General features: G+C 37.2%; 1 long non-coding RNA gene across 1 annotated transcript; it reads left to right on the top strand.

The window, feature by feature from the left end:
* Positions 1–25854: 25854 nt before the first annotated feature.
* LOC108352072 (uncharacterized) lies at positions 25855–133012 on the top strand. Its single transcript, XR_015632379.1, has 5 exons — positions 25855–25996; positions 68626–68731; positions 101469–101512; positions 118250–118338; positions 132478–133012. It is a non-coding gene; the product is annotated as an uncharacterized LOC108352072 (long non-coding RNA).
* The last annotated feature ends 11167 nt before the right edge of the window (positions 133013–144179 follow it).

Raw genomic sequence — 144179 nt, 5'->3', positions numbered from 1 at the left:
AGAGACAGTGCGCTGAGCTTGTAGATCACATACTGGGGGAAAAATCAGTATTACTCAAGATATGAGACAACTTTGGTTGACTATGTACTTGAGCACATAAAAAAAGAAAAGGCTAGGGGAGAGAAGGAATGGCTGGCATAGAATATGCAAAGTGGGGTTGGAATGAGAGCGGGCATTCCGTTGGATCAAATACTTGGTTTTATTTTCTAAAAGAAGGTTGTTTTCATAGGTAACAATGATGTGGGGTAATATATTCACATTGACTTCGTAAAAATGGTTGAAAATAGAAACAACAGAGAAGAAAAATGGAATGCAATGTAACATTTTAACATTGAGCATTTTCTGATGTATAAAAATGATTTTTTTCCTCAGAGAGATTCAGATCAAAAATTTTTTTCTGTGATACAATCAGATCAACTCACAAGACAAAAATCATGCTTTTACATTGTTCTTTTAAATTACAACATAAAACCTATAACAAGATAATGTAAACGAGAACACATAAACATATGCCATCACAAGATAATTTGATATTAAGCCTATTTTCTTCCTTTTTTCATTTATTGAAAATAGATTCTTTTGTCATATAATATATTCTGATTATACTTTCACTTCCCTCTACTCCTCTCCACCATCCCTCCTCTCTGGATCCACTCTCTTTCTGACTTTCATGAGAAAAGAACAGGCTTTTACGACAGAACAACCACACATGACAACGTTAGATATAATACAATGACATAAAAACTGTTATGTCTAAACTGGACATGAAAAGTTAACTGGAGAAAGAGAGTCTCAAGAGCAGGGACAAAAGTCGGATACCCGTTTGTTCTCAGTCAGGAGCCCCCATAAAAGTACTAGGCTAATAACTGTGATATATGCTGAGAATCTGGTACAGACCCGTGTGAGCCCGCTACTTGGCACTTCCGTCTCTGTGACGTCCTGTATGCCTGGATTGGTGGATTCAGATGGCCTTCTGCTGCTGTTCTTCATCTCCTCTGTCTCTTGGAATCATTTTTCCTCCTGTTCTGAGGGATTTCCTGAGCTCTGAGGGAGGGATTTGATGGAGGCCCCTAATTTATTTAGACTGTGGCTTTCTCCATCTCTTTCCATTTGCTGCCTGAGAAGTCGTCTTGGGTGATGAATTTATAAGGTACAGATGTGTATAACAGAATATCACTAGGAATCATTTTATTGCCTTCCTTTGACCAGTGGTTTGGTTTTATCCTAGATCTGTGCTGTCCTTAGTCTCAGGTTCTTGGTTACACGGGCAGCACTGCATGGGATAGGTAGAGAGGTTCCTCTTCACGGAGTGGGCCTCAGATTCAATCAGACGTTGGTTGGACACTTCCCACATGTTCTATTTTGCAGGCAGGGTGGATAGTAGGTCAAACTTTTTGTGGCTGGCTTGGTATCCATGTTTCTTTCTTGGTAGCCTGCAGAGGACCTTCCCACACCAAAGAGACTACAACTAGGGGTGAGGACTCAAAGGAGGCACCAGCTCAGCTTTTCCACGACAGTGGGAGTTGTCTCTGGCAGTGGAGTCCTGCTGCCAGTTCCCATTGAGCAACCTTTGTCTTACCGACAGCCTGGGTTGCTTGGGAATTGAATTGAATGCACTGTAGTACCACCTCTGGAAGCCTTGCTGGCTGTAAGAGGTATGTGCCTCACTGAAAGAAGAAGCACCTATTCCTCAAGAGACTTGAGGCCCCAGTGGGTGGAAAGGCCTTATTTTGTTTTGTTGTTCTCTTTATTTGTATTTTAATTGATTTCAGCCTTCAGTGTGATTATTTCTTGCCATGTACTCTTCTTGGGCATGCTTCCTTCTTTTCATTCTAGAGATTTTCTTTGTGCTGTGAAGTTGCTAGTGTGAGATTTCTCCTCTTTTTAAAATGTAGTCACATAGTGCTGTGGACTTTGCTCATAACACTGCTTCCATGGTGTCCCATACAATGTTTGGGTGTAGTGAGTATTAATTTAAAATTAATTCCAGATAGTCCTTAATTTCTTTACTTCTGTTTTGACTCACTTTTCATTAAGTAGAGTGTTGTTCAGTTTCCATGTAAGCTTTCTGAAAACAATTGAAACACAATTGTTGGTAATATCCAGTTTAAATCCAGGGTGGTCCGATAGGATGCAGGATGTTATTTCTAGTTTCTTATATCTGTTAAAATTTGTTTTATGCTCAGTTATGAGGACAATTTTGGTGAAAGTTCCATGAGGTTGAGAGTAGAAGTTACATATTTTGCACTGGGACAAAATGTTATGTAAATATCTGTTAGGTTCATTTAGTTTATAACAAATATTACCTCCAGTCTTTCTCTGTTCAGTGTTTGACTCTTGTTATTATCTTGATAGTGATGGTGATGGAGGTGTTTTCGCTCTGTGTGTGTGTGTGTGTGTGTGTGTGTGTGTGTGTGTGTGTGTGTGTGTGTGTGCAAGTGCCCCTTCTTTTATTTTTGCTATTGTGAGATTATTTTTTCCTCTGTGTTTTTATGTTTGTAGTTAACCTCTAGAGCTTGATTTTTTTTCCTCTAAAGACTTTATCATGAAGTATCTTATTTTTTCCTTCTCTGATGTTTGAAAGTTTTGCTTGATGTAGTATTCTGTGTTGTCATCTCTGTCTCTTTTGGTCTGCAGGGCATTTGTCTAGGCCCTTCTGGGCTTTAGAGTCTCCAATATGGAGTCAGGTGTAATATAGTATGCCTGCCTTTATATGTTCCTTGACTTTTCCCACTTACATTTATTTTTCTTTGCTTTTTTGCTTAATCTTTGATTTTATGTGGTAACAAGACTGTATTTTCTGATTCAATATTTTTGGTGTTCTCTTTGCTTTCTGTACCTTTGTAGGTATCTTATACTTTAGATTAGGAATTTTTCTTCTATGATTTTGTAGGAAAGATTTTCGAGGCTTTGAGCTTGGTTTCTTCTCTTTCCTCTCTCCCTATTAATCTTAAATTTTGTCTCTTCTTAGTGTGCCATATTTTCTTGGTGTTTTGCATCACGAGGTTTCTTTGCCTGATTTATCCATTTCTTCTATTATAACTTCAATCTTCAATGCCTGAGTTTCTCTCTTTTATCTCTTGAATTCTCTTGGTAAAGCTTGCCTTTGTAGTTCCGGTTCAAATTATTAAATCTTTCATTTCCAAATTTTCAGCAGTTTGTGTTTTCTTTATTGATTTTATTTCCATTTTCATGTCTTGATTAGTTTTCATCATTTCCTTCCATTGTTTGGTCTTCTGTAAAGGATATACTAGTTTCCTCCAATTGTTTTTTTTTTGTTTGTTTGTTTGTTTTTCTTTTTTTGTATTTACCAAGCCTTCATTAAAGTATTTATTGGATTTTTTAAAGGGCCTTTATAATCTTTGTATAGTAGATTTTAAGGTCCTTTTCTTTCTTGTCTTCTGCTATGCTGGCACATTCAGGGCCTACTGTAGTAGGATAGTTTGGGTCTAGTAGAGACATATTTTCCTGGGATATTGTTGATTGTGTTTTTATGTGAGCAATTCAGCCTCTGATAAGGGATGTTTAAAGGTCTAGGTGCTGGTTGCCATTGTCGGGCAGGTGTTTTTTAGATGGTTTCTGCTTCCTGTCTGTATCTTCAAACTGTGTGGTGGCTGTGTGCTCCCTGTTTCCCTGGCCTATTCAGATGGTGTGTTCACAGGGAATACCTGCTGGTATTGGAGTCTGGGAGGAGATGGGGGAACAATGTTGGGAGGCAAAGCCTTTTCCATCAGTTGGAGATGGTGTCAGAGAGAAAATCGAGACTGCCACACAATTCTACCTACACAGTTGGTGGTAATGCTGTGGGGATTGAGTTGAAGGACCAGTCTAGATGTGTGGTTCTGCCCTCAGCATCCTTGTTGCTCTGGGAGGAGATACCCTTGTGTGAGCTTGGAGTACCTGCTGGTGTAGGGACTCAGATACAGCCAAGAGTGTGGGGACAGAAGTTAGGAGAGAATGTTCTGCTGGATCTGCATGAGATACAAGGAGGGAAATGTTAGAGTGCCAGGATCCTGGCTGGGGTATTATTTCTAGGGGAGCAGAGAGTGTGGAGAAGATCTGCAAGCAGCCTACCTGCATTTCTTGCAGTTTTAATAATAAATATAAGTTTTAATAATAAATAATAAAATAAATATGCCAATATACTGTGATGATTCTAGCTGGTAATACGGATTGACTGACATTAGGTGTGGCTTACTTCAAATTTGATGTTGTTTTGATTTTGCAGAAAACAATGGGATTGAGTAGGCACATAGAAAATTGAAGACATTATTTATTTCATGTATTCTCGACTAAAACAAAAACAGTATAGGGAGAAACATGAATGAATCAGTGAAGCAAGATAGTCTCACTCTTCTTGGTTATATCCTGCTTCATATGTCAATCACAATTTCCCAGCATATGCTAACTCATGACAGAGAAAAAGCAAGTGTTTCTGACTTTGCCATTGACTTTCAAATAGTATCACTATCAAGTTGAACTCAATGAAAATTACAGCAGATGGTTGTTTCTCTTTGACTTTCACTAGACATAAATTCTGGTGTGTGATTGAAGACTGAACTTAAAGATGTGACCTTAACATTCTTCCCTAAGGAAAGGGCAGCTGAGCACTTCACAGCATCTTATTGTGTATCTAAATAGAGAATGCTAATTTTTCTCTTCATTGTTCTTTATGGGGAATCGAAGTGTTAACTGTACCAACTTCTTCATTCTCAAAACTGAAAAACCCAGGATAGCAAAAACTATCCTCAACCATAAAAGAACTTCCAAGGGGAATCACCATCCCTGACCTCATGCAGTATTATAGAACAATAGTGATAAAAATTGAATGGTATTGGTACAGAGCTAGCAGGTAGATCAGTGGAATAGAACTGAAGACCAAGAAATGAACCCGCACACCTCTGGTCACTTGATCTTTGACAAAGGAGCTAAAACCATCCAGTGGATAAAAGATAGCATTTTAAACAAATGATGCTGGTTCAACTGGAGGTCAGCATGTAGAAGAATGCAAATCGACCCATTCCTATCACTCTACTAAGCTTAAGTCCACGTGAATAAAGGACCTCCACATCAAAGCAGATACACTTAAACTGTTAGAAGAAAAAGTGGGGAGGAGCCTCCAATACATGGGCACTGGGGAAAATTTCCTGAACAAAACATCAACGGCTTATGCTCCAAGATCAAGAATCGACAAATGGGACGTCATAAAACTGCAGCATCTGTAAGGAAAGGACACTGTCATTAGGACAAAACAGAAACTAACAGATTAGGAAAAGGTCTTTACCAACATCCAAGGGCTAATATCAAATATATTCAAAGAAGTCAAGAAGTTAGACTACAGAGAATAAAATTACCCTGTTAAAAATGGGGTACAGAGCTAAACAAAGTATTCTTTTTTCCATCTTTATTAAATTGAGTATTTCTTATTTACATTTCATATGTTATTCCCTTTCCCAGTTTCCAGGCCAACATCCCCATTACACCTCCCCTTCCCCATCTATATGGGTGTTCCCCTCCCCATCCTCTCCCCATTCCAGCCCTTCCCCCAAGAATCCTGTTCACTGGGGGTTCAGTCTTGGCAGGACCAAGGGCTTCCCCTTCCACTTGTGCCCTTTCTAGGCTATTCATTGCTACCTATGCAGTTGGAGCCCAGGGTCAGTCCATGTATAGTCTTTGGGTAGTGGCTTAGTCCCTGGAAGCTCTGGTTGGTTGGCATTGTTGTTCATAAGGGGTCTCTAGCCTCTTCAGCTCTTTCAGTCCTTTCTCTGATTCCTTCAACAGGGGTCCTGTTCTCAGTTCAGAGGTTCACTGCTGGCATTCACCTCTGTATTTGCCTTTTTCTGGTTGTGTCTCTCAGGAGAGATCTACATCCGGTTCCTGACAGCCTGCACTTCTTTGCTTCATCCGTCTTATCTAGTTTGGTGGCTGTACATGTATGGGCCACAAAGTATTCTTAACTGAGGAATATCGAGTGGCCATGAAGCTCCTAAGGAAATGTTCAACATCCTTAGTCATCAGGGAAATGCAAACCAAAACAACTCTGAGATTCCACCTCCCACTAGTCAGAATGGCTAAGATCAAAAACTCAGGTGACAAACAATGCTGGCAAAGATGTGGAGAAAGAGGAACACTCCTTCATTGTTGGTGGGATTGCAAACTGGTACAACCACTCTGGAAATCAGTCTTGAGGTTCCTCAGAAAATTGGACATTTCACTACCTGAGGACCCAGCTGAGCTACACCATTCCTGGGCATATACCCAAAAGATGCTCCAACATACCACAAAGACACGTGCTCCACTATTTTCAGAGAAGCCTTATTTATAATAGCCAGAAGCTTAAAAGAACCCAGTTGCCCTTCAACAGAGGAATGGATACAGAAAATGTGGTACATCTACACAATGGAATATTACTCAGCTATCAAAAACAACGACTTTATGAAATTCACAGACAAATGGATGGAAGTAGAAAATATCATCCTGAGTGAGCTAACCCAATCACAGAAAACCCACACAGGATATGCACTCACTGATAAATGGATATTAGCCCAAAAGTTTGAATTACCCAAGGTACAGCACACAGACCACATGAAGCTCAAGAAGAAAGTTGACCAAGATGTGGATGCTTCAGTCCTTCTTAAAAGGGGGAACAAAAAAATTCATAGTAGGGGATATGAAGACAAAGATTTGAGCAAGACTGAGCTATACATATATATAGATATGTATAGATATATATAGATATATAGATATCTACCCAAACTAGACAATACTGATGAAGCTAAGAAGTGCATGCTGACAGGAGCCTGATATAGCTGTCTTCTGAGTGACTCAGCCAGAGTATGACAGAGACAGAAGCAAATGCTAGCAGCAAACCATTGAACTGAGATCTGGGTCCACATTGGAGGAATTAGAGAAAGGATTGAAGGAGTTGAAGGGTCTTGCAACCCCATAAGAACAACAATACCAACCAACCAGAGCTCCCAGAAAGTAAACCACTACCCAAAGCCTACACATGGAGAGACCCATGACTCCAGCTGCATATGTAACAGAGGACGGCCTTGTTGGGCACCAATGGGAGGAGAAGCACTTGGTTCTGTCAAGGCTGGATCCTCCCAGTGTAGGGTGGGGAGGTGGGAAGGGGGGTTGGTTGGAGAGGGGGAACACCCTTATAAAAGAAGTGGGGAAGGGTAGGGGTTATGGACAGAAACCCGGAAAGGGAATAACATTAGAAATATAAATAAAAATATCCAATAAAAATTTCACACAAAAAATTTCTCCCTATGATTCACTAACATATATACATAGATAGGAGAGAGAGAGAGAGAGAGAGAGAGAGAGAGAGAGAGAGAGAGAGAGAGAGAGAGAGAGAGAGAGTAGTTATAGAGTTTTTTCTACTAGGTAAGCATTTATATATATATTTTGTTATGGCATTTTGTAAGGAGATGTGTACATGTTATGTCATTGGACATCTTAAAAGCAGCTCTAAATTTGTTGATGGTAGGGAGAGTTGCCTCCACTTGGCAGCAAATTTCTTGTTTCTCTTATGCTCAGTATGTTTCACAGTTGGCATGTTGTGATTTCTGATATCCTTTACAGACTTCTTTAGCCTTTTCTCATAAGCAAAACTCATGAAAACTTTGCTGTGTATGATTTTTCTTTGTAAAATTTTAATGTCTATTTCTATGATTCAGACAATCATGCATACATTTTTTTAAAGCACAAATGTTGCTTTTAAAGTGTACCCCCAAACTTTTGCTTAGTATAACATTGTGTATCAATGCTATTTTTGGGTCCTTTCAATTTTATCAAAAGAATTACTAAAGAGGTCTCATGAAATGATTACGCGTTGAATTAAACTTGAACTTATTAATGTAATTTTACTAGAATTCTTGCTTCTCTGTCTTGTGCCTTGAATTTTGAATGATTATTTACATTAATGCCTTTCATTTTTGATGTTATTAGCTCAATGTTCACAAGTTGTTCTTATAATACTTCGCATTGCCATGTTATTTTACTTTTGTATGTGGCGGTACTTATTTTTGTTGATGTTTTTACATGTATTTGATTTCTTCTCATTATTTTTTTGTGTGCATGTGTGTGTATCCTCATATGACATATTACTCACGTGAAGACAGCGTACAGCTTACAGGAGTCAGGTCTCTCGTTCTACAATGTGGGTCCCAGAGATGAAATCCAATTTGTCAGGCATTACAGCACGCACTTTTACCCACCAAACCATCTCCCTGGTCCTATGAAGTATTTGTTAATAATATCAGATAGCTATTGCAAAGCATGCCTTACACTGTAGACATATTGAGCACAATTATTGAGATAGCTTTTAAACTGCTAAAATCGTACGGTCCCAAGGAGAAAAATATCTCTTTAATACATTTTTATTTTTATTGAAAAAAAGGCCACAAGTGCCTGTCAAAAGCTCTGAATTTTTCATTGTTGTCAAAAACTATACCATCTCAATTTTTAAAAATGATTGATATATGTTATCTAAAGGTAAACTACCAAGTAATGCTGACAGGACAGTGATATATTTTCTTATAGGTGCTTTTTGCCACGCTTTGCTATGTTAGTCTGCTTTTGATGTTTTCTACCTATGATGAAAAAAACCCTAGACTTAAAATACAAAAGATGTGTTTTCTGTCTAACTGCTGTGCTAATTCAATTGTTTTGGTATAAAGAGGATCTTTTGTTAGGTTGGACAACTTGGAGATCACTTGTAATAAAGCTCTTTTTGATTCAAGGCTGTTACTAGTCTTTTGCACTACCCCTTCTCTAAAAACACCAGTGGTATTACGAATTTGTATAATGAAATCTTTAAAACAGATGACTACAGTCTCGTTTATTTCTTCTTAGAAATCTAAGTTGTGACAACTGACATCAAATCTAATCAGATTGTGTAATAAAACATTGTTTGAACTCATTGATGTGAAGACAAACGATCACACATTGTCCTCTTACGTAAACTACAGAGGAAGCAAACGCCCTCGCCATTATTTCTGACAGGGAGCAGAATGTTAAAAAGAGCCTCGATGATGGCCCAGCTTGGGTTTACAAAATTAATGAAGAACAAATGTTTGAGGTGATGTGTAAGCATGACATTCTCTCTGTGGGATGACCTCCGTTCCCCCTCAGTTAGCTAATGAGGATTTCTTTGCGCTTTTTCTTGCAGAAGGACCTCAGGGCCTTGTGTCGTTATCGAGTGATCACAATGTCACTTCAGCTGGCAGAAATGTTTCGTTTCTTGTCAGGAAAAGAAGTTTCCTTATGCCATCCAGAGCAAGCACAACAGAGGGGGCTGGCAATTGAGACCAGACATTTCAATCAGTAACTCAGCCAGTAGAGACATTTAACCTGCTGGAGTGGTTCCGATTACAATATTTAAATTGTGTTTTGCCTGTCTTGGAGGTTAGTATGGTTGCTATTGTAAAGTAAGACACATTGATATGTATTCAGAATGTTTCTCATTTGCTAAAGAGCATTAATTACATAGGAGAGGATTTGACTTCTCCTTCATAGGATATACAGACAGCATATGCATATCTCTGATCTCCGAAATGTATTGACACAACCTGTACAATTTTCTACAGGAATTATTTTGATTAGTAAAAAAAGAAAGAATATAACATCTTTGTAACTTTATCAAATACAAGAGTGATATTTTCTTTGACATTTATTTTCCATCAGCACATATGAGCACATAGGAGTATTCTCATAACGCTATGAGAATACTGAATGTAAGGTCCCTTGAAACTACAGTGACACAGGATAGGACAAATTGAATATGTTGTGGAAGGCAGATTTTTCCAAAAGTCACAAGTCTGGCCCTCTACAATGAGATGTATTTTAGTGTGCATGTAATTCTGTCCTTGTGTTCCTCATTTAACCATTAGACACTCAGAAGTCCAAATTTTATACACGAACTTGTCAATATGAATTGGTACACAAATAATTATATTAGTTGTTAATTTATAAGCTCACATAAGTTCATAGACAAGAAAAATATTGTTTATGGATTCACTTATATGTATCTACTTATGATTAAATTCTACAATAGTTTCAGGCAGGGTGTCCCATTAGACAGCTCATAAATATTTGGCCTCAACTTCCTAAAATAATAGACCAGGCTATAACTGTGGGTGAGTATGTGTAAAAACCCACTTGATATGCCTTGCTTATTTCCCTACTTGGTGACAACAGTGATTATATAATATGTCCCAGGTCCTAACATTTGATTTGATGATGAACAGGATGAGAAACTGTTTTGAAATTTTGTGTTGTTGTTTGTGATTGGGTTATGATGGAAGCTTATAGATTTTAATTTCCTCAATTATTTCAAGAACTATAAGAAGCTTGTTTTTGGCCAAACACTGAAAAATTTATAATTTATACATATTCATATATATATATATATATATATATATATTACTCTTGTGCAGGACTAAGGATCAAACTCAGAAATACATACATACATTCATGCATACATACATACACATATACATACATACATATATACATATGGACAGACAGACAGACACACTTCTAGTTTCTGTATATTTGAGAGTTCAACAGTTACTATATGTGCATAGGTCAGCCAACTCAATATTTGTCCCTTTGCCTAAGCTTCTCACTGCTACTCTTCCAGAACTTAGGGCTTTCCTCCTGGGCTTATACTTAAACCTATAATTCAAGTAGAATAAAGTTCCCAGTTCTAAACACTTCCAATCTCAATTCTCAGTTTCCCACCTTCATTAGCCACTTCGGAGTACATGTACCAGAGAATAAAGTCTATCTCCTATTCCAGAACTTACTAAAGCCTTCCTTGCTAGCCTGTCCTAATCTTGTTCACTGTAAATCTCCCACCCTCTTTCACAGTAGTCCCAGTTGGATTCTTGCCATGAGTTCTACCCTTCTCCTCATCTCAATGGTAAACTTCATCCTTTAGCTTTCCTCTTTTCTGCAATTTAGCATGTAGTTTCTTCTTGAGAACAGAGATATGGACAATAATTGCCTCCTGATATATTTACTTTAGTTGACTTCAGAATTTAACATTGTTTTTTTCCATCTTTATTAAATTGGGTAATTCTTATGTACATTTCAAATGTTATTCCCTTTCCCTGTTTCCAGGCCAACATCCCCATAACCTGTCCCCTTCCCCTTCTATATGGGTGTTCCCCTCCCAAACCTCCCCTCATTACTCAAACAGGTTTCCTGGGGGTCCAGCCTTGGCAGGAGCAAGGGCTTCCCCTTCCACTGGTGCCCTTACTAGGCTATTCATTGCTACCTATCCAGTTGGAGCCCAGGTCCATGTATAGTCTTTGGGTAGTGGCTTAGTCCCTGGAAGCTCTGGTTGGTTGGCATTGTTGTTCATATGGGGTCTCAAGGCCCTTCAAGCTCTTTCAGTCCTTTCTCTGATTCCTTCAATGGGGGTCCTGTTCTCAGTTCAGTGGTTTGCTGCTGGCATTCGCCTCTGTATTTGCTGTATTCTGGCTGTGTCTCTCAGGAGCGATCTACATCCGGTTCCTGTCAGCCTGCACTTCTTTGCTTCGTCCATCTTATCTAGTTTGGTGGCTGTATATGTATGGGCCACATGTGGGGCAGGCTCTGAATGGGTGTTCCTTCTGTCTCTGTTCTAAACTTTGCCTCCCTATTCCCTTTCGAGGGTATTCTTGTTCCCCTTTTAAAGGAGTGAAGCGTTCGCATTTCGGTCATCCTTCTTGAGTGTCATGTGTTCTGTGCATCTAGGGTGATTTGAGCATTTGAGCTAATATCTACTTATCAATGAGTGCATACTATTATGTTTTAAGATGCTGCTTATTTATAAAAAAAGCAATGTTGAAAATTAATTGGACATGTCAAAACATACATTAAACACTATGGTTGTGTTATTTAAATTAATACTTACACTCTATTTGAGTCATGCACTCAATGAATTTGTAGGTAGATGGCAAGAAATAACTACTGTCTTTTCGTTCACCAAACTTTCATCCAACACATATGTGTATCACACATTGCTGTCAGCTTTGAGTTATGATAATGATAAAGCATAATGTGCATTCTAGTGTAGAAAGACAATGGGAAAATAAACTTCTACAATTTGTTATGAAATAGGAGTTGTACTGGAAGAAATTCAAAATAAACATTGATATATCTTGTAGGAAATTATTGTTAAGACAGACTCTGTAGTTCATACTGGACGATATCATTTTTGGATATAAACTTGAAGTCAGAAAACAAGCTTTAAGGATATTTGAGGTCAAAGCAGTTTATCTAGATGACTATTAACAAGTATAAAAACCGTGAATAAGAAATACTGTCCTAAAGGAGTAGGGGATGAGAGGTGGGAAAGGAGACACTGTTAAATGGGAAGATGCCAAGAGAAGTGGGAGATAGTAGGCAGAATGGAACTGGGCTGGGAAAGGAGAATCCATGGGGCTAGAAAGAAGCACCTGAAAATAGGAAGCCTTTGGAGATGGATAAACTTTCTGTGTCACTCAATATTCTTTTTATCATATAGTGCAGATGCTTAAAGGTGATACCAAAAAGCCAACAAGACAACTCAAGAGATCTCTGCAGTGAGAGAGATCATAGTGTCTTGTTCAGTTGAATTGAGAAGAGTGTAATCAATTGCTCATATTATTTAGAAGGAAAGGTGAAAGGAACAAGGTCCATTTGTATGTAGCCTGTGCTATAGTAGAAATTATACACATTCATGGCTCACCATATTTTCTAAGTCTGTATTCAAACAAGAATACTTGGTCACTATGTAAATTAAACATTTAAAAATGCCATATGCTGTTCATATTTCTATGCCTGACTTATTTACTTTAATATAATGTCCTCCAAATTTTTGTTGTTATACCTATTATGGTTTTCTCTTTTACTCCATTTTTGTTTTTTAATAACAGTATGCATTTATTATATATCTTCTTTATTCCTCCATTGATAGACAAATGTTAATTCAGTATTTTAACGTGAATTCTCTCTCCCCTCTCTTTATATACGTATGTATGTATGTATGTATACATGCATGTACATATGTTAATATGATTGTGTGTTAGGGAATACATACCTGTGTTCAGGTAAGCATTCATGTAAGTGTTAGTGCGGAGGCCAGAGGGATGACTTTAGCTGAAATACCCAACAAAGGGGAGATACAACCGGTAGAGTCCACCTCCAGTACATAGACTGGGCCGCCAGTTGAGGGATAGCGCCACCCAAGTGACTCAAATTTTTAAAACAGAAATGATCCTGTCTGAAGTAAAGACAGGGACAAAAAAATCGAACAGAGAGTGAAGGAAATGCAAACCAGAGACTACCTCACCTATAGATCCATCTCATGTGCAGACATTAACCCCCCACCCACAGTATTACTGACACCAAGAAGCTCTTGATGACAGGAGCCTTGTATAGATGTTCTGAGAGATTCTACCAGAACCTTACCAGTAGAAATGCAGATACAGCCAATCACTGGACTAAGTCCGGGACTTTAATGGAAGAGCTAGGGGAAGGACTGAAGAAGCTGAAGGGTATTGCAACCCCCACAGGAAGAACAATATTAGCTAACTGGACCACCCAGAGCTTCTAGGAACTAAACCACCATCTGAAGAGAATATATGGAGGGAGCCATGGCTCCAGATACATATATAGCAGAGGATGGCCTTATCTGACATCAATGGGAGGGGATGTCCTTGGTCCTATGGAGGCTTGATGCCCCAGTGTAGGGGGATACTAGAGTAGTGAGTCGGGAGTGATTGGGTGAGTAGAGGAGCACTGTCATAGAGGCAAGTAGGTGGGGGAGAGGAGGGATGGGACTGGGATTTGTGGAGGGGTAACTGAGAAGGGGAATATCCTTTGAAATGTAAATGAATAAAATGATTAGTAAAAATAATACAAAAAATTGTAAGAGGACAATTTGGAATGATTGTGAATGAGAATTCTTGTGTGGTATTGCAAAAGCAATAGGTTCTCCAGGAGAACTAATGCACGGAAACATTGTGCTTTTATCTACCTCTGATAAAAATAATGGAACCCAATTTTTAACTTTAAAAAGCACCAGGCAGAAACCTGTAATTTTTGCCTGTCCCATATCATGATCTCATTTTTTTCCCTGAGTAACAGGGTCACTGATAGTTGGGTTTGTGCTTTTTGAATGATATAGTTTACTTATTTTACAGAACAATTTGTCTTTATTTGCATTTGAATGGATTGTAAATGTGTGATATGAAATCTACCAATATTTTTCTATTTTACGGCCTTATAGTATCCCTTTTAATTCTTTTTATGCTTGAAACATATTCTGATCATGGACGCCTTGCTTGCTTGTATGCTTGTGTATAATGCTCATACCTCGTTAGAACATGTGTTCACCAGAGCAGTGTGAAAAATGCCCTAAAGTGGGATATACAGGGGGTTGTGTGTTGCTGTGTGGGTGCACATATGCACTAGTACTCTGGAAGACCAGCAAGTGCTCTTAACTCTGATTCATCTTTTCTCTGCCCAGTATGGATATTTTACATGAGTTAAAATTATTCTGCATGGAAATGCTATGTCATATGGACACATATAGGAATGTATGACAAAATATTATTAATATCATAAACTGTCATTTAAAATGAGTTACTTAAATTTGTGTGTAGGATTTATATGTTTGTATATCCATACATGTACACTTGGCTTTGCATATGCACACTTTGGTGGACATGTGTAGTTCTGAGATTGATATCAAGTGTTGCCTCAGTTTCTGACTGAACTTGGAGAATCATATTTCATGTTAGGCTCTTTGGCAGGAAATCACCAGGCTTCCATCACCTGCTTTCCCTTGGTTCTGGTGTTAGAGATAAGTGCAATTGAGTGTGTGTGTGTGTGTGTGTGTGTGTGTGTGTTTTGTTGTTGTTGCTTTTTTTTAAAATTTGTCAGCACCATTTATTGTGCATATTGGACTTTAGGCCATCAAAATGAATACGGGTTCTTCTTTTTTTTAAATCGCATTTTTATTTACCTCTCAAATTTTATCCCATGCCCCAGTTTCCCTTCCAGAAACCTGCTATCCCACCCCACACCCCTCTTCCCCCTATTTCTATAAGGTTGTTCCATCACCCACTTACCCCCTCCCTCCCACCTCTCCGCCTTGACATTCCCCTGCACTGGGGCATCAAGCCTTCACAGGACCAAGGGCCTCTCCCTCCACTGATGCCCAACAAGGTCTTCCTTTGCTATATATGCAGATAGAGCCATAGGTCCCTCCCTGTGTACTCTTGCAATGGCGGTTTAGTCCCTGGGAGCTCTGGGGGAGGGGTCTGGTTGGTTGATATCGTGCTCTTCTTTTTTTTTTTTCCATTTTTTTTTTATTAACTTGAGTATTTCTTATATACATTTCGAGTGTTATTCCCTTTCCCGGTTTCCGGGCAAACATCCCCCTCCCCACTCCCCTTCCTTATGGGTGTTCCCCTCCCAACCCTCCCCCCATTGCCACCCTCCCCCCATAGACTAGTTCACTGGGGGTTCAGTATTAGCGGGACCCAGGGCTTCCCCTTCCACTGGTGCTCTTACTAGGATATTCATTGCTACCTATGGGGTCAGAGTCCAGGGTCAGTCCATGTATAGTCTTTAGGTAGTGGCTTAGTCCCTGGAAGCTCTGGTTGCTTGGCATTGTTGTACTTTTGGGGTCTCGAGCCCCTTCAAGCTCTTCCAGTTCTTTCTCTGATTCCTTCAATAGGGGACCTATTCTCAGTTCAGTGGTTTGCTGCTGGCATTCGCCTCTATATTTGCTGTATTCTGGCTGTGTCTCTCAGGAGCGATCTACATCCGGCTCCTGTCGGTCTGCACTTCTTTGCTTCATCCATCTTGTCTAATTGGGTGGCTGTATATGTATGGGCCACATGTGGGGCAGGCTCTGAATGGGTGTTCCTTCAGTCTCTGTTTTAATCTTTACCTCTCCCTTCCCTGCCAAGGGTATTCTTTTTCCTCATTTAAAGAAGGAGTGAAGCATTCACATTTTGATCATCCGTCTTGAGTTTCGTTTGTTCTAGGGATCTAGGGTAATTCAAGCATTTGGGCTAATAGCCACTTATCAATGAGTGCATACCATGTATGTCTTTCTGTGATTGGGTTAGCTCACTCAGGATGATATTTTCCAGTTCCAACCATTTGCCTACGAATTTCATAAACTCGTTGTTTTTGATAGCTGAGTAATATTCCATTGTGTAGATGTACCACATTTTCTGTATCCATTCCTCTGTTGAAGGGCATCTGGGTTCTTTCCATTTTCTGGCTATTATAAATAAGGCTGCGATGAACATAGTGGAGCACGTGTCTCTTTTATATGTTGAGGCATCTTTTGGGTATATGCCCAAGAGAGGTATAGCTGGATCCTCAGGCAGTTCAATGTCCAATTTTCTGAGGAACCTCCAGACTGATTTCCAGAATGGTTTTACCAGTCTGCAATCCCACCAACAATGGAGGAGTGTTCCTCTTTCTCCACATCCTCGCCAGCATCTGCTGTCACCTGAGTTTTTGATCTTAGCCAATCGCACTGGTGTGAGGTGAAATCTCAGGGTTGTTTTGATTTACATTTCCCTTATGACTAAAGATGTTGAACATTTCTTTAGGTGTTTCTCCGCCATTTGGCATTCCTCAGCTGTGAATTCTTTGTTTAGCTCTGAACCCCATTTTTTAATAGGGTTATTTGTTTCCCTGCGGTCTAACTTCTTGAGTTCTTTGTATATTTTGGATATAAGGCCTCTATCTGTTGTAGGATTGGTAAAGATCTTTTCCCAATCTGTTGGTTGCCGTTTTGTCCTAACCACAGTGTCCTTTGCCTTACAGAAGCTTTGCAGTTTTATGAGATCCCATTTGTCGATTCTTGATCTTAGAGCATAAGCCATTGGTGTTTTGTTCAGGAAATTTTTTCCAGTGCCCATGTGTTCCAGATGCTTCCCTAGTTTTTCTTCTATTAGTTTGAGTGTGTCTGGTTTGATGTGGAGGTCCTTGATCCACTTGGACTTAAGCTTTGTACAGGGTGATAAGCATGGATCGATCTGCATTCTTCTACATGTTGACCTCCAGTTGAACCAGCACCATTTGCTGAAAATGCTATCTTTTTTCCATTGGATGGTTTTGGCTCCTTTGTCAAAAATCAAGTGACCATAGGTGTGTGGGTTCATTTCTGGGTCTTCAATTCTATTCCATTGGTCTATCTGTCTGTCTCTGTACCAATACCATGCAGTTTTTATCACTATTGCTCTGTAATACTGCTTGAGTTCAGGGATAGTGATTCCCCCTGAAGTCCTTTTATTGTTGAGGATAGCTTTAGCTATCCTGGGTTTTTTGTTATTCCAGATGAATTTGCAAATTGTTCTGTCTAACTCTTTGAAGAATTGGATTGGTATTTTGATGGGGATTGCATTGAATCTGTAGATTGCTTTTGGTAAAATGGCCATTTTTACCATATTAATCCTGCCAATCCATGAGCATGGGAGATCTTTCCATCTTCTGAGGTCTTCTTCAATTTCTTTCCTCAGTGTCTTGAAGTTCTTATTGTACAGATCTTTTACTTGCTTGGTTAAAGTCACACCGAGGTACTTTATATTATTTGGGTCTATTATGAAGGGTGTCGTTTCCCTAATTTCTTTCTCGGCTTGTTTCTCTTTTGTATAGAGGAAGGCAACTGATTTATTTGAGTTAATTTTATACCCAGCCACTTTGCTGAAGTTGTTTATCAGCTTTAGTAGTTCTCTGGTGGAACTTTTGGGATCACTTAAATATACTATCATGTCATCTGCAAATAGTGATATTTTGACCTCTTCTTTTCCGATCTGTATCCCTTTGATCTCCTTTTGTTTTCTGATTGCTCTGGCTAGAACTTCAAGAACTATATTGAATAAGTAGGGAGAGAGTGGGCAGCCTTGTCTAGTCCCTGATTTTAGTGGGATTGCTTCAAGTTTCTCTCCATTTAGTTTAATGTTAGCAACTGGTTTGCTGTATATGGCTTTTACTATGTTTAGGTATGGGCCTTGAATTCCTATTCTTTCCAGGACTTTTATCATGAAGGGGTGTTGAATTTTGTCAAATGCTTTCTCAGCATCTAAGGAAATGATCATGTGGTTCTGTTCTTTCAGTTTGTTTATATAATGGATCACGTTGATGGTTTTCCGTATATTAAACCATCCCTGCATGCCTGGGATGAAGCCTACTTGATCATGGTGGATGATTGTTTTGATGTGCTCTTGAATTCGGTTTGCCAGAATTTTATTGAGTATTTTTGCGTCGATATTCATAAGGGAAATTGGTCTGAAGTTCTCTTTCTTTGTTGTGTCTTTGTGTGGTTTAGGTATAAGAGTAATTGTGGCTTCGTAGAAGGAATTCGGTAGGGCTCCATCTGTTTCAATTTTGTGGAATAGTTTGGATAATATTGGTATGAGGTCTTCTATGAAGGTTTGATAGAATTCTGCATTAAACCCGTCTGGACCTGGGCTCTTTTTGGTTGGGAGACCTGTAATGACTGCTTCTATTTCCTTAGGAGTTATGGGGTTGTTTAACTGGTTTATCTGTTCCTGATTTAACTTCGATACCTGGTATCTGTCTAGGAAATTGTCCATTTCCTGAAGATTTTCAAATTTTGTTGAATATAGGTTTTTATAGTAAGATCTGATGATTTTTTGAATTTCCTCTGAATCTGTAGTTATGTCTCCCTTTTCATTTCTGATTTTGTTAATTTGGACGCACTCTCTGTTTCCTCTCGTTAGTCTGGCTAAGGGTTTATCTATCTTGTTGATTTTCTCAAAGAACCAACTTTTGGTTCTGTTGATTCTTTCTATGGTCCTTTTTGTTTCTACTTGGTTGATTTCAGCTCTGAGTTTGATTATTTCCTGCCTTCTACTCCTCCTGGGTGTATTTGCTTCTTTTTGTTCTAGAGCTTTTAGGTGTGCTGTCAAGCTGCTGACATATGCTCTTTCCTGTTTCTTTCTGCAGGCACTCAGCACTATGAGTTTTCCTCTTAGCACTGCTTTCATTGTGTCCCATAAGTTTGAGTATGTTGTATCTTCATTTTCATTAAATTCTAAAAAGTTTTTAATTTCTTTCTTTATTTCTTCCTTGACCAGGTTATCATTGAGTAGAGCATTGTTCAATTTCCACGTATATGTGGGCATTCTTCCCTTATTGTTATTGAAGACCAGTTTTAGGCCGTGGTGGTCCGATAGCACGCATGGGATTATTTCTATCTTTCTGTACCTGTTGAGGCCTGTTTTTTGACCAATTATATGGTCAATTTTGGAGAAAGTACCATGAGGAGCTGAGAAGAAGGTATATCCTTTTGCTTTAGGATAGAATGTTCTATAAATATCCGTTAAGTCCATTTGGCTCATGACTTCTCTTAGTCTGTCTACATCACTGTTTAATTTCTGTTTCCATGATCTGTCCATTGATGAGAGTGGGGTGTTGAAATCTCCCACTATTATTGTGTGAGGTGCAATGTGTGTTTTGAGCTTTAGTAAGGTTTCTTTTACGTATGTAGGTGCCCTTGTATTTGGGGCATAGATATTTAGGATTGAGAGTTCATCTTGGTTGATTTTTCCTTTGATGAATATGAAGTGTCCTTCCTTATCTTTTTTGATGACTTTTAGTTGGAAATTGATTTTATTTGATATTAGAATGGCTACTCCAGCTTGCTTCTTCTGACCATTTGCTTGGAAAGTTGTTTTCCAGCCTTTCACTCTGAGGTAGTGTCTGTCTTTGTCTCTGAGGTGTGTTTCCTGTAGGCAGCAGAATGCAGGGTCCTCGTTGCGTATCCAGTTTGTTAATCTATGTCTTTTTATTGGGGAGTTGAGGCCATTGATATTGAGAGATATTAAGGAATAGTGATTATTGTTTCCCTTTATATTCATATTTGGATGTGAGGTTATGTTTGTGTGCTTTCATTCTCTTTGTTTTGTTGCCAAGACGATTAGTTTCTTGCTTCTTCTAGGGTATAGCTTGCCTCCTTATGTTGGGCTTTACCATTTATTATCCTTTGTAGTGCTGGATTTGTAGAAAGATATTGTGTAAATTTGGTTTTGTCATGGAATATCTTGGTGTCTCCATCAATGTTAATTGAGAGTTTTGCTGGATACAGTAATCTGGGCTGGCATTTGTGTTCTCTTAGGGTCTGTATGACATCAGTCCAGGATCTTCTGGCCTTCATAGTTTCTGGCGAGAAGTCTGGTGTGATTCTGATAGGTCTGCCTTTATATGTTTCTTGACCTTTTTCCCTTACTGCTTTTAATATTCTTTCTTTATTTTGTGCGTTTGGTGTTTTGACAATTATGTGACGGGAGGTGTTTCTTTTCTGGTCCAATCTATTTGGAGTTCTGTAGGCTTCTTGTATGTCTATGGGTATCTCTTTTTTTAGGTTAGGGAAGTTTTCTTCTATGATTTTGTTGAAGATATTTACTGGTCCTTTGAGCTGGGAGTCTTCACTCTCTTCTATACCTATTATCCTTAGGTTTGATCTTCTCATTGAGTCCTGGATTTCCTGTATGTTTTGGACCAGTAGCTTTTTCCGCTTTACATTATCTTTGACAGTTGAGTCAATGATTTCTATGGAATCTTCTGCTCCTGAGATTCTCTCTTCCATCTCTTGTATTCTGTTGGTGAAGCTTGTATCTACAGCTCCTTGTCTCTTCTTTTGGTTTTCTATATCCAGGGTTGTTTCCATGTGTTCTTTCTTGATTGCTTCTATTTCCATTTTTAATTCCTTCAACTGTTTGATTGTGTTTTCCTGGAATTCTTTCAGGGATTTTTGGGATTCCTCTCTGTAGGCTTTTACTTGTTTATTAATGTTTTCCTGTGCTTCCCTAAGTGTGTTCATGTCTTTCTTGAAGTCCTCCAGCATCATGATCAAATATGATTTTGAAACTAGATCTTGCTTTTCTGGTGTGTTTGGATATTCCATGTTTGTTTTGGTGGGAGAATTAGGCTCCGATGATGGCATGTAGTCTTGGTTTCTGTTGCTTGGGTTCCTGCGCTTGCCTCTCGCCATCAGATTATCTCTAGTGTTACTTTGTTCTGCTATTTCTTACAGTGGCTAGACTGTCTTATAAGCCTGTGTGTCAGGAGTGCTGTAGACCTGTTTTCCTCTCTTTCAGTCCGTTATGGGGACAGAGTGTTCTGCTTTCGGGCGTGTAGTTTTTCCTCTCTACAGGTCTTCAGCTGTTCCTGTGGGCCTGTGTCTTGAGTTCACCAGGCAGCTTTCTTGCAGCAGAAAATTCGGTCTTACCTGTGGTCCCGAGGCTCAGGTTCGCTCGTGGGGTGCTGCCCAGGGGCTCTCTGCAGCGGCAGCAACCAGGAAGACCTGTGCCGCCCCTTCCGGGAGCTTCAGTGCACCAGGGTTCCAGATGGTCTTTGGCTTTTTCCTCTTGCGTCCGAGATGTGTGTGCAGGGAGCAGTCTCTTCTGGTTTCCCAGGCTTGTCTGCCTCTCTGAAGGTTTAGCTCTCCCTCCCACGGGATTTGGGTGCAGAGAACTGTTTATCCGGTCTGTTTCTTTCAGGTTCTGGCGGCGGTGTCTCAGGCGCAGAAGTCCTGCCGCTCCTGGGCCCTCCCCCACGGGAGCCCAGAGGCCTTATACAGTTTCCTCTTGGGCCAGGGATGTGGGCAGGGGTGAGCAGTGTTGGTGGTCTCTTCCGCTCTGCAGCCTCAGGAGTGCCCACCTGACCAGGCGGTTGGGTCTCTCTCTCACCGGGTCTGGGAGCAGAGAGCTGCTGCCGATATCGTGCTCTTCTTAAGGGGTTGCAAACCCCTTCAGCTTTTTCAGTCCTTTCTCTAACTCCAGCAATGGGGACCCTGTTCTCAGTTCAATGGTTGGCTGCGAGCATCTGCCTCTGTATTTGTAAGGCTCTGGCAGAACATGACCCACACTCAATACATGAGCCTGCAGTGCACTTTACTAACTTTATCAAGCCTACTTACCTTTATCATTCGATGATTTTTTTTTCATTCGATGATTTTTAAAACAAGCAGAAATGTTCAGAAACTAAACTGACAGAGTTTCCAAATCTCAAAATGATAGAGGAAATCCCAGGTTGGGTGTGTATTGTGGTGGTTTATCAGAGAATAGACAACTTATCCATTTCTTTTCCTGACCAACTACTGTGATACATACATTAATAACCTGTTACTGAGGAGTAAAATGAAGTACGGGGGTCTTTAAAACCCCAATCTTACACTATGTAATACCTTTTGAGTCAAAATACCTACTAAAGAAATCAATTTGGATTAATGCATTAAAGAATCAGTGTCTAGAAGTGTTCTTAGTAAAAAAATAAACATTCAAATTGTCATGTGAAGTTTTGCATGTTTTATTTTGTTTTCTATGGGTCAACTATCATCAAACCCATTGCCTTACTAATACATATCGCTTAAATAAAATTAAAGAATAATATTTAGGTTCAGGCAAGAGCCATTGGGAGAAATTGCTGGAGGTTTTAAGTTCATTGGAAAAAAAACTGGAGCACCAAAGAATAAGGAGGAGAATATCTAGAAGCTAAACATAAAATATATTGAGGCCATCTGGTACATAAGTGGTGTAATAATAGTAAATTAAGTGCTAATTAATCTCCAGAACAGATCATTGAGTCTAGAGTCATCCTTCAGTCATCTGAAAGTCAAATTGGAAAGTCTAAATTAAAGTTGGCTCTGCAAACAGTCCTATAAAAACCAGGCTTTTATTTTCCTGCTTTCCCAACTGGTAGATTATAGTGAACTCAGATGCCTAAGCAAGAACATGAACAGAGTTGGAAAGACTTCTGCTCGCTGAGGCTGAGGAGTGAGTGCTGCCAATGCTGTACTATTCTGATCTTCTGTTTAGAAAGAGCAGAATGGACAGTTGAAGAAAAGACATGGTCTTTTGACAATTATCTTACAATAATTTTTTATTTTAAGCATACAAATTACCTTTACGATAATGGCTTTTTAAACATAACATAGTTATTGGAACACTGTTTTTTTTTTTTTCCAGAGCTGGGGACCAAACCCAGGGCCTTGTGCTTGCTAGGCAAGAGCTCTACCACTGAGCTAAGTCCCCAACCCCAGAACACTGTTTTAATATACCATGTTTTTTAAAGCCATATTTTAGTCTTCTCTGTGTAATAATTTTGTGTTCTTTAGAACACAGAATAATTTAAAATTATTTATTTGTATTTCATTGTTCTACCTCATAAATGAGTCAAGAATATGTGCTATCTACTAGATATTAAGATACATGTGTGCTATATTTTAATTTTATAGTCCTTTAGGGGAAGTATTAATACAATAAGTAACAGATGAGTGAGCATATGGTTTGTTAAATTATGTTTATATTAATTACATTCAGATCACATTTAAATAAAGGGTCAGTGCCACGTAAATTGGAAATTCCAAATTAACACGTTTTAGTAGTGAGAGGTGAGAGGTATTATTACCAATGTGAACAGCAATATGACATGGCATGAAACAAACCAAGCTAATTACCAAAATGCAAACTCAAAGCACCGCAGACAAAAGCCGCACATTTTGAAAGCCTGGTTCAAGCTCCCATGAAACCTTTAACAGATGCTCATGATTGTGGCAGGCCACGATAGAAGTGAAAGAATTTCTTCACTTGTAATACTCAAGAGCCCTGAAAATATGCGGACTTCAGTAAATACAGACCCAATTAAATATGCACATCCCTGTATCTCGTGCTATTGGAAAGCATTTGGATTCCTAACTAATAAATCAAGGAAAATGAATGTAATGTTTTACAGATAATTTATTATTATTATTATTATTATTATTATTATTATTATTAATTTAATTTTTTACAGTCCAGTTGTTATCCCCCTCCAGGTCTGCCTTCTGACTGTTCCTCACCCCATTCCTCCTCACTCATTTCCAAGAAAATGTCCCCACCCCCCCAACACCCCCAGACCTCCCCACTCTCTGGGGCCTTAGAAACCACTTTTGCAGAAGCATATGCTCATTGGAAATACACTAAATTGATCAGTTATACTTTTCTAAACACTGTGTAACCTCTTAGATTTGAAGGTAAGCCTGTCAGTAGGAGATGGTGTGACTTTTATTGGATCTCTTTTTCTATCCTTCGTCAGTTAAGTAATTGGATAAATTCCATATCTCTTATAATTTCAAATGTGCAATACTTTACAGAGCCAGTGTAAACTGTTCTATGGCATGCTTGTTATCAAATATATCATTTATGGTGTTTATTATAAGTGCCATAACCTTTGCATAGTTAATTATAACATTGAAAATCTATCTAAACTGCTTAATAGACATTATCATAATGATAATAGCTTCTCAAATATCATTTGCAGAAGTTGTAGGTGACAGAATAAAATCTACCCAGATTATTTATTTATTTTTGATTTTTATATCCCAATTGCTGTCCACATTATAAGTCCTTCTCTCACACAGTCTTTCCCCTCACACCCCTTTTCTTTCTCTTCTGACAGGGTGGTGCCTCACCCCTGGAATTTCCCTCCCCTGGGACATCACATTCCTTATACATATAAACTTAAGTAGAATAGATTTAAAACATACTTGTACCATAATTATTTAACATATAACCTATATTGAGTGCTTTTCTGTGATGTCTATTGAAAATACAATATTAACCTAAAATGCATTTGCCTACCAATATTTTCCAATTTCATGCTGATAATAGTCTAATCATCGTCTGTAATCTGAGAAATAGTTGGACAAACTTGTAATTAAACATGTTCTTAGAAAAGACAGTCATAGTAATATAAATATTGCAGAAATAGTTCAGCTTTTCTCAGGATCATCCAGTGTGTGTCCCCATCCTCTCATTCAGTTCTAGTGAGTTCCAGATATGGATGTAAACCCATTTGTCAAGTGGGAGTTTAATTTCAAATCACTAGCAGTTGGTACATAGTAGACCTTTAGGTATTTTAAAGAACTTCACTAGAGAAAGTATTGAGTGTGAACTGTAATGCTTTGCCCAGTTCCAAGCAACAAAGAAAAAAATGCACTGTTTTAGAAATGATACTATTTAAGAAGAAAGAATGAATTAACAAATCCATATTACTAAACATTTCATGATAATTAGTCTTCACTGTCAGCTTGGCAGGGTTTATACTTACCTGCAGAATACATCCCTGGTTGTCTAGAAGCACATTTCCAGAGAGAGAGAAGATTCACCTTGAATGTAGACAGTGTTATTCTGAAGGCTGGCATCTCAGATCGACCCATATGGAGAAAGCAAGTCAAAGCAAAAGGAATATGAGCTTTTCTTGTTGTCTTTTTCCTGTGATGCTGGATGACCAAGTGCCTCACTCTCCTTCTCACACAGAGACTTTTGCAGTTATGCCTCACTTACCATGAGCGTCTCAAGTGGTGGTGTAAAATATAACCACACTTTCAATAGTTTTCTTCTTTTAATCAGGTATTGTCCTAGTTATGGTTTTACTGCTGTGACTAGACACCACGACCAAGGCAACTATTAAGAGGACAGCGTTTAATTGGGGCTAGCTTAAAGGTTTAACGGTTCAGTCCATTATCATCGAGGTGAGAGCAAAGCAATACTCAGGCAGGCATGGAGTAGGAGGAGCTGAGAGGTGTACATCTTCATCTGAAGGCTGTCTGGAGACGATTGTCTTCCAATTAGCTAGGACAAGTTCCTTAAGGCCACACCCACAGTGACACATTTCCTCCAACAAGGCCACACCCACTCAAGCAATGCCACACCTCCAAATACTGCCACTCCCTGGGTCAAGAATATTCAAACCACCACAGATGTTTTATGACATCAACAAGGAAAGTAACCAATGCAGGCCCCAAGTAAATAGTGAAAGATTAGTATCAGGTGACCTCATGAAGGGTTTATAAGATTGGAAGAAGAGAAGCCCCCTTGAGAGTAAGGCTACCATGGAATGTGTTTGAAAAATATTTGCCCTAAAAGAAGATATTGAGACTCTCTGGTTATTTTATGCTCTCTGCTTTCTGGTTGATGAGGTGAGTGATTTTGCTCTCTCCTGAGCTCCCTATGTAAGAGACTGCCTTGCAGCAGAGCCAAGACAACCAGGCCAGGGAAACTGGGAAATTTATACATGAGGTTCTAGTTCCTCTCCTGGTTATGTCTGGAGGGGTTTTCTAAAGCCTTATGGGCAGGGAGAGATGAAACTTTGTGGTTCTCACAAAATAGGAAGGTATATGACCACTGAATCATGTCCCCAGTCCCTTACAGTAGAACTCTGGAAAGAGATATTTGGTTCAATATAATCATGCAAGGTATATTTAATAACCTTACTTGAATAAAATGATAACACAAACCATATTCTAAGGTTCAATTGCAAGGCAGAACACATAGGAGTTCACAGACTGAAGCCCTGAGATGAAGGAGCTGCATAGAGGTGCAGTAAGTAAGGTGCTGTGGATGTTTCGCTTGGAGTTTTTGTCGTGCCACTAACAGCGAGAGAGGAACTATCTCTGACTGATATTTCCGCTTCTGGGACCTTTTTCCTTCACTAGGCTGCCTTGTCCAGCTTCAGTATGAGTATTTGTCTGTAGTCTTGTTATAACGTGTTAGTCCTATTCAGTTCATGTCCCTGGATGACCAGCTCTTTTCTGAAGGAAAACTGAGGAGCAGTCAACTTGGGGATGAGAAGCCCCGGTGTGCTGGATGTAGTGGAGGAAGGGGAAGATGCAGTCAGGATGTCATGTGTGACAGGAGAACAAATTTGAAAAAAATTCATGAGCTATTAGAGTTTACAGAAAAAATTGAACTTGAATTCATATCTTCTATGCCTTTGGAGTACAAGGAATTGGTGCTCTACCAGTGGAGAGCTAAATACTTTGGAAACTAAGCATGTGTAGCATAAATGTGTATTCATTGCTCGATAAATGAAGCAGATGGACTATGAGGCTACTGTCTCGTAATTTCTTTCCCATCTGATGGCTTCATCCTCTTGATACTGGGACATGAAGCTGTTGTCTTTGAAAATTCACTCTAAGGAATTACAAAATCTACTTACTACTGTATTAAAAAGTCACAAAAGGAAAAAAATATTTGAAACGAAGTCTGACTATTTATCAGGCAGCAATCACCAGCAGCCTGGGCTCATGTGGTCCTTGGACTGTGGGAATAAGGCATGAATGGTTTGCAATGTGTTGGGAATAACCTTTGCCTCCTGTAAGTAAAAGGCATAACCAATAAATTATAGTTGGACAAAATAATTTTAAATGCAACCTTGCTTTCTGTCATTAAAATCTTCTTTCCCTGATCAATACTAATAGCAATTTCTTTAGACCTACTTATATAAAACGGCTAAGGTTAGTAGTGCAGCCGAGATAGTATTTTGCTTTGTTTCAGTATTGTCTTTATTTTATGAAACAATTGCATATTTCTTTAATTAAGCTCAGCCCCCAAGGAAAACTGTTTAAAAGTAAACTCTTAACAATTGTAACATGTATTTAAAACTTCAGGTGAATTCTGTTTAGCGCTGGAAATTTTGTTAGTCTTACAAAATTTTAAAATATTATTATCTTTCATTTCATCTTGGCTTTTGGGATTATTTTTCCCCAGAAATGTACCAAGATTGTACCACCTTGTTACTAATCTAACTTATCTGAAAGTAAAAAATAAAAATCATGAGGTTTTTCTAATGTCATTTCAAATACACACACACACACACACACACACACACACACACACACACACACACACACAACACCTCTTTCACATTACTGTCAAGAAAAGGTTAGTTTTACCTTAAGCCTGGAAAGTCAAGCAAAGTCAACAGTTTTTTTTAATTACTTTAAAAAATTTGATGATATAACATTTTGGATCAAATTGTGCATACTATAAAACATTTTTTTGCTATTATACAGAATGTCTGTATTGTTTTTTTCATGTGTTCTAAATGCGTTTCTTTCATGCTTCAGTCATAGAATATTACATGAGTAGAGACCTATAAAACATGATTCAAATATGTGTATTTTTCCTTAGATGAGATATAAATAAAATAAAACTATACAGAGGTTAGCATTAGTATTATTTTGTAGAGCAAATCACAGCTGTACCTTTTTGAAAACATCTTAGCATCTGTGTTATCTAGTTTTGCAAGTAATATTTATTTTATTACTTTTTATCCTGCATTTAACCTTGCCTTTTGAGAACTTTGGGAATCTTGTCCTTTAAACTTTTTATCTGAAATTAAAAAAAAAACAATTGTTAACAATTATTCTTAAAATGTGTGTGTGTGTGAGAGAGAGAGAGAGAAAAGAGAGAGAGAGAGACAGAGAGAGAGAGTAGGAGAGAGAGAGAGGAGGAGGAGGAGACAGAGAGGAGGAGAGACAGAAAGAGAGAGAGAGGAGAGAGAGAGGGAGAGAGAGAGAGAGAGAGAGAGAGAGAGAGAGAGAGAGAGAGAGAGAGAGAGAGAGAGACTTTTGTGTTGTCAGAGCATGGGTATTTGCATAATGTGGAAATTAGGGACTATTTATTAGAATCGGTTTTCTCCTAACACTATGTGGGTATCAAGGACTGAATTCAAGTTTCTAGTCTTAGGAGCAAGTTTACTAGCCTTCACAGGCTGATTCAAGCCACTGACCCAATATAACAAGTTTAGAGATAAACTTTATAAACAGATCATGTATACATGACATTCTAAACAAGTAGTACTTCCATAATAAGAACCTGAACTATAATCAAATTTTGCAGATCAAAATGGAATAGTAATTCTAATTCCCAGTATTCTTATAAATCTAGAAATCACTTTCTGATAATATCAACTACCAGAATATAGTGACAACATAGGGGCCAATGAAATTGTTTTTGCTAATGGTGAAAATGAATTGCCCAAAAGAAAGAAAAAGTTAAGTAGGATTCCCAAAAATGCAATCTTCCTTTTTTTTCTGGATGCCTGAGTTGCATTTATTGTCTTATTTTGACAAAACATAATATTCACAACTGTGATCATCAGTAGTGTTGATTTTCATTTTCACTCAATATTACATAGGAAAAAACATTTAAGACTATTTCAAAATAAAAGAAAGGGAAACTATAACTAAATCAAAGGAATTATAATTAATGAAGTATGGTGATACAATACATGAAAAGTGGCATAAAATTAAACACTATCAAGAATAGTTACCTATAAATAATTATATATATTTTTTGCTATGTAAGCATCTCTTGTTTATTCTTAAAATTTAAAGACTTAAAATCTCTCAACCTCTGATAATCTAGGTACTTTGTATAATTTGAATTTTGAATATCCTTCAAATCATGTATGGAAAGAGTTTTCTTGATGAAACATATCTGGGATACTTGGAACCTTTACATGGGAGAGCTTTGGGCTACATGCGGGATGCCAGGAGTAGAGATCAAGACTCATCAGCTGTTTCATATTCTCCTTATCCTGAATAATTACTTTGTGGTGTCATATGCCCCCTGTTCAGTGGACTTCCTTGACATAGAACCAAGGTAGCTTGACTAATTAATTATAGACTGGAACCTTTAAATCTCTAAGCCAAAACAAATCTTTTAGCTTCATATTTGACTATACCAGGTATTTTGTTTGTAACTCACTGTGAAGTGGAGCTTAAATGTCTGGTAGATTGCTCTTGGTGCTATCTTGTGTGAAAGCCCTTCAGCTTAACAACCATTGGACTATCACCCCAGTAAAAAAATAATATATTGAACATTGTTGTCATTGTCGCCATCATCATCATTGTAATCCATGTATATCGGATAGTAGAGATACATTATTCAGTAAAGTGTTTTGCAGTGCAAGCATGAGGTCTAGTTTATAGAAAGTTCCCATTGTTGGAGAATCAAAACCATACAGATCCCTGGAATTCACTCCATGGCCAGTCTACTGTATTTGGAGAGCCACAAAAAGTTCTAAGGGAGGATCTCATCTGTCTCAGTTTTCTCTCTATTGCTGTGATCAAATACGTGATCAAAAGTAGGTTAGAGAATGAAGAGTTCATTTCATTTTAAGATTCGTTGTGGAGGGAATTCAGGACACAAATTTAAGGGAGAAACAAGGATTATGTATCAGAGGATGACCTTGTTGGGCAATGGAAGGAGAAGCCCTTGGTCCTGCCAAGGTTGTATCCCCATTGTAGTGGAATGTTGGGGGTGGGAAGGGGGATCGATGTGGAGGGGAACACCCTTATAGAAGAAGGGGAGGAGGATGGGATAGGGGGCTTATGACCAGGAAACCAGGAAAGGAAATAACATTTGAAATATAATTTAAAAATATCCAATAAAAAAAGACAAAAATCAGAAGTCATGGAAGAATGCTGTTTGGTGGCTCTTCGAGGTTCATGCTCAGCTCGCTTTCTTATACACCTTTAGGACTCACACCCAGGAACTTGTATCATCTCCATTGGGCTGTCCTCTTCTGTCAATTAATAATCAAGACAGTCCCTCATTGAGGCATGACCACAATGCAACCTAATAAAGAGAATTTATGAACTGAGATGATGATGATGGTAGTGGTGGTGGTGGTGGTGGTGGTGGTGATGATGATGATGTTGATGATGATGATGATGATGATAGTGGTTTTAGGCACTGTCAAGTTGATGGTTAATGTTAATTAGGACTTTATCTGAAAATAAAGGTAGATAACACCTGAAGAATAACAACAGATGTTATCCTTTGGCTTCTCAAAGCAAATGAAAAATGTGCTGTAGTCTTCAACACAAACTTGCACACTTACACACATAAATATCCATGTACCAAAACTGAGCAAAAGTGTAAAAATACTTTGTGAAAAGGTTGTAAGATGCTGTGATGTAAATGTTATGCATTTTTAGAGATAGTCGCTGTATTTATGCAGAAATAATAGTGGAGGCCAAATGCTCTCTGAGTATTTGAAGGAGGGACTGCAAGGATTTTGCACATTTACTTTACACTGTCATCATTGTCCTTAATCTAACTCTCATGACGGATTTCAAAGCATCTCTAAAAATGCAGAATTTTATGACTATGAATTTTATTCTTAAAGATTTTTAAATTAAAATATAATCACTTCAAAGTTCCCTCTCTTATTTCCAAATTGTCCAATGTTTCTCTTTGTACTCTCCTATGTCTCTTTCCTCCAATATTTTCTGTGGTCTACATTCACTCCCTATGAATTCAGTGGCCCCTTTGTTATTATTGTCATGTGCTGCACATACACACATACATACATATACATGCACACATATATGAATGAATAAATATATAAATACAACACTATTTTGAGTCCATCAATGTGTTTTGTGTGTATATATGGTTTCAAGTCCAGTGACTTTATATCAGGTAGTCATTTAGGGAGCTCAACCTTGGGAGAGGCTAACTCTCCTTCTATCATAGCTATTAATTACTTGTATGTCTTTGTGCAAGGATGAGATCCTATAAAATCTCCTAGCCCTGCTTTCTGATAGCTATTGATAATATCATTGTTCTGACTCTCTAAGCAGTTATATTGCCCACTTATCACTTCTATGTCGTTTCTATAAAAAAATCATCAGAGATATCCTGATCTTACAATCTTGTTTTCTCTTCCAATTACAAAATTTAGAAAATGTGCATGTATGCATTATCCGACCAAAGTTGCCTGACGTCATATAATTATACGGGAACTGACTCCAAAGAGTATCTAAAATGTGATTCCTCAGTCACCTAGTTTAGGAATGAAAAGTCTGGCTGGAACTTCAAAATCATATATCTGTATCAATTTTTATTCTTATTGATACATAGAGTGATCTATATCTATATCTATATCCATATCTCTATATCTATCTATCTATCTATCTATCTATCTATCTATCTATCTATCTATCTATCTTTCTATATCTATCTATCTATCTATCTATCTATCTTGTATTATTAAAATAATTTGTTATTCTTCAAATTCAGAGATTTTTCTGGACAAGAGATATGGCTCAGTAGTCCAAAGCTTGTTAACTTTGTAACTTTCTGATTGCTCTTCCAGAGGAGTTGGATTCTGTCCCCCAGTTTCTATGTCTGGAAGTCACAGTCAGCTGTATTTCCCTATCTAAGAGTTTCAAAGCCCTCTTCTATAATCCACATATGCCTACACCCATGTGTATGTATATACACACATGCACACATGCTTACAAACACATAAACAATAAAAAGGCAGTTTTATAAAGGTCAAACATTAATTGTCCTTTCAGTCTACTTACTAATTGTCCCCCTTATTCGAATAATCATATATGGAATGCAGGTAATGTAATAGTTGAGTGTATATTGAAAATGAATGTTCAGAAACTCTATTTCAGTAAATCTAAAGCATGAGACAACTACATTAGTTATATACTCATATAAATGGACATGAACGGTAGCTATAGAATGTCATAAGCGATTGAAATTAAAAATATAATTCAAACAATGTTGGATATCAATTAACCAATGGTGTAAACATCTGCTTTATGCATTTGATGTCCCTGATATCAATTACAAAATTAATTAGAGTTTGTTTCTTACACTTGAAAGCTGGAGATAAGAAAATCAAATTCTTCTTGCCGCTGTTATTGTTTGTTTTTTTGTTTCCTGAGAAACAATTTCTTTGTGTAACAATGCCCTGGCTGTTCTGGAATGTTTTTTTGTAGACCAGTCTGACCTTGAACGCACAGAGATATGCCTGTCTTTGCATCCCATGTGGTGGAATTAAAGGCATACACCATCATGCCTATTGAAATTCATATTCTTTTAGTCATCATATAACTTGGGAGGAACATCTGGAACATTTGTTAAGTGAACATAAATATTTGGGCAAACAAAACCAACCAACCAACCAACCAAAACAATACCAGAAAATACAGATTATCAAAATTTCAAGACCTGTCCCCTCCTGATTAGTTGATTCTAATTGGCTCCTTTTTCTGTACCTCTTAGGTTGGTGTTGGAAAGACTGTACAAAACAAGGAGAGTAGTTATGTGAAATAAAGATATTTTGAACTCAAAACTAAGCACACAGTGTTCTAAAGAAGAGGGAGTTATAGCTATAAGTGCTACTGATGGGAGGCTGTCCAGATAATGAAAGTTTCATTCAAGTATGAGCAAACCTATTTGCAACTGACAAAATTTCATATAAATTACAATGTCAAGGTTTTATATATTCATAGATATGTACAATTAAATATGTATTAATTTTAAAATCCCTATAGGGGACAGCCTTGTTATTAATACAGTGAGGAGCAGATGCTGTAGCATATGGCATACCAACTCATATTTATGTTAATTTTATGTAAATAGGATTTTAATACAGTAACATTAATCTGGAGTTTCATTGGTTTTCTGATATATCACTTTACCATCTTTTTAGTTGAGATTAATGTAAGTAGTTTAAAGTGCTCGAAAGTCTGTTTTAGGAGAATAAAAAGCAATGACTCACTTACATTTTCATCACATAGATTTAAATAGAATGTCACTTCTATTAAGAAACTAAGAATTTATCTAGATGAGCTCTCTTTAAATTTAAGCAGATATTCAAATATATAAATGAGAAAAAGTATAGTACTGCAGAAAAGAAACCTTAAACTTTATTTCAGTTAAGTAAAATTTCATTTGGACAAATAAAATAAAATATTCACTTTATTTTCCTTTTGTAGCTTGATCATCTCAAGAAGAAACTGTGTTAGATCTTAATAAAACACAGTTCTAGACTATGTAGAGGTAAAAATCTGGGAAAAAGACATTGCCTTTGTATATAGAAATTCTGTAGAAAACTGAATTTGAACTTTATATTGGTGTAGGGAATCAGCTCTGTAACATAATAAAGTAAGATTAAGTCCCCACTTAGCCAACTTTAGGCATACATCCAAATTTTAATTAGTGGTGTTTAATTTGGGGGAACTATGTATATAAGACATTTTTGGAATTCACCTATATTAAAGAATATTTAAAACTGATGTTTAACACTAAAATCTTTGGTATTTGAAAATAAAGCAAATTATGCCAGAAATTATTCCTGTATTAATATAAACACTTTTCTTCAATTGTAGTATACACACAATTTATCTTAAAGGAATATAATGTTCTTAATTCATGTATGAAGGTACAGGGCCATATTACCTCCTATCTGGAGACATTCAATGTTTTCTATTTTGGAAAAATGGTGTATCATATAAAGAATGGTGGGATTATTTCAAGTTTTATACTGCTTCCCTTTTTTGCAACACAATGTCATTGTAGCTTGTCAATTCTATGTGCATTTTTCTCAAGCTTACAAACTGAAAAAAAATACTAAAGGGAATCTAGAACATTTTCTCTAAATAAAATCTTGAACACCTAAAGTAGAAAATTATTTCTTTAGTGGGGCACTTTCATCACTTTGCAAATTAAAAAACAAAAAATTGCTGAAAGCTCATAATTAAGCATGTATAATCTTATGTCATCTATTATGATTTAAATAGGAAAGACCCTCATAGACTCCTGTGTTTGAATAATTGGCCCATAAGGAGTGACACTATTAGGAGGTGTGGCCATGTTGCACTAAATGTGGCTTTGTGGGAGAAAGTGTGTCTCAGTTACAATGGTGGTGGTGGTAGGGAATTAGGTCTCCTATGCTCAAGCTATGCCTAGTGTGTCACAAAGTCAAGATGTAGAGCTCGCAACTCTATTCAGCACCAAGTCTACCTGTTGGTCATCATGCTTCTTGCCAGAAAAATAATGGATTAAACCTCTGAAACTGTAAGCTATCTCCAATTAAATGCTTTCCTTTATAAGAGTTGTCATGGTCATGGCATCTTTTTGCAGTCATAACTAACTAAGATACCTAGTACATGTTTTTGGTGTACAATTGTTACACACATATCATAAAAGCATACAATAAATCATAGAAAATATTACTAAAATGATTAGGTACTTTATTCAAGGGACAGACATAATGTTGAAGGTCAATACATTCTCTTTTCGTTAGGAAATGTATGGTTATTGAGACGTCCCAGCAATTTACAATCTAGCCATAGTTAAAGGGCACATATGACACCCTCAACGTCCCAGCAATTTACAATCTAGCCATAGTTAAAGGGCACATATGACACCATCAATGGAATAGGATCACACCACGTATTGTTATTTGGGAACAGATGTCAGTTTAACCTGACAGGATTTCTACCAGTGAGGACCACTCTAAAAGTTCAACTGCTAGGGTAAGGACTTGACATGTTACTGAGAGATGTTGGGCTGAAGTCTGACAATAAACCAGGAGTCGCTAATGCAGTTTAGAATTGCTGTAAAAATTTATTAGAAATCAGAGACTGTAAAATTACTCTACTTCTTTAGAAGTGTTTTTCTTTCCCTTGCTGAATATTTATGCGATGTTTAATGCACGGCACATGTTTTAAAACTTGTTTCCTGATGGTGTAAAAGAAGTCTATTATAATGCACATGAAATTGCACGGAATTCAATTAAATGCTTGAGAGAGTAAGTAGAATGTCCACCTGTAAGCCATTTTGACAGTAGTTTTTTTTTTTTTTTCATTGATGGTTTTGGTGTCTGGAAATTTAAGGGGTTTCAATAATGGCTCTTATGTGGCAAGAAACAATGGATATTTACATTCAATTGAGGACTAATTTAACCATAACCTAAAAGCCTGTGCAAAGTAGAAGAGCAGCATTCTAGATAAGTTATTCAGAAGAGATGGTCAAGAGGTTTTAATCTAAATAGGCTGTTAGATGCTAATGATTGTGGCTGAAGAGAGAGTCTAGCCAGCTCATGTGGAGTTAGCAAAGAGAAAGAGAAAGTTGACATGTGAACACACTATGATACTACAGTGTTTTGTGGTTTGTTTCCTTTTATTTATTTATTTTTTGGTTTTTTGTTTTTTGGTGTTTTTTTCGCATCATGTCTTCTCTTTAAATGGTAGTGTCTCATAAGGCTATAAATCTATTAACACTTACATGTAGAAGAGAAAAATAAGAGTTTTTGAAAGCTCCACGCAGGTCCAAATCACAAGTTAAAAGGAATAACTGACAACCTATCAACAACCAATAATAAATTTGCCCACTTTCTTATACTGAATTTTCATGTTCTTATAACTCAGGATCATAGCTTTGTCATAGTTGTGGATAAACCATCCCCAATACAGATACAGTCAAAATTATGCAGTGGGGCAAATAAATACTCATGAATTGAACATGATACACTCTGGTTACAGAGCTTGAGGGCTTCTTGTCAGCACAATCTTCACAATTTGAAACAAAACAAAACAAAACAAAACAAAACAAAATGTAATGCCTTGAAATTTGGAATGCCTACCTTCTAGCCATGCTTTAATCTCTTACTACAGTGACAAGTGTAAAAACCTTGGGAATAAAATCTGTCAGTTCCCCCGGAAACAAACTGGGCTTCTCAGAAGGAGCCACTGACAATGGGTCCTTGATCAGTGAAGGTCCAGGATAAATCGGGAGCTGACCCCATTCTTGGGACACCTGGCCAGAGGAGATAACAAGGCCAGAATTGAGATGGTTTCCAAAGTCTCATCAAATATATTGAAAGTAACATAGCAACCTATCAAAATTGTACTAATGTCTCTACTTTGCCCCTGACTAATCATATTAGAGGTTACCTAGCCCATCTAGAAAATTCCCCTAGTCTTGCCTAAAAAAGGGGACCTCTGAGCCCTCAATTTTGATTAATGATTGACTCCTGCATGCCGGTAATTTCTGCAAAATAAATGCTCCTTGCCTTTGGATACTATTAGAGTCTGGGGTCTTCCATCAGTAAGTTTTGGACCCTAATAATAGATAAATCCAACACATGAATTTACTCAAATATCTTTCACTATTTTATTCTCTGCCTCTGTGTTTAGTCCACATTTTCCTGCACATTGGAATGGAAGATAAACCCTATTCTGGTTATCATCAACCCCAGTCTTTAACTCTGTGTCATTTCTTTCTTCATGAGTATCTGGAGAAAGGCGCATATGACATTATTTTGAAGGAAAGACTCACATCAGGAACACTCTGAAATGGTTGGAAGAATGACAGGATTATCAGGCATACCTATACAGAGAATCTGGTTTGGCAGTCAATCTATCATTGCCCTTTTTCCTTTCAAGAATGAAGCAATTTCTGCCTTGAGGACTGGGACTGCTCACGGATCTGCTCTTCAGACGCCCCTGCAGCTTCTCTGCATTCAGTTCTGCAGACTTGGCACTCTCGTTCCACTTCACACTAATTGTGATTGCTGACTCGTGCCTGGATGGGAGGCTGCCAAAAGGGCAGGTATCCCAGAGAGACATCATTACCCAGGTTGGCAAATACCTGAGAGCCCTGATTTAATGATACAATCTTATTTTTACAGCATGAGGCAGGCTGCCAGTCTCTCGGCGTCAGTGCCTGGGTGTAATATTATTTGGCAACAGCCCTTCATATTCTTTTGCAGAATGAAAAGAAATAAGCCATGGGGATAGAGATCAATGGTAGATGATCAGATAACCTGGGAGAAGGAAGGAACATGTGAATTGCTCTAGGCACACATATTTATCCAATTAGTAAGAAGTAAAACAAACTAAAAAGTGGCTTAGCCTAATCTAAAAATTACATACATGAGAATAATGTATATTATAGAACCAGTACATTTACCAAACAGACATTTCTGTGATCTTCATCCTGGAATTCAGGTCATTGCTATGTTATTAAAATCTTGAGGGAACTGGTATAACAGAGGACAGAAAAGCTTTTTGTAGTCTTCAGAAGGATATAGAGGAGCAGCCTTTAAGTTAACTGTTAAGTCTAAGGTTGTGCCTTTCAAAACATAGACATGAAAATATTGTTCCTTACTTATGTGATGATTTCTAATGTCAAAATAAGATACAAGTTGCTTAAAAACTCTAACAACTAAGCATTTTTCTAAATCTTGGGTTTTCATCACCAGTGACAACCAGTTGGAGAAATTACATTTACTTATTTCAAAATGATGTACTTGAAATAACATATACATATATATGTCAATGCACACGAAGTCACTGTAGAGCACATAGTTCTAAGTGGTATGTTCAAGTCGCTCATTTTAACTTATTCTTGTAGAGGGTCACTATAGGACCACTTGTGGGTTCCCTGTTGTGTTTTCCACACTGATAGATCAGAACTGCTGCATTTTCACAGATCCTGTAAGGACACCGTTTGCTCACACTACACAATTAATCCTTCACACACTTCTGAACATTTAAAGGAGAAAAAAAATCTGCTTGATTCATGCCCGAAGTGAAACTACCACTTAATGACTCTATTCATTAATTAAAAAAATAATAACCTTTATTTTATTTTATTTTTTTTATTAACTTGAGTATTTCTTATTTACATTTTGAATGTTATTCCCTTTCCCGGTTTCCGGGTTTCCGGGCAAACATCCCCCTAATCCCCCCTCCCCTTCTTTTGTGTGTTCCCCTCCCCCCACTGCCGCCCTCCCCCCAACAATCACGTTCACTGGGGGTTCAGTCTTAGCAGGACCAAGGGCTTTCCCTTCCACTGGTGCTCTTACTAGGATATTCATTGCTACCTATGAGGTCAGAGTCCAGGGTCAGTCCATGTATAGTCTTTAGGTAGTGGCTTAGTCCCTGGAAGCTCTGTTTGCTTGACATTGTTGTTCATAAGGGGTCTCGAGCCCCTTAGAGCTCTTCCAGTTCTTTCTCTGATTCCTTCAACGGGGGTCCTATTCTCAGTTCAGTGGTTTGCTGCTGGCATTCGCCTCTGTATTTGCTGTATTCTGGCTGTGTCTCTCAGGAGAGATCTACATCCGGCTCCTGTCAGACTGCACTTTTTTGCTTCATCTATCTTGTCTAATTGGGTGGCTGTATATGTATGGGCCACATGTGGGGCAGGCCTGTGGGTGTTCCTTCTGTCTCTGTTTTAATCTTTGCCTCTCTATTCCCTGCCAAGGGTAATCTTGTTCCCCCTTTTAAAGAAGGAGTAAAGCATTCACATTTTGATCATCTGTCTTGAGTTTCATTTGTTCTATGCATCTAGGGTAATTCAAGCATTTGGGCTAATATCCATTTATCAATGAGTGCATACCATGTGTGTTTTTCTGTGATTGGGTCACCTCACTCAGGATGAAATAATAACTTCTAATTTCCTTCAGTTGCCCCTCTCCATACCTGCCAGCACACATATTAAAGCACATGAATTTTTATATACTTTTAAACACTGAATTTTCAAGTGTTTGGAACTTAGTTTTTCTAACCAATAGGTGAAAAGTGGAATCTCATTTGTTTTGTTTTTTTTCCAAAGTGCTAGGCTATATTGTGAATATGAGACCTTTGCCACATTTTAATGTATGTGATTCAAGCTGTATGATGGTACAACTGTAAAAGATAAGAGATCCCATTTCAAATTCATGAAACTGCTCACCATGTTAGCAGCTATGCATGTGAGTCTTTACTAATCAGATTAAATTAACCAGCATATAGATTTCATTTTAATAGACACTAATTCAGGACCATCAACTAAACTTATTGTGAGTAATTATGGTTTTGAAAATGAACGGTTAAATAAGGGTAAAACTTTTTAGATTCTAGGCATATAATTATACTCAATTTAAATCAATCTTTAGTGCGATAACTTAAGTATCTAGCTTCAGGCAAGTGTTGGCAACAGGATTTTTATAGTACCAACTCTCAACTGAGAGGAAGTTACAAGCTAGTTAAAGCTGCTGAAATAAAACCAACAACAATAACAACAACAAAAATCCTTATTAAAAATCTCTTCATTGTAATATTTTTCCTTGTAATAAGAAATGGTTTTTGTCAATAATGATATCACCATACTTACACATAAATCTTTAGGGACTCAACGTAGACAACTAGCACACAGGATAAATATAGACATATATGTCAGGTGGTTTTTCTTTTACTTGATTTCCATGTAAATTTTGTCAAGAACGTGAAATTAAGTAATTCTACAGCACAGCCCAATGTTTGACTCTGTTCTTTTAGAGTCTGGCTCCTGGTAGATCAACTGGCCTTTAGTAGGTGACCCCACCCCCCAAAGTATGGGGCCAGCATATACTCTAGTTAAAACACTTTAAATAGTAAAAAAGACAAGAAGGTAGGGGACAGTATAGGAGTAAAGATAAATTTGGAAAAAGTAAAGGGAAGATTGGGGTGAATATGGTTGAAATACAGTGTATAAAACTCTCAAATAATTAAGACAACATTTTGTAAACCACCAAACAATTAGAACATAGCATGAAGTTTTCATGTAAAAAGGAATTTTATCTATTAAGGGGCAGACAAAGAAGTGTCAAGCACAATTTTACATTATCTATTTCTTTTGCAGTATACACTTTTTAACAAAAGTATCTAACTAGGGATATGGAGATATCTCAGTGGGTGAATGATTTATTACAAAATTATGAAGATCCAAGTTTGATACCTAAGACCCAAGTAGAGGACCCAAGTATGGTGCAGCCCATGTACAGTCATAGCAGTGGTGGGGCAGAGACAGATGGGTTCCCAAGGATTGCTGACCAGCCAGCCTAGCTTATCCAGTGAGTTCTGAACCAGTAAAAACATGTACCAAAACCAGGGTAGAGGTGGGAGAGGTGGCTCAGCAGTTAGGAATGCTGGCTGCTCTCCCAGGGCACCTAGATCTCTTTCAAGCAGCCACATCATAACTCTCAACTGCCTGGAACATGAGTTCCAGGGAATCAAATGCTCTCTTTTTTTCTCTGTTGGCATTGCACACATATAATGTCCAGACAAAAATGCAGGCAAAAGACTCATACAGGTGAATAATTATTTTAAAATATAAAAATTAAAAGAAAGGTTCATGGCACATAACAGATAGCATCTAAAGACCCCCAACCTCCATACCAATATGAACACAGACACTCACATAGATACCTGTGTACAACCCCTCCACCAAGCCATTGACTGATAATGGTGATACTAATTTATGATTATAAACACTTAAAAAGAAGTAAGATTCAAACTAATACATAATTTTAAGAAAACTTTGCCATAGTTAGGATAGGGAAGAGGATGAATTTCTGTTTGAAAAATAGCTTTGAAACCTCAGTCACACATAAGCTAGTTAGAGCACAGCTGGGTAAAGGGTTAAAACTCTTTCATAATGTGAAATTTTGTAACGTGAAGATTACCAGTTTTCTTTTTCTCCTAGGGTCTTGTCTACTTCTGATCAGCATGATCTTGATCAAATATTTAAGAATTTAAAAATATGAGTTCAAACCTTGACTTTTACCCTTACCTAAATATTGCTTGAAAACTTCCTTAATTTCACTTCATTATAATACTGGAATGACAATATTGAAGGGACCTTGGCAGTATCTTGATTGAAGTAAGGCAACTTGTCCTGTCTTCTTCAACGAATTCAGAAAGGCATATTTATAGATAACTTTACTGTAGAGATTTTCCTGCCAGAGAAGTTGGATATATTTTTCTCAGAGTAGCTTTCTAGATATGGGTAATATCCAACGTTGCAGAATAAAAAGAAATGTACTAAACCATGACCATTCTTTTCAGATTTATTAAAAAAATTTTTTTTGTTCTCATTGTAAAATGGAGTTATCTGAAATACTAGGGAAAGCTCAAGGAGATGGAAATTACATGAAACAAACCATAAACGAAATGAAAAGCATTTTTCACTATAGTGCCTTAGTGTATTATGATACTTAAAATGTTATAATAAAAAAAGAATATCGTCATCAGAGAGGATTCCTCTGGCAGACAGTGGTAACATATACAGAGATACGCAGTCATGAGTTTAATGGAGCTGGGGAACCCTACAGAAGAGGGGGAGAAAGGATTGTAGAAACCAGAAAGGATGATGACACCAGGAGAACCTGGCACACAGAATCAACTAAGCAGGGCTCATAGGGGCTCACAGAGACTGGAGCAGCAACCGTAGAGCCTGCAAATGTGTGCCCTGGGTCCTCTGTATATATGCTGTTGTTGTTTAGCTTGGAGTCATTCTTGTATTGTAACTATGGAAGTGGGTGTGGGTGTGTATGTGACTTCTTAGCCTGCTCATGGGACCTTTATCCTACTGGGTTGCCTTGTCCAGCCTCGATATGAGGGTTTATATCTTGTCTTATCACATCTTGTGATGCTGTGTTTGGTTGATATCACTGGGAGGCCGGCTCTTTTATGAAGGGAAACAGAAGAGCAGTGGATCTGCTGTAGAGGGCAGGTGGGGGGGAGGTTGATGAGGGGAGGCTATGGTTGGGACATATATGAAAGAAAAAGTTGTAAAAAAACGGATCTTAGTTGTGGAAATAAGTAAGCTACTTCGAATGCTTCTTTTAAGTGAATCTGTCACAAAAGAAACCAAGATACAAAGGATAACAGAATGCCTTTCCTTCAAGTAAGTCCTTGCATATTTAGTGTTTATTTTTGTTGTTGTTGTTGTTGGTGGTGGTGGTGGTGGTGATGGTGGTGGTAGAGGTTTTGTATGTGTGTGTGTGTGTGTGTGTGTGTGTGTGTGTGTGTGTGTGTGTGTGTGGGCTTGGGCGTTTGTGTCTTTCATTTTCTGTATCATGAATGTATGTGCTATGAGCACATACTCAAACATGCACCTTTGCTCAGCAGTCTCTTTGTCCCCCTTACTTTAGAGAAAGACATGTCACTGGATCGATCTACAGACAACTGTTGCTAGCTACTGCATACTTAACTAGATATAGCACCTGTCCATTGTCCCCTTTTCCACTCCAACCACATCCCTAGGTTTAAAAATACTCAAGTCCAGATTGTATGTGTTTACGAAGTTGAGTTTTCATTTTTACAGAAAGCACTTTACTTACTGTCTAGCCAGACTACATTCTTAGCACTTGCCTGTACCATACTTGTTTCCTATGATTTTTACAAGACAAAAAAGCTACACAGACCTTGGGACTTGGGAACACATATTATTCTCTCAAAATCCCGGAAGCCGGTAGAAGAAGGAAGCTTCCCAAGGCTAGTATAAAGGTTATGGCATTCCCCAGGAAAGCCAAGAGGGATTTAAGACTCTTCTCATAGACTTCAGTGACAGCACATAAAGCTTGGCTTGGATCTCTGCAGCTAGGTCACTCTACATTCCCTTTTAGTGTGTCAAAAACTACCCCTGGATGTCCTAGGCAAGTACACAAAAGAAGGCATCCAGAGTTCAAGGATATAATTCAGGGAAATCTTACCGTGTAAAAATCTCATCTCTAAAATACTTCTTTTTCATTTGAGATAACATGCACAAATTCTGTGTTCCGGGGTGCAAGGCAGTGTTCATGAGGAGGGAATGTAACCCACGATAGCACAGGTGCCGTTCCTCTCCCAGAGTTAATTTGATCGTAGCTGTTTTAACGGATCCAGCCAACATTTTACAAAGCAATTCTATTTTTAGATCTGTTAACATGCCTGTATAATTATGGCATATGCTTGAGAAAAGTTTTTTGAGAAGTTCATGCTTCACATTTAAGTCAAAACACATAGTAATTAACATAATCAAGGTTACCTATATTTGACTTTAAAAGCTATAGTGTATTGCTTTACTTAATTAACATAAGCTTTAATGTTCCTTACCTTTTTTCATGTAGGTCCTAACTTAAGTCACACATGTACAGGAAAAAATTTACCTCTTCCTTTATAACAGTACTAATTTTCGACATTTCTGTTAATACTTATGTTACTAGGTATATTTTTGACATCTAATACTGATGTTTTAAAGATAGTAAATCTTTCCAGAAATCTTAAGGTTACCGTGTGTATTTACTCTGCACTATTCCAGCCTAAATTAGGGATAAGCAGATCAGTCTCTGTGTCTTCCACTCCTATATTCACCATAGTAATTAACTGTGCAATTAACATACTATTTCTACTTTATTCTTTCTGGGCCTCACCATCAGAGGATGTCACCACCGTGTGAGCTTCCAGGCTTAGGGTCTGGGTAGGCTCTTCAAAGACTTTAGTCCACACTTTTTGTGTGAGCCCTCTTACTTTAACATCTCCTGAGTATTTTACCATATTCTCCATTGTTTTATAAGAGTGAGATTACTGTGCTTTCTCTGAATACTGTGGCTTTTCATATATCGCCTGTGATATGTCATAGTTATCCGTTTAGCTTTTAGTCCACACTGAATTATTGATGTTTCTGTATAATGTTTATAATGAAGCCAGCAGCCTTACATTTTGGAGTTCTTCCGGAGAGGTGCTGTTCTGACTTAGGAGAATGAGCAATGCTCTCAGTATTTATACTATGCTCTCAGTCTTACTATTACAGCGTAGGCCGATGCTCGGCAAGCTATAGTCTAAGGCCTGACTCCAGCCCAACACTGAATCCAGCGTATCTTCTGTTCTCCAGGGCCCTTAGTTTTAAGGGACGAGAAGGATGGTGGACTGGTTAAGAGCACTTGTTGATCTTGCTAACAGCCATGATTCAATTCCCACCACCTGAAGGTTTATTCCCATCCTAATTTTGTTGCCAAGGAATAAAACAACCTCCCTGCCTTCACAGGCACCAGGCACACATGCAGTGCACATACATTCATGCACTCATACCCAGAAACTAACAAATAAATTGTTTTTTTAAATCAACAGCATAAATAAAAGAAAACAAAATTTTCGCAGCCTCAGGAAAGCCCGTATCGTTCATATCTCCACGTTTGTAATTGAAGTTCTGCTGGTGTCCCTAGTTCGTAGCCTATTTCAAGTGGCTACAGGAATCCAATCGTTTGTCTAGGCTACAGAGCAGACAGATTTTATGCTCTATTCCTTTACTGAGAGAGCTGACTCGCTCCTGCTGTAAATGCTTTACTCTGAGCCCTCGAAACATTTACTCTTTTATGTAGGTGTGGATTGTTTGAACTTGTAAAATAGACATCTTGTACTAAATACCTGGATACTGCAATCAAAAGTCTTGTTTTTAAGCCTATTATTTCTTAAGTCACCAGCAAGTGCCTCAATAGCAACCGCTTAAGACCTTAACTAGACAAAAGTGCATGTCTGTTGTCTTCATGAATGGCCCTGAGGGGAGAAAACACACTCCCCTCCATCAGTGAGGAGGTTACGGTGAAGAGAGCGAAGTGAGGGTGTAAAATGGAATGTATTTCCACATTAGAAGCGGGACATCGATCGCAGTAAGAATAAATTAGTTACACCTAAGTAAAATATTTAATTTCTTTTTGCAACCTCTCATAACCATTTGGATGTTTATTACAAAATGCCTTAAAATGTGCCATTGACAAATGAAAATATTGGGATGCTAAAATTTAACATTACATTGCATCCAGCATGAGAATGAGTAGGTGACTTAAAAGTTCTCATTGTCTTGAGCCATTTCCTTTTCCTTCTTTAAAAAAAATGCATTTATTTTTCTTCAATAATTTATTCATTTACTCAGTTCACATCCTGATCACAGCCTTCCTTCTTGAATCCTGCCAGTCCTACCCTGAGAAGCCATTCCTACCATTACTAGCTCCCCCTGGGTACCACCTTGGGTACCATCTTGCCTAGGGACTTCTAATTGTAACAGGACTAAGCACATCCTCTCTCACTGAGGCCCAACCAGGCAGTCCAGGTAGGGGAAGGGGATCCAGTGGCAGGCAACAGAGTCAGAGACAACCCTGCTCCAATTGCTAGGGGACCCACATGAAGACAAAGCTGTACATCTGGTACAAATGTGCAGGAGCCATAGGTCCAACAAGCTCCTGGGTTGGTGGTTCAGTCACAGAGAACCCCAATGGGCCCGAGTTAATTTACTCTGCAAGTCTCCTGGTGTCCTTGACCCCTTCATGTCCCTCAATTTATAGCCCCAACCCTTCTGCAAGGCTCCTTCAGCTCCACCTTATATTTGGCTGTGGGTTTTTCATCCACTGGTGAATGAAGCCTCTCAAGAGACTGCCATGACAGGCTCCTGTCTGCAAGCCCAGCAGAGTATCAGTAAAAGTGTCATGGACTGACTGGCTCTCACACATGGGAAGGGTCTCACGTTTGGACAGTTATAAGTTGGCCTTTTTCTGTCAATGTCGGCTCCATCTTTATTCCTGTGCATTTCACGCTGAAGCTTTTGTAGATGGGTTGATATCTTCCTCCCTATCGTCTATCTGGAGCACACCCGAGTGCAAGAATAAAAATTATAAAACACATGATAACATACTTCACTGATATGACCAACTTTTCACAAGCAATTATAAAGCTCTTGCCAAACTATGTAAAATTATTAACAAATTAAATCGTCAAGCCAAGACTATACAATTCCCAATCCTTTGAGTTTATTCATCAATATTTGTAACGTAATTAAAATGGACTATTTCTATGTGAATTCACACATGGATGCATGTAAATCTCTCTCTCTCTCTCTCTCTCTCTCTCTCTCTCTCTCTCTGTGTGTGTGTGTGTGTACTGCATGATTGAATGATGATGGTAAGTCCTGAGAAGTGTGTTTTTTAGATGATTTCACAATAGTGTGACTATCAGAGAATGTGCTTACACAGCTATATATGCCACTGTGTGTTGAAATACATCTGAGCTGTGTTTTACAGTTGATCGCTTCTGACCTACAAAATCTTATAACAAGATTCCTCAGCTAATTCTCAGGAATTAATACATAATGGTAAGTATTTAAATGTATCACACAACTAAACATAGAAAAGATATAGCAAAAATACTAAGCAATAGGGAATTTTTCACCTGTTATAAATTTTGAGGACCATGACTATTGCATATGCAGTCTGCTTCTTTTAAAAAAATAGTTTTTCACATCTCTGCTCTCTCTCTCTCTCTCTCTCTCTCTCTCTCTCTCTTGCTCTCTCTCTCTCTCTCTCTCTCTCTCTCTCTCTCTCTGTGTGTGTGTAGATATGCTCACATGAATATAGGTGCCTGAAGAGTTCAGAAGAGGGCATCGGATTCCCTAGTGTTGAAGTTTCAGAATATTGAGAACTACTTCATATGGGAGCTGAAAACTGAATTTAGATTCTCTGTAGGAGCGACAGATGATATTCGCCAATGAGCCACCTCTAGATTTTATGCAGTCATGTTTGTAGTGAAATACCAGGTTGTTCATAGACTGCATTTTGTCTAGCTGTTTTTAACCTGAACACGTGCATGTTTATATGCATCACACATATAAATTTATAATGAAGTATTCATGTATATAAAATATGCATGTATAATATTTATATATATATATACATTGTGCATACATATATATTGTATGTATGTTTTCTTAGTATGTACACCTAATATGTCAATCTGAATATAGATAATAGAGAAGCCTATGTATATCACAATTCATAAAGACAAAGAAACCCTGTAATTAAGCAGCATTTTTGTCAAAATTAAAAATTTAGTTTCTAACTCCTTGATCATTCAGTTTGATATTAAGGATAAACCTATCTGAGTTTCCTAGTTAATACTTTTCCGCAAGTACAGACATGGCTTTTCTTTTATGCCTAGTGTCTAAATCTCATTCATTGGCTGGAGTTATTTGTAGAAACATAAAACTTTTGCCTCCTAAGTGCAGCCGTTTTGATGTGGCTTTGGATGTAGATTTCCACGGATGAATTAATGCTATTTTTCATCTCCCAGTTGACAATAAAAAAACTATCTAGTAGAAGTTGTCCTCCTAACTGTAGCTGTCAGTCACAACCCTACTTTAATAGATTTCTTTATTGAATGTATATCACACTTTTTTCCTTCAACAAATCCATTTCAGAGAAATTTCAAAAAATTGTTTGTTTTGGCAAGGGAAGAGGAAGAGAGCTAATAGAAAATAAAATTGAATTTGTGCACTTAGGTATTTTTTTCACATAAAATGTATCAATATTCTTAGAGTTAAAGAAAATGGTTTTATTTTGAAAACATTTCCTCCAATTCATCTTCTAAGATGTGGTTTCGTTCAGTTGTAGTTTTTGGATGAATTTGACATATCTCTCAATTTTATCTACTTTTCCTGCGTTTTAAGACAACCAAATTTCTTAGAACATTAAGTACTTTTTGAATAAACATGTGCAAAATAATTATATGCCAATCTAAAGTCAGTGTTTGAATGTTTGAACTGGTTGTCTCTTATTTTATTGTATCTGTAAAGTGTCATATTTCATCCTAAAGGAAGCTACTTTTGGATATTGAATAGACTATTTCATGTTTCAGTGTGATATATATATATACATATATATATATATAACATGAATAATTTTAGTCTTTAAAACTAATACTGCAATATTGCCTATTCTTGCAATACCATATAATATAGAATTAATGGTGTATGTTCATGCTCATGGTGTAGACCAGCAGAGTGGAGATGATACTTTGTGGAGATTGAGGACTCTGATTTCTCATTCTTGTCTGCTGTTGAGCAATGAACTACGGCATTATCAGCAGCCAAATACTACTCATTAATTTTTTTTAAATTATGGGTTATTTTGTTTATTTACATTTCAAAAGTTTTCCCCCTTCCCGGTTTCTTCTCCGAAAACACTCCATCTCATCTCCTCTACCCTCCCTCCAGCCACCCACTCACCCACTCCCACCCCATTGCAATAGAATTCCCCTCCACTGGGGCATCAAGTCGTTTCAGGACTTAGGGCCTACCTTCCCTTTGATGTTAGACAAAGCCTTCCTCTGCTACAAATGCAGGGTCCTTCCATGTAGCTTAGTCCCTGGGGGCTCTGGGTTCTGATTGGTTGATATTGTTGTTCTTATGGGGTTACAAACCCCTTCAGCTCCTTCAGTCCTTCCTCTAACTCCTCCATTGGGGTCCTCCTGCTCAGTCCGATGATTGGCTACAAGCATCCACATCTGCATTGGTCAAGTTCTGGAAGACATTCCAGAAGTCATTCATATCCAGCTTCTTTAGCAAGCACTTCTTGGCATTTGCAGTAATGTCTGGGTTGGGTGGCTGCATATGGGATGGATCTCCAGGTGGGGCAATCTCTGAATGGCCTTTCCTTCAGTCTCTCCTCCACTCTGTCCTGGTATTTCCTTTAGACAGGGTCAATCCTAGGTTAAGATTTTGAGAAGGGTGAGTGGCCCCATCCCACAACTGGGGGCCGTGACTAACCTCTGGTTATGATCTCTACAGGTTCTTGCTCCCTTTTGTTGGGCACTTCAGCTAATGCCATCCTCATTGGGTCCTGGGAGCCTCTTGCTTTCCTGGCATCTAGGACTTTCTTATGGCTATCCCCAGTTCCCCATCTCCCATTGCTACACACCTCTGTTCCATTTTCTGACGCTCTATACATCTCCCTCTTCTCTTACATGATCCTGCTCTCCCTTTTTTCCTCTCTCCCTCCTTTCTTCCCCCCAAGTCCTGCCCACCCTCTACCTGCTGTGATTATTTTTCCCCTTCTAAAAAGGATGAAGCATCCACATTTTTGTCTTCCTTCATCTTAATTTTCATATGGCCTGGAAGTTGTGTAAGTTCTAATATCCACTTATCAGTGAGTGCATGCCATGTGTATTCTTTTGTGACTGTATTACCTCACTCAGGATGATACTTTCTAGTTCCTTCAGTTTGCCTGCGAATTTCATGAAATCATCATTTTTAATGGCTAAGTAATACTCCATTGTGTTAATGTACCATATTTTCTGTATCCATTCCTCTGTGGAGAGACATCTGGGTTGTTTCCAACCATATGAACATAGTGGTACTTGTGCCCTTGTTATATGTTGGAACACTTTTGGGTATATGTCCAGGAGTGGTATCGCTGGGTCCTCAGGTAGTGCTATGTCCAATTTTCTGAGGAACGACCAGACTGAGTGCCAGAGTGGTTGTACCAGTCTGCAATCCCACCAGCAATGGAGCAGTTTTCCTATTTCTCCACATCCTCATCAGCATCTGCTGTCGCCTGAGTTTTTGATCTTAGCCATTTTAACTGGTGTGAGGTAGAATTTCAGGGTCATTTTGATTTGAATTTAACTGATGACTAAGGATGTTGAGCATTTCTTTAGGTGATTCTCAGCCATGCAAATTCCCCAGTTTTAAAAATATTGATCATATTTTTAATTATTAAGGTTTTAGCAATCACCTAAGATGATGATTTAACTCTGACAAATAATCATAAATATCAAGCTCAAAACTAAGTTTCTGTTCATTTCTCCTTATTTCTCTCTAGGATGGGCTTAATTTTTCTGCAAAATAAAAAGTAAGTGTTGTGTAAAGTCAACGTAAAATGAGAATAATAAACACCCTCCATTCTCCTATAATTGAGCTTCCTCTATAACATAGAATCTCAGTTCACAACATCTATGATCCTTTATTCTGTTTCTATTTTGGAGAACTCATCAGCAAGCAACTCCTCAAGTTAGTGGTAATAATTTTACCCTCCTCTAATTACTTCATTTTTGCCTAAGGAGAGCCAAATGCATAGGTCTACACTTTCTTCAACCTGTTTTTCCTGTAAACATGAAACCATCTTCCTCTAATTATCTCTTTTTTTTGAAGGACATAACTCCCTCGTTTGCTTTTTAAATTCAAAAGACTCCATTGTTGAGGTTATTACAAATATTACAAAGCTAGAAACTATATAACACAATGACAGTCTCTTAAGGATCATGCCAACCCTGTATGTTTTGTGACATTGCCACCTCTTGTACACACTCTGTCACACCAAAGATAGGAAAAAGTGGAGTTATTAAGTGAAATTACATAGCCAGTATGAGGTAAACATTGACATCTGATTCCATATACTGAACTCTTAGCCAAATTCAACAATGGGCACAATGTTATAAATAACTTTTGTTGAATATAATTAAATAATATTTTTATATTACATATGATCTTGGCAATAAAATACTTTGCTAATGTTTAATAAAGGCTTTCATAGAGATCAAGAAATGACAGAATTTTGTTGTTTGTTTGTAAATTCAGTCAAACAAAGGTTGACAGTTCTTATGAAGACCAGAATGGGTTTCTAAAATAAACCACCTTCATATATGACAGGTGTCTCATTTCTGTGAAAAAATAGGTGAAAACAGGGAATAGAGAATAGAAAAAAAATTGAGAGGAAGGTTGTTTAATAGAAAGATGTTTACAAGTCTTCTCTCTTCAATGTGAGGTATAGATATACCTCATCATGTTAATTATGGACATGCATGGGAAAATATGACAAGGACATCAATTGTGGATAACTTTGTCAGTTTGAGCATTTGGAAACAAACCCCTTCAACATAAGCATTAAGAAGGGAGATGGAAGTGAGTCTAGGTTGCGGCAGGAAAGATCCATGACAGTGACAATTCCTGCCATGATATCAAAGACCCACAGTGCTGCCCAGTGTGACATCTCTCAAGAGCGGATGATCTAAGGTCCTATCATTCAGTTTTTCTCTTCCTTGGAGAAATGTTTTATTGTGTCTACAGTTTATTTTTAGAAGTTCAAATGTAATAAAACCATAACAACACTGATATGCTCTTAGTCATTTTATTTTAAAATAGTTTTATGTGTTTACGTTCCATATGTTCTAGAATTCTTCATGCTATGCCCCTTCACCTTTGCCTCTGAGAGGATGCTTCCCCACTCACAGTACCAAGCCTCTTCAAATGCACCTCAAGCGCTCCCTGGGCCATCAAGTCTCTATAGGAGTAGGCACATCCTCTCTCACTGAGGCCAGGGGTCATGAACTAGCTCATGTATGCTCTTTGGTTGATTGTTTTTTTTTTCAATGACCCAAGATACTTTGTTTCAAACCAACTGCAGGCTCATTACAAGATCATATTAAGAGCATGTTTTGGACTCAATGCTTGTTTGATCAGACCTACAGCTGTAGATATCTTCTAAAAGCTTTCCTTTATAATTTAACTTGTGTATTCACTATCCCACAACTCTTTGGAGGTATCCAGATTTGTTTTTCTCTTTTGCCAGTCATCCACACACACAAACTTCCTTTCTATTAGGTATAGAAATAATTTTCCCGGTGGAAAGAGTCTGGGAATCTAGACAATAGGCCGCTTAAATTACCTGAATCAAAATGTGTTTCAGAATCTTGGTCTCCTTTATATGTGTACACACACACACACACACACACACACACACACACACACACACACAGAAAGAGAGAGAGAGAGAGAGAGAGAGAGAGAGAGAGAGAGAGAGAGAGAGAGAGAGAGATCGGGGAGACAGACAGACAGACACACAGAATAAGACAGAGACAGAGAGAGAGGGACAGAGACAGACACAGAGATAGAGGCAACAGCAGAGAGACAGAGCTAGAGATAGAGACAGACACAGAGAGACAGTGAGACACAGAGAAAGAGAGACAGAGAGACAGAGACAGGAACAAAGACTACAGACTAGAATTCTTATGGAGAAGACCATTCAGATTTTTTCGAGTTTAAGTTATTTTACTTAATGTTATACTTTTCAGATCCATCTGTATTGTCGCTAGCTTAATGACTTCATTTTTTTCACTACAAAAACTATTATTGTGTGTTAATACACATTTCATTATCCATTTACATCTTGATGTACATGTAGTCTGGTTCAGTTTCTTAGCTGTGATGAATAGATTGGCAATAAACAGGGATGTCCATGTTCTTTGTGGTAGAATATGAACTCCTATGGGTATATTCCCAGGGGCAGTATTGCTGGGTCATTGTGGTTCTATTTTTACTACTTTGAGAAACCCTCAACCTGATTTCCATAATGGCTGTACTAATTTGCACTTACACTATCACTGAATGAGGCTGCCTCTTTTGCTGCATCCTTTCTCTAACATTTATTGTCAGAATTCATTATGAAAGCTATTCTGACTTGGAGGAAGGTTTTACCTCAAAGTAGTTTAAATAACCATTTTCCATATGACTGGGGATATTAAACACTTAGTGACCAACTCTAATTCTTCTGTTGGGAACTGTCTTCCCATTTCATGGCCCATTTGTTGGTTGGCTTTGTGTGTGTGTGTGTGTGTGTGTGTGTGTGTTTATTTTAGTATTTGTAGTTCATTGTATTCTTGTGTTAACAGCCCCGTCTGAAATAGAACAATGAAAGATTTTTCTTCAATACTGTGAGCTGTCCAACTTTTACTGGTAGTTTTACTGTGCAGAAACTTTTTAATGTAATGGCATTCCATTTGCTCATTCTTGAGTCTAGTTCTTGGACTAGGCGAGTTCTGTTCAGATTTATTTTTTGCCTACATATTGAATTCATTCTCTGTCTTCTATCACTTTCAGTATTTTATAGTTTTAAAGAATAGTCTGTGATATAAGTGTGGGTGTTTTTGTACACGATGAAAGATGATACAGGTCTTATTTCACTCACATGCTATTGATTAACTGGTTTTACCAATCCTCTTCTTTTTGAATAGGTTTTTTTTTTAATGAAAATATTTGATGGGTTGGTCAAACTTTGTGGTCCATAGCTTCATTGGTTTATCTCTGGGTCTTCTATTCAGTTACATTGGCTGGCTTTTTCCAACCGTTGAAAGCTAATTTGCCCCTGTTGCTTTGAAGTCTAATTTGCAGCTACCCCTTAGGGGTATTGTGGTACCCCTGCTCCCTGCTTTTCTTTTCTTGTTGGGATTGTTTTAGCTATCCATAATCTTTTGTGATTTCATGCGGATTCTTGAGTTTCTTTTCTTTTTGTTCTATAAAGAAGAACATGGGAGTTTCAGTTGGAACTGTATTGGATGTATAAATTGCTTTTGCTAATACAGTCAGTTATCATCTTGCCATTTGCTATCATGTTATAGGACCACAAATTTACATCAGTTTCCTGGCACAGCATCAGGAATATCTTTTATTCATATTCATTGTTTTATCTTTCCAGGCTCTAAATCCAGTGGTCTGGTGGTAAATTTCACATTAATTTGTATTCTTTTATATTTTTTATTTTAAATAATGTCACGATCAATCTATATCATTAACAATATCACAATCTTCTCTACTTCTCTCTATGCTCCGACTGCTATTCTAAGTAGCTTAACCAAAATACTCACGTTTGAGAACATACTCAATTCATAGACTAAACTTATTCTTCCCTTATACCAAATTGGAAAACAAGCAAACACTTCGGCATGTTCAGATATTTAACTTCCCTCCACTCTTACCAAGTACCCAGTGCCCTTTAAAGTGTCAGACTTGCATGCAATCATGCATACAGACAAACAAAATGTTGGCAGTCTCACAATTATTCTCCTGTTTTCTAAGAGATTAGAAATATTGTAAAGACGTCATATACTTTATACATTATATTCTTGTTTTTGGGACAGAACAACTAGCATAAGATTGAAGGCTATGAATAAATTTATCTAATTAAAGCCAACCAGCATGTTCAATGACATTGGTGGTCACCTCCTTAGTTCTTCAATCCACTCGGTCCTTATTTCAAGCCTTCTATCTTATTCCGTAAGGGACTTCCAGTGATAATGTTCACTCTTTTTCTCACTGTTTCACTGTGATCCTCCAAGGTCTCTTCTTTTGTCCCATACCATATACATGGTAACTGTCTCAATTTGCTAAGCTTCAACACTATGACCCCTTCATGCCTTCAAAACCAGTACTACTTGTGTGAAATGTACATTTTCCAGTTCAGCTGGAAGCGTGAGTTACAACCTTGGCTGCCTGTGGAACCTGTCTCAGAAGACCTCACCTCAATGGTGCTGTTCTTGATCACTGCTAATTTCTCAGTTCCACCTAAACTAAACCAAGTGTCCCACTAACACAAAGGTTTCACTTCAGTGGTGCCTCTCTTTTGTGACTCATGGCTTACTCTTGGATCTTGGCAGACCAGGTACCAGATTCTTCAAATAAATCAAACAAACTTGAGCTGTATCAATATTAACTGTTCAAGCATTCTCTAGACAATCTGCATTCTGTCCTTGTTCCTGTGCGTTGGGACTAAGGATATATTTGTTGGTCTAACTCAGGATGTTCGTATTACATTGACCTATCTGCCTTTCACAATATCACACTATCTTGATATTATAACTACCACAACATTATTTTTTGTTCTAAAATAAATATAAATCATCTAAATCTGTTGCTAATTTAAAATGTTTGACTGTTCATCTTCTATGTATTGATAGACATGACCAAAATTCAACTCTGTAGTACTTTGATTGAACTTGTGAGTGGATATGTACTAATGGATAGCCATAAACAGATTTTTTTCTTCTTACATTATATTGTTAATTAATACTTTCAAATTTTAGCAGGTATTTCACTATAACTTTATATTTGAGAGACACAAATTTTACTTAGTATCCATTATTTTCTTCTTTGTATAATTTTTTTAGTTTGCCAACTATTGTGTTATTAAGATTAATATTGTAGATTTTCCTGCCATGGTATTGTTGATAGTCAAAAAAAATTATCAAGAAAGTTGTATTTCTTCCCAGGCTACCAGTTTTATTTGTTTGTAGATCTGTGAGAACATCAAAACTTCTGAAACTACAATATTTTCATCTATATTCAATTTCTAAAGCTTATATGATTTGCTAGTTGTCTGATTCAAAGAAAATATAGGTGCAAAGTCATTTCATAGAAAAGAATGCTTTTTTATTAAATACCTTACGTTCATTGCATTTATGGCAAAACCTTTCTACTAGAATTGCTTCGTATTCCTTGCAACCAAGGAGATCTTTCATCACTCAAAATTACATGGGTATCATGAAAGGAGTATTTTAAAAATTGCATCAGAACACGGTTTTAGCATGTCTATACTAATATAATAATGTAACAGGATTTCCCATTCACTAAAGAATGTTTATTATTGAATGTAATATAATAATTTATGTTAAAATGTCTAGTAAACTTCAGTTTTTATACTTTCAAAGAAAAAATACATGGCAATGATTCAAACAATTCAGAGTATAAAGGATATTTTCATAAGATCTTTACATATATTAAGCAAAATACATGTAAACTAATATGTTTCATTGCCCTTCATTTAAAAAATGACTTTTTCCACTTGATGGTAATTATTTTAAATAACTAGAAGTGATCCTCGTGGCTTGTGAGCAGATCAAAGCGTTCTTGTACTTCCCCAGTCAGTGGACAATTACAGCTTATGGACTGAGTATGTGAGCACATGGATACCGTAAGAAACAGACTGTATGTGTTTGTGTGTGTGTGTGTGTGTGTGTGTGTGTGTGTGTGTGTGTGTTTCACTTAAAACAGGAATGCCTGAAGGGGCTTGAGATCCCATATGAACAACAATGCCAATCAACCAGAGATTCCAGGGACTAAGCCACTACCCAAAGACTATACATGAATTGATCCTGGGCTCCAACTGCATAGGTAGCAATGAATAGCCTAGTAAGGGCATGAGTGGAAGGGAAGCCCTTGATCCTGCCAAGGCTGGACCCCCAGTGAATGGGATTCTTGGGAGGAGGATGGGGAGGGGACCAAACATATAGAAGGGGAGGGGAAGGGATTAGGGGGATGTTGGCCTGGACACTGGGAAAGGGATTAACATTTGAAATGTAAATAAGAAATACCCAATTTAATAAAGATCAAAAAAAACCCATGAATGCCATCATGACAGCTAACATGAAAGTAGTTTTATTGTATTAAGTACTTTTCAATGTAAACTAATGAACTTCAATAGCAGCCATTTTCTGCATTAATTTTCTCATAATATTTTGATTTATCATTTGCTAATGAGCCTACAGGCGTTAAATGAATGTTTGTTGCTCAAGTTAAAGAAAATTAAAACCTTAGAAATGATACTAGTTTCAACTATATTCAATAGATTAAATACTTTATTTTTAAATATTTTCTTTATATGCACTTATTTAAAAGGCAGAGTAAATCCTCGATCACGAGCTATTGCAGTTTCTTTTTGTATCCTTTTTCTCTCTAATACATAGATTTATAGGCTTTGCTCTCTCTCTGAAAGACTCAAATTACATAATTGCTTTAAAGTATGATCACCTGACCAGATGCTTGAAAATTACCTGATATGTTTAATATAACTTGTTGAGCTGAATCAATTTAATTTTCAGGCCATATGTTCCCACAGTTTTTCACTTAATCCACTTCAAGGTGGCTTCCTCTTTTGCCCCTTGCTGACTCACCTCCCTCTGATTGATCCAACTCTAGAAGAAGTACTGCTCTACCTGAAAGTTTGGAATAATGGTGTTAGAAAAATCAAAGGACACATTACATTTGTCTTTTCAGGTCAAGCATCCCTGGAATATTAAGTTGTTCTTAACTTCCGTGTCTTGTCATTTTCTTTCACAGAAAATAAAAGCCTTAAAGGTGTGTTCTGATCAAGCCTATAAATTAAAGCTTGCATATTGGATTAGTGTTGAAGGCACAATAAATTCCAATTAAATAAAAAATATGTTCAACTGCATGTTGTCAAGTAATTCATCAAAACTTCCCCTTGACTAATATATGCAAAAACCAAAGTGAACATTTAACAAATATGAGTGCAATCAGGGATGCAATTAACCATTTCCAGTTAGAAACTTGAGCAATTCTCTGTCCTTACGTTTACTCCTTAGTTTCACTTTTAAGTGGTGTTTTATTTGTTTCAGTGTATCTGATTTCAGTACTTATTTCCAGACTGTCAGATTTTGTTTTCTAGGAAAATAATGAGGTTTTGAAATCATGTCATCTTCTGTCTCTCAGGTTCAGGTTTCCCCATCTTTGTCTCACTCCCAGCTGGGTATCGTGCTTGAAAGAATCAGAAAAACATGGAGGGCCACCAGTTCTCTCCATCAATTTCTTTTGTTTATCTTTTTGTAAGGCTGTTGTAATAGCAGATTATTCATCCTGTTTGTCTCTCTTGTTTTTATTACAGCCAGGTGATTAATAACAATAATAATAATAATAATAATAATGATTCATATAACCTATCTCTAACATAGAATGAGTTTCATTGTAGCAATTTCATCCATGTCTACATGTACTTTATCCTGCTCTTCACTGCACCTTTGATGCTTCACCCTTGCTCCTGCCTCCTCAATCCAGCTAATCATATATATTCTATTTTTATGTCAATTAAAATACGTTTGTGAGTACATGTTAATAGAATAAACTGATAAGGGCCACAATGTCATGGTCTCAAATATATTATAGAGCTATTTCCTATTATTGGTTCTTGTACTTGACTTTTTCTAGCTAGTCCTTGTACTTTCATAACACACACACACAAACACACACACACACGCACGCAGACACACACACAGATACACACAGACGCACACATACTGTTAAGGCATGAGATAAAATATGGTGTCTTTGTTTTGATAAGTCTCTCTTATTTAACTTGATCTACATCTCCATTTATATTCCTATACATTAGATGGTAGTTCCTCCTTACAGCTGAATGATAACCCATCCTGTATAAACAACACATTTCCATTGTTTTCAAGTGGCCTTCATAGAAACTCAGTTCAATTCCATTATCTAGCTATTATGAATATTTCTATAAGGAGCAATGAATTGCAGACACCTCTGCTGTCTTTTGATGTCAGTTTCTTCAAGTGTGTGTGTGTGTGTGTGTGTGTGTGTGTGTGTGTGCGCGCAACACACACATATATCAGTGATATATCTGAATCATATGGTAGCCTTTGGTCTTCATTTTTGTTTATTAAATTCTATGCTGATCTCCATTTTGCCTACTTCAGTTTACTTTCCACACAACCCCGTATATCTGTGTCTGTTTCATGCAACCTCACTGGCATTTGTTATTTTCGTGAAGATGGCCATCATAAGTGTGATAGTTGGAGGTATAATGGAGTTTAGATTTGAATTTCCTTTATATATAAGTCATCATGACTTTTTTATATATAATGTTTAACATTTACAATTTTTTTGTAAACTAATTCATTACCTTACTTATATACAAATTAGATTCTTGTTTTAGGTTTAAACCTTTTAAATTTATTTTTTAATTTTTCTAGCAATTTATTTATTCTTTCACTTTATGTGATCTAGATAGTAATGCTTTGTGAGTAAGTCATTGGTTTTCTGATCAGGAAATTTTCTCCCATGCTCTCCCCACTTTGTCTTCTATTAGTTTCAGTGTATCTGGTTTTATGTGGAGGTCCTTGATTCACTTGTACTTGAGCTTTGTACAAGAAGATAAGAATGGATCGATTTGCATTCTACATGCTGACCTACTGTTGAGCCATAACCTTACTTTAAAACTCTATGCCTATGATTGTATCTTGAAGTGCTTTCTGTGTCTTTTCTATTGATAGTCTCAAAGTTTCTGTTATTATCTTAAATTCTTTGATTCAGAAAATGATGATTTGTAGATCTCATTTTTCCCTATGTGAGAGTCTAGCCTTCTTTAGATGAAAGATTTTCTTTAGTAATAATCTCAAATAATATAACACTAAATTTGAGTCATTATTTTATAGTTTAAAAATTAAGTGGTGTATTTAACTTTTCAAATAAGTTCATTAATTTTAAAATCTTTGTTTTCCAAATTATATTCATAGTCCATGTGTTTAAATTATATCTGAAATTATTATCTGAAAAGAATGAACTTGACTTTTGAAAAACATCTACTCTAAAATATTCTAATATTACAATGTCTCTGAGCAAGTCTACCTAGCCCATGAGTTAAAATCTATACATTTTCACATACAAAAGTTTATTATTTGCCTCTGTAGATGTGAGGGTATGAGCTCTGTCGATGTATAGCATTTACTTATTTTCTCATAAATATTTGTAATGGTTTTTAATAATGGAAAGTGCATTTCTCCAGGTTATTCTCTGTAATATCAGAAAATGAGAAATTATTTGTTGATGCACTGAAATTTACAGAGTAAAATCACTCATTGTAATATGGCATCCCAATCAATGGCACATACAATGGTAGTCTCATAAGATTAAAATGATGCAAAACATTCTACTACTTATTGGCATCATAAGGAATATAACAAATTACTTTTAGATGTTTGTGGTGAAACAGATATGAGATCTGTCTTTACCACCATTTGTATAAGTGTAGAGGACATATAAAATACTTAGCCCATCAAAATTTACAGTGATAAATTATATCGGGAATGAGCAGTGAATTTAGTATACAATTCTTTGAATTATTATATTAGAGTAATTCCTTCTACATATAGAAAAAAGGCTACTATTAAACAATATGTACTATTAAACGATACTGAGTGGTTGACTGACCATTTATGGTTATATAAATCTCAAGCAAAAAACATGCTTAATGTGCCATTTAGATCATAAATATCATCTAAAAGGAAAGATGTTAAATCACATTAAAACTAAATTTTGACAAAATTTATGATATGCAAGCTTATTATGAATGAGTTAAGTAGCACATTTTTAAACTAAGTGATTATTAAATTACAATATAAACAGTATCAGACACATTGAACACTTGTTATTGAGGGTCTATTAGATTTCTGTCATCTAATTATTTCAGTGCATATATGACAGCCTTCAAATCCAATACCTTATTTGTTTTTATCTGGGGTACATTGCTGGTCCCTTGGCTACTTTGCTTGTGGACTAAGCCATACATTTTGTCTCAGAAGCATATTACAATATCTATATTTATATCTATATCTATCTATCTCTCTATATATCGAGATAGATTTAATTTCTATTATTCACACAAGTAACTTCCTTGAGAATGAACTCCATCCTGGCTGTCTCTTGCTTGCTTCTCCTTCTCTAGTGTATTTACAAAGATGACATTCCAAAATAATTGTTTGCAATTAAATCTTTGCCTCAGAGTTTGCTTCTCAAGAAACCAAATTAAGACAGGGAAATATATAAAGATAGATGGGTATCTGCACATTTGATTTTAATTGCTACTTTAACCATCATAATAATCATCCCCATTTGATATATTATTCACCAACCCCATCACTTTCCTGCCATGAAATCTGGCGAAAGTTTAAGTATAGCAAATTGTTTGATGGGCTTATGGTATTATGTTCTTTTATAGCTACACAAAGACAAAATTCAGAGGGACAAAATAATAGATTTCCATGAACTGATGAATGGATAAAGGATATGTCCTACATATAAACAGTAGGATGTCATCTGCTATTTACCCATTAATAGTTACATCCTCAGTGAACTCCTGGGAATCATTGCTGTAGCTACTGCTTCTAGACAGTTTTCAGGTTTTACAGTGTTGAGTAAGTGGAAGAATCATGCGTGGACACTTTTTAATATTAATTAAGTCATTTAATTACTTTACATTCCAATCACAACTTCCCCCTCTCTCTTCTCCTCCCCATCGTTCCTCTCCCCTCCCTTCCCCTATCAACTCTTCCTTCTCTTCTCAGAAAAGTATAGGCTCCCTTGGATGTCAACCTACCCTGGTACATTAAATTGCAGTAAAACTAAGTGCATCTTTTTCTGTTGAAGAAGGACAAGGCAATTCAGTTAAGAGAAAGGGAAACAAATGCAGGCATTGTAGTCAGAGACAGCCCTGCTCCCTCGTTAGGAGTCTCACATGAAGACCTGGGTGCATAGCTGTTACAAATGTACGAAGTGCCTAGGTCTGTCCATAAATACTCTCTGGTTGGCAGTTCATTCTCAATGAGGCCCTATAGACTCAGGCTAGTTGATGCTATAGGTTTTCTTATGGTGTTGTTGAGTCCCATGTTTATTTCTTCCTCCTTGCCTTCCACAGGATTCCCCAAGCTCTGCTTAATGTTGGCTGTGGGTGTCCAAGTCAGTTTTCATCAGTTGCTGGATGAAGCTCTCTCTGATGACAGTTAAGTTAGGCTTCTGTCTGCAAGTATAGCAGAATGCCATAAATACTGTCAGGAGCTGGCTCTCTCTCATGACATGGGTCTCAAGCTGGTCCAATCATTGCTGGACCCTTCCCTCAAATTATGCTACATCTTTTACCCTTGAACATCATATAGGTAGAACAAATTATGTATCTAAGGTTTGGTATCTGGGTTGCTATCCTAAACCCTCCACACGAAGTCTTGCCTGGTTACAGGGGATGACTGGTTCAGGCTCCATTTATCCCAGTGCTAGGAGTTTTCGCTAGTGCCATCCTCATAAATTCTTGAGAGGCGCCATTGTCCTCCTGGCTCCTGTTCCCATTTTTATGCCCTTCCCATCCCAGTTTCCTCCCTCCATCCATCCCTTATATCTAATCAATTTCCCCTTCTCAGTAAAATTCAAGGTTCCCCCTTGGTGACCTCCCTTTTAAATTTTTTTTTTATCATTTTTTAGCTTCACTGAGTTTGTGGATTCTACCGTGGTTATCCTGTACTCTAAGGCTAACATCACCATATAAGCATATACCATGTGTGTCATTCTGAGCCTGGGTTATCTCGCTTGGGACTATCTTTTCTAGTTCCACCCATTTGTCTGCAAGTTTCATGATGCCTTTCTTTTAATGGCTGTAATACTTCATTTTATATATGTACCACATTTTTTTATCTATTCTTGGTTGAGGGGCATCTAAGTAGTTTCCAGTTTTGTCTATTATAAATAAAACTGCTATGCACATACTTGAGCAAGTGTCCTTATGGTATGGTGAAGGTTTTTTTTTTTTGGTATATACCCAGGAAAGGTATAGATGGATTTTGAGGTAGATATTTTCCCAATTTTCTGAGAAACCACCAAATTAATTTTTAAAGTAGTTGTATGAATTTGCACTACCAGCAATGGAAGAGGGTCCCCTTTGCATCATATCTTCGCCAGTATGAGCTGTTTCTTGAGAGTTTGATTGTAGTCATTCGGACAGGTGTGGGATGGGAATCTCAGTGTCGTTTTGATTTGCAATTCCCTGGTGACTAAGGATATTATACATTTCTTTAAATGATTTTCATCCATTAGAGATTCCCCTTTCGGGAATTCTCTGTTTAGATATGCACCCCAATTTAAAGTGGGTTATTTGGTTTATTGATATCTAATTTCTTTAGTTCTTTATATATTTTCATTATCAGACCTCTGTTGTACATAGGGTTGGGGAAGTTTTTTTTTTTTGTTTCTTTGTGTGTTTGTTTGCCTGTTTATCCCTTCTTTGGACTGCGCTTTTTCTTTTTGACTACATAAGTTTTACGAGGTCTCATTATCTATTTGTGCGTCTTAGTGTCTGTGTTATTGGTGTTCTGTTCAGGAATTCGTCTCCCATGCACATGCATTCAAAGATATTTCCCACTTTCTCTTCTAACAGGGTCAGTGTATCTGGTTTTATGTTGAAGTCTTTGCTCCACTTGGAGCAAATGAAGTTTTTTCCCCATTGTATAATTTTTGCCTTTGTCAAAAATCAATTGCCTATAGGTGTGTGAATTTACTTCTGGTTCTTCAATACATTCTGGACTTTTGTCATTTAGCTTTTGAGATCAAACCACGTTATTCAAGCCTCAGTCTTTTATTGTTTTAAGGCCCTGAGTAGTGCCTTTTTTACATGACTGTGTCACTGTTGTCTATCCGTTTAATGTTGAGAGACATTTGAGTACAGAATTATCTCTGGATGTATGTATTTCTCTAAGATGTGCACTACATGTGTGTTTGCTCAGTGTCAGTTTATGTTTGGACTCAACTGGCTAACTTGTTTTCAAGTTTGCTAGGTCTTTATAATTATTACAGACAACATGTGTACAATCCACAGCCATTCCTTTGTACCTTCAGTTTCCTGGAGAAGCTGAGCTAATTGCCTTTCTCACTAACATCAACATCAATTCTCGCTCTTGAATGGTGGTTTTCATACTATCTTAGAATGCACAAAATCTATCCTAGAGTCTAAAATGCAGATGTCCTGATTATTATTAATGGCAATGGCTATGGTTTGTTTTGTCTGCATTGGTCCAAGTTGGCTCTAGGCTATTTAGTTCCCACAGCAACTCTCTGAGGTTATGTATTATTATCATTTTAAAGATGAGACAACATTGAAGCCTCAGAGTGATTTAATAACTTTCTGATGACCGTATACATAATTAAGGGGTGTTAGGGTTTCAGCTGCAGTTTGAATTCAAAACCAGAGTCTTTTATCAAGCCACAGAAAATGTAAAAATAGTTAAATGCTTCTCTGCATGATACTAAGTTGGCAATTGTGCAGGTTAAGGAACTGAGGCTTGACGTGGTAGTATGACAGTAACTGAGTTCTTCAGACAAAATCTCTCTGCTCAGAGTCAAGTTCAAATGGCGCTAACTAATTTTTAAGATCATTGGAAACCTAAAGTTTTTTAAGGCTCTTTGCAATGTAGGGATTAGAATACAACTTATAAACTATTATATATTTTTGAAGAAAGCAATAGTTAATTATTTTATAGATATGTCCTAATATAAAAAAGCTTTGTTATGTTGATATTAGAAGCTTACAAAATGGTCCCAATAAAGATACTTACAAATAACATAACAACCTGAGATGACTTACTGGGTAAAGTGGCTTGCTATGCAAGTCTGAAACCTAAGTCTGAATCCTCCCAAACATGTAAAAACCAAGACATGCGTTCAGAGTGTTTGAAATTTCAGTATTCTTGAGAGAGATAGGACACTCTGACAAAGATCCAGGTAGCCTAAGGATATGCAACACAGTAGCAAACACAAAAGTGACTCTGCTCCAACCAAGGAGAGGAAGCATGTTGTCAACTGAGATTGTTCTCTATTATTTACATATGGCTCATGGTATCTACACCCGTACACACAAACACATACACACATATGCCCACACACACTCACGCACAGAAACACAGACACACACACACAAACATACACACACACCACATCATATATACACACACACCAAATCATACATACATACATACATACACACACACACACACACACACACACACACACACACACACATGCACACACACAGGAAGTTACATATCATCCATGAGTACATACACATATAGACAAAAATATAGGGGAAAAGGTAACCTGCACATGGTTCTCTCTACTTTAAATTGAAAATTTTGCCTTACATCAAGTAAGTTAATTTTCTAAGCAAGTATTTTTGTGAGAGTCTCAGGTAATCAAAAAGCCATAATCTCATTCGGCGTAAACATTTCCTCAGAAAATAATTGTATTTTTCCAGTGATCCTCATAGACCAAGAAATGATGTTGCACAGTCACTCAATATAACAATCTAGCCACTTAAATATCCATGTAAACATTTGATGGAGGGAATGATGCTGAATTTGATCTCAGCATTTTTCCATGGCAACTGGAGACTTAAAATATTTTTCTCTTCTAACCATAGAACTATATAGTCCAAATACCACATAGGATCAATATTTAATGAAGACACACTCTTAAGTTACCCAGGTTGTTGCACTGGGTGCATGACTTCGCACACATACAGAAAACATTCTGCAAATATAATATTATGTATTTATTTATAATATTTATAATACAATATATTTATATTGTATAAAGATATACAACAAGTAATAAATTTCTTTCCATATTTTCTCATATCTAGATAAAACACTGGATATATTTCAAGTCTATTCTAAACGCTATGAGTTGAATCAACTTTAAAAGTATGCTAGCTTTTATGTGAGATTTTAGAATTTAGATGTTCCCCTTTGTAGGAAACAGGAAGCATTCAGACACTTACTAATTTAATTAGCTAAGGAAGCTGTGTGAATATTAACCCAGTCCCAGTGAGTCTGACCTCAACTATGAGAAACTGGCTCATAACCCTGAGAATAAGATTTGGACACCCCAAACCTGTTGTGGCTTCTGCACATTAAACCCATGCCTATCTTATAGATCACACTTTTCTGTTTAATTTTTCATGTGTGCCTAACTTCTTCTTGTCTCAGAAAAACCATCCTAGGTAGTCTCTGTACCTAAAATGTTCTTGGCTAAACTCCAGTAGTCCACGGCAAACACATGGCTTGGGATTCGGCTCCAGTGTAGGTCTTCAGATTGCAATTCTACATAAACATGCTGTTCTATTTTTACATATTCCCATAGTCTTTGTTCAAAATACAGTTACAAAACTTGATGTGAACGTGCATTCCTATGTGAACACTGGACATCAAGATTAGACTGGAAACCCTGTAAGGGAGCATTCTTTCCTACTCAAGTGTTTGATGGCTTGTCTCCTGCCAACCAAAGAGGGCTTAATACACTTGTATTATGTGACTCATCTGCTTTATAAATACATGCTCTGCTGTCTCACTGGAACATTCCGAAAAGGTCACTGTTAAGCAAACCTTTGGTTTGAGATAGAATTAAGGTCAGAGCCAGTCAGGTATAAAAATTGGATTGAACGAATTAACTTGGAATAAGATTGTTCGATGGACCTTTATAGTTCAGAAATATTGGTTTTAAAGCTTATTTGCATTTAGATTAGGGTAACATCACAATTATTAATGTAATTATTTGGTTAAAATTGCAGACGCCATGCTCAACACATACCCTCTCTGAGCAAGCACAGATGTGGACCACTACAATCCACTGTAAAACTTTCTACAAAAAAATGGTGAAAATCTAACAGACTCAGTTTCCCCTGCTTCATTCTAGCAGCAGGCATGGGATTTATAACTGAGGCATCACAAAAGTAATGAGAATTTTGATCTTGAAGGGATGAACAGATTTTTTTGGGAGAAAAAAAGGCCATGTTTGAAGATGGAAATGATGTTTTGTGGACTCTAATGGTTTGTGAATTCTGACTTATGAGGGAGCATAGGTAATCTTGGAGGCCAATAGGTTATCCAACATAAGATAACCATGAGTCATGTTAGTGCTCCTAGAGTTGCGGAGTTTAGCAAAGGGAGACATACTCACTATGGCCACAGGTTCTCTTTAAGCAGAGTGAGATGAAGAGATAAACTATACAGCAATCATGCTGTAGCTGACAATGTTAAGGACTGGGAATTTTCTAAGGAGAGGGAGAGTTTGTGTATTCCCGATGCACAAAGAGGAAAAAAAAGCTAACCATGTAAGACAGTGAATATCTGTATCTTAAAGATATTTAATCTCTAATGGTCACCTCTACTTAAGTGAAACTGGCAGATGGTAAAGATATAAAACTAAGAAAAAGGAGGGCATTGGACATTTTATTTGGCTAATGAACTATTAATAATATCTAAAAAATTTCAGCAATATTATGATTTGCCATAAATAACAGCATGCACTCTTATTAGATTTGACTCTTCAAAATGCTCTGTGTTAAACAAAAAGAAACACTTTAGTTTGTTATTAGTAGCATCCTTCCTCAATTAAAAATAATCATGTATAGTCAATATTTTATTTCAAACTTAATCTAAACACATGTACTTAAAATCTGTCATCAGATAATATTTGTCATGGTCTCAGCCATCCAAAACTAATATAGATATCACTATAAATTTTAAATTTCTTCACAGTAACTTGAAAATCTTGTGATGTAAAAGTTTATTTGAAATAGGTATAATCTCTCTATTTTATAATTTTTATTGGATATTTTATTTATTTACATTTCAAATGTTATCCCATTTTCCAATTTCCTCTCTGCAAATCCCCTATCCTATACTCCTCCCCTTGCTTCTGTGAGGGTGCACTCCCACCTACCCATTCACTTCTGCCTCCCCGCATTGGCAATCCCCTACAGTGTGGCATCAAGCCTTCACAGGACCATGGGCTTCTCCTTCAACTGATGCCAGATTAGGCCATCCTCTGCTACATATGCAGCTGGGGCCATGGGTTCCTCCATGGGTACTCTTTGGTTGTTGGTTTAGTCCCTGGGAGCTCTGGGGGGGTGGGGTCAGGTTGGTTGATATTATTGTTCTTCATATGGGTTGCAAACCCTTTCAGCTCCTTCAGTCCTTTCCCTAACTCCTCCATTGTGTCCGCCATGCTCAGTCCAATGATTGGCTGCAAGCATCCACATCTGCATTTGTCATGCTCTGGCAGAGCCTCTCAGGAAACAGCTATATCAGGCTCCTGTCAGCAAGCATTTCTTGGCATCCACAATATTGTCTGGCTTTTTGTCTGTATATGGCATGGATCCCCAGGTGGGATAATCTCTGGTCGGCCTTTACTTTAGTTTCTGTTCTACACTTGGTCCCTGCATTTCCTTTAGACAGGAACAGTTCTGGATTAAAATTTTGGAATGAGTGGGTTGCCCTATCCCCCAAACAGGGGCCATGCCTAACCTCTGGATATGATTTCTACAGTAAGCCCTCCCCTTTGTTAGGAATTAATATTGCAAACAAGACATATTTTCAAATGACTCCAAATAAGTTATGAATATTTGATGTCGCACCTTCAGAACATTTCTCTAAGACTCCATACAGCCTAGGAAGTTAAGGCTACAAATAAATTTCCACCAGTGCATGCAGTGAACATTTCCCAAAGTACACTATTCTATACAAAAAGTCATCTTACTTTAATATATTTATGTTTTTAATGTGTACTCTAGACTCGGTAATATCAGAGGACATTTAGCGTTATCTTATGATAACAGTATGATTATATAAAAGTATTTAGTACTGTCAAATTATTATTATTTAGTTTAAAAAATATTCAAATCTCTCTCCCTGGAAAGCAAAATGGCTCAAAAGATAATGGTGCCTGTCGTAAACTCTGATAACCTGAGTTTGATCCCTAGGATACACAGGGTGAAAAAGAATATCAATTCCTGCTGCCCATAGGTGGCACATGTGCACACACACATGCACGTGAATGCAACATAAAGATGTAATTTAAAATTAATAAAAAAACACAAAAAGTCTATTGCTTCCCAGGACAAACCATACCGTTTTCATTATATTAAGGATAATCCAATATAGTTACATTTCTGTTTTACAAGATATTTTAAAAAATGCATGTTTATTTGTATTTGTGACAGAGTCCTACTATGTGTCTCAAGTCTGTTGAAAAATGATATATCCTCCAGGGTGGCTTCAGCCATATAATCTTCTTGCATCAGCCTCTCAAGTGCTAAGACTATCAGGGTAAGCTATATTCATTCTTATATGGCCATGCGTTATACAAATATCAAACGACTGATCAAAACTTGCATAAATAATTATCATCTGCTGATTTGTACAGATTTATATAACCAACAAAGAGAAAATTATTTTCCTATACATAAGGACACTGCAAATCTTTGTTTTAAGTAGACATGGACAATAGGACATACATGTAAATTGCTCTATAAGATCACAGAGAAACATCTCACAGAGAAGTTACCTCCAAAAGCATTAGCTAGAATATTTCAACTGAAAACTAGTGAACATCTATGGGATTTGTGGCAAGATGAGCTGTATAGAATACTTTTTTATTTGTTTTGTTTCTTGTAAAATTCAGTAGTTATTTTGTGAAAATATCTCATTATCTAAGGGGAATTATCCAGAGACAGTTTCAACGCCATTATGAATATTTCAGTGAGAGTCAAGAAAGAAAAAAGGTCTATGTTTCGCTAAGTCTCAAAATGCAGCATTTCAAGCCTCAGTCTCCCAAATTCTACCTTAGGGATAGAAGATCCCATAAGTCAGCCTAGAGAGAGGAGTCCAAGTTAAGAAGGCAGAGAATCAGCAGCTTGCTTGTGGTTTCTGTTGCTTTTGCCTTGGTATGATTCTGTCACTCTGAATTTATTGAACGTTATCTTAAGAGGAGAGCCTGGTGGTTTTACCTTTAGAAAATAAGGGGAAAAAACGCCTTAGAAAACTGAAGGATGAGTTTTATATTAAGGATATTACATTAAAAGTGTGCCTTACAAGATATCAGAAAAGGGATTTAGACAATGAAGCCAAGTGGATGTTTTATGAATCTTGAATCAACACCCTACAATCAGCATGTAGGTAGCAGTAGCTTAAGAATTAGACTTTCAAGTTGACAATGGCTGGCCCATGCTTATTTCAACAACCATCTCCCAAGAATTGACTGGTTCTGTTTGTTTTCTGAAGATTTCCTGTGTGTTATCCCAGTTAAGCTTGATAGCTTGTTAACAAAGTGTTCCTGCCCAGGGGCACCTCCGAGACATTTCACACTGTACTGAACAGCAATGTAAAAGCTGTAAGCTTAGACGGAAAACAGTCCTTTTATCAAACCTTCCTGGGTTATCCTCTTTCACTGTGTATTTGCAAACCAAATTTACAATGCATCATGTGGCTTGTTCACATCTTAGATATCAGGACAATGCAGTTAGCTAGACACAGATAACAGCGAAAATGATGTTTGCCTCTAAGAGTAATTTTGTTGTAATTAACATGAACTCAGGGAACATCCTGTCACTTTTTCAGTAGACTGATAATTCAAAATTAGCATGCAATACAATATATAAAGTTTGTGATAGAAGGCTTCTAGGCAAAGATTTTTTGAATAAAAAATTTTACACTTTCACCCTAGTTTAGAGAACAAAATATTTCTAGGTTTTTGGTTTGTTTCACATTTCAAACTTTTTACATCAGAACATACCTAGAAGTCATAGTTTATGATTTTGATTGATTTTTAAATAATATCTGCGCTGATTTTTTTGTTGCATATGCCTACTAATAGATTAGTTCATGGTGATCCATGGTGTGCACCCAGATTCTAAGAGACAATACTTAATGAATGACTACTTCATCCTTCAAATGTAATTCCTCAGATGTTATCAGTCAAGAGGTCTACATGGATCTTTATGATACTAAAGAGAAAAGGACTTAGCAAGGAAACTGCGGATGAGTTGAAGCCGAATCAGACTTCATAAAAGGCCAGATATTAGATTTGTTCTGTAAACAACAGATTTAATAGTCAACAATGCAACCAAAAAACCCTCACAAACTCTTTCCAAAAGAGCCATAGAACACTTTTAGTGTAAGGAAAAGCATGAGGTAGATTTCAAAGGGAAGGAAAACATAAAATCTCATATATGGACATGATAATGTCATCTGAGATGCTGGTGACATCAGGGCCACACAAAGACAGTATTTTTGTTGTAAAATGAAATCCATATCACGTAACCAGAACACCATTGTGTTTCCTGTCACCTTAATCATCATAAGGACTACGAGCCTAAGCTGTGTCTGAAATACATGAAGCAAGTCACGTACCAAACACATCCATAGGACATGTTATTATCGTACATCTCAAGGTTGATCCTCCTAAGTTCATGCTTCAGCCTGTGGAAAAGCATGTAAACATATAAAAGGGATTTAAAAGTATTTATGCACTACTACAAACATAAACGTGATTTAAAAGTAATATACACAGCATAAAGGTAGTCAAAAACAATGGAGAGAATATCCTATCATTAGAGATGGCTATAAGCCCCACCATCTTTTCAAAACTGAAGTCAGGACCTGTAAAGAACAGAAAGTGTCCTTAACCACTAAGCCATCTCTCCAGCCCTGTAGTTGATTTTAACTAAATATATTGAACCATTTTGTTTGTTTGTTTATTTATTTATTTATTATTCATTCACTCATTGATTTATTCATTAGTTTCTTTCAGTGATGAAGATTTAATCTAGGTCTTGATTTGGAAATCCCATTTTCAATGGACTTTTAGTTTGGGACCCACTGCTTTTTCAAAATAATATAACGAGACTTACTTTGAAATCTTTACTTAATTTTTCCCTGACAATGGCAGTCAATGTAACGAAAGGCTGTGGAACCTAAGGACATGACTTAGTCTACTACACAACAGCTTCATTCCAGCAACCAGCCTTAGACTTTCGTGGTTCTTAGTAATCGTCTAAGCAAATTTGCCCCATCCCTAATCTATGACAACTACTAATCTCTTCTTCATTTCCTATGTATCTTCATGCTACTCCTTAGCCGGATGAATCATGGTCAAATATTTTCTCCTCTAATTCTTCTAACTCTCCTTATATAAGTCTGAAGTGATAAAGCGAGCCACCTTCGTATTGGGTTTATTGCTAGAGTAGCTTTCCCTAGATAGTCCAAGTTGTGTTATGTATCAGTCCTTGCTTCCTTCTTAATTATTTGTAGCTAATGATACATATATATCATATCTCACCCATTTTTCATTTGAAAAAACAGTTTATTTCCATGTGAGGCTTTTAAGAACGAAAATGAGAGCAGTCCTAACACATATGTATTGACGTAAGAAAAAAAGAAAAGGTTAGTTCTTTAAGATAAATCTCTAGCATGGAAATGCTACAACACACTCTTCTTAAAACCATCACCAATTGTACTCCAAGTAACTGCAAATATTGCTATTTGTCCAAAGGGCTGCAGAATTGTGTTTTCATGAGAAATATATGAACACCACCATCACTGGCATGTTTTCTAACATGTAATGTCTTGAATGGTTTGAATTGTACTTCTTCAATGGCTAAAGACACTACCTTTTTTTACTTTTTCATTTGTTATCCCGATCTGTTTGTTATAGTCTCTTACCTAATTTTTTTTTCATTTAGTTTTGGAATTTATTGATTGATTGATTTTTGTACAGTATCATGTGATATTGACTTGTATCCTGGAACTCTCTCTGTGGATCAGGCTATCCTAAAACTTACAGAGATCTGTCTACTTTGGACTTCAGAGTACTGGGATTAAATGCATGTGCTACCACATCCTACCTTGCCTATGCGTTCTTTGTTGGTTCAGTCAAGTTCTAGTGTATTTTGCTGAGACGGAGATATCTCTGCTCTGTTAGGACTAAAGGGGTGACTGCATTTTTAACCTTTCAACCTCCTGCATTATAGACCAGAGGCTTTGATCTTAAGGAAGTCGGCTTGCTTGCTCTTTCAAGATTTTACCTTCAAATTCAAATAAGTCTTACTATGCCTGGACCCATACATATTTTGACAATTTTATTCTTATTGTATTTTTAATTGTAATATCCCCTTTGGGTTAAGTTTTATTTAAAATTTGTGTATGCTATCAAGGTTAAATGGTTTGTTATTGCCTCTATCTGTCCACTTTTTTCTAGTACTAACTAGCAGAGGACTATCCTTGCTCTGTTGACCTGCTTTGTCAAAAAATAGTTTAACATATTTCTTTCTATTTCTTTTTTTGTTTTGTTTTGTTTTCCATTCATTTTCATCCCATACCATTGCCCGAGACTCCAATAATTTCATAAATCTTGATTCACATAAAGTAGGACTAAATATTGGGCATACTTTTCTTCCCTCATCCTTGTTATATTCCAATGTTCATTTATCTATTTTAAGTTCTATGTTCTTCCAGGAACATTTTAGAATTGGTTCCAAACCTATAGAACAAATAACACTGTGAAAAATAACACACAATCTTGTGTGACTCTACCATCGATTTTCATGTGAACTTTTAAGTAAGTGCCTCATTTGTATGTAAATCTACTTTTCTCCTGGAAATTTCCATCACAACAAAGACACCATCAATAGAGCTAAAGATGAAAAGCACGCTAATCTTCCAAAAATAGTTCACAGAGGCTTCACTTTTTTAGAAACCATAAAATTACAGTGTTCTTCATCTAAGGTACTAATTGACTATTGTGTGCCTGCTGCCAATTAAGTATTTAAACTTTTCATAGAATTCTTCTGAAGGCATACCAATTTATGTCAACAGTAAGTATGTCAGGCTAATCCATATTCTGGCTTGTATTTTTCGTACTGACCAGTCCAGCGTAGTGAAGTAGAATGTTGTCAAGTTTCCCTACTTGACCTTGATTCGCTTATATCTTTATTCTCTGCCATTCTCGTGGGAATAATTGAAAAGGAAGATCTTGATTGCATAAATTAAATGTGGAGTTTTGGCCAAAAATATTAGTTGCTGATGTGATTCTCATGAATCACAAAAGATAGACAAAAGGAAGGGATTCCCATATGATATAAGTTGGATAAAAAAAATACAAAATAGCCTGTAGCCAAAATGGATGTGATGATTTATGGAAGTCTTCCAGTTTAGGTATCTTTTACAGGCTTGATGGATGTAAACCCCACTGTTAAGTTAGAGGGATATTTCTAGATATCTGCTTCATGCAAATTCCCCTAGACAAAAAAAGTACACCCTTAGTAGTTGTTTATTACAGTTTATAGATTGCTTCATCTAAAATTGTTTTCATTCCTTCTTGTAAGAGAAAAATGGTATGTGTATGGCTGGGAAAATATTGACACAAGATTTTTTTAACTAGAGACCCTTGAAGATGAAAGAGTGTCTAAATGCAAAGAAGTGGGAAGGACACATTTATTCTGTGAATTCTGATCATCCCATTAACCAATATATATATATATATATACTAATATATATATATAAATAATAGTTATATATACTAATATATAACTAATATATAATATAGTTATAATATATTATAATATGATATATAATAATATATATTAGTTATGTGTATATGTGCATAGGTGTGTGGGTAGGCCAGAGGTACTAAATTATCCTGGCACTGGACATGCATGTAATCTGAGCCATCTGACATGGGTACTGAACATTGAACTTTGGTCCTTAAAGAGAGCACTGCATATTGTTTTTTTTTTAATTTTATTTTTCTTGGACATTTTATTTTTTTCACTTTTCTTCATCTTTATTAACTTGGGTATTTCTTATTTACATTTCTATTGTCATTCCCTTTCCCGGTTTCCAGGCTAACATCTCCCTAAACCCTCCCTTTCCCCTTTTATATGTGCTTCCCCTCCCCATCCTCCCCCCATTGCTGCCCTCCCCCCAACAGTCTAGTTCACTGGGGGTTCAGTCTTGGCAGGACCCAGGGCTTCCTTTTCCACTGGTGCTCTTACTAGGATATTCATTGCTACCTATGACGTCAGAGTCCAGGGTCAGTTAATGTATAGTCTTTAGGTAGTGGCTTAGTCCCTGGAAGCTCTGGTTGGTTGGCATTGTTGTTCATATGGGGTCTCGAGCCCCTTCAAGCTCTTCCAGTTCTTTCTCTGACTCCTTCAACGGGGGTCCCATTCTCAGTTCAGTGGTTTGCTGCTGGCATTCGCCTATGTATTTGCTGTATTCTGGCTGAGTCTCTAGGAGAGATCTACATCCGGCTCCTGTCGGTCTGCACTTCTTTGCTTCATCCATCTTGTCTAATTGGGTGGCTGTATATGTATGGGCCACATGTGGGGCAGGCTCAGAATGGGTGTTCCTTCTGCCTCTGTTCTAAACTTTGCCTCCCTATTCCCTGCCAAGGGTATTCCTGTTCCCCTTTTAAAGAAGGAGTGAAGCATTCTCATTTTGGTCATCCTTCTTGAGTTTCTTGTCCTGTGCATCTAGGGTAATTCGAGCATTTGGGCTAATATCCACTCATCAATGAGTGCATACCATGTGTGTATTTCTGTCATTGGGTTACCTCACTCAGGATTATTTTCCAGTTCCCTCCATTTGCCTATCAATTTCATAAAATCATTGTTTTTGATAGCTGAGTAATATTCCATTGTGTAGATGTACCATATTTTCTTTAATCATTCCTCTGTTCAAGGGCATCTGGGTTCTTTCCAGCTTCTGGCTATTATAAATAAGGTTGCTATGAACATAGTAGAGCACGTGTCTTTGTTATATGTTGGAGCATCTTTTGGGTATATGCCCAAGAGATGTATAGCTGGGTCCTCAGGTAGTTCAATGTCTTGAACATTTTATATATTTACATTTCAAATTTTATCCTCTTTCTCCCCTCCCCTTTTGTGAGGATACTCTCACACCCACTCTCACCTCAGTGCCCTAGCATTCCCCTACATTGGGGAAACAAGCCTTCACAGGACCAAGGGCTTTTCTTCCTATTGATGCTGGACAATAACCTCCTCTGTTACATATGTGGTTGGAGTCATGGGTTCTTCCTTGTGTACTCATTATCTATCTCTCCAACCACTGTTGTATTTTTTAATTGATTTATAGACTGCAGTATGATTTGTCTATACACTATATTTTGATATAACCAATATAGAATCGTATTCAGCATTAAATGCACATACTTGTAAATATATAATCTTCTATAAATGACCCTAATATTATATTCTGGTTTAATTTATTGGTGATATGGTTTCTATAACAATATAATCGCTGTATTGTTTAATTCATCCATCTTGTCCAATAGACCTATTCTTTTTAACCTACAACCAGATTGGAATCACTCCTGTATATATGTTGTAGGATCTGAATATAGGAAATAGAATATAAAATGTTAATACTCTCTACAAGAAGATAAAAAGAACTGTGTTCTGATCCTAAAGTGTATGACACTGACTCGATTTTTCTCCTCTAAATTTGAAAAAATGAGCATGATAAAATTGACACCCTTTTAGTTCTCAAATGACGTACTTCTGAATTCCAAAGCCATTTTGAATATCTCATCCTTAGGCTACTTGAATCAACATCTGTACATAAACTTAATATGACAGAATACCCCCAAAAGGAGGATTAGATTTATGGATGGTTGGAGATAGTTTATATATCCCATCCCCAAAGTAAAGCTTTATCAGACATCCAGAAAGGGACGTGGGTACATGTGGGAAAATAGCATTTCCAGGGCACATTCAATACTGATCAAATGTGTTCGCCTGCTAGCAGCACAAGTCAACACCAGATGTTTGCGGAGCGGGAGGAACATTCCTGAAAACCACCATGCTACCAGCTAACAATGCAAAGCCCTGCTGGAGGGAACAATTCTCTTTCCTTACTCCAGACACTGATCAGACACTAGGCACAATTAACTTTGGGACACTGTAGGAGGCGTGGTCAGGAAAGCAGGGATCAGCTGTGCCCAACTCTTCCCACAAATGAGCTGTGAAGAGTGAGTGGACTCTTGTTTTCTCTGTGTCAGGAGCAAACAGGTCTGACACAGCATTCTAAGCGATTTTGGGTATTTATCCTGGAAACCATTTTCCTCTGCTCTAACTGAACCACTTTGGGGGATTTCAGCTTTTCATAAGAAAAGAATGCAACGTAACTTCCTGTTCAGAGGAATGAATAAATGCAGTGTTTTCTTCTTCTTCTTTTTTTTTAATTAGAAATGCTATCTGCATTCTAACAATGGGAAAAACAGGGCTTTCGCAGAAATGATGGCAGGAGAAGCTGTGCCCCTGGCCAAGGGTGCCTGTTTTGGCTTCTCTGATGTTGAAAGCCACTCAGAGGATGAACAGGCAACTTCCTGGGAGATGGAGTGCCAAGTGCTGCAAGGCCTAAATCAAATGAAGATCTAGTTAAGTGCCTAATGAAGCTCTCAAGCAGATGCGTACAGTTTCAATATGCTAACAACAGTGTAAGATTATTAGGTACAGAATACAACATAAAATCATATTAAGACATAATACTGGAAACAGAAAATGGACACAAGTAGAATAAAGGTTTTTACAAATGCTTTTGGACTGAGATTTCAGTTCAGACATCAGCATATGCGTATTGTGAATGGCTTCGCTCACAAATTATGTTCAAAGGTCATCTGCACTGAAATTGAATTTAAAAAAATTCTCTCTTTAAAGACTTATTATTGTAATTCAAGGGAAATGAAAGATTTAAAGTCCTTACAATGTCCATATGTTAGGCAGTGTTAAATCTGATTCTGTAAAGACACAGCAATCATCTTTTAAAGGTTTCCACCTAGTGGCAAAGTTCTTAGGAGCTTGAGCTAAGATAACTATGCCTATAACACACTAGACACTAACACTGGGCAATGTCTGGATCTCAGTCTGCCCCAACCCCCACCCCCAGCTAATGACTGCATAAATAATGCAGGAGGCAGATAGGAGTAACTGTCTAAGGACTCTGTGTAGGGTACCTGTCCTCCAGGAGAACTGACTTCACTACCTAAACATGCGTTCGAGGTGACTAAGGTCGATGAAAACTACAAGTAGTATATGATTTTCAGGTTTCTGAGAAAAATATGGCACTTAAAGTAGTGATTTTTCAAAGACTGAAAGCATTTTTCCACGTGGAACTGACTATTTATCCATAGTGAAGAATATAATCTTGCAAATGAGTGAAAAGTTATTTCCACTAAGGACACAAATGGGGGCAATATCCCCGCCTCCCCTTTTTCATTTTTGCTGAAAAACTTGGAGTCGTCTTCTTTTTTTATTGGATATTTTATTTATTTATAATTCAAATCTTATCTCCTTATCCCCTTTCCCGGTTTCCCCTCCAGAAACCCCCTATCCCTTCCTCCCTGCCCTTGCTTCGATGAGGGTGCTTCCCCAACTACCCAACCCACCCACCCACTCCTGCCTCTCCGTCCTGGCATTACTCTACAGTGGGTCATCTAGCCTTCACAGGACCAAGGACCACTGATGGCCGACAAGGCCATCCTCTGCTAAATATGCTGGAGCCATGGGTCCCTTCATGTTACTCTTTGGTGGTTTAGTCCCTGGAAGCTCTGGGGGGGTCTGGTTCTTGTTCTTTCTATGGGGTTGCAAACCCCTTCAGCTCCCTCAGTCCCTCCTTTAACTCCTCCATTGTGGCCCTCCTGCTCAGTCCGATGATTGGTTGCAAGTATCCTCATCTATATTGGTTAAGCTCTTGCAGAGCCTCTCAGGGGACATTCATATCCAGCTCCTGTCAGCATGCACTTATTGGCATCCACAACAGTATCTGAGTTTGCTGTCTGTATATGGGAAGGATCCCCGGGTAGGGCAGTCTCTGGATGGCCTTTCCTTCAGTCTCTGCTCTCCACTTTGTCTCTGTATTTCCTCCTGTGAGTATTTTGTTGCCTCTTCTAAGAAGGACTGAAGCATCCACACTTCGGTATACCTCCTTCTTGAGCCTCATGTGGTTGCGTAAAATGTATCTTGGGTACTCTGAGCTTCTGAGCTGATATCCACTTTGCAGTGAGTACATACCATGTGTGTTCTTTTGTGACTGCGTTAACCTCCTTTAGATTACACCGTGTCTTCTTTTTAATAGTGAAGTTGATATTAAATCCAGGGCTTTGTAACAGCTGCTGCTGGCCAATATGGATTTATCTCCATTTTACCTATTTGATTTTACACATATACATGTTTTACCCAACCATATGTATGTTCACCCATGTGTGCCTATTTACCATGGAGAAGATACTTCTAGATTTCCCAGAATTGGCTTTACAAATAGTAGTGAGCCATAATGGAGATGCTGGGAGCAAAACCCAAAAGGGCAGTTCGTATTCTTAACCACTGAGATAACGTTCCAGCCTCTATCTCTGAATATTGAATCACCAAGAAAATCAATTGATTTTTATCAAATTTTATTTAATAATGAAAATTCAAGTTACGTAATTCTATTCCACACTAGGAGGTTTACATCTCTTTGTGCTATTTTACCAAAATAAAGGATACTATGATTTCTGATCTATAAATAAGTTTGCTGTGCTGAAATAGTACACAGTAGGTAAGAGATCCAAATCCATTAAGCCTAGGTGTAAGTCTTTAATGAGCCTACATCTATACTCCAGGCTAATACAATGGTCTATATTGCCATGGAAGATAAATTTCACAGATACTATGGATTTGGGCAGGAACAGATTTTGGGAGAAGACATTATTCTATATCAAAGAACAGGGCCTTTTATATTTTCCCTTTTAGAATCCCTTTATCTACCTTTTTCAGGAAATTTTATATGACACAGGTTAAAAGTGTATAAAATAGGTTTCCAACATAAACACTTATTGATAGTAAAACCATAAATATTTTTAAAGTTATGTGGTAGATTTGTCATTTTCCCACTTGTTGACGATGAAACCCAATTTATATACTCATGAGATGGGTATGTTTGCTTATTTTACAAAAACAAGTAAATCTTGGCAGAGTGTTTGAAACTGTGTAATACAGATCATGTTCCGGGTTTTTAAGAATTGATCAATATTTTGATTTTGTAATTGACAATTCTGACAACATCGCTTCTCATAAAAACCAAAACTGTAGAAACATCTTTAGGGACATTTCAGAAATTGTAAGTTCACTCTGATCCCAAATTCATTTAGCAATTATTGTTATAAATTCAAGTTCACAATTCAAGTAGCAATTTTTAAGCTCAAACATTCCAGCCAAATAAGATCCAAAAATATACAAGTTTGGTATTTATATGCAAAATAATGTTAGTAAAAATAATATTAAATGTTTTTCCCTTGAAGACATATATTTCTGTTCTTGAAGAACAGATTTTTGGCAACCAGACAGCTCAATAGGAAAAGTCTAATTGCAGAGGCTAATGCCCTTAGGTCCATCCCAGAAACCACATGTTGAAAGGAGAAATGTCATTCACGCAAGTTGTCCTCTGACATTCATAAGGACTTTATTTACACAGTTCCTCTCCACACACATATTAAATAAACTAATGATGAATAAATGTAAGAAAATTAATGAGTAAAAACCCTGTATGTCCAGTAAAAATAGTACAATTTATAGTATTCAGTAATGTCAAGCACAAGTCAAGAACTTTCAGAAAGTGTTCTTTGTTTTGTGGGTGATGATGGCCTGGTCATACACAATGACAAGTGTGCGTCTGTAGACATTCAGAACCAAGGATGCAGACAAGCAGCTCACTGCAGCCTAGGTGAGAACTCTTAAGAAGTACCACTGCTGGGGTTGGGGATTTAGCTCAGTGGTAGAGCGCTTGCCTAGTGAGCGCAAGGCCCTGGGTTCGGTTCCCAGCTCTGAAAAAAAGTACCAGTGCTTCATTAGACTTTGGATTACTATTTGGTTGTTGTGTATTCAGTTGTCAGTATTCTTTTTGAGTTATTTTTTAAGGGTCATCAAATAAGATCCTTGAAATATCTTTGTAGAAATAAGAAATTACCAAAGCAGAGGCAATTCATTTTTTCAAATGTAGAATCTAAAAGTACCATATCAAACAGTATCCATTCAGCGGATACAGCAATGGAAGGATAATACAATTCATGTACTTTGGGAAATATGCACATTGTATTTTTATTACTTAGCTCATGTTTGTGTTTTTATGTATGACTATGTGTTTATTCGAGGGGCGCTAATAGATGTATGAGTAGAGGCCAGAGTACAGCTTTGAAAGCAGCCTACTTCTCTTGAGGCAGGGTTTCTCACTAGCCTGTTGCTTCTGGTACTGTCTGATAAGAATTAGGCTACACTGCCAGTAAGCTCCAAAGATCACCTCTTCGCTATCTTCCCAAAACTGGTGTAGACTACAACTGTGTGCCTCCCTTACAGGTCTTGTTCATATGCATTCATAGAGTCCAAACTCAGGACTTTGAACTTACTGGGAAGTGATTTATCAAATAAGCCATCCCCACTGGCCTGAGTTGTATTACTAAGTATCTACTTAGTACTATAAAATACTATGACCATTTATTCTTAATTATTTAAAATATATCCACATATGAGTGGGCAGGATAACAGGTGTGTGTCTAAAGTTGAGGATTCAGTGTTTGTATTTATGTGGTAAATTGTTGTTGTTGTTGTTGTTGTGTGTTCCTTGTGTCATAGTACACCAGGATTACACTTTAGTACTGATTTTACGATCAAAGACAAATAAGGCAAAATTGAATTATTTATTATTTTACTTTTTTTTGGCGTAAGTGCATTTGGAAGATGGGGGCATGCTTTAAAATTCCAGTCAGTTTCCTAAATAACATGGTGCTACGGTGTGTGTGTACATAATAATTCTTGTATCTAACCCAGGCAAATATCCTATGGTTTCTGTCATAGTATTTCAATAAGATTATTATTATTATTATTATTATTATTATCATCATCATCATCATCATCATCATCATCATCATCAATTAAAATGTGTCAGTCTATGAACTTTGGTAAACTGTAACTGTTTCACCAGTAAGATCTTGAGTTCCTTTGCACTGACACTCTACTGTGGGAATACCATGAGGATACCTAATATCTATATGTTTGTATGAATTTCTCTCCAACATTAACTGGAAATATAACCCTCAATTACTGTCTATCATCAAATTAAGAGGCAATGCCAGTTTTCACACTTCAGTTCTCAGCTCAATGCTTTAGTCATTCCTTACTAGGGATACTTAAACACACCAGAAAACTCATGATTATTTCTTTGGTCAATTTGTTAGGTTTAAGGGTTAGTTTGATTAGTTAACAATGATCATGTAATTAATGTAGATTGCACTCATTTAAGGAATATTATTTACATCTAAAAAGAAAACTATGAATCTAAGTTGTAAGTATTATAATTTGCTGTCATGTAATCTGTATTCATATTAGTACGTATAGATATGTATAATTTACATTGTATTTTACGTAATATAAAACTGTGAACATGGCTACTTTACAATTCATGCTAAATTGCCAAATTTTATATTGAAATACTTAAAAATATTTCTTACAAATTTTTCTCTCTCTACCAAAATCTTGATAGTACATATCCCCTTAAAATAAAAATCAACAAAATCTTATTTTTTATATTTAAAGATTTACTTTATTATTTTTAACCATATGTGTGCATGTGTTGCAAGTGACTAGGTGCACTTAAATGCAAAAAGCTTATTCTTTAGATTTTATAGAATTATAATATATATTAATTATGGAAAATAATATTAAACTTTTATTAATCACATATATTTGCAGCAATGTACAAGTCTTTAAAAGATAGCAATTAACCTTTTCTTGTAAATTGTCAACCCTGGAAATTCCATTCATCTACAGTAAGCCTGTCTTACGTTACTCATATTTTTTAGCCAATAAACTATACATTGCATGATGGTCTCTTTTCAAATGACTTACCTGTAATAAACAATTTCCTAGGGAAACAACTCATTGAACACAAAAGTCAGATGCTTGGAATGTCTTTAGGGAGATGACCGTTTCCTCACAGTTAAGAAGTGTATTCTTTGGAGGTGTAAATGGGTACAAGATCTCCTTTAATGATTTTGTCCTTGGTTCTATGTTGCAGTAGGCCACCCTCCCACTGTTAGCCTTAATAGGATTAGTTTGGGTATTATCAAAAGAACAATTAACGCCTGCTGATAGAATCACAGATGGCATCAAAGAGTATGAGGGACTCAATTTTACAGGGACACTCATGTACAGATTTTATATTAAGAGTGCGGGTGCATAAATGGCCACAAAAATTGCAGGCAATTTTCTGTTACGATTTGTCTACATTGTAAAAAGTAATAGAAAATTATTAACTTGTTTGTCTCGTCATACTAGTTTTGTGAGTATGGGTTTAGCAATTAATTTCAATAAACAATCGCTTTATTACCTTACATTCTGAGACCAATAATAACATCTGTTTCTGGGATAGGTAACAGGATTAAATAAATGGATTAGGTAAATGACATAGTACTACTCTTACACATAAATGTAAATCTTCTTCTTCTGATTTCTGCTGTTTTATCTTTAATGGTTATGGGTTCCCAAAGAGAGTTTGCTCAATTAAATAGAGAAAGACTTTTCCTATGAAAGAGAATAATTACAAATATTTAAAATAAAGTCCTTGGAAAAAAAGCAAATACCTAGTTAAAGTCTTACAAAACATATTAACAAAGGTTTCTTAGAATATGAAACGGACATGCCTATTTGGATAAATATACTAAAAATAATAATGTCTCCCATGGACAAGAATGTAGAGAAAAGAGAAACTCATACATGATTAGGCTGAACGTAAACTGAATGATCTAAATGCAGTAATGCAACTCTCAAATTCATTCTTCCTATACCCAAAGCCATGCTATGTAAATGTGATCAAAATGTGCTGTGGGAATCATTGGGGAGTAATCACTATGACAGAAATATGAGTGGGGTATCCTCTCATAGGTTAAGAACAAGGGACTGAAGTGAAGAAATCTGAGAGGAGGGATTAGGAGAAAAGGCAACATCTGGATGTAAGTAAGTAAAAATAACTTTTAAAAATACCAAGCAGGCATCTAATATAGGAACATTATATACACACTCAAGAATAATCACTCAGTGCATGCTTAGATTAATGTTAAAAATAAACACTTGGCAAAGACGGCTAATGTCTATGTACATTACAAATAACATGGCAACGTTTTCTAAATTTATAAAGTTTAAATTAAAAAATGGTAGCAAATCCCATGAGGTGTAGAACCCACCCCTTTGGCAAAACAACTACTATTGAAGACAGAAAACAATCCATTATGTACAAATTATCTTTAAGTTCTAAAATGGAATTTCAGATACATTTACTGTTATACTGATTTAGTTCTGACCAAAGTCCAAAAGGACAAAACACTAAATAGAAACGTTCATAATGTAAAGATATGTGAGCATTTCAATGAAGTCTGCTAAATCATTGTGCATCCCCCAAGCAACACAAAATCATCTAAACAAAAGAAAAGTAAATATTAAAGTGCAGAAAATGAGAATTATGGGTGAAAATGGAGAGTAAGTAGAACACTTGTCACTATCTGTATAGATTGTTGAAATATGAATGTGGGATCAATATAGGGCTTCTTAATCATGTCGGACAGAGTTTGCATATAATGTAGTTACTTACATCTAGGCATAGGTCCAAGACAACTACAAAGATACCAGTTACGAAACAGCGGTGCAGTCATAGTAAAAGCAGCAACATTCATAGTAGCCAATGTATAAAAGCAACCCTAATATCATCAGAGATGAATGGACAGGCAAAGCAACTACATAAAGACGAGAAATTTATTCAGGCTTGACTGAAAAACCTCTGAATCCTGTTGCAACATGGATGCATTTTGTAAAGCTTATTCTAATAAAGTAAGCCTAGCATGAAGCAACAAATAATATATCATTTTATTTGCTTCGGGTAACAAATACTCTGATTCATAAAACAAACGGTGTATGCTGTTTGGCAGAGGCTGAGGAGGGGACGCCGTGAAGAATAGTAGTTTAATGGAGATGGAGATTGAGTTCTGTAAACTGAAGAGTTTTGTAGATAGATGGTGGCCATGCTTGCACACACACACACACACACACACACACACACACACACACACACACATATATATATATATCTGACTCCTCTACCTATATGATTTAGAGTAAAATTTCCCCTAACATAATTTTACTTTAAAACAACCATCACATGGGCTTAAAGAGCAATATAAAATAACATCTCATGAGCTAGAAAGATCTGATTATTCTTACACTCTAAGTCTCACAGGGTACATCTCCTGGTCTCTAAGAAAACATTTTTTCTATGATTATGTGCACTTAATTAGAAAAGATTTTACAGTCGACCCCCATGGCTATCTTAATAGTTCTGTTCAGGTAAGCTTCTATACCTTGAGAACATTCCTCCTGGGAAGGCTAGGTCTTATTCTCCAAATGGGTTGCTGGCCACATGTCACCCTTCATTAATCCCATGACATTGTCTTCACATCCCTATCCTTACAGACGTCCAGTATCTACTTGCTTTTCCTTCCCTTAGAATATAAATCTTCAGAAGACAGCCAACAGGTCCTGATATTAATGCTGATAACTTTTGGGAAAGTTGGAAAAGGGAAGGACAATAGGTGAACACTCTGTCACTCATCACTGGCTCTTTAGCACTGCAAAGGGATGTCTAATTTGAAGAGGCAGATTTCCTAATCAGCTACGATAAAATATGTTAGAAGTTCGGCTTTCACAATTAACCATGGTGCGTTACTTTCCTTGATTTTTCAATTTGAAATTTGTTCCTGCAAATTATAATCAGTATAAATGGTAAGAACCTTGCCAGAAAAGATATATTTAAATTGCTATCTCTCAAAAATTCCAATAAACTAACCTTTTAGTGGTGTGCTCATAGGACTGTCGCTGAATTCTAAAAAGTAATGTCAAATTTAATCAACCAATTGTTCAGACTGCTGTTCAATTTATTAACACATGGTAGCTATATGGTGAACATTTAATTCACATGTAGAATGAATCAGGACTAGAAGGGAAGTGTTCTTTGCTTGCTAGATTAGAGTTAAATGGAAAAGCTGTGTGACTCTCTGTGTTTGTAGGTTCAGTGTGAGGAAGGCTGAGGCAGGAAGAATTTAAATATAAGCTGGCCTAGGAAGTTAGGAGTGAGACTCTTTTTCTCAAAGTAAAAGGACAAAAGAGAAGGAGGAGGCAGAGACCATAGAAGGTGCCATAAGAAAATTTTAAAGATACTCTCCCAAATCTTTGAGGAAAGTACTTCAAAATAAATGGTATTCTATGTAAGTACAATTTAGTGCATTCTCTCCACGAGTTTGCATATCTCATTAATTTATACGAATGTGCAAACAATTACAAAAAGTAATATATAATGTCTGTCAACTCAGAGATTATCAGACCTACAGAAACAAAATGTAACCCATGATGTAACAAAAATGCAAATTTAACTCAACCTACAACCGAAAGGGTTATAATTAAAGGGTACAATATTACAATAGTGATTACAACTGCATGTCATGTGTCCAAAAACTCAAGAAGAGTATAGAACATGCAGACAGGTCAAACATCAATGGATGAAGGCTAAAGCCTCTGGCTGAAATTCATGAGCTGGTTAAGTCAAACAAAGAGCAATGAAAGAACTAGAAGGAGAAGACCATTGAACTTAGCGATATCAAGAGGCTACCCCAAATAAGTAACAGAGTGGTTTAATAATTAGTTGAAATATCATTACAACTATGACAATTCAAGAGGTATAGACACATATAAGATCATGAAAAAGAAACTATACAAACAATTTTATCATCAAATTGATTAAAAATTGCGAAAGAAAGAAAAATCAGATAAAAAGTAAGACTTGAGGAGGACACATTCCAGAGAGACAAATACGTGGATAATATTGGCATCTTTAAAGTATCCAAGAAAAGTTATACACAGAGCCCGAATTTAAGTCTTAGCAAAATTATTTTTTGAATGTAATAATCACAAATCACGTTCATTCCTTGGCAAGGCAAAACAAAACAAACAAAAGAAAACCCTGTTATCTATGTTATCTAAAAGTAAAACTACCTCTGCTTGGAGAATTGAGCTATTAAAAATTAAATGGGATAGCTAATAAATATGTCATAGTTGTAACCTTGTCTAGATATGAATGCTTATATTTGATGGGAATGTGAGATTATTCGTAAGACTAATAATTGGCTTCTACATTTTTGGATTGGTTTGTACAAAACACATATAAAGCGATATCTTGATTTGTTTTCAAGTTAAGAGTAGATATTACCTCGGTTGTTTTGTCAGTCAAAGGCACACTTTTGCTGGGCTAACTTAAACATGCCCTGAGGGAGCTATGGCCAGATATCACTTATGTAGCCAAGACTGGACTAAGAGCCACAAACAATGGTTGTGTCACAGTACATTGGCATTTCCTTTCTGGCACTAAAATTGAAAAAAGTTCTCTTTGAATGATCAGCATAGCATTCTTCTTTCCTATTAAAATGCATGGACCTTCTTTCAGACAGTTATGGACTCACTAACTGTGGAAGAAATACTCTCTTACATAGGAAAAAGAGGCTCTAAGGAGCTATTTCCTACCCCTTCCTCTGAATATACCTTTGTCCATTTCTACTCTGACAGTATCAATGCACGCATCAGGGACTTGGTTACCAGTTCCACAGCAAGATACTGTATGGCCCCTCCATTATGGTCAAGGGATTCATTTCCAAATGAATGGAGCTTGGGTCCCAGTGATAAAACTCAGAGTCTGTGGAAATCAGCAGTGGGCACAGTTGCTTACAGACTCCTCTCTTACATACACATAGACCACTAGGGACTAGTCATGGTCATTCAGCCTGAAGTCACATGAAGGTATTATTTTCAAGGATACAAAAACTCTAAATTCCTTTTCCCTGTGAATTTCATAGATTGTTCAAATTGGAGTGTTAACAAGGTCAGTTTGTTGAACCCCTTTTAGAGTTTCATCAGGTTATTTCATTTGCTATTCAATGGATTTTCATAATTTAAACCGATGTAGCCCTCATGTGTTTTCATGCCTGTGTGAAATGTGAAAATGAGAACAATGCAGTTATTTTCTGTTGTCAGTTTATTTACTTACTTTTGATTGATTGATTGATTGATTGATTTATCATGTAAGGAAGTGGCTCTCAACCTTTAGGTTGCGACTTCATTGTGAGTCAAATTACCCTAAAAGCATCTGTATATCAGATAGTTACAATTTATTCATGTGGAAATATTTACAGTTAATGAGCTAGCAAGAAAAATAAATTTATGGTTGGGGTGGGGGTCATCCCAGCACGAGGAACTGTATTAAAGGGTCACATACATTAGGCAAGTTGAGAACCACTAATGTAGGGGGTGGCCCATTCAATGCTGTAAGTGTGGAGGTCAGAAGATATCATAGTGGGATTGGTATCCTTGTCCCACTTTTAAATCAGTTCCTAGTGTTGTACTCAGTCATCAGCTACCTGCGTTAGCCACTGAGCCTTGCTTCTTACTATGCCAAAATGTACATAGGAACTGGAAAAATGGTTCCTTTCTGTTTCACCAGGTTTGTTTTATTTCCTGTTTCGCATAAAAGATGCACAGAGATGTTCTTTTTGATGAGTTGCTTTCACGAAGCCTATTTTCATCTTCATCCACAGTGTAGCAGTTGTTAGTTCATACATTATATTACCAAAGATGTTTTCAAGCTAACTCATAATGAATCACCAAGGTTATACTTCCTACTTTGTGACTTGGAGGGGTGCCTATAGACACATTGACTCATTTGGTTCCCCTATGCATGTGTAACTGAGCATCTAAGAACAGTCAACATACATTCCTACTGAGAAAACATATTTGAAACGAGTAGCTGGGCCATGTAATGACTTTTCATACATCCACTTAGGACCCTCAAGGAAGTTTCTCAAGTAGCAGAACCATTTTATATTACACTAACCAATGTCTGATGGTTAAGGTTGCTGTATAACCTTGCCAATAATCATTACTATCTGCCTATTTGACTAAAGCCTTCTTTAGTGTCACTCACCCTGGTTCTGATTTCCGTTTCCTTGATCCGTAAAACCTGTGAGTATTTTTCATGTGATTCATTTCATTTACATATTTGTTTTTAAATAAAACTAGTTTGTTTAGGGCCGACTAGAATGCCCTGAAAACTACTTAAAGATGAAGAAGAGAGCACACTCCGAAAATGTCTCTTCTGACACCCACGTGTGCACTGTGGCTTGTGTACCTTTTTCAGTACACACTTCCGGTAAAAACACACATCGGTGATGCTTATTTTTTTTTTTTTTTTTGCTTTCAGCAACTCTCAATGCTGGAATAAGCATGACCTTTTACATGGAGACCAAGGAAATTTGCCTTTCACACGAACATCTTGAGAATATGACGTTTACTCTTATCATTTCCCCGTGGATACTGTGAAACTGCTTGACTCCTGTCTGAAACCACATCCACTACACTCTTCTGCTACAAATTCAGATTCCTCTCGCACTGTACTCATTGATACTGCAGGCACATCTCTGTATGGTCTGGATGTCATGAGATCCAAACCAAGTGCCACCCCTTCTTCATGCTAAACACCAGGTATGCCAACATGTTCCTGGAAAACAAAAGGAGCATGGTACCAGACAGCTTAGGCAATGGTGTGGTTATCATATACCTAACTTCACATTACATTTACCACCAAGTTGTCTTGGTGGAGAGGGAAAGATGGGGAGGGGCCTTGGACAGAAAAAAATCAAAACAAGAATGTTTGAAAAAAGTAGTCATTTTGAAAGTTCCCTCCTCATCCTCTGGAGAGAGTGGGAATACAGGCACCTGCTATTGGCCCCACCTACTCTGGATAAGATCTAGCAACCCTGGTCTTACAAACCCTACAATTGGTTCTAATGTGTGCACGCGCACGCACGCATGCACACACACACACACACACACACACACACACACACACACACATTTGAGAATCCCTGCTTCAAAGAAGGGAGGAGAAGACAAATAAGGTAAAGGTAAAGTGAGTTGGATTCTAGACTGAGAACCTTCAGTATTATGAATTTTATCTCAGAACTCTTAGGAGGGCTGGGGACAGAGGTGGGGCGCTCATTCAGTAAAATTGTTGTCATGCAAACAGGAGAACTTGAACTTACTCCCAAATGCTCACATCAGAAAGCTGGGCATGGAGGTGTGGTTCTATCCCCAGTACAATTGAGATGGAAACAGGTGAGCGCTGCTCATTCACAGACAGTAAGCTTAGCCTTCCTGGTGCATTGAGGAGAGAGCCTGTATCTCAAAATAAATAACATTGCAGCGTCTCCAGAAAGTGACCTAAGACTGATATGTGGCTCCATAGATGTGCAGCCACACATAGAAATATGTGTACACACTAATACACACTCCTGTCCCTAAAATAACAAGTAATGATGACATTATTTAATACCAGTAAATACAAAATCATGACGGTCAGCAGATTTTATAAAGAGCAGTACATGCGGCCAGTAGCATTCCTAAATGAGAAACGGAGTGTGTTACATGAACAGTTAACCTTCTCTTGAGGATCCAGTCAAGTTCTACTCCTTGTCCTTTGTCTATCCGCATTCAAACAGCAAACATCTAGAAGGTGGCTGTCAGATCAATAGGAAGTCAAATAATTGAACTGTTTGTTTAATTTTTTCATGGTAGCCACACCTAAGAGAGCTTATCGGAAACATTTCATGCAAGGGTGCTTACATTTCACTCAAGACTCCACTTGAAATAATGAAAATAGCAGCAAGCTAGTCTCCACCAAGTGACTTTAGTCCAAAAGAGTTAAGTATGTGTGTACGGCATCTCAGAGAATGAGATGGAGGATGTCTCAAATTGTAACCGTTCCGAAGAAAACTGACTCCTGAGGGTAACTTATTTATTAAGGATACACATTTATGTTTAAGACTACCTGAAAATGTGTTTCTAAATAGTTTCCCGTTCCCCAGGAGCCCATATTTAAAATGTCGGGCAGTCGCATAGATGCTCTATTCTTTGGAACTAGCTGAAACACATCCTTTTTTCCTCTTGAATTTCTTTAAGTCACACTGCGGGCTGTTAAAGCCTCGATGTAACTCCCTGGGCAGAGAGTGGGGACGTGGAGCTAGACTTTTCCAAAGGAGCTGTCATGATCTGTTGACTCAATGATCCGTTAATGACACCTGAGGGCGCACAGCAGTGTCTGCCCAGCTTGGAGCTGCTCAGGGCTGGTCACTGAGGATGCAGGTGCACGGCCAGGAGCACCCAAATCAGCCATTACGGTTGCTTTTATTAGTTGCTTCTGCTTACAAAACAGGACTCCGGGGGAGCATGATTCAGTGTAGCAGAACCCCAACTGCTCAGAAGAATCACACTGTTAAGGACCAGCTGAATCTCGTTATTATAAAGAATGGAAAGAAAAGACTGTCGCTGTTTCAACTTTCACGGGTTCATATACCCAGTTATGGGAAACGCGAAAAACAAAGGTTCCGATCCTCCACTCTCAGTCCTTGCTGTAACAGTAAACCGTGTTAAAGAAAAATCACTTCTCTAATTCTTTTTCTTAATAAATTAAGACAAACTTTGGTTGTGCTAAACAACCCATTGAAGCAGAGGCAGAACTCCAAAAAGATTAACCCGCTGTTAATGCAAACAGTGGTAATGAGAGATAAACATCTTTAAATTCAATTTATAGAGTACTCCTATTTCGCTGGCAAGGGACTTGATGCTTCCGAATGCTTTAGCCCTCCTTTTATAGGAGGTTAAACAAAACAGAATGCCATTGTTACTCGTGGAAGGGCTTTAAAAAAAATCTCTCGCTCTCATTGTAGATGAACAGCAATGGCAGCACACGCTCAACTGCTCTAATTTAACATAGGATTTGTGCACATGTAGGTGTTTAGTCTTTAACTGTGGATTATTCAGTCATACTGTGGGAAAGCATTCTGGTTTTTTTTTAATTGGATATTTCCTTTATTTACACTTCAAATGTTATCTCCTGTCCTGGTTTCCCTTCCACAAACTCCCTATCCTATCTCCCCTTCCCCTGCTTCTATAAGGGTGCTTCCCCCACCCACATACCCACTCCTACCTCACTGCCTTGGCATTCCCCTACACTGAAGCATTAAACCTTCACAGGACCAAGGACCTTTCCTCCCACTGATGACAGATAAGGCCATCCTCTGCTACATATACAGCTGGAGCCAGGGGTCCCTCCATATGTACTCTTTGGTCCGTGGTTTAGTCTCTAGGAGCACTGGGGGGTCTGGTTGGTTGATATTGTTCTTCATATGGGTTGCAAACCCCTTCAGCTCCTTCAGTCCTTTCTCTCACTCCTCCATTGGGGTCCCTATGCTCAGTCCATTGTTTAGTTTCCAGCATCTGCATCTGTATTTGTCAGGCTCTGACAGAACCTCTCAGGAGACCGTGATATCAAGCTTCAGTCAGCGTGCACTTCTTGGTATCCACAATAGCATCTGGGTTTGCTGTCTGCATATGGGATGGATGCCCAGGTGGGGCAGTCTCTGGAAGACTTTTCCTTCAGTCTCTTCTTCACACTTTGTCCTTTAGACAGGAGCCATTCTCGGTTAAAAATTTGGAGATGAGCGGGTGGCTCCATCCCCCAACTGGGGGCCTTGCCTAACCTCTGGATATGGTCTCTACAGGTTCTCCCTCCCCTTGGCTGGACATTTCAGCCGATGTCATTCTTTTGGGTCCTGGGAACCTCTTGATTTACTGGCAACTGAGACTTTCTTGTGTCAACCCCCAGTTCCACATCCCCCATTTGTACACACGTCTGTCCAATTCCTGACCCTATGTATATCATCCCTGTCTCCTCCTATATCTGGTCCTTCCCACCTTTTCCCCTCCCTCTCCTTTCTTCCTCCCAAGTCTCTCCCACTCTCTACCTCCTGTGACTATTTTGTTCTCCCTTCCTAGAATGACCAAAGCATCCACACTTTGGTCTTCCTTCTTCTTGAGTTTCGTATGATCTGTGAGTTGTATCATGGGTACTCTGAGTTTTTTAACCTAATATTCACTTATCAGTGAGTGCATACCATGTGTGTTCTTTCGGAACTGGGTTGCCCAACTCAGGATGATGTTTTCTAGTTTCATTCCTGTCTCATGTTAGGATAAACTTTGATCAAAGTTCATGGAACTAAATTGATATCCACTTGTTATTTCTCTCTGTCTCTCTCCCTCCCTCCCTCCCTCTCTCTCTCTCTCTCTCTCTCTCTCTCTCTCTCTCACACACACACACACACACACACACACAAACCAGTTTTTGTATTTTTCTTTTCCTGGATTACACTTCCTTTTTTAAAATTGCATGTCTTGTGAAATGTAATTTTATTAAGTTGTATATATGAACCTCATATCAATCTAACGTGAATTCATATCATATATTTAGTTTAGCTTATTGAAGAGAGACCAAGTAAGATGATGAAACTTAATTGACTGAGTATTTATAGAACAATATATATATATATATATATATATATAAGAATTAATAGGGTGATATTGGAACGATGGTTGAAATGAAATTAGAAAACTCTTACCACATAAAACAGTCCAAAAATTTAGCATGTAGCCTTGGAACATAATGTATAAATAAAAGCACATGGCATGTCAATAGATGTTGTTGCCTCCTGGAGAATTAAATAATGAACAATCCCTGGGGATTCATTGCTGATTTTGCACAATAACAGTTTTGGGACAAACAGATGTCATTTTGCTTATTTCTTATCCATCTGTCAAGGTCAATTTCCATGCATACTTCACTGAATTTTTCATATGTCCCCAGCTAGGAGTTCTTTCTTCAGCCAAGAAGAGCAGGTAGCACATGTAATATGTTCAATAAGAAGTTGGTGAGGGACTAATTGTATTCTGCCACTCTGGGGGCATATCACTCCTTCAGCAGAAATGGCTAATTAAGAACATAATTAAATTTTAAATTATAGCTGGCGAAATTACACTGCATAAGGGAGATAAATTAAGATACATAATGGTGCAGTTACCAGGTATATGTTCTTAAAATGAGTAAATGTGCTGAGAGAAATAATTGACTTACAGAGTCCTCTTCCTTTCAACTTCATATTCCTCATTTCATTTATGCTCTTTCTTTGGACTCCACATAGTGCAATGTCCCCTCTGCAATTCATCTCTTCATTCTGCAATTGTTCACCAATACTGTAAGGTTATCTCTAATATTGCATGTGGGTCACTTCCCTCATCAGACTGTGCAATGACTCGCCCACACAGAAGCACAGGCCTTTATGGATTCTACGTAACTCTGTTTTATGACCTCCCATGCAATTATTCCCGTGTACAAAGATGTAACATGACTTTTAAATTGGCTGTATGTTTTTATCTTGTAAAACATGATGCTTTGAACTGCATATACATTACAGAATAGATAAGTCTAGCTAATTAATGAACACATTACCTCACTGGTACAGGTTTTATAAAAAGAGGACTTAAGGCCCATTCTTCCTTTCCAAAAATACTGTGTGTCATCATTAGCTCGAGTCACCTTTCTACATAATAGATGTATTAAAATCTGTTCTTCTTACCATAGGAAAATCCTGAATTTTCTATAAGGCATTTTTCTGCATCCATTGAGGTGGCTATAAGATTCTTAGCTAGTCTTTGCTGATGAGGTATATCATAAGAATTGACTTGGCCTATATTGAAGCCTGTTGTGATCTTTAAGAGGAGACCTACATATATGATAATGGTAAATGAGTTCTATGATTTTCTTTTGCATTTAATATTTTTCCACTGTGTTGAGAATTCTTACATATATGTTCACCTGTACATAGGCCGCTTATTTATTTGTTAAATCGTTCTCTTATTTTGGGAGTAGTGTGTGATGGCCTCCCACCAGAACAGTTCCCTTTTGGTTTTTGTTGGTTTGAAAAAGAATTGTTATTATAAGTTTCCTCAAAGCGCTAGAGAAATGGATCAGTGGTTAAAAGTATTTGCTGCTCCTCCAGAGGATCTGGGTTGAATTGGACAAGGTTCTATTTGTAATCAATCTCATTGTAATGCATCTGTGTAACTTTGTACTTTTTCTCATAGTTCATGTTTGGCAGCTGTATCTTCCCACAGAATTATCCATCTCAACTAGAGCTTTCAAGTTTCTCTAACACTGTTACAATACACAGATTTTCATAATGCTAATCAATAAAAATAATTCATTTTCAGGCACGACGATCAAACCCAGTACTTTGTGCATACGAGATACACTCTACTGCCGAGCTGCACTCCCAGCCTTCTATTCGTCAGTAGTAATTCAGTTGATTTCTTACGATATGGTTATTTTCTATGATTTCATTTATTTTAGCATTCTATTTAGTCTCAATTTTAAAATTTAATCTTATTTAAAATAACCCATACTTTGTTGGATAGATTGTTCAATATTTCGTTTATTTTTCCTCCAATCTTTTTTATTTCTTTGGATTTGCTTTTTGTGTTTTCTAAATGTTATGTAAGCATTTCTGCTAGTATGTTTTAGTCAACTTGGCATACACACATACACACTCACACATATACACACTTTTGAAATTTATATTCTATTTCTATTAGAATGCTCTACATATTGCCTACTGTTCTAAATTATATAGGTCTATGTGATAGAAAATTTTCTTTTTCTTGAAATATCGACTTTAACGATTCTTTGTTAAGTTTCCCATGCCCTTCCTAAAGCACTGAATTTCTTGTCAGTAGCCTTTTCTTCAGTAATTTTTGCCATTTATTTCATCAGCATATGTCTTTCAATATACAGATTTGAATATGTATATTCAGTGTTATGAGACTTTATAGATATTCTTACTGTAGTTTTTAAATATTGTTTATAATTGTGTGCCCCTTTTCATTTCTTTGGTTTGATTGGTAATCTATTAATGATGTAGATTCTATTTTTTATTTTGCATATTTGTACTTCTATTGTGATTTTGCCTTTTATGTATCCTCTTGGTAGTAGCATTTTATCCTTCCTTTCTGAGTTAAGGACTGCCTTTAAAATCTTTGTGGGAATTTAGACTGTTGGTTTGAGTTTATTAAATATTTTTGCTTGATTTTCAAGCTCTTTATTTTTTCTTTATTTTTCAGGATGATTTTTGCTTTGTATAATAAATTTGGTTTGCAATTATTTTCTTTAAGAACTTCAAATTGTCATCTTATTCCTTTAGGATACTACAGGTTCTGCTAAAAACCTTCTAGTGGTGTGATGATAATGCCATTAAATCTTATTAAAGTTTCATTTCAGGTTTTAGATTTACTGATCATAGTATGTTGACTTATGTGTCTGTTTCCATGACAGTGTCATGCTTTTGTAGTTATAGCTGTATTTTTTATTTTCAGCTAAGGAATGGCATGTCTGCAAAGTGTTCTTTTACCTCAACTTGTTTTGGTTATTTGGAGTTCCATACAACTTTCTGATTTAGATTTTTGTATTTTTTTCAACAACGTCACTGGAGTTTTCATAGGCTTAATATTAAACTTCTTCCATATACTTAACAATGTTATTTGATATAATTTCTACGCAGGTTTTCATCCATTTCAGTTATGTATTTGAACAGAAATGGTAGCAATTGTAAGTGTGATTTACCACAAATATTTTGTCACTGTTACCACATGTCATTTGTCACTGGCATCTAAAGAATTTACTGATGGCTTTCCTGTGTTTATTATGTATTGTGCTAGCATATTGAACTTGTTTGCCCTGATGGTTGTTTAGTGGCATCTTTCATGTTTCATGGATACAGGATCATGTCCTCTCTTTTACATTGGGTGTTGACAAGTACTTGTTACTTACCTTATGGAACTTATTGTGTTTTTATTTATTATTTTTCCTTTTAAGTCTTTGTAAATTATTGCATTTTTATTTTTCTGATTGTTAAAGAATTACAACCTTCCCACTTTCTTATAACCATCTGACATGAACAGTATTCTCTTCTTTGATCTCTTTCAAATTTGTGTCTTCTTCAATGTGTACATAACTACATAAATGTATCCTGCTTCATCTTTATAATAATATAGATATATAGATATATGTATGTATGTTTTCAAGCTGACCATCCTAGGAAAAAACTACAAATCCTGCCCTCAGCATTCCTTATGTGCTTGTGGTTCTTTGTGCAGCTGCAAACTCATGAGTGTTCCCCCATCCAGTCCACCTTGCTGTAACTGCTAATATCAGCCATGTTCAACTCATGTTTAGGAAATCATGTTGGTAAGATATCATGTACATAGGTCTGATCCTACTGGGAGACACAATCTCACAGAACACTCCTCTTTCCTCTTGCTCTTACAATCTTTCTACCTCTTCTTCCACAATCACCCCTGATGTCAAGGTGCAGGAATTGTGATGTAAGTTGGGACTGCATTCCACATCTCTGTGGTTTGATTGGGTTGGGTTTTCTGTAATGGTTTCCATCTGTTATGAAAGGAAGTTTCCTTTAGGAGGGATGAGGTTGATACTTATCTGCGGTTATATTCACTTTCGTTTGTAGTTCATGTCACAAGTTAAGAAGTTGAGAGTAGTTTAACTTTTATGTCTTTGTCCTTGAAACCTGAGATGAAGGAACAAATGTGGGTGACAAACTACTTTTCATACTCTTTCATGAGCATGAACAACATAGTGTATGCTTGTCCCTAGCCAGGACTCCTCGGCTGTGTGTGCCTATCTGTATTAAAATTAAATAAAATTCAAAATTCATTTCATCAATAACTGTAGTGATATTGAGCTCTCAGTCCCATGTGACTGCCATATTGAATGATGTAAATATGGACCCCTTCTATCCTGAAGGAAAGTTCTGTTAGAGACGGCTGTCCTCAAGTCTGTGGTAGCTATTCAATGCAAATGTGCAAGCCAGTGACCCCACTTTCATTTGTACATATAATTCTTCTTGCTTTTTTACAGACTTTCACTTAGCTGAATCCACTGAGACTGGAAGCATCTAATGGGCTTATAAATGAGTTGGCAGAGGGAGAGACCCAGTAAAATCTTCAAGTGTGTAGATGAAACTAGAGTCTTCTGGGAGTGGAAATGCCAAATTGAAAAACTGTGCCTCAAGGCTTTCTGAGTGGCTGTCATGCATCAGATGAGCTTTGCTGTGAACATGTGTAGTGTGGCAACATTGGGCAGAAATAACTCTGTCCTTATAGCACAGTGCATTGCATTGTATTCTTTAACAAGTGGGAATAAAGATAATTAGTTCATATGTAATCGTTCTCAAAAATAAGACTTTTATCTGGTTTCAAGACTAAACACAAGTTGTGTAGATAAATGAGAAAACAAACATTTCCTAGATATGTGTGTGTGTGTGTGTGTTTGTGTGTGTGTGTGTGTGTTTGTGTATGTGGGATGGGAACGTACAGATGTAGTAATTTAACTTATTTCCCTAATAAAAGTAGAGGAATGTGTAGCCTTAAAAAAGGTATTAATATTGGCTCAGTGGTAGAGCGCTTGCCTAGGAAGCGCAAGGCCCTGGGTTCGGTCCCCAGCTCCGAAAAAAAAAAATAAAAAAAAAAGGTATTAATATATGTAAAACACAAATCCCAAAAGAATCACGTCTTTATATGTTAGTGCCATTTTTGATAGAAGCAAATTGGCTTGAAGTGATGATAAAATTTTAGATATGGATATGAACACATACTACAGAAGTTCTGCATAAGAAAAGTATCTAAGATGTGAATGATACCATTGGAAGGAAAGGCTATCTTTACACAGCATACTGATGTAAGTCAGTGGTAACATGATTTTCTGGCTTGTATGCTGCTTTTTCTTGTTGTTGTTGTTGTTGTTGTTGTTGTTGTTGTTGTTGTTGTTGTTTTCCAGAAATGAAAAATAACCCTTTCACATCATAGGAAAAGCGTTGTCTAAGAAGCACTTAATAAAAACAACTAGGGCTTGGGGATTTAGCTCAGTGGCAGAGCGCTTGCCTAGCAAGCGCAAGACCCTGGGTTTGGTCCCCAGCTCCGAAAAAAAAGAAAAAAGAAGAAAAAAAAAATAAAAATAACTAAATGTGAGATAGTTTCCTGATTCGTAAAGGAAATGATATTGCATCACTGATGGGGAATATACAGTGTGTCATAAATGCTTAGAGTAATATGGATATGTGAGCTTTCTAATAAGGTACCAAAATACCTGCTATAATGTATAAAACTAAAAATTCCTTTGACTCACAAAGGTTCCAGTCCATGGCATAATGGGCTCTGCTAATTTTGGGTCTTTGGTGAAGCAGCACATTAGCAGGCAAATGAGAACAATGGAATAGAACTGCTCAAGCCGTTAGCCAGAAAACAGAAGGGCATGTTTACTGGAAGCAGATCATCAACTTAAGGACCTCCTACAAGGCTCTACCTCTCTGAGTTTCTAAACTATTTTGCTAGTGCCTTTGTTCATCATGAAAAGAACATTTGGTGCACAGTATTTTAGTAAAGAATCCGATACAAGACAACTTGTGGGACTATTGTCATATAGTAAAAAGTTAGGGTTGCTTCTCATCATCCTGTAAGACAAAAGATCACTTTCAGAATAAAGCAGTCTCTAGGCCAGAGAATGATGATACCAGAGGAGAGAAATAATACCAAACTGGAAAGGAATATACAGAAAGGAGTAAAACCACTCTGAATATTAATGTGGCAGGACATTTGAGAGATGATGAGAGAAATGAAAAAAATATTGTAGTAAGTTTTAGTCTTAAATTCAGAAGGTGAACACTGACATTCTCCATACAGTTAGTCTAACTTAACTGAGTCAGTCTTGACTCAGACATTAAAGACTGAGTGACTCATAAATTTACTAATGAGCTGTTAAGAAATTTTAAGAATATAAATTTCTATGTAAATAAAATCAAGAAAAAATGTGAAACAAACCAAGAACTATACTTCTTAATAAAAATAAGGTTTTTTTTCCGACAAGTCATTGGGCTTCAATAATGTAGTATTTTTGTAGTAATTTGGAAGAATCTTTAGTTTTCAAAAAGATAACATGTAAAACAACATGTGAGGTTAAATAGTGTTAAGGGATTCAGTTTCCATATGCCTCCTGAGAAATGGCTGTAATCCACAGAATTTTTAACATGGTAATGTCTAAGTGATTTCGTCAAGTAAATAATTTCACTATAACTCTAAACTATGGAACATTTTGCATAATCTCCAAAACTCTTTTAAAGAACCATATAAGCATCTAGAACTGATCTTACATGGAAATAATTTCAATATACTTCAATTAAAAGAATATTTATTGATTAACACTAAATCGTGACTATCAGTGCTTGAAGCCTTGTGTGCAGGTCCGTTGGGAACATAGACTGTTTCAGCTTTGAGGAATGTGAGGACTGTCAGGATGACAACCAGCCTAAGAGATCCAGGAGCTATTGAAAAAGGGGGAAGTAAAATAGCTTCAACACTTCAGCACTTCATATTTAAATTGTCTTATCCCAGAGTTTTCGTTTCAGACAAAGGTAGTGGAAACATGGAATTATACAATGTTAGATCTAGAAAGTAAGTGTAGCGACTCTTTAATCCAATAGCCTTCTCCTAAATGTTTTTACTAGGGGGTGTGTCTCAGTGAAGAATAGCACTGCCCTGGTATACCAGAAGATTCAGTTTCCTAGTACACTGAAAACGGGGGTAGTGGAGACACAGGCCAAACATTGTCTAATAGGAAGAAGTATCGAGCCTCTGTTTAAATGCTTTTAGTCACTGGAAAGAAACTCGGGAGGCTTGGCTCTTATATTGAAATTAAATGAAGCTTCCTGTAACTTTCCGCTGTCCCCCCGTCTGCATTGAACGACACAAGAGAGATCTAGACTTTATTACTTCGGGAGAACCAGAGTAATTTTCTATTGGTGATGGAATTTAAAATCAGATCTATTTAATGGAGTTTTTCCAGTTACTCTGCACATTCGTTTTCATGCCAGACATCCCGCTACTTGGAACATGAAATATCTCTGCATGTCCTAAAGTTTTTGTAAGACTACAATGTAAATATTGAGTCTTTTATTTATCATGGGAATATTTGGAGGATTTGGTTTGGGCAACTTTTTGTAAAAGTCTTAGATACGAAGAACATGTTCATAAGTCAGTGGGATCTGTAGTGTTAATGGAGTCACACTGAGGCATCCTCAGACCACCACGTACTATAAATACTCCTCAGAGTGCTTGTCACTTCCCTTCTGGAGCCTAAGGCTGGCTGGAGTTCATTTGTATTTCTTCTCGTATTAAAAATGACTCACAGTACCCTCTGACTTTGGAAATCCTTTACTTTCCCAATTGTAAGTTTGAAGTCTAAACTTGATGTGTGGTGCTGGAAAAGCAGTCGTGATGAAAAAAAAAAAAGAAAACTAATTATGAAGAAATATTTTCTACAAGCACATGGTTCTTTTAGAGACATTGAAATCTCTATGGGACAAATTAGTCTTCCCTTTTCATTTTCATCCTCAGTTGCCTGTGCTAAGAATACTGAAATGTAAGGAAAATATATTCTCTTCCAGATTGAAATGAAACACTTTCAAATTGCTTAATAACATCAAATTCCAATTTAAAACAAACTACACAAAACACAACTTGATGCTTCGTGTGTGTACTTTTACTTGACATTGAGGAGGATAACATAATTCATTTTTAAAGTGGTTAAAAGTACATTTTCTTTGTCTTAAACTGAGCAAAACATGTCCCACTCAATCAATTTCCCTGATTTTATAAATGAGGAAACTGAGCCCAACAAAGTTAGAGGATTTGAAATTGTGATTGACAGCTGAAACTCTTCTGTGTATTCCCTCTGACTAGGAGATAGTACCCTTGCTTCTAGAGTTTGCAACAGACATTATGTGTGTAAGTATTTTGACAATTCCTAGATTTAATTGTGGCAATACTTTCCATTAAACAAAATATATTAAAATTGAAAGCCAATATCATGTGATAAAATGTTTATTTTTCCCCCCACCTCTCACTTTCTCTAGGGAGATCATCACCGGGGATATTATCCAATGAAGACATTCTCATGGTAAGCACATTAACCAATTGAAACTTTTTTTACTTAAAGAATGTTATGCTCATTTCAGGTTTTGGTGAGAAATTTATCATTCAAGAGCATGAGTTGCATAAAGCAGAGTACTTATAAAATCTTTTGTTGAAAAGCTTTATTATTTCTACAGAATGTAAAAAACATGCTCTTATCTCACAATTCTCAAATGCAGTTCTTAGATTGCTCCATGATTCCCCATATCAACATGCATTGTCTGAAATGTGCTCTTTGTAGCAACAAGGCTCTTTCACCTGCGTGCATGACCGTTGTCACAGCAGGCTGCCTGTCACTGCTCAGCTTTGTTTCCTGACTAGGGGTAAAACCTCCTGTTGTAGTATAGGCTCTGTTGCTGCTGGAACGGCCATAGCTAGCTTAAATTTGTTATTGGACAAGTTACTGGTCTTCAAAGGGACTAAAATTTATACCTTCCATTCTGGTTCCAAAATTAAATATTGTTGTGATTGTCATAGTTGATATATAGCATCTACCACTTTCCAAGTGGCTTCCATATTATAAAATTCAGTAGAACCATCCCCATAAATGCCAGATCCATCACTAGCACATGTGACCCTAATTCACTATGACCAAATTCTCATTCCCATCCAACCGTCCTCCACAGCCACTACCTCAGTTCCCAGAATCCCTTTGGCATCGTTAGTTAGACAAAGAACTTACTTTGATATTTGATAATGCTTGCATTCTCCAACTGATACTTTTAAATGTAAATCCACAAAGGTGGTACAGGTCTTGTTTTCTACTGCACCAGTTAGTCAGGATTTCAGTCACTTCTCACAGTACCGTAGGTTATCATCAATGAACACAAAGGTATTTCCCCCAGTGACCTGAACACATAAACTTTTGGGAGAAACTTCTCTCAACATTTCTCTTCTCTTTCAACTCTTCCAATTATCACAAATTAAACTTTGGCAAAAAATGATCACAACATCAATTTCGATAGCCTTGTGTCTTCAAATTGAGTCTGCAAGATACTAAGCGCTAAAGGAGACATGTATTATGTTATGAATAGGCAATAAATCTGATTCCAAGTTGGCTTCACTTTTGTTATTTACTGTTATTGGAATGTAGATGCATGGTAATAGATTGAAATGATTCCTTATGAACAGTGACTGATAACAGAGCCTTTTAATTGATGGGAGAATGAAAGAGAATGAAAGGACCAGAAGAGAAGAGAATCTTGAATCCCATATGGTTCCCTGAGCTTTACTACCAAATAAGACTGCACAGCTTCTGTAGACTCCTTGTAGTTTTTGTAAAATCTTACCAATATGTGATAAACACTTATTTACATATCTCTTTATTATGCTTCTCTTCCAGTAGAATATAACACCTAGGGATCTACTTAGCGTGTTATTGACAGCTGCATGGTTCATAGGTATCACAGAATGCATTCATAAACAATTAAGAAAGACAGCTTTCAATCTACATAGATTGTTTTCCTCATGCAATACATAAATGGATGCTCGTGGAAAACCTAGGTGTTTGTAAATCAGTTGTATTTTCAAACCAAGGAAAAGTTTGAATGCAACAGAATCCTCTGTGGATTATCTCAGTATAAGGGGCTGGTATTTGAGCTATCCTTGAACTATCTCAAATATGAAATTCTTTCTTAGAACTTATATATGGAAATCAACTTGTTGCAATGACAGGAAGATCAAATGGACAGGAAATTAATACAAAGATCTCATTCTCTCTCTCTGTCTCTCTCTCTGTCTCTGTCTCTCTGTCTCTCTGTCTCTCCCTCTCTCTGTCTCTCTCTCTGTCTCTCTGTCTCTATCTCTCTGTCTCTGTCTCTCTCTGTCTCTGTCTCTGTCTCTCTGTCTCTGTCTCTGTCTCTCTGTCTCTCTGTCTCTCTGTCTCTGTCTCTGTCTCTCTGTCTCTCTCTCTGTCTCTCTGTCTCTCTCTCTGTCTCTCTGTCTGTCTCTCTCTGTCTCTCTCTCTGTCTCTGTCTCTGTCTCTCTGTCTCTGTCTCTGTCTCTGTCTCTGTCTCTGTCTCTCTGTCTCTCTCTCTGTCTCTCTGTCTCTCTCTCTGTCTCTCTCTCTGTCTCTCTCTGTCTCTCTCTGTCTCTCTGTCTCTCTCTCTGTCTCTCTGTCTCTCTCTCTCTGTCTCTCTCTCTCTGTATCTCTCTGTCTCTGTCTCTCTCTCACACACACACACACACACACACACACACACACACACACACACCCTTTGAACACAGCATTTCAAACTCCATGCTTCTATGGTACCTATGAATAGGATCCAGGGTAACTTATTTTCAAATTCTAATGTGTATATGTATATCTAGTAGATGTTTGCTTCTTGTAAAGTTGCTAAAATTGCACAACTTAACCCATGTTCTGCAAAGACAAATTGTGAACATACTACGATATAAACATAACACTAGAGTAGATAGCAGTTAAATATTTCTTTATTGACTGCCAAAATTCTAACAAAATTCAAAGGTTTCTGTATTTATTGATTCTTTTCTACACTTTGGAATCAAAACAATAGCACTCATTGGTTTTGAATTTAGAAATATTTATTTACCACATTATTTATGAAGTCTATGCTAGATATTAGAAAGTACATGTGAATATACTCTGTGCTGATTGACCATGTTCTCCAGTGGGGTGATAAGCACCGTTATAAGTAAATGAATGGGAAATACACAGATGCTTTGTGATCAAACCAACAAACAAAAAATATAAACAATAAGTAAGCAAAACATGAACAAAACAAAACACCCACTACTGCCACCAAAATATCAGACCAGGATTCTAATGGAGTAGTTGCTGGGACAGCAATGATAGTCCTGTGGCTGACAGTAGTCACAGATCGCTTCTGGAGGAAGAAGCACATGAGATAAGAATGTCATCATGTTGTCGGCTGTGCAATAACATACAGATGCGTTTGCTTCCCAGGAAAACTGAATAGTAACTGTAATGGCAATAGACTGGAAAGAGGACAATGAGTAGAGTGTTTGAAAGGAGTATAAATTTAACATACATTTTTTTAGAAGTTAATTTTAGATCTGTTCTTATTGAAACCACCAATTCCGTTAAACAGGTGCCAATCACCATCTTGTTATCACTTATTATTAAGACAATAAAAACAGAAAGCATGACAGGGTTATCTACCAAGGCCTTGTCCCCAAGCAAAGGAAAACAAAATAGAACACTGACAAAACTAACTGGTCCACTGTACATTCAGGTGAGAAAATGAATAAGGGAAGAAGCAAGGTGATTAAACATAGGGGAAAAATGCCAACTGTTGGGGAGCTAAAGATTCTGATAGGCAAAGAAAAGAAAACTAAAAGAGAAAATGGGATGTTTGCCATGTGAAAGAATTAGTTTATGTGCCTGAAAAAAGGAGACCGTGGCTGAGATAGGACAGTTAACTGGTATGTTAGAGGAGAGGACTTCCAAGTACTGGGAAGTCTAAATTTTGCAATTAACTCTGTATAATTTGGAAACACCATGATTTAAGAGTGCAGTAGTCCAGAATACAGAGGCAATGGGACAGCGCTGAAGTTTAAAAATGGTATGGAGAAATCTGAGGTTGAGGACTAAGGCAAGAAGAACTGGAGAGTGGTTCAGTCGACACCAGACTACTTCAAAGAGAAAGGAGTGTCTGGGACAGATGAGGCATAAAGAGGACAACAATTCCACAACTAGGGCTGATGATTTGAGAAAGGAAGAGACACTTTGCTGAGAAGACAGTGTCTTTCAGCAATCCAAGCTATCTTGCCAGTGTAAGGAGGAGAACATTAGTGTGGAGACTGGGACAATCATTCCACAGTGGTACCATTTCAACTATGGGTGGTTCGCACATGGGGGCAGAGGAAAAGGAAGTTTTATAATGCAATGCCATGAAAATGTAGAAGGTGAGAAAAAAAGCCGACTGCTTGTTTCCTCAGAGATCTGCAAGAAATAAGCACACATGGTGCTGTCACAGTGGTCTGAGGGAAATTAGGAGGGATAGAAGTGTTGTGTCTGTGGGATCTTCTTCACTGTGCAGGAAGGGGTTAAATGCCGCCATAGATTACTTTTGTACTCATAACACTTTCTCACGTTTACTTAACTTTTCAGTGCCTGATTAAGGAATATCTTGTTTTGAAGTTTTCAATGGACTAAGCATTTGTCAATGTTGAGTGTTTCAAATTAAAATCTGATTAAGTGTCACCTGTGGTCAGTCCTGCCTGAGTCCTAATGTCTCACAGACTGAAAAGAGAGAGCAGATTTTATCCTAGCATTCCAACTTAGCGTCCCACTAAAAAGGCAATCTTCTCTAAGTATCTTTTATGCGCTCTCTCCTCTTTGTTTTAAACAAACAGAGTTAGCTGTGCTCCAAGCCCTTCCTTTTACTTAATTTCTCTGTTGACTTGATTAAAGCAACAGTTTTACACTCTGAGTTCCTTCCCACCAGGAGGTATTTCACAACTCTTCTTTTTATCCTTTCTCTTGTTTATCCAGACAATAAAATCATAATCCTATCTTTTACAACATCACAGACTCATAGCAGCATGGGATCACTCAGACGATCCTTGCTCCCATTAAGCTCTTAATTTCTGTATTGACTTTAATTAAATTTGAGAGGCATTTTCAGTAAGGGGAAAGAAACAAGCTTGTATGCTGGATTAACACCAGTGTATTAGCCCGGCTATAGATGTGATTTGGGGAAAAGAATAAGCGTTTCTTTTATTCCAAGTTCACAAATGTGAGATGCTCTGTCATGGGGTTGCTTGCTGCTGAAGATAAGAGTAGTTTACAGAAACTACCGTTTGAGTTGGGGCCCTTTTCATGGCAAATTCTGTAAGGGCGTTGGTTCTTTTGTGAAAGTACTTCTCAGAAAGATGCATTAATGTGTTGTTATTTCATAGTGATACCCTGGTGTGTGTATTTGGGCACATGAGCCATAGTGCATGTGGAGTACAAAATAAAAAAAAAAACTCTTGGGAGTTAGTATTCCCCACTTTGTTTTGGGGACAAGGACCTCTCTCTCTCTCTCTCTCTCTCTCTCTCTCTCTCTCTCTCTGTGTGTGTGTGTGTGTGTGTGTGTGTGTGTGTCTGTGTCTGTGTCTGTCTGTCTCTGTCTCTGTCTCTGTCTCTGCGTGTGTGTGTGTGTCTGTCTGTCTGTCTCTGTCTCTGTCTTTCTCTCTCTCTGTCTTTCTCTCTCTCTCGTCTATTGTACTGATAACATTACTGGTTTCTAGTTCTTAAGCAAGCTTCAGGCTGATATTGTCTCCATCTCTCATCTCTCTATAGAAAACCCTGCAGTTACAGTCACAATGGACTGCATCCCAAAATAATTTTAATGTGGATCCCACAGACATAACCCACCTTATCAAAATTGTTTTGAAAGCCCTATCCATCTCCCCGCCCTTCAGTGAAAACATTTGAAACAATATCTTCCTTAATACAAAAAAAATCGCAGAGAAATGGGCATAGGCTTAAAATGTAGGGAAGATATTTATTACTTCAGTGAATTAATATTTGCTGATCACATCCAACACGATGTGCATGCTTCCATTCCGTAAATGTTGACGGTGCTTGGTAGGTGGAACACGCCCGTACTCGAGCAGCTCATGCTACAGAAGCAGACAAAACCAATGAAAATATACATAGATTTAAGTAAATAATTGGCTTCCACACATTAGCATGAAGTCTGAGTAAAATTAAACAGAAACATAGAAGGTAAATCGATAGGAAAGGTGAAGCACAAAAGTGAAGAAAGTTTCCAGAGGTCCCCTTCAATGGGAGACACTCAAAATGGTCATTTAACCTGTTACACAAAGTCCTTTGTCTTTTTGGAATTTTGAATAAGTCTACCTATTAAATTTAAATAGCTGGAGGTCATTTGTAAAGAAGAATAAGGCAGATGGAATAAAACCCAAGTTTACTTCAAAGAATAAATGCTTCCTTCATTCTTATAAAATATCAGATATACTTATTTCTTGAAACACTTGAAGTGATTAGAGAAAGTAATTAAAGCATAAGCCCACCTAATATTTTAAACCTGACTCACAGAAGGTTATGTGTTGCGTGGAAAGCTGTACTTCAATATACCTTCAGTGGAGGCACCCTCATCCCACCAGGCATTTGGGTGCTTGAAACAAAATTGGCTATAAATATAAATGAAATAACCTTCTGATTCTCCCTGAGGTATCCAGGCTGTTTCCCACCAGGCTGTATTGGGAGGGGAGCAAAACTCAGTCGGGAGAGGGAATGGATACACCGCAGGAGCTAGGTCGGAGTGTACAAGCAATGAACACAACTGGGGAAGAGCTTTGGAGAGGTACTTTATTTAACTGGGGTAGACGGGTGTATTTATGGCCGTGGGGATGTGGCCAGAGTCTCTGGGGTAAGGTTGTGCGGTCTCATACCATTGGCCAGGACAGGGATATTGGGAAGTGCTTCGTCAACATACTCATAGGGTCTCAGGGACAAACATAGTAAGTTCAAACAAGGACATAAGCCTAACAGGCGTGGTAATAAAATCTTCTTTAGTGTTGTTGGTAGGAAGGCCGGCTTTATGGCTCTGGGTTAGGTGAGGGCAGCCATCTCCTATCCCGCTCATGTTTGAGGCATCGAGGGTTGAAGCTCCCTCGCACCTTCTTCTATAACCCTGGGGCCATTACATTCCCTCGGTTAGTAAACTATTAAAGTCACATACTCATTTATTGTATGCGAGTATTGAATGAGTGTGTGTGTGTGTGTGTGTGTGTGTGTGTGTGTGCGTGCGTGCGTGTGTGTGTGTGTGTGTGTTGAATGAATGTATTTGTGGACATATACAGGGATCAGGGGGATTATTGTGTCTACTATATTACGTTTGTCTGCATCATTTCTTTGAGACAGGGTCTCTAAAATATTTGAAGTTATGATAGAAGCCAACGACCCCAGTGACTTCCACCCCCTACTCCCACAACTGAGGTTACCTGCATGCTCATACCCATGCCTACTGCTTTACATGGAATCTAAGGCCTGAAACTCATATCCTCATGCTTGAGCTTCAAGTATACTTATCTCCTGGACCATCTCATCAGTCCTGTAATATTCCTTTTTTTTTTCTTTTTTCTTTTTTTTCGGAGCTGGGGACCGAACCCAGGGCCTTGCTCTTGCTAGGCAAGCGCTCTACCACTGAGCTAAATCCCCAACCCCGTAATATTCCTTTTATTAGCCAGAGAGTAACAGGATAATATTTGCCACACATTTGATTAAATTCATTACATTTTACAATTAATTCTACTGATTTTTTTTAAACAGGTCTATCAGAAAATTTCCAATTGTATATGCCCATATCCATATGCCTTGTACATTTGATGATCAGCACTGATTTCTGGGGTTGCAATATTCTGTCTAACATATTACCCAGAATTTCCAACTCCTTTGTTGAAGCAAATTAAATGCTTATGAAAAATGGTGTGTTTGAAGTTGAGATGACAAAATCCAAATACAATTTAATCAAAATAACTGTGAAGTTACATTTTAACTATCATCTATTCATGTTGGAGAATGACATGCTAGCGCAAAATAATCTTTGATATCTGGCAAATCTTGTATCCTGTCAAGGAACAGAGCATTTTGATTTGTGGGAAGACATGAAATATCATCCAGTGTCACTCACTAGTCTAAATCGCTTGAGTGAGATTTTTTAACTCTCCGTACAGTGTTTAAACTTTACTACAAATTACTTGTAATTACAGAGACTACTTTTCAGCAGAAGATTTTTTTTCTCTCTCGTGAGCAAAATATATCATGATTTTGCAGTTTTACTTTTATTGTGATGCTAAAACTTTGGCACAAAAAACATGGCCTGTTTGATTTAACTAGTCATATAGCATGCATATGTAAGTGTGAATGATATATATTTTATCATATATATATATGTTAAATTTTATAAGTGGAAGCATTTTATAAGTGGAGAAAACTGAGATGGGCAGAAAATTATCTTCTGTTTGGTAATTTTATTTGTTTTGTTTTCTTGTCTTTAAAAATTTTTTTTTTACCATAACACTAGACATTAGGTTTTTGTTCATTTTCTTTTGGTCTTGAAAATTGAACCCAGGGCCATGTGCAGGCTGCATGTCTGCTTTGTGATCAAGCTACTTCCCCATTCTCACGTATATTTGAAAGACACAAATTCTGAAAAGGATACAGGCCATATTAACAGCTTTATCATGTAGACGAAATATGCATTTAAATGACAAAACACTTAGGATCATAGCAAACCTTATCTTGACACAACAGTAGAACACTAAGGTTATCATTATTATTTTACGTTTTCAAGTGAGGTCTAGTCTCTAGCTCAATTGTAGACAGCTTTTCTAAGATGTTTGAGGTGCTGAATTCCAGCCAAAGAACTCAGGAAACTAACACAATTGGGGTTTCTGTCAAGCATATATACTCCAAAGACAGAGTTTCAGACCATACTTCCCTATATTTCAACTCTTAAATTCTATCTCCTTTAGTGCTGTGAGCCGGAGCCTTAAAGGGCAGGGCTGGGGTGGAAATAGCTGTAAGGTAGGGAACTTAGAGTTACTCTTCCTCATTATTTTGACCACTTATTAGTCTCTGAATTAACTGCTACAAACTGCAAAAAGAAATGAACAGACAAATAAACAAGAATCATAAAACAAACAAAACAAACAAACAGACAAATGAAACCCCCAAGCTTCTCAGACCAGTATTGAAAATGATCCAGGCAGCTTGACGAATCAACTGCCCAGTAAAACAGTAGTAGGAGAGCCTGCTATAGAAACCTAGACTTCCTGGGCCAGGGGGCTTTGGCCTATTTAGACAACTACTTATGAATCCCCCGCTGTGGACAGGTCTCAGATTCAACCAGTAAGAGGTTCTCTTCCACCGGTGGATACACTTTTGGCTTGCAGGTTTGTACTGCAGCAATCAGGGTCCAGAACTGTTATGTACCAGAGATGGCTTTTATCTGTCAGTGGCAGCGCATAGTAACTACTAGCACAATGAAAGGTAGTCAACATTGAGGGCGTTTGCTGACCAATTCAAGACTGATTTATTTATGCCCTTCAAATAAAGCGTGTGGTGCTCTTTTATCTAGTTTTCTTGGACAACCAAGAAAAAGGGTTATACTTTGTGTTGTTTTTGCAGAACTCTGGGGCCTCCGTGAACATTAATGTTTTAGGGGGACTATGACTAACACTGTACTTTTAAACAACACTCTTGTTTTAAAATTCAGTTCTGTTCTGCTTTGATATTGCAGGACTCTTAAATTCTAATAGTGTACAAAGTCTATTTGAAGTCAATATGTTTTATGTAAAAGAAAAGTTTTAGTAAATTAATCTGGGATTAGATACTTTTCTCTAAGCCTGTATTCCAGGACGAACCTGCAGACTCAAGAGTAGTTGTTCAAGAGGTTGTTAATAATACAATGAAGATGCTAACATGAATTTTTGTTGAATTGATGACCTTCTTAATTAGGTGTTGACACATGAGTCTAATTGAATTTAGTAATTTACTGAATTATAGATCATCAACCTCAAAACTCTTATTTTACCTAATAGGATTTAAACAGCACGCATCCCATAATAGAACTATGAAGAGTGAATTTTCACAGAGAATCAAGAAGAAAATATAAATGGGTCTCTTCTCCTTATTCAGACCATGTATAATCACTGACCTCATCTGACACAGACTATTCTGTGTGAAAGAAATCTTACTGCATTTAAATAAAAATAAAGTACTCCTAATTTTCACCCAGAATAAAGGGCACTGTATATTTAATAAAAATAAGGAGAAGTCATTATCTAAATTAAAATGAGATCTGTACTTATGTATGAGGAAAGAGCTCTTCTAATTAGTGTAAAGTCACACCACTAAAAGTAGGAGTTGATATGCAATTAGGAAAATCCGACAAACAGACAGACACAAAGAGAGACTTGCTTGTAGCAATTTAGCCCTATTACAAATAGGAAAAAAAGTTGAAGTGATATTTTAGAAAAAAAATATGTAAAATATTTGATAAAGGCTATACTTAAAAATTCTATAGAATGTTGTAGCTCTAGTATAGTATGTATGAAACTAACAGCTTAGATTTTAATCATGGAAGATATACCTCAGCATAGACTGACATAGATAATTATAATACCCAGAAGTCATAGGAAAACAGGAAGTGAATACTACAAAGACTAATTATGGCCCCAATACAATCCTCAGAAAGCCTTCCATAAGTGTGTATAATGGTTAAGATCCTACAAAGTTTCATCTAAATATTAGGGTTTATCATGATCTTATGCATAATTATACTTACATCAATTACTTGAAAAACAACATGGCATGTAGGGTTCATATTTTGTTTCTACCCAAAAATGAAATAAAATTTATTTCTAGATAATCCATCCAATAATTAAACAAAAGAGATACATGAACACTTGAACTATCTCTTCTGCTACTTACACCTCACGTAAGGAGAGGTGAAAAATATCTTCAACATGGGAGAGGGAGGACAGGGGATAACATTTGAAATGTAAATACATAAAATATCCAAAAAATTATCTTTAACAGACTTTGTGTTTTATGAAAGCATTATCTTTGTTCCTAGTCAATGTAACTATGTGGAATCTTTTGAAGAATACAATAAAAGAATGCAGTTAATTAGATCATATATGGCTTTCCTTATGGAAAACTGCACATTTTTAAGAAGGAACATATTGTTTAAAAGATCTACTACTGTAGAAGCTTCCTAAATTTGTAAATATGTTAAAATATTCTAAATTGAGACACTAAATAATAAGGAGACAATTCCCAAACTAGATGTATCATGTCACCGAGTGAAACCTCCAGTTCCTTGATTGGGTTACTCTGGTTGAGCCCTTGGGTAAAGCAACTCCCCAGACATCACACCAGAAGCTATTGCCAAGGTCATGAGCTGCTTTAAACAACCTGAATGGTAAGGCCCTATTGCTGTAGGCAACACCTAATAATGTCATTAATAATGGGAAGTAGAGTTGGTGAGTAACTGTAAGTACCCCTACAAATGTGTAGCATTGGTGGTACTGGAAGATACTCTGTACACTACTGGAGATAAAAAGTAATTACTAATATCAGTCACCAACAGACCCCATGGCTCAATGCAGTGATGTGCCTGCAAGCTATCCTGCTTCAATATTAGCACAAAGGTGACAGAAGTGATGTACTATTTTTTAAATTGTATTTAAGACCCACTCCACAAAATGGAACCTTTGCATGAACCTGCTAAAGAGGGTTCGAGGACCTGTGATTGAATATGTCATGTGTCTTAGGAAAAACACGAGAATATTATTTTGCTAAAGGAACATAGCAATAAAATGACTCCTAGTGACATACTACTACTGTACAGGTAGATCAGTATCTTCCTCAGTTCACATCCGAGAAACATTTTTGAGAAAGATGAAAAATCATGCATGGATCCATTACTGGATGCTCTGCAGAAATCAGAGAACCCAATCCTAAATGTGATGTCACTATCAAAACACTCACCGTCAAGGGACAAGAATCTCTGTGGGAGAGGAAATGCAAAAATGAAGAGGCCCAGTTAATAGATATCTCAAAAAAAAGCTGTCTTCAGACATGACAGGGCTAATACACACAGGAATTCACACGGACTGTGGCACCATTCCCAAGATCTACACAAGTTCAAGCAAAATGGGTTCCCAGCTCTCTCTCTCTCTCTCTCTCTCTCTCTCTCTCTCTCTCTCTCTCTCTCTCTCTCTCTCTCTCTCTAGCAGAGCGGGGGATAAGAATCAAAATCAATTTTCTCCAGTGAATTGTCACTGGATATATCAAGACTGTAGGGCAGGGGGGCCCCATGTCTTGGAGTAGTTGGTCAACAGAAGAGGAACTCATAAGTATTTATGAACTTGTATAAGGTTTTGCTCTGTACTTGGCAATTTTTATACTCCTAGTCTTTTGCTTCTATATCCCAATTTGGGTTTTGGGGGGCTGTTCCTGTGTTTGTTGCTGTTTTCGTTGCTTGTTGCTTGTTTCATGCTGTTTGTTTTTTAGACAGAGACCGTAACATTGGGTGGGAGTTGAGATGGTAGTGAGAATTGAGATGAGTTGTGAAAGGAGAACCATGACTAAGGTATGATGGTAAAAAGTAAATAAAGGAATAACTACACATAGACAAATAATTATGGAATATAGCTATACTTCAGAAAATTGAGTTTCAATTGAAGGGAATTTTACTATTTTACCATTTTTCCAGTACCCTGCTTCTAATTTTTTACTGGATATTTTATGTATTTATTTTTCAAATGTTATCTCCTTTCCCTACCCTCCCATCCCCCATCCCACTCTTCATGAGCATGTTCCCACTCCCACCCAACTACTCCAACCTCAACACCCTGGCATTCCCCTATATTGAAGAAACAAGCCTACACACGATCAAGGGATTCAGCTCCTATTGACGATGGACAAGGCCATCCTTTGCCGTATATGTGGCTGGAGCCATGGGTCCCTCTATGTGTACTCTTTGGTTGGTGGCTTAGATCCTGGGAGCTCTGGTGGGATCTGGTTGTTTTGATATTGTTGTTCTTTCTATGGGGTTGAAAACCCCTTCAACTTCTTCAGTCATTTCTCTCACTCCTCCATTTTGGTTCCCTTGTTCAGTCCAATGGTTAGCTGCAAGCATCCTCATCTGTAACAGTAGGGTTCTTACAGAGCCTCTCAGGAGACAAGCACATCTGGCTCCTCTTAGCAAGCACTTCTTGGCATCAGCAATAGTGACTGAGTTTGGTGGATGCATATGGGAAGGATATCAGGTGGGGCAGTCTCTGGATGACCTTTTCTTCAGTCCCTGCTCCACTCGTTGTCCCTGTATTTCATCCCATGAGTATTTTGCTCTCCCTTCTAGGAAGGAATGAAGCATCCACATTTTCCTCTTCCTTTTTCTTGAGCTTCATGTGGTCATGTGGTCTGTGAATTGTATCTTAGGTATTGTGAGCTTTTTGGGTTAATATCCCCTTATCAGTGAGTGCATACCATGTGTATTCTTTTGTGACTGGGTTATCTCACTCAGGATAATATTTTCTAGTTCCATCCATTTGCCTGGACTCTAACTTCTTGAGTTCTTTGTGTATATTAGATATAAACCATATATTTTGTGTGCGAATGGTAAAGACCTTTTTCCAATCTGTTGGTTGCTGTTTTGTCCTATTGACAGTGTCCTTGGCCTTACAGAAGCTTTGCAATTTTATGAGGTCAAATTTGTTGATTCTTGATCTTACAGCATAAGCCATTGGTTTTTTTGTTCAGAAAAAATTTTCCCTTTGCCTATGTGTTTGAGGCTCTTCCCCATTTTCTGTTCTATTACTTTCGGTGTATCTGGTTTTATATGGAGGTATTTGAAGTACTTGGATTTGAACTTCATACAAGGAGGTAAAAGTGGATCGATTTGCATTCTTCTACATGTTGACCTCCTGTTGAAACAGTACCATATGATGAAAATGCTGTCTTTTTTCCTATTGGAAAAAAGCTCCTTTGTCAAAGATCAAGTGACCATAGGTGTGTGTGGGTTCATTTCTGGGTCTTCAATTCTATTCCATTCCATCCACCTGACTCTGTACCAATACAGTGCAGTTTTATGATGGTTGCTCTGCAATGCAGCTTGAGGTCCGGAATGGCGATTCCCCCAGTAGTTCTTTAATTGTTAAGAATAGTTTTTGCTATCCTGGGTTTTTGTTATTCCAAATGAATTTGCAAATTGCTCTTTCTAACTCTATGAAGAATTGAGTTGCAATTTTGATTTGGATTACATTGAATCTGTAGATTGCTTTGGGCAAGATGGCCATTTTTGCTTCATTATTCCTGCCAATCTATCAGCATGGGAAATCTTTCTATTTTTTGAGATCTTCAATTTCTTTCTTCAGAGACTTGAAGTTCTTGACATACAAATCTTTCACTTGCTTAGTTATAGTCATCCCAAGGCATTTTATATTATTTTTGACTGTTGTGAAGGGTGTATATTTCCTAATTTCTTTCTCTGCCTGTTTATCTTTTGACTAGAGGAAGGCACTGATTTGTTTGAGTTATTTTTATATCCAGCCACTTTGCTGGAGGAGGGGGTATGGGAGAGGGAGAAAGGGGATAACATTTTAAATGTAAATACATAAAATATCCAAAAAATAAAATTAAAAAATTCATATTTCGTCTGGAATGTCATCAAAGACATATTGCCATTGAAGTTACCTTTGTTAAAATATGATAACATTCATTTAATAGATGTAGGAAATTTTGAAAGCCATTGTACATAATCATGCCAAATAATTTCAAATTATTTTATTCCCAAAAATTAATTTTTCTGAGTGTATGGTAAGAAAAGGATTATTATTATTTATATTTTTGTGCATCTATTATCTTTGTTGGATAAAAGGAGAGTTGTATTTAGAAAAGTGATATTATTGATATACCCTAATTTCAGTTGTGGATTTTCTTTTACTCTTTACAAGCCATGGGTTTATTATTACTGTATCTTACATGTTAATGGTGGATTTTCTTTGTTTACACAATTACGAATGTAAATAAGTATACCAAAAGTTGGTAGACATAGAGGCTGCCACATTGAGGCAGCAATTGAAGAGTTGCAAGCCAGGCCTGTTTATCCACAAAGCCTATTATGCAACTTAGTTGCCCAGTGAATTCACTTCACTAATGCACATATATTGAATCATGATAGACCTAAAACTATTGGCTGTCATACGGGCTTAAGTACAAACAGGGAATTTGAAGAAAGGACGAAAAAGAATGTGAAAAATTCTAACAAAATAGTTTCACTAATGAGGACTCCACATACTTACTGATCTACCCCTGGTTACTCTATGAGAATGGAAATACTTTCCCTGGCAAGATTTCTGCATTATACAGAAAGTGTTTGGATTCCAGTGCATGCTTCAGCCTTATCTTTTATGCTCTGAAATGCTGTTATTTTTATATCAGATTCTGAAATGTGATGACAAAACATGACCTTCTGAGGAGAATCTGATGGGTCTTATAGACACTCCACACCTGCATTTCTTTCTGACACAGTTACTGGGGCTCTGATATCTTTACTTCAGCCTTGTTTATGATGCTGTATCATCAAGTGATACCATGATCAAGGCTTTGACACTGATTGTCTTAGGGATGGGATCCGTTTCCTACACAGTTATTACCTTCTGCATTCCTTTCATTAACTTCATTTTTATTTTGACTGTGAGGTTAATTTTCATTAAGTCTGAGTGAAACACTGCAGGGAAAATATAGAATCTGACAACTTCAGCAAGCAATAGAAATGCGGCAGAATATTTTACAACAAGTGAGACAGGGCAACATTAACACTTGGTAAAAACTAAGATTCAAAACAGAACCAGAGCTCAGAGAATCACCTGGGATGAGATGGCTGAAGTTTATGTATTTTATTCAATTATTAGATAAACTGGCAATGTATAGTGATAGTAAATTTATCTATTTTATCTCTTTTTACTTTTGTACTATTTTATTGTAGATAACAGAAAATATTAATGAAATATGAAATGTTATGTTACAGCATGAGTTATTATTTATTGAGGGTTGCATTATTTTAATTTTTATTTATTAACCATTTTCTTTGCATTTTAAATATTATCTCCCTTCCCTGTCTCCCCCAATTAATCTGCACCCCATTTCCCTCCCTTTTACTTCTAAGAGAGTGCTCCCCACCCACCTACCCACTCCTGTCTCATCCTTCTAGCATTCCCCTTTAATGTTTAAAATAAAGAATTTTTAAATGATAACTAGTCATATCTAAGTGAAGGTTTCTAAAGACCTTCAATCTACAATGTGTGTGCATAAGATACTATCTTTTTCCTTTCAACTTAATTTCAAGTGATTATATGCTCGTATTATTTTGGGCTGTCCTATCCCTGAATACATACTACTCTCAAAAGAATTTTTTCTTATGAATCCATTCATTTGCTATTGAGGATAGAACTTTATAACAAGGGGGTTAGAAATTTTCAGGCACTCTGTAGCCTGAGGTATTCATAAGCAAATGAATTTGCCCTTTATTTTAGAGCCTAGAAACAGATTTCGAAATTGCCCATTTCAAGTGCATATTGGAAATATTCTGTTTGCCCAATTCTCTGACATATGATATAGGTCTTCCATGTATATATTAAATAAAATAGTCATAGATAAGAGTCTCTAGGCCCTTCCTGGTCTTGAAGGAAACAATATATAACATAATCTTAATTTACAATTTTTTCTTCACTCACAAAATGGATTCAACAATGTTGGGGGGTTATTTAAAGTTGAAAGTCCATTCGTTACAGCTCATATGACAGAAGCTCTCAGACAATGGAATAATTCCTGCACACCTTTAATTCTGATAATGACACTTAAATACAGGTTTTGGACGGGTCAGTGTCTGATAGCAGGTACTTCCTATTGGTTTGGACTGAACTTGGGAAGATTTCATCTTCTTATCCAGGGGTGTGGTCCTGCTTCTACAACTGATCTGTCTTGAGCCTTCTTGACTTGTGGTCACATCTTCACCCGCGGAGGAGAAGCTTGGGCCATTGTCTTGATCCTGTGTAACCCGTAGTCATGTCCACATATGTGGAGGAGGGGCTTGGGGCATTGCCCTACGTGACTTGCTGTCTCAAATGTCTCTATAAGGGTCCGTCGGGGCGCAGCTATGTGAGACCCTGATATCTAGATTAGAAGCTTATTGAGTTTTGATTTTGACAGGTTACTGGGAGTTGTGACTATAACCACCGGGGACAGATGCTGAGAATGTGAGCAGAGTCCACAAGACAGCTGTGAGATCGGAGGTCTCGGTATGGGATTGGTGTAACAAAGAGCTGCCTTGGGAACTCGATGGATGGCGGCTGTGGGATGGAAATTGGGAATTTAGCGAGTCAGGTAGAGATGTTTTGCTGATTTGAGATGAAAATGTCCTGCAGATGCCATGTGGCCCACTGGTGTTGACAATATTGTAGGTTGGTGCATTTTGCTTTATTATTTACTACAACAGCTGGTTAGAGTTATACCAAGACATTTTAAATTATTCATAGCTACAGAAAAGGATGTTGTTTCCTTCATTTCTTTGCCACATTATCATTTGTATCAAGGAGGGATACTGATTCCGATTTCTATGTGTTAATTTTGTATCCAGCCACTTTGCTGAGGCTGTTTTCCAGTTGTAGGAATTCTCTAGTAGAATTGCTTGTAAATACTACCATATTATCTACAAATAGCAATACTTTGATTCCTTTCCCAATTTCTACCTCCTTGTTTTCCTTTAGTTGTCTTACTGCTCTAGCTAAAACTTCAAGTACTTTATTGAATAGATAAGGAGGTCACAGGCAGCCTTGTCTTGTCTCTGGGTTTAGTGGGATTGCCTTAAGTTTCTCTTCATTTAGCTTGATGTCAGCTATTGACTTGGTGTCTGTTTATTAATTTGATTATGTTTAAGAATGTGGATTATATCCCTGATCTCCCTAATATTTTTTTCATGAAGGGATGTTGGATTTTGTCATAAGGATTTTTTCTGCATCTAATGAGATAAACATTTATATTTTTTTCTGTTTCTTTCTATAATGGACTAAGTTGATAGAATTTTCATATATTGAACCATCCATGCATACCTTAGTTGAATCCTACTTCATCATGATGGATGTGTTTTTGATGTGTTCCTGGTTTTGGTTTGTGAGTACTTTATTGGGTATTTTTCCATCAATGCTCATAAAAGAAATCCATCAATTCTCTTTCTTTGTTGAATCTTTGTGTGGTTTAATTGTGTGGTTTAGGTATCAGGGTGCCTGTGGTATTAAAGAATGAGTTTGGCAGTGTTCCTCCTTTTTTTATTTTGTGGATTAGTTTGAGGAGTATTGATATTAGCTTATTTTTGAAAATCTGGCAGAATTCCGCACTAAAAAATCTGGCTCTGAACTTTTGTTGGTTGGTAGAATTTTGATGACTTCTTCTATTTTCTTAGAGGTTATGAGGATGTTTAAATAGTTTACCTGATCTTGATTAACCTTTGGTAAGTGTTATTTATCTAGAAAACCATCCATTTCATTAAGATTTTTCCAACATTGTGGAATATAGGCTTTTAAAACTTTATTTATTTATTTTTACATTACTTTTTTAAAATAGTCCAGACATTGCCAGTCTTCCCTTTGACAGTTCTGTATCCCATTGCTCCTCCCTCCCTCCAAGAGGATGTTTCCCCCTCTAGCCCTCCTATTTCCTGGGGCCTCAATTCTCCTCAGGGTTAGGTATTTCTCCCACTGATGCTGGACCAAGCAGTCCTTGGCTATATATGTGTTGGGGGCCTTGGACCAGCTCCTGTATGCTTCTGGGTTGGTAGCTCAGTGTTTCAGAGATCTCAAGGGTCTGGGTTAGTTGAGACTTCTATTGTTTTTGCTCTCCTCTTCAGGTTCTTCCAGCTTTTCCCTAATTCAAACACAGCAGTCCCTGATTTCAGTCCAATGGTTGGTTGTAAGAATCTGTATTTGTCTGTGTAAGCTGATGGTTTGGCCTCTCTGAGGACATACATAAAAATCATGTGACTATAAGCACACCATAGTTTCAGTAATAATGTCAGGCCTTGGAGACTCCCCTTGAGATGCATACCAAGTTGAGCTGGTCATTGGATTGTCTTTCTCTGCAGGTTTCCTAGAAAACTTGAAGTAGATCTCCGTAAAGACCTAGCTATACCACTATTGGGCACAAACCCAAAAGATGGCCGAGCATTCTACAGGACACATGATCCACTTTGTCCATAGTGGTATTATTTTTGATAGTCACAAGATAGAAACAACCCACATGTCCTACCAATGAAGAATGGGTACAGAAAATGTGGTTCATTTATACAATGAAATACTATTCAGCTATTAAGAATGATGACATCATGAGTTTTGTAGACAAATGGATGGAACTAAAAAATACCATGCTAAGTGAGGTAATGCAGACCCAAAAGGACATGCATGCTATGTACTAGTAGGTGAATATTAGACAAAAAATACAGAATACCTAGGATACAATCCACAGAACTGAAGAAAATTAACAAGCAGAAGGGCTCAAGTAAGGATGTTTTAATCCCACTTGGGAGGGAGAAGAAACAATCAAAGGAGCCAGAGGGAGGCAAGAGCCAGGGTGGCAGAAGGGAGGCGGAGGGAAAGGGGAACATGATCAGATATTGGGGGAGATAGGAGAGAATCCCTGGGGGCCAGCAGAAGAATGGAAATATGCAGCCTTAGGAGGTAGGAGGCCAGCGGACCCTCTAGAATGTACCAGAGACCTGGGACCAGAGACTCAGGATTCAAATAAAAGACCTTAGAAGTAATGTCCCACAGTAGGGAGTGGGAACTCATAGAGTTACCCCCATTAGAAAGACAGGGCATCAAGTGGAGAGATGGGTTTGCCATGCCACAGTCAAAAATTATGGATTGTTACTGTCTAAATAAAACTGCCGGGACTAAAATAGAGGATACAGGCTTTAAAGTAAGACCTAATGATTATTTAAATTTCCAGTGTCTATTGTTATGTCTCCCTTTTCATTTCTGATTTTGTTTATTTGTATACTGTCTCTCTGTCTTTTGGTTCATTTGGCTAAGGGTTTTACTATGTTGTTTCCATCTATATTTCTCAAAGCACCAGCACTTTGTTTCATTGGTTCTTTGTATTGTTTCTATCTGATTGATTTCAGACCTGATTTTAATTATTTTCTACCTTCTACTCCTTCTTGGAATGCTTGCTTCTTTTTCTCTAGAGCTTTCCAGTGTACTTTTTAATTGCTAGTATGAGACTCTAATTTCTTCACAAGGCAGTTAATGCTGTGGGCTTTTCTCTTAGCACTGGTTTAACTGTGTCCCATAAATTTGTGGATATTGTGCCTTCATTTTCATGAATTCTAGAAAGTCTTTATTTTTTCTTTAACCTGACCAAAGATCATTGAGTAGAGAGTTGTTCAATTTCCATAAGTGTGTGGGCTGATGATTCTGATGTTGCTGAAGACCAGCTTTAATATATGGTAATCTGGCAAGATATAGGTGCTATTCCAATTTTCTTACATCTATTGAATGCTAGCATTGTGATTGACTGTATGGTCAAGTTTAGAGGAAAACCCTATGAATTGCTGAAAAGAAGGTATATTCTTTTGTGTTTGGGTGAAATATTCTATAGATTTCTGTTAGGTCTATTTCATTCAAAATGATGATTATTTTCATTATTTCTCTGTTTAATGTTTTATTGGGAAGGGGGTTAACCTTGATTGTCTTAGTGTGACAGGCCTTTGATGACTATCTTTTGGCTGTATGTTTCTGGATGAGCAGGTCTGTATGATTCAGGATCGACAAGTCTGTTGCAGCTGGTCAGAGAGATGGCAGAAGAATGGAAGACTGTCTTGGATAGTAGACTACTCATGGCATATACATAATATTCTTAATTAATATGCTATAATCTTAGATCATGATGTATTTAATTCCTATAGATAATGGCCATATGCTCTCATTTTGTCACTTAAGAATGTATACATTTTTATTAATGTATACACACACACACACACACACACATTGTTCAACACCAACAATGTCCCCCCTTGGTCTCTTTCTAATGCATTTCCCCTTTCACTTTACTATTTTACACACACATACTTTACTATCTTGTACACATAATCATAAATGCAACCTGATGAGTCTGTTTAATATTGCTTGAATATGTATGATTTCAGGCTTGACAACTTGCATTTGAGAAACCAGTTAGGAAGTTAACACCTGGGAAAGACTAAGTCTCCTATTCTCAGCAAACCTAAGTTGCCTATAATTCTTCAATTGGGCATAGGATCCAATTTTTTTCCTCCTTCATATAAATTATATCCTCTTATTCTCCTCTCAAGTGGTCCCCACACGGTACCATTTTATTTTTCTATGATTACTGCAAGTAATATATTCCTATCTAAAGTTTAGAAAATGTGTACCTCAGATGACAGAGAACAAATGATGTTACATGTGTACAATCACTCCATATGATCTTTTCTAGTTCTACCCATTTATATAAAAATTTCATGATTCAAGTTTCTTACAGATGGATAGTGTTTTCAGAGTATATATGTATCTCATTTTCATTATTTACTCCTCAGTAAAATGGTATTTTAGGTTGTTTCTATTTTCTAGCTATTGTTACCAGGAATAATGAACACAGCAGAGCAAGTCTGTGGAGTATGTCAGTTAGTTCTTTGGGCATCGGATGAAGGGCTGTACACTTGACTAATATCGTAGATTATTTTTTCAGATTTTTTCAAGCTTTTCCATACTGATTTTCAGAGTGGGTGGACCACCTTCAACAACAGTGAATGAGTGCTCAGTTCTTCTTCTTCTTCTTTTTTTAATCTTTGCATTTCTGACTGGAGGAATATAAAATCTCAGAGCTGTTTTGATATTTAACATTTCCCCCAATGTTAGAAATGATGTAAAGTTTTGATCTATTTCTTAAGCTGTTTTTATTTCCCTTCAGAATTCTGTAGGACACTTTTTTTGAATGGGACTTTGTCCTTTTGCCTTTTTAAAGAAGTTATTTTCATAATGATGAATTACCCCTCTGTCATATAAGTTATATTCTTAATGAGGTTATTACTCTTCTGTCAGATGTGCACTAGCAAAATTTATCTTTCACTAGGTGTTCTTCCTCTTCATAAAGTTGGTTGTTTCCATAACTGTGCAACAGATTTTAGTTGCATGGGCTCCCCATTGTCAGTTGTAACTTCACTTCCAGGGAAGGGCGAGTCCAATTCAGAAAGTCCTCTTCTGTACTTGTGTCTTAGAGGATGCTCCTTAACATTTCCTCTAGAAGTTTCATTGTTGTGGTAAATATTTATAAAAAGGATCTCACTATCCCTTACCAGTACCAGCTCTGGTTTACCACATGGCATCTGCGGAGCATTTTCTTCTTAATCAGCAAAGCATCTCACCTGCTAAAGCTCCCAATCTCCATCCCACACTGCTGCTGGCTACTATCTGAGGCCAGGCAGCAGCTGCCCTCTTACAACTCTCTGGCTGAGGACTCCGCTTACATTCCCAGCATCCACCCCCTGTGGTTATAGTCACAACCCTGAGTTAATGGTTAAAATAAAAATTCATTAATCTTGTAATTTAGCAATCAAATTTGTAACTTAAATTCTCAATCCATAAAACATTCACACAATTAACTCATAACCAATTGATAATGATATAAACTGCCCACATAGATAAGAAAAATTGTCCTATAAAAATCCACCCCTTAAGAGTATTCATAACTACCTGTGGCCATTTAAGGCCACATGGATCTGGATTGTCCTTCTCTGCCACCGTCTTGGTTCTTTTCCTCCCTTTCTCCTCTCTTCCACCTTACAAAAATTCTGTCCCCACCTTACATTTTCACTGCCCAACCACAGGCCTTGTCTTATATTCTGCTTGCCTTCACCTCATAAAGATAACAATCTACAGTTCATGTTTCAGGTTTCACATTGGGGTCTTGATCCATTTGGAGATAATTTTATATAAGTTTTATAATTTAATTTTCTATATGTGGGTATCCAGTTTTTCCGGTATCATTTGATGACGATACAATCTTTTCTGAAGTGTATGTTTTGATATATTCTTTATTTGTCTAGTATGAGATGGCTCTATTTAGTGTATCCTATTTAGTACCTCTCTTTTATTCCGATTGTCTAATGATCAGTTTAGTGCCATTATTATTGTTTTTAATACTGAGTATGTAATATAATTTCAAATCTGAAATGATGACCCCTCAGGATTATTCTTTTTACTCAGGAATCATTTTGATATCCAGGGTCACTTGTGAATGAATTTTAGAATAAGTTTTATTTTGTGGGAGAATGACACTGATGAATTATTGGGATTGTATTGTATCAGTAGAATGTCATGGCACAATGATAGAATAGACATTTTTCTCAGTATTAATTTTACCATTCCGTTAGCATGGGGTAGCTTTCTATTTTTCTAGTATATTTATCATTCTCTTTCTTCAGAAATTTAAAAAAAATTCATTGTGTAGTTCTTTTCCCTCCCTGGTTATTTTATAGTATCTTTATCAATCTCTTTCTTCAGATAGTTTTCATTGTAGGCATCTTTCACCTCCTTGGTTATGTTTATATCTAGATATTTTATTTTTTTTGAGCCTATTGTTTTGAGGATATAATTTTAGAGTGCTTGAAAAATAGAAACACAGGCATACTCCCAAACTCACTCTATGTAGCCAATAATAACACCAAAATCAATTAGACAAGGAGACCACAATACTTCCCATAAACAAAGATTGAAAAATACACAATAAAATACTTATAATAAGGACTAAATAGGTGGCTTAATTAATACATATCCATTTTCTTTCATTTTTGGAGAATGGATATCTATGATTAAGATGACTAAACAAAACTGTTCTAGTTTCTCAGATCCTTTTGTCCAGGTTTAAGAAGGCATCTAACTGTGTCCTCAGATGTACTTTACATGTGTTTTATGGGGAAGAGACATGTTGGTGTTTCTTTCAACTTGTTTTACTATATTAGAAACCTGCCCCCATATTTTTATTGGCCTGTAGTATACTCTTTAAGTCCTTGTCACAACATAAGTAACATCAGGGTATGGTGTCTGTGGCCTGTTGTGAAGCCTAGAGTCATATACTAGTTCATGATCTGACTACATCAGGGGGCTGTATTGATGTCTGTGTCCTGTGTAACCATTGAAAACAGTGAGAATACATACGGTCTGTGATGTTGCCTGAGGCTATGTTGATATATTTGACTTGTGCTGCCACTAAGACTATGTTGGTGCCCCTTTCTGTGGCTGAGAGCAACTTTAATGCCTATGATCTATAAAGGCACTGGGGACCATACTGAGAGGTCCATGGCATGTGCTGATTCCAGGGACTATGCAGAAGTCCATGATTTGTCCTTCTTTTGATGGTAAAGGACTAAAAAACTACCTTTTCCATGGTATAGATGACTCCAAACTCATAGTTGGGAAAGGATACAGGAGGCCTATATAACAACTCCAATTTCCACCCTAGAGCTCCTCTACCCGAAAGTGGACAGAAACACCACTGAAGAGAACTCTTAAAAATTGTAATCTGGATGCTAACATGTAGTTCTCCACAAGTAAAGTCTTTAAGGAGATGCCACATGGAGTTTGACTATGCTCCAGTGAATGTAAGAGTAACAGAAATTGCACTTTTTCGACCTCTTCTTCATCTGTATCTGCTGCTTCTTCATTTTCTTCATCTTCTTTCTGTTCTTTCGTGGTGTAGGGGGGCATCATAATGATGTGGTTGGACATGGAAGGATTAGGAAGTGATTAGAATTAAGGTTCATGATGGATATTCCCAAATAATCAATAAAAATAGGAAGAAAAGAAAAAAAATAAAATTCACAGTGAAAAGGTGGGCCAATCTCAGGCCATTACAAATATTTTTCTTAAACTTATCACATACGAAAGAAGAAATGTTTGCACAGGATTGTGAAATAAAGAACTTCCGAGACTGAAAAGGAATCAACATTCATTTAACTGAAGTCCTGATTCACAATTCACCTCAAGACCTGAAAACTGCATGGAATTTCAAAACAGATAGCACCGTGGTGACATTCTTTACTACTCAAATGGTTTGTAGTAAACCAGCATTTTGTATAAACGTGCACCTTATTTCAAAATGTGATGTGTAAAAAGGTCTGTGTCAGAACATTTTCAAAATAACTGCATTTCCTCCCTGTTGGAAAATTGAAGGGAGCAAATGCCAGTTAAAGTTTTGTTTTGTTTTTCCTGTATATAAATTCTTATGACACCAAAGGTTGTAAAAAGCATTAAAAATGTATCTATTATATTGTCTCCTAGAGCTGTCTGCTACTTTCCTTGTTAGATTCTCTTGGGTCAGGTGAGAAGTCTTCTTCTTAGTAAAAGTACCCATTTGACTAATCCTACCAGATGGCTGAAGCCATTAAATAACATTATTTTGTGATTTACTCCAGAGGTAGTACTGCCCATCTGAAACAGTCCCCAGGAGGCTTTATTTGTCTCTTCATTTGAGTTTTTATTTCCCTCCAAGAAATTAAGTGTTCATTTGACAAAGCTCTGTGAAAATAATCACATCCATTATGATGACCTCATGAGTGTCTCTTAGCTATATAACAAGCAGAAGCCGACTGAGTGAGCTAATGGGCTTTTTAGTTGAGCAAAGATTGTTGAAACATCTTATACCTGACTCTCCTCGGGTTTCTATTTTTTCCTTCCTTACACAAACCATTCACACTGTCTTCTTCCTCCTGTTCTTTCTATCTACCATCAAATCTGATCAGCCTCACATCCTCAGTATCTCAAACTCATTCATTTCTTTTTGGTGACACCAGTAACTCTCAAGATGAATTTTTCTTCTCTGTCATTCAAATGTGGATAATTATCCCATGAAATCTCTTGTATTCAACCTGACATGTGATGCTAGCATTTCTTTAGAATATGGTTCTCCCCTTAGATAGATTAGCAGGTGTGGGAAGATTCACATTCATATTCAACAACTTTAAATCCTTGTTATTATTTGGCTGAATTGACATGTAAGCATGCATAGCAGAGGATGGACTTTAGTTCATGAGGCAAATCTTTTATTTAATGTGATGGTCAATTATAATTTATTATTTTACTTCTTTTAAAATTACATTTGTAGAGTCATATTAAAGGTTATCAACTCTAGATATATGGTGTTGCGTAGGAATAAAATAAAGTGACTTTCCCCCTTTATTGCTAAACAGCAGAAGTCTAATACAGCAAGATCAGGTTAAGTAGAGTCTAGAATTTGTAGCCCATAATAAATCATATCATTGTTAAGTTATTAAATTATTTTTTAAAAAAGCAAGGTAATAAAATGGAAAAAATCGGACAAAAATTATTCACTTAATTTACATTCTCCAATGGAAACACATTTGGCTTTGAGTGTTGAATCATTAGCTAGAACTGCCTTAGCATTTGTCAGGCACTGGCTTCAATTCCCTGAACCAGAAATAGATATATAAATAACAATAATTCGATCGATCCCCTTCATATGGGGTATCAAGGATGGGGTCAGAGAAGTTAGTTAGGAAGTCTTCGGCAGCGTCAGTGTGAGAAATAATAGCAGTTACATTGGAGAGTTGAAAGTATTTCTGTAGTGGAATCAGTGCCTTTAGGAAATGACAGGAAAATTACTTTCCTAATTCATACTGGTGCTTAGAACATAAAGAAGAAGAAGCCATTAAAATGACATCATTACTAATACAATCACCCAAAAGGTTTGAGCATAACAATCATTAAATTTCAGATATATATGCTAGCAACATTAATGTATGTGTACTATTTTAGTTAGTATATATGTTAGCTGATGAAAAATAGGTGCTGAGAGTATTTTAAATGATAGGAAGGTGGGTCATATTCATTTTTCACAGGTCCATAGTAATCTAATTTAATATAAGTATGGATTTGTATGTTTGTACCAATACTAGCAGTGCAAAATATCATCTCTTTGGAGTTGGCATCATTCATATGGGTGGTAAATTGAAGCTGGATTGCTTGCCTAAAATAGTATAAAATTATTGTCTTTTACTAGATGTTATTTCATTAATCTATTATAAAAATCATATGTTCTTCTTGATAATGAAGTCCAATGGCTGCAGGTTCTTATTTTAGAACATTGTTAAAGACTATGATCACAATTAAAAGAAAATTAAAGGTTAGATTTAGAGGTAAGACAGAAGTGGAAAAAAAAAGTCAGTCACTTTAAAAATCTTAAGGTGTTATTTGTGGTTACTGAGTTACTATTTACATGCGTTTAAAATATCCTTGCTTAAAACAGAGATTTGACATTCTGTGTCTCAAGGTTGGTTGCAGTTACAGAAATTGAAAACAACGGAAAAACAAACAAACAAAAAATACAAAACAAACCATTTGATACTGCATTTAAACTTTATGGGGCATTTTGCAGTATCGTTTAACCAGCTTTATTTTTTACGTCCATCACAGTAATTGTTCTCCTGCAAAGATATAAGTCGAGCCATAGGCCTAAGTGTGCACAACATATTTTAAAAGGCATTGTGGGACTCACATTGCTCAAAAAATATAACATATGACATGTCCTCAATGCATTATTCATGACCGGAGGAGTGCTGAATCATTTGCTCTACTCAGCATGGGGTTCTGCTAGAGTCCTGCATCAGGGGTCATTGGAAATTCATGATGGGAAATGTAAATTAGGAACAGCAGTGCATTTTCATTTTCTCAGCCTTTGCATAACCATCTTACTGTCTAAAGAATGATAGAATTTGCCGCACATGGGATGCCACTCACTCCCATCCAGGGATGAATTGGGCATACTGTTCTGGCAACATACCACATCATGTTGGAAACAAAAAGAATCGGATGTTTCCGTTACAAAAGACTGTACATTTTAGGTCTTATCATTCAGTGAATTCGAAGAAGCTTCTATTAAAATGTGGGCTACTTTCAGAAAGTGAGAAGGCAAAGCACCTCAGAAACAATGGGCAGAAAGGAGGGTTTGATCCCCTTTTCTTTTTTTCCATCTTTATTAAATTGGATATTTCTTATTTACATTTGAAATGTTGTTCCCTTTCCCAGTTTCCAGGCCAACATCCCCTTAGCCCCTTCCCCTCCCCTTTTATATGGGTGTTCCCTTCCCCATCCTCCCCCCATTACCACCCTCCCCAAAGAATCCTGTTCCTTGGGGGTCCAGCCTTGGCAGGACCCAGGGCTTCCCCTTCCACTGGTGCTCTTACTAGGCTATTCATTGCTACCTATGAGGTCAGAGTCCAGGGTCAGTCCATGTATAGTCTTTAGGTAGTGGCTTAGTCCCTGGAAGCTCTGGTTGCTTGGCATTGTTGTTCATATGGGTCTCAAGCCCCTTCAGTTCTTCCAGTCCTTTCTCTGATTCCTTCAATGGGGGTCCCGTTCTCAGTTCAGTGGTTTGCTGCTGGCACTCGCCTCTGTATTTGCCATATTCTGGCTGTGTCTCTTAGGAGAGTTCTACATCCGGCTCCTGTCGGTCTGCACTTCTTTGCTTCATCCATCTTATCTAGTTTGGTGGCTGTATATGTATGGGCCACATGTGGGGAAGGTTCTGAATGGGCGTTCCTTCTGCCTCTGTTCTAAACTTTGCCTCCCTAATCCCTCTCAAGGGTATTCTTGTTCCCCTTTTAAAGAAGGAGTGAAGCATCCATATTTTGATCATCCTTGAGTTTCGTGTGTTCTGTACATCTAGGGTAATTTGAGCATTTGGCCTAATATCCACTTATCAATGAGTGCATACCATGTGTGTTTTACTGTGATTGGGTGACCTTACTCAGGATGATATTTTCCAGTTCCATCCATTTCCTATGAATTTCATAAAGTCATTGTTTTTGATAGCTGAGTAGTATTCCAACATGTAGATGTACCACATTTTCTGTATCCATTCCTCTGTTGAAGAGCATCTGGGTTCTTTCTAGCTTCTGGCTATTATAAATAAGGCTGCGATGAACATAGTGGAGCACGTGTCTTTGTTATATGTTGGAGCATCTTTTGGGTATATGCCCAAGAGAGGTATAGCTGGGTCCTCAGGTAGTACAATTTCCAATTTTCTGAGGAACCTCCAGACTGATTTCCAGAATGGTTTTACCAGTCTGCAATCCCACCAACAATGGAGGAGTGTTCCTCTTTCTCCACATCCTCGCCAGCATCTGCTGTCACCTGAGTTTTTGATCTTAGCCATTCTCACTGGTGTGAGGTGGAATCTCAGGGTTGTTTTGATTTGCATTTCCCTTATGACTAAAGATGTTGAACATTTCTTTAGGTGTTTCTCAGCCATTCGGCATTCCTCAGCTGTGAATTCTTTGTTTAGCTCTGAACCCCATTTTTTAATAGGGTTATTTGTCTCCCTGCAGTCTAACTCCATGAGTTCTTTGTATATTTGGATATGACTCTCTATCAGTTGTAGGATTGGTAAAGATCTTTTCCCAATCTGTTGGTTGCTGTTTTGTCCTAACCACAGTGTCCTTTGCCTTACAGAAGCTTTGATGTTAATAGTTTCACACTTGCAAAGAACCCAGAGTGAATTGCTAGTAATCTTTGATCTGTTTTACGTTTTATGGTATTATAACAATGCCATTAACAACCTATATTTTATATAATATTTCTGTAGTTATAAAACATTAATTTTATAATGTTTTTATGTCTTCCTCAAAGTGGAATACATTTGCTAAGAGGAGAAATTTCAAACTCATAAAGCATACTAATGCTTTATTAGTAATGCCCATTAAAATGGAAACTAAAGATGTGAATTACATGTAAAAATTTAAATTTTGATAGCTATAATAAAATAATCAGAGCACCGATTTGAACATTTTTATTTCAGCAAATATAAAATATTTATAAAAATATACTATATAATTATGAAAAATACTTGACAGATTTAAACAGCAACATGTGTCTTATGTTTTCTACTAAATGTACATGTCAAGGGCTAGATAGCTGTGTGTCACCAAAGGATGCCATATGAAATTCAGAGCTGCAAAAAGACAATGTGCCATTTCTTTTTATAACAATTATAATATTACCTTTGAAAAATGTAAAAATAATAGTCAGAATCACAGGTTTATGATGTATATTTTCAAACAACAGGAGAGAGGTTTACTAGTCAAAAAACAGTCAACATAAAGAAATAAATAACACAAGGAGAAATCAGAATATAAGCCTGGTACAAAATTCCAGCCTCACAGCTAACTCCCCAGTTTCAATGAGAATTTTACTTTTTGATAGTAAGTTAAGTTGAGATTTTTCTCACCCATAAAAGTTGAAAGGGAATCACATGACCCAGGCTTGATAAAAGCTATTAAGAAGTGGGAACTTTTGGAGGAAGAAAAGGGACAGGAGAAATGATATAATCTAAAGAAAAGGAGAAAACATGAAAAAGAAAGAAAACAACAACAATGAAAGTTTTTCTTTTAAATGAAAGAAACAATCTAGTCAGTGAATAAACTATCATTAGGTGTTCAGGAGTATAGTGTTATTTAATTCTTTCCAGTTTTTAGAAATAGCTATATCTTAATACAATTTGGGATGAATTAGTAAACCTCATCATTTATTTGATTATGTAAAAAATGAATTTTAATCATGCCTGAGTGTGTGTGTGTGTGTGTGCATATATATATATATATAATATGTGATATATATGTGATATATGGTATTTGTGATATATATTCAAATAAAATGATTAAAACATATCCATGATGTTTGCTCAGTAACTAATATAAACAGTTGCACTCAGGTTTTTTTCCCAACCCCCTTATGGAAGCTTACAACCATCCATCCAGAGGTTCGGACAATCTTTGATGACAGCAGACATGCATGTGGTCTACTGACACAATGCAAAAAAAAACATATATATGTTCATATATATTAAAATGTTAATATATTAAAGTTAACATTAAAATTAGTAATAATAATAATAATAATATTTTACAGTAAACTGATACAACTCCCAATACACCCAGTAGGTACTTAAGCTTTCTATCCTGTCCTTTACAAGAAGTCCTGCCAATTTTGTGATTATTCCTGAAATGTTGATCTCGTATCCAGTTCTATAACTCTACAATGAAGAGACGACTAACCACAATTTAGTCAATATACTAAGTACTAATACTGGAACAATGTGAGAAAACTTTCCTATTTTAAAATATTATTTATTATTTTACAAGGTAAGCATAGAATCTAAGCTTATTTGTATCAAATAAAATGTGTATTCCTTTGTTTGGGAGCCTAGTATGATCCAGTAAGCTCTGGATAGTTGAGAAAAAAGAATGTACTTAGAATTATTTATTTTTTTAAAAAAATCTTAACAAGATTGGTATCCCATTTTGTAACTTTTTCACTATAGAAAAACCCTGACAATTTCTTCTTGCTTCTTTGCAGTGCCTTTCAGACCAGAAGAAAACCTTGATAGTATCTAAGGTGTCACATTTGCGAGGATAACAATGTAGTCTGCACAAGTTCTTTTCCCCTGAAATGGTTAATTTTTTCATGACTTTATTCCTTTGAATACAGTCAAGAAATAGCATATTATCTTTTATCTTGGGATGGAAAACCACAAGTTGGTGACAGGGAGAGAAAAAAAATTATCCCTTGAAGAGTATCTAAGGCCAGGTCTGACTGGAATGAAGTTTCAAGTGAACCCAGCAGGTAATATTTGCAGAGAGCAGTCTCCCATGAACAACATCAAAGACCTTCACAGAATTGGGAGACCACAACAGTACACAGTCCCATGCTGAGCAGCTCTCACAGCCACGCCCTCTCAAGCTGCCAAGACAGACCCCAAGCTGGAGTTGCAACGTCAACTGTATTATCTCTCTGTTATGCAATTCCTACAACAAGGCTTCAATCTGTCCTTATGCAACATATTAGGAATATCATGTTTTTGTTCATGGTTTCACGTGCCTCTAGAGACTCAAATAAACCTCGATTCTCTCATCTGTCCTTAAATCTATGAAGAGTCCCTCCTAACTCTAGCAGCATCATCCCCAGACAATCAAAATGCATCTGTTAACAGTGTGTTGAGTCCCAGTCATCTCTGACATCAGCTAATGGCATGGAGTTGGACTTTTTAAATGTTTAGCTAGCTAAAACATCATTTTATTTTAACAAGTTTATTTTGCTATATTTTTTTTCAGATTCATTTGAGGGACCTTTTCAAATATGTGCCCCTGAATTCATCCATAAGTTCATTCTGTTAAAATCTTAGTGTGGTCAAAACAAAACAAAATTAAAAACTCACCAAGGGTAAGAAAATTGAATTTCTCTATGAGGTAAGAGAAAATGGTTATAGAAATGCCAAGTATTTACCAAAGATTCAAAATCTATTTTGCAACACTTACTATGGAAAATATCAAGAGAATTATGTTTTTTCACAATGCAAGTTTCCCAAATATTGCCAAATACCTTTTAAAGTTTTAGAAGTATATAGGGCGAATACATTCTATTCGTTCCAGAACCCAGAACAAATCACTACACCTTTTTCTTATACCCATTACCCCTTAGACAAAAATCTGTTCGGAAGGGTAATTTTTATGAATTCATTTTATATCCTGATCACTTTACAGCCCCCTTCCCTCCTCTTTTTCCAGGCCTACCCTTAAACATCCCTCCCCCATTTCCACCTCTCCTCCTCCTCTTGGGTACCACCCCATCTTGGTGTATCTAGTGCCAGCAGGTATATGCACTAGACCTCTCCCTCTGAGGTCCACCTAGCCAGTCCAGATATGGCAAGGAGACTAATGGCAGGAACAGAGACTGAGACAGCCCCCACGCCACTTCTTAGGGGACCCACATGAAGACCAAGCTGAATATTTGCCACAAATGTGTAGAGTGTCTAGGTCCAGCTCCTGCTTGCTCTCTGGTTGTTGGCCCAGCCTCTGTGGACACCCCTGGTGACAGGTTAGTTTACTTTGTGTGTCTTGATATGGTGTCCTGGACCCCATGTGAATTGCTTACTTCTGTTCCTTAGTCTTCCACAAGATTCCCTGACTCTTCCTGGTGTTTGGCTGTAGGTCTCTGCATCTGCCTCCGTCTGCTGCTGAATGAAGCCTCTCAGGAGATAGTTATGCTAGGTTCCTGTCTGCCTACATGGCAGAGAATCATTAATAATATCATGGGTTGGTTCTCTCACATAAGATGGGTCTCAAGTTGAGAGGGTCATTGGTTGGCTGTTTCTCAGTCTCTACTCCATCTTTCCCTAAATACCTGTAGGCAAGACAAATTTGGAGCCGAAGGTTTTGTGTGTGAATTAATGTTCCCCTCTGGGGTATCATATTTTTATTTAATACATTGGAAAAACACATTTGTAACTATAAAAATCATCCTCTTTCTGACTTAATAGTATTGTTAACATATAATACTGTATATTTCTGAATTTAAAAATGAAGTATTAAGGTTCTTGTCCGTCCTCTTTCTTTTCTTCCTCCTTCTCCCTGCCCTTTAATCTAATTTATACTAAAATTCATTTTCTTAGCTAACCTGTTTTCTTAATCCGCACATCACCCCTGTCCCTACCCTCCTCTCCCTCTCTGGCAGTGGAGGAGCTCAACTCTCCAGGAAACTTGTCTTCTGTTACTGGGTTCTTTCCTTATAAGCTTGGGATGGTCACCAGAAATTTTCTTTTGTTAGTTCCCTTAGCAAATCCATCCCAAAAGGCCGTGACCCTCAGCAGGGAAGAACCTTAGTTTTTGTCCATCTCTCACCTGATCACAGTCACAGGATAACCTTGCTGATCAAGTCCACTTATGATCAGAGACTAGAACCTTCTGCCTTAATTTTATCTTAATACTATTCGACAGTCTCTATTTCTTACTGGCCATGGCACCCTTTTCTCTATTGCTCCTCCAGGATTACCACATACCTAACTTGTATTTTCAGCTCATCTTTGACTATATCCAGATTGAAAATTAAATGCCCACAGGCATTAGTTTCTTCAGCCTCTTTCCTTCTTCACCATGGACAGAAACTCTGGGTTGAATGTTAGTGGTATTTATCTGTCTTTCATTCCCATGGTTTCTGAGAATGACATGCCTTCTTTCTTTCAGAGTTGTCTCTCCACATGTAGCCTACATCTTATTTCCCACATGTTACAAGGCTTTGTTTAACCAAATGTCCCTTCTTTCTTTCATCTATAAATTTTCCCTTCACAGGTTAGTTTTTAGAAAAAGACTCATGTCCCTCCTCTAGTCGCTTTTGCAATGATATTCCGTGTCATTATGTATAACTCTTTGAAGTGCTGACTCTCAGACCGTCTGAGTCCCAGCTGGCAGGCTTTCCCCAGGTCTTATGTAGCCAGACATGTCTGAATTATTCAGTGTAGCATCCTTAAAGCTCTCCTCTTTACATAAAATGAACACTCTTGCTTCTTTTCCTTGATTTCTCATAAACTCACTCGCTAATCGAGGTCGTCAATCTTACTGGCTCATAATGCGGAGTCTCTTTCTCTTTTTTCTGTCACTAACAGCTTACTTTGGCCACTTGACATTATCCTCTTTTAAATAATTTTCTTAATACTTTATTTTCTGTTATAATACGTATGTTGAACTATCATCAGTGCATAGTTTATCTAAAGCAGTAGATCACAACCTTCCTAATGCTTAAAGAAGTCATGGGCTCTGTGTGCTTAGACTCTTTCTCCCTAGCCTCACCATTGGTTTGCAGTATACTTGAGACATTTAACTTCTTGTAGTAGTACACCAACTATAGGTGATAGGAATTGTGTGCCTACTTAATATCTAACTGTAAATTATAGAAGAGTACAAACCAGAGCTCCCTCCTTTGGGTCAGCACTCAAAGTGGTGAACAGAAAACATATAGCGAGTAATAGATCTTTGTCAAATTGTTCAACAATTATAAAATCCATTATGCCCATTGGTAAACAGAAAACATACATGCTGTGAGAGTCTGTTCCAATACTTTTATGTATCAACATATCTGGAAGCCGTCTGTGAGTTTATAAGGCTGCTATACAATTTCAGAAAGTTTCATCTTTGTCATGCTTGTGGAGAATTTGCAATTCTAAATAATTCCGCAAAGTACCAAGGTAGAGGCTGCCTTAAGTCAACACAGATTTTTGCTCTTCCAGATTCTAAATCTTCACACCTCAGCATGCTCATTTTTCTAATGTTGATAAGTCATGCAGTCTTATTAGGCATATTGGTTTTAAAAAACTCCACAAAATGATCTCATCTGGCAGCTCTGTTGTCTATGGCTTTATTATCTAATTAAAATAACAATTAGACATGAAAAATATTAATCTACACAGGAATTATGGCATGCTTCCATCAAATAAACACAATAATTATTATCTTCAACATTGAATTCTGAAAATCATGTTGACTTCATATTTCATATATGCAATAATCAAATGACATCCAGATTGACTTAACCAAATCATTTTTTTATCTTAGAGTAAGTGTTTTGTTAAAATTTCAGAGGATAGAATATTGTTTAAAACATTTAGCATGTTTTGAGAAATATTTTCACTTCAGAATCAATGAGTGAATAGTTCTAAAGATCACTGAAGCAGAGAGATATCTTCATATATATATATGTATATATATATATATATATTGCATATTTTCTTTTCTTACAACGGATCCATGTGGCTTTTACCACAGCTCCCAATTTGAAACTATGAATAGACATTCTCACTACAGGGGCTTCAGTAGCTCAAAATTGTTTGGGAGAAGCTGAGATATGGCCTTTCATTTGACAAGAAATTGTAAGTAAAGAAATCACAATAAATAGTCTGCAGTAAATGATCTCTAATGGAAATGGGCCATATTTTTTTATATTAGCTGCCTTAGAATGTTCTGACAGAAATACTATGCCAAAACAAATTTAAAAGTGATCTTAACCACAAGGAGTCGCATTAGGCACCCGTTGACTCCTTTATACTGTACATAACTTAATGAAAAAGACAATCATTTCTCACAAGAAAGTGTAAGGCTCTGTTCACAATAGGGAGCAAAAATTACAAAAGTAATAAATTGTCATTTCAACTTAAAAGGTACTGTTATTTATGTGGACATTTTATTTTACCAGAGAGAGTCTCTATTATATTTTCTTTCAGTTCTTTTTAGCTTCTTGAAAATATAAAGGTATTTTTTCAGAACAAAATAATATCTTGAGACATGTTTTTTATTTCTATTACTAGTTGAATTGAATACAAAATCCCTCTGTATTAGTGCTTTGTGTATCTTCCTTTCTAACCTCACTTCTGCTTGTCTCTGATGATGCTTCTTATCTCGCACACAACACCAAAATACCCTTAGTGCCTTCAGATACAGATACAGTTCTTTATTCATTGGAAAGCAGTTCAGGCATATGTGAATTCAGAAGTTTATAGATGCTCAAATGTCTATATAAATTGATGTCATATTTGCACATGCACACCCCTTATACTCTGTATGTCTTAGAATAGTATAGGAATTGTGAAAACTGTATAAAGTGTTGTTCTATTGCATTGGCTGATGAGTAATGTCAAGAAAGAAGCCTATGACTATGTTCCATGGATACCTTTTGTGTTTGCTTTTGAATCTGTGGGTGTGGAGAACACAGAATGAGCTGGCTCTTCAGAGCTCCAGGTTATGCTTCACCATTTATTTGAAACAGTTTCTATAGACAACCCTTGAAAACCTCTCTTGCTTTGGAGGCCTGAGCTTAAGCCATCATTATCTCTTTTACAGTGTGTTCTCTGAGTTTTCCTGAAAGTCTTAGCAGGTTGGATCTCCAATATCCATCACTTTCTGGGACATAACTACCTGTTGTGTCTATTTCAGAGCTGGCTGGCAATTATTAAACATGATACTATAGTGAATGAAGTATAGTGACTTGCCTGAGGAATGACTGTCCTGCAGGTAATAATGGTATTAGTTCTTGATACAGCTGTTTAGAGCTTGACTTTCAGTGACGGAACCTGTCACCAAAAGAGAGGGGTGATTTAGAACACATATGACATACAAAATTTAGCCCTGGGTTCTACACACACACCTACAGAATGAACATATGCACAAATCCACTATACATGCAGACATAGTAATCATAATAGCAGCAAAATGCTAATAGAAACAATTAGATAAAACAATAATCATGTCCACATGCCAACATTAATCTATTAACTTAGGGATTCTAGGTGTTGACGATCTTCTTTAGAAATTCCTCGGTTACTATGAGGATAGGGCCCACACCATTTAGAGGAGAAGAGAAGGGGGAAGTGTGGGAAGGATTGTGGTAGGGGATGACTGGGGGGGGCATTGAGTGGGATGTAAAGTGAACAAGTCGAAAATAAATAAATTAATTAAAAGAGAAATCCCTGGGTTATGATGAGAGAATTCATTGCTGAAAATTGCTAAAGAAAAAAATGAAGCCATTAACATTATTTCTCAATAATGTTCTTTAGTTGCAGCAGCATTGATGTGAGATCTGTAAGATGTTGACTTCCTTCTCTTACTGTAAAATATAGAATATGTGGCAGTGATTTGCCATGTCACCACAAACTGCACACGACTTTAGATAGCATCAATACAAGCTCCAGCAAAGGCTGGCCACTTCCTCAGAGTGTCTGTGTATTCTTTCTTTTTTCCTCTCTGAGCATGCCTTTCAGAGGATGAAAGGCTTCATACATGCCTTTACTCATTGTTATTCATTGGTCCAAGGAAGCTGAGATGGGCATCTCAGTTTATTTAATCAGTGGTTCTCTACAAGAAGGTTAGGGATCATCTCTGTGTATCAGAACTGATATGTAGCAACGTCCATCAGAAGAGATTAGTAAGCCTCTGTCAGGGTGGATGCCACAGGGCAGAATGAAACCTGAAGCTAGGTTAAGTAATTGGGTTCTTGTTCAATACAGGTGCTTGTTTTGCTGTGTAATGAAAGAGCTTTGGTGCAATAGATGTCGGAAACCAAATACCCTACGGATTTTCTGATGGATAAAGAGATAGGAGTGAAAGGCATTTCATTTAGAACTATTGAAAAACTTTAAAGAGATTAGAAAAAAATGGCAAATGCACTTTTTTTTAAATCAAGAATTCTTTGTCAGTTATCAGGACTTTTTTTTTTAATTATCACTAAAACTTTTTTTCCCTGTTGTTGTTTTTCTTTCTTCCATCGGTTTGCCATCATTAGCTGACCTTTAAGACTCAGGTTATGTGGAAGATAGCAGACAACTCTTATCTCCTAATTCATGTAACCCAAAGTGAGGTTGTGATAATTGTCCTCGAGTCTCAGTGGACTGTCACCTCGGAGCTGAGGCAGAGCACTGGCAAAAAGAAGGTCCTGCTTCAGTGGTTCTTTGTCACTGAAATGTCAATACCCACCAGTGTGTCTAAGCCTCTGCTTAAAAAAAATGACATTTAAACCGAGTTCTCAGAACACACTATAAAAATAGACTTCACTCAGAAAGGGGATGTAAGTACTGAGCATGGCGTGATCATGAAACCGGATGCCAACATGAATCCTATTAATCGCTGGACTAAGATTATTTCTGGGCAGCACTGTCTTTCAGTCTGCCGGGGATTAATTCAGTCTGGACGCTTTCTACAATGAGTACCATCAGCACACACTTTTCGTCCCCTCCTCCTCAGATTGTCTGACACAGGATTCAGTGAAATACATTATTCAAAGAAAATAAAAACCATGACTGTAAAGGGGAAGAAAGTCCACCATGTGATCCAAATTGCTCTCCCTGGACAGTTTGCACATAAACCTCTGGCAATTGTATTGCACAGCACATGCAACGTGTTCCCAGTAGCCCTGCACATGGCATGCACGCCACTCTCTTACACTGATCTGTCTTTATCTGTCCCATGTCTCGTAACCCTCACTTGAGTGGACAGTCTGCTTATTGACAGGTCATCTTCCTTTGCTGTTTCCTGGCCTCGCTCCCCTTCCCATGCCTCTCTTCTCTCTATTCATTATAAAACACACAAAGACTATGGAGTTATAGCTCTATGAAGAAGGTATGTGTACAACTAGGCTTTCTTGTACGTGTTGCTAAGGAGCTGTGCGTGCCAGCAAGTCTCATAAGGAACAGGTGTGGTTTGAAGCCAGAGTTCAACTTGAAACTGATTGTTTAAGTCTTGTCAGCTCCCAGGCACTTTAGCAACACATTTCTTTCTGCCAAGGGTCAAATGCACAACCAACTGATGATACGTGGCAGCCTTGAGACTGGGAGTGTGTCTGATGAAAAACGCTCGCACTCCCAACCTGCGGTGTCAGGGAAGGGCTGGAGTAGAGTAGCAATACCTTTTCAAACAGATGACTGCCTGATGTTGAGTGACCCTCCCTTTAAAAGAAAAAAAAATTCTGGAGGCAGAACTCTCATTTATCTCTAAATGAGGAAGGAGACCTTCTCCATTTTCCCTGACGAACCCTCTACTTCATTTTGAAACTGACAAGTTTAAACAAGATGAGAATCAGATTGCCTCTGTCTATCTCATTCCTTCAGCACCAGCCGACAACATAATTAATGTTGCTGAGGAAGAAAGAAAAGCTTTTTTTTTTTTTGATGAGAACTTTTTTTCCTGTCTCTTATGAAAAAAGAAAAAAAAAAGAAAAAAGAAAAAGAAGAGAGAGAGTAGGTTGCCTTTTGCACATTGTACCAGGAAAAGGACTGCACAAAAATGCACAGGATGGACTGTGTGTGTGTGTATTGTGTGTGTGTGTGTGTGTGTGTGTGTGTGTGTGCACGCACGCACGGGCACGTGCACACAGGCATGTGTGCTCTAATGTTTAGGAAGCACAAACCAAATTTTCAATGAACACTATAAAAGTCAGTAAATAGTATAATATTAAAAATGACAATTCGCATGTAAAGAAGAGAAAAAGGAAGGGCAGGAGGGGCACGAAGGGAGAGAGAAGAGAGGGAGAATGCATATGTACTCATGCACACATAATTGCTTCTCCTGGCTTTACCTCTCTGACTGTGTGAGTTCTCTTTGGCCTGTTTTTATCTCCTGTATGTGGCTTTTCATTTGCTGTTTGTTTTTGTTTTGTTTTGTTTTTAAACAAAGGTTTGGTGCAGGAAGCACAAGGGTTACAAAAATAATTGCTTGGCAAATATTCTAACAGTGTCCCCTCACTCAAGATTTTGATTTCTTTTAACTGCAACACTTTTCAAGATCTATTTTTTTTATTAACTTGAGTATTTCTTATATACATTTCGAGTGTTCTTCCCTTTCCCGGTATCCCGGCAAACATCCCCCTCCCCCTCCCCTTCCTTACGGGTGTTCCCCTCCCAACCCTCCCCCTATTGCCGCCCTCCCCCCACCAGTCTAGTTCACTGGGGGTTCAGTCTTAGCAGGACCCAGGGCTTCCCCTTCCACTGGTGCTCTTACTAGGATATTCATTGCTACCTATGAGGTCAGAGTCCAGGGTCAGTCCATGTATAGTCTTTAGGTAGTGGCTTAGTCCCTGGAAGCTCTGATTGCTTGGCATTGTTGTACATATGGGGTCTCGAGCCCCTTCAAGCTCTTCCAGTTCTTTCTCTGATTCCTTCAACGGGGGTCCTATTCTCAGTTCAGTGGTTTGCTGCTGGCATTCGCCTCTGTATTTGCTGTATTCTGGCTGTGTCTTTCAGGAGCGATCTACATCCGGCTCCTGTCGGTCTGCACTTCTTTGCTTCATCCATCTAGTCCAATTGGGTGGCTGCATATGTATGGGCCACATGTGCGGCAGGCTCTGAATGGGTGTTCCTTCAGTCTCTGTTTTAATCTTTGCCTCTCTCTTCCCTGCCAAGGGTATTCTTGTTCCCCTTTTAAAGAAGGAGTGAAGCATTCACATTTTGATCATCCGTCTTGAGTTTCATTTGTTCTAGGCATCTAGGGTAATTCAAGCATTTGGGCTAATAGCCACTTATCAATGAGTGCATACCACGTATGTCTTTCTGTGATTGGGTTAGCTCACTCAGGATGATGTTTTCCAGTTCCAACCATTTGCCTACGAATTTCATAAACTCGTTGTTTTTGATAGCTGAGTAATATTCCATTGTGTAGATGTACCACATTTTCTGTATCCATTCCTCTGTTGAAGGGCATCTGGGTTCTTTCCAGATTCTGGCTATTATGAATAAGGCTGCAATGAACATAGTGGAGCACGTGTCTTTTTTATACATTGGGGCATCTTTTGGGTATATGCCCAAGAGAGGTATAGCTGGATCCTCAGGCAGTTCAATGTCCAATTTTCTGAGGATCCTCCAGACTGATTTCCAGAATGGTTGTACCAGTTTGCAATCCCACCAACAATGGAGGAGTGTTTCTCTTTCTCCACATCCTCGCCAGCATCTGTTGTCCCCTGAGTTTTTGATCTTAGCCATTCTCACTGGTGTGAGGTGAAATCTCAGGGTTGTTTTGATTTGCATTTCCCTTATGACTAAAGATGTTGAACATTTCTTTAGGTGTTTCTCAGCCATTCGGCATTCCTCAGCTGTGAATTCTTTGTTTAGCTCTGAACCCCATTTTTAATAGGGTTATTTGTTTCCCTGCAGTCTAACTTCTTGAGTTCTTTGTATATTTTGGATATAAGGCCTCTATCTGTTGTAGGATTGGTAAAGATCTTTTCCCAATCTGTTGGTTGCCGTTTTGTCCTAACCACAGTGTCCTTTGCCTTACAGAAGCTTTGCAGTTTTATGAGATCCCATTTGTCGATTCTTGATCTTAGAGCGTAAGCCATTGGTGTTTTGTTTAGGAAATTTTTTCCAGTGCCCATGTGTTCCAGATGCTTCCCTAGTTTTTCTTCTATTAGTTTGAGTGTGTCTGGTTTGATGTGGAGGTCCTTGATACACTTGGACTTAAGCTTTGTACAGGGTGATAAGCATGGATCGATCTGCATTCTTCTACATGTTGCCCTCCAGTTGAACCAGCACCATTTGCTGAAAAGGCTATCTTTTTTCCATTTGATGGTTTTGGCTCCTTTGTCAAAAATCAAGTGACCATAGGTGTGTGGGTTCATTTCTGGGTCTTCAATTCTATTCCATTGGTCTATCTGTCTGTCTCTGTACCAATACCATGCAGTTTTTATCACTATTGCTCTGTAATACTGCTTGAGTTCAGGGATAGTGATTCCCCCTGAAGTCCTTTTATTGTTGAGGATAGCTTTAGCTATCCTGGGTTTTTTGTTATTCCAGATGAATTTGCAAGTTGTTCTGTCTAACTCTTTGAAGAATTGGATTGGTATTTTGATGGGGATTGCATTGAATCTGTAGATTGCTTTTGGTAAAATGGCCATTTTTACTATATTAATCCTGCCAATCCATGAGCATGGGAGATCTTTCCATCTTCTGAGGTCTTCTTCAATTTCTTTCCTCAGTGTCTTGAAGTTCTTACTGTACAGATCTTTTACTTGTTTGGTTAAAGTCACACCGAGGTACTTTATATTATTTGGGTCTATTATGAAGGGTGTCGTTTCCCTAATTTCTTTCTTGGCTTGTTTCTCTTTTGTATAGAGGAAGGCAACTGATTTATTTGAGTTAATTTTATACCCAGCCACTTTGCTGAAGTTGTTTATCAGCTTTAGTAGTTCTCTGGTGTAACTTTTGGGATCACTTATATATACTATCATGTCATCTGCAAATAGTGATATTTTGACTTTTTCTTTTCCGATCTGTATCCCCTTGACCTCCTTTTGTTGTCTGATTGCTCTGGCTAGCACTTCAAGAACTATATTGAATAAGTAGGGAGAGAGTGGGCAGCCTTGTCTAGTCCCTGTTTTTAGTGGGATTGCTTCAAGTTTCCCTCCATTTAGTTTAATGTTAGCAACTGGTTTGCTGTATATGGCTTTTACTATGTTCAGGTATGGGCCTTGAATTCCTATTCTTTCCAGGACTTTTATCATGAAGGGGTGTTGAATTTTGTCAAATGCTTTCTCAGCGTCTAATGAAATGTTCATGTGGTTTTGTTCTTTCAGTTTGTTTATATAATGGATCACGTTGATGGTTTTCCGTATATTAAACCATCCCTGCATGCCTGGGATGAAGCCTACTTGGTCATGGTGGATGATTGTTTTGATGTGCTCTTGGATTCGGTTTGCCAGAATTTTATTGAGTATTTTTGCGTCGATATTCATAAGGGAAATTGGTCTGAAGT

The sequence above is a fragment of the Rattus norvegicus genome, chromosome 10 (genome assembly GCF_021556685.1).
Source record: "Rattus norvegicus strain SHRSP/BbbUtx chromosome 10, alternate assembly SHRSP_T2T, whole genome shotgun sequence".
In the NCBI taxonomy this organism is placed as follows: Eukaryota; Metazoa; Chordata; class Mammalia; order Rodentia; family Muridae; genus Rattus; species Rattus norvegicus.
This window is presented reverse-complemented; position numbering and strand designations above follow the sequence as displayed.